This window comes from Cuculus canorus, chromosome 2 (genome assembly GCF_017976375.1).
Source record: "Cuculus canorus isolate bCucCan1 chromosome 2, bCucCan1.pri, whole genome shotgun sequence".
Lineage (NCBI taxonomy): Eukaryota > Metazoa > Chordata > Aves > Cuculiformes > Cuculidae > Cuculus > Cuculus canorus.
In genome coordinates this window covers 160,353,645-160,494,675 of record NC_071402.1, presented here as the reverse complement: position 1 = coordinate 160,494,675, position 141,031 = coordinate 160,353,645, and the positions used below count along the sequence as shown (strand labels likewise).

Below are 141,031 nucleotides of genomic sequence, written 5' to 3'. Positions count from 1 at the left end.
TTGTGGTGAGGGGTCCAGAACTGAACACAGTACTCGAGGTGCGGTCTCACCAGTGCCGAGTACAGAGGGAGAATCCCCTCCCTGGCCCTGCTGGTGACCCCATTTCTGATCCAAGCCAAGATGCCATTGGCCTTCTTGGCCCCCTGGGCACACTGCTGGCTCATGGTCAGTTGGCTGTCAACCATCACCCCCAGGTCCTTCTCTTCCGTGCAGCTCTCCAGCCACTCTTCCCCCAGTCTGGAGCACTGCAGGACCCCCAAGTGCAGGACCCGGCATTTGGCCTCGTTGAACCTCATCCCGTTGGTCTCATCCCAGCGGTCCAACCTCTTCAGATCCCTTTGGAGCCTCCGTACCCTCCAGCAGATCCACACTTCCTCCCAGCTTAGTGTCACCTCCAAACTTGCTGAGGGTGCACTCAATGCCTTCATCCAGGTCATTGATGAAGACATTGGACAGAGCTGGACCAGCACCGAGCCCTGAGGAACCCCACTTGTGACCGCCCTCCAGCTGGAGGTAACTCCATTGACCACCACCCTCTGGGCCACCCAACCCGTTTTCCACCCAGGAGAGTGTGCGCCCATCCAGGCCCGAGGCTGACAGTTTCTGCAGAATGCTGTGAGGAACTGCGTCGAAGGCTTTACTGTGTCAAAGACAAAGAACCACACGCCTGAAACCTCCACGAGGAGGTGATTCTCCTCAAGGTTGGGTCCTTCAACTCAACACTTCCATCCTGGGAGATGCCACCAGGAGGGCAGAGGATGACAACCCGAAGCCGCACGGGTTGTCCACCTCGTGTGCCATCTCCTCACCTTTCACGGCCTGCAGGGTGTCCAGCGCGGGCACAGCTTCGTGGTAGATGAAGTCGTTGTCCTTCTTGGCCGAGTTGTACCTACGAAGAAGACGTGAGAGATGGGTGTTGGTGAGGAGCGGACAGCGATTTCGGCTCTCCGAGTTCCTTCCCAACGGGATCGAACCCAGAAAAGCTTTGGCTTTTGGGGCAAGAAGAACGATTTCTACTACAGCCGCACATTCCCACAGCCCCAAGAAGGGAAAAATGGGTGGCAAAGGACAGCGGGGACAACCTCTTGGGTTGCTGTGGCCACCGGGCACCAAACCACGAGGGTTCGAGGTGCCCCGTGCAGGGACTCACTTGCCACCGATGACATCCATGGTGAATCTCAGGGCTTCCTGGACAGTTTCCGGCTGACCCTGCAGGAAGGAAACCACGTGAGCAGACGCAGAGCATCTCCAGGTGTCCCTCCTCGTGCCCCACAAAGGTACGGAGATGCCTCCAGGAAACTCCAAACCCTCCATATTCCGGTTTCTCCACCACCGGGTTGGCCTCAGTTTCCCAAACACCGGAACCCAACACCAAAGGGGCAACCGTTGAGGTCTTCCAGAGCCGCCCATGTGCTCCTCAACCAAGAAAACCAACCCAGAAGTTGAGAAAACCTTGGGAAGACCAAACAGTGAGGAGCTACCGGAGCTTTGAGCTTGGATGGATGTCCCAAAGAGAAGCAAAGGGAGGAGTTGGGAAGTCAAAGTGGGTTTTAGAACCACCGGAAGGGGAAGGAAAGCTTGGAAATGGCCACCAAGAGTCATCTTCCCTCTCTGGTATCCCAGTGAGGTCAGGATGGTTCCATTGAAAATATCCAAAACCCTCTGAGCAGATGGAGAAGGAACGCACCTTCGCCAGCTTGATGGCTTCGTTGAGCTTATCCAGAGCGCTCTGGAAGTAGATGACCTGCAAAGAAACCGGGAATTATAGGAGAGTTTGGGATGGAAGGGATCTTAAAGGTCATCCATGGGCAGGGACACCTCCCACCGGATCAGGGGGATCCAAAGCCCATCCAACGTGGCCTTCAACACCTCCAGGGATGGGGCAGCCACAGCTTCTCTGGACAACCTCTTCCAGGGTCTCCTCACCCTCATATTGAAGGAATTCCTCCTTATGTTGAGTCTAATTCTGTCCCTCTCCAGTTTGTCCCCATCATAGAAGACTTTGGGTTGGAAGGACCTTAAAGCCCATCCAGTTCCAACCTCTACCATGGGCAGGGACACCTCCCACTGGATCAGGGGGATCCAAGGCCCATCCAACGTGGCCTTCAACACCTCCAGGGATGGGGCAGCCACCACTGCTCTGGGCAACCTGTGCCAGGGCCTCACCACCCTCATGGTGAAGAAATTCCTCCTCATGTCCAGTCTAACTCTGCCCCTCTCCAGTTTATCCCCATCGCCCCTCGTCCCATCCCCACACGCCTTTGGGAACAGCTTCTCCCCAACTTTCTTGGAGCCCCTTCAGGTTCTGGAAGGTCACTCTAAGGTCTCCCTGGAGCCTTCTCTTCTCCAGGCTGAACAACCCCAACTCTCTCAGCCTGTCCTCGCATGGGAGGTGCTCCAGCCCTCACATCATCCTTGGAGCCTCCTCTGGACCCGTTCCAACAGCTCCATCTCCTCCTTCCGCTGAGGATTCCAGAATTGGCCCCAATCCTCCAGATGAGGTCTCACGAGATAATGGGGTTTTGTCATATTTTATGGACCAGAGATGAAGACATGAAGTATCTCACAGCCCAGAAGGTCATCCATCTCCTGGGCTGCATCAAAAGTGGGACCAAGAGGGCGAGGGAGGCGATTCTGTCCCTCTGCTCTGGTGAGACCCCACCTGGTGTCCCGGGTCCAGTTGTGGAATCCTCAGCAGAAGGAGGACATGGAACTGTTGGAGGGGGTCCAGAGGAGGCCACGGAGATGATCAAAGGTCTGGAGCACCTCCTCTATGAAGAGACTCTGAGAGAGTTGAGGTTCTTCAGCTTGGAGAAGATTCCTGGGAGAACGTATTGTGGTCTTCCAATACTTAACGGGATCTTCTCCTCCTTCTTCTGTTGAGGATTCCAGAACTGGCCCCAATCCTCCAGCTGAGGTCTCCCCAGAGAGGAACAGAGGAGAAGAACCACCTCCCTTCCCTGGTGGCCACACCGCTTTGGATGTCCCCAAGGTGTGACAATCTCTTCCACGTCTCAATCCTCCCGAGACAGAACCCCGATGGGACCTCAGACGGGACAAGGTGGGCTTGAAACGGCGTTTCTTACCCTCTCCCCAAACTTCTGCTGCTCCTCAGCCTGTTTTCCCATGTGGAGCTGCAAGAAAAACCAGGCAACAACGGTGTCAGAGCTCCGTAAACCAACGGAGACCTCGGAAAAGGGGCGACAAAACCTCCTTGGACACCAGGAGGTCCACACCACCATGTCCACCACCAACCAGAACCCATCCGTTGCTTGGGTGGTGCCAAAAGGCGCTCCGTGGTGGGCGGGAAAGGCTCAAAAGATGGGAATAAAGGATGAGATCCCACCATGGGAGCCCCACCGTGGTGTCCTCACTTACGTGGGCCACAGCAGCGAAATAATAGATCTTCATCTGAACCAACTTCTTCCAATCCTTCTGGATCTTTCCCAGCAGCGAGGCCGTCTCCGTGTTTTCCAGCGCCCGGCAGGCTTCTTTGTAGTAATCCACCACCTAAAGAGAGCGGAATGAGCGCCTGGAAAGTTCTTTTCCCCCTCCGAAAGATCCAACGTGGAACCAAGAGGAAGAACGGGAAAGGAGGATCCACCAACACCGGGATCTGCTCAAAGCTTCGGATGAGCAAAACAACCAGCGAGGAACCCGAGGAGGAGTTTTGGAGCTACGGAGGAGGGACATCACGGTGATAAATCCGCTTCCCGCGGAGAGGGAGAATCAGGGAAGGGTTTGGGTTGGAAGGGATCTCAAAGCTCATCCAGTTCCCATTCCCTGCTATGGGCAGGGACACCTCCCACTGGATCAGGGGGCTCCAAGGCCCATCCAACGTGGCCTTCAACACCTCCAGGGATGGGATCTGGGGGTTCTGCTTGATGGCGAGTGAGAATCATGGAGCCATGGAATGGTTTGAGTTGGAAGGGACCTCAAAGCCCATCCAGTTCCAACCCCCTGCTATGGGCATTGACACCTCCCACTGGATCAGGGGCTCCAAGCCTCATCCAACGTGGCCTTCAACACCTCCAGGGATGGGATCTGGGGGTTCTCGTTGATGGCAAATTAGAATCATGGAACCATGGAATGGTTTGGGTTGGAAGGGACCTCAAAGCCCATCCAGTTCCACCCTCGGCCATGGGCAGGGACACCTCCCACTGGAGCAGGGGGATCCAAGGCCCATCCAACGTGGCCTTCAGCACCTCCAGGGATGGGATCTGGGGGTTCTCGTTGATGGTAAGTGAGAATCATGGAGCCATGGAATGGTTTGAGTTGGAAGGGACCTCAAAGCCCATCCAGTTCCAACCCCCTGCCATGATCAGGGACACCTCCCATTGGATCAGAGGGATCCAAAGCCCATCCAACGTGGCCTTCAACACCTCCAGGGATGGGATCTGGGGGTTCTCGTTGATGGTAAGTGAGAATCATGGAGCCATGGAATGGTTTGAGTTGGAAGGGACCTCAAAGCCCATCCAGTTCCACCCCCTGCTATGGGCAGGGACACCTCCCACTGGATCAGGCGCTCCAAAGCCCACCCAACGTGGCCTTCAACACCTCAAGGAATGGGATCTGGGGGTTCTTGTTAATGGCAAATTAGAATCATGGAGCCATGGAATGGGTTGGGTTGGAATGGAGCTCAAAGCCCATCCAGTTCCAACCCCTCTGCCATGGGCAGGGACACCTCCCACTGGATCAGGGGCTCCAAGGCCCATCCAACGTGGCCTTCAACCCCTCCAGGGATGGAGCAGCCACCGCCTCTCGAGGTAACCCGTTCCAGGACCTCCCCACCCTCACAGGAGAACATTTCTTCCAAAGATGTCATCCCCATCTCCCCTCTCTCTGCCTAAAACCGCTCTCCTCCTTCTGTCCCTTCACTCCTCGATCTGGAGCCCCTCTCCGGCTTTCCTGGAGCCCCTTCCAGTCCTGGAAGCTGCTCTGAGGTCTCCTCAGAGCCTTCTCCAGACTGAAGAACCCCAACTCTCTCAGCCTGTCCTCACAGCAGAGGTGCTCCAACCCTCACATCATCTCCGTGACCTTCTCTGGACCCGTTCCAACAGTTCCACGTCCTCCTGATGTTGAGGATTCCAGAACTGGACACACGTCCAGCTGAGGTCTCTCCAGAGAGGAGCAGAATTCCCTCCCTTCCCGCTGCTCCCACGGCTTTGGATGCAGCCCAGGACACGGTTGGTTTCTGGGCTGGGAGCGCCCATTTCCATCTCACGTGGAGCTTCTCCTCCTCAGCACCTCAAGGTCTTCTCCTCAGGGCTGCTCTCAATCCATTCTCCATTGTGCTTGAGGTCACCAGGACCTTGTAGAACCTCCTGAAGATCTCACAGCCCCACCTCTCCAGCTCCTTCTGGATAACATCCCACCCCTCTGGAGTACCTCACCTTCTCCTTTGAGGACCTGCGGGTTGGGTTTGCGTCCAACCAGCCTGGCCTGGTGCTCACCTGAGCGCTGATCCGGGCCACGAGGAAACTCTTCCTATTGTCCAGCATGGACTTTTCCAGGAGACATTCCTGCGCTTGGCCCTGCCGGAAGCAAGAAGAGAATCATTCCTTTTCCCCTCACACCTCGGAAAACCGCTGGTGTCCACGCCAGCTCCAACTCCCATCCTTGAGTGGTCAACAGAGGACGGTGAACGTGAGCTCCAAGGGACGCCCAAACATCCGGGGACAACCAGAGCAGCCCAGAACCTTCTCTTCCAAAGTCTCCTTCCTTTCTGCAGCCCCTCTTGCCCACGGCAACCTGGACAACCCCCAACCCACCTCCACTGGGGTCTCATCTTGCCCACCTCCGAGCCCTCGGACTCGGCCAGGAGCATCCGGCATCGCTTTCCCAACCAATTTCCAAGGAACCATCCCGGTGCCACCAGTAGAAGCAGAACCCGGTTTCTCACCAGCATGAGGTTGATGTTGAGGTTGAGGATCTGGTGGCTCATGTCTACGCTGTAGGAGTGAGGGAAGTGATCTCGCAAGTAGGTAAACGCTCCGGCGGCGCATTGGAAATGAGTGCAGGAGACCTTCATGCCCTGAAAGGACATCAAAGGTTGTGGAGATATGGAGAGACCGGGGAAAAAGCAGTGACCTCCTTTCAAATAGAGGGGGTTTTAGGGTGGTAAACTCCACCCTATGTGTCCTCCAGGACAACAAAAAGCAGCCGTCGCGAGGTTGGAGTGAGGTTCTGGAGCTTCAAATGGTGCTCGTCAAGAACCATGAAGCAGATCATGGAATGTCTTGGTTGGAAAAGATCTTGGAGATCATTTGAGTCCAACCATCCCTGTCCATGACTCAACCGGATCTCCAAGCACCTCATCTGCCTGGATTTGAAACCCCACCAGGGATGGGGACTCCACCACCTCTGCCACGGCCGGAGAGCCCTTTCCATGAAGAAATTTCTCCTGATGGCCAACCTGAACCTCCCCTGATGCAACTTGAGGCCATTCCATCTCATCTTATCCCTTGGGAGAAGAACCCAACACCCACCTCACCACAACCTCCTTTCCAGGAGCTGCGGAGAACCATGAGGTCTCCCCTCAGCCTCCTTTTCTCCAACTGAACACCCTCAGGTCATGGAATCGTTGGGTTGGAAAAGACCTTTGAGATCTTTGAGTCCAACCATCCCTGTCCAGGACTCAACCAGATCTGAGCACCTCATCTCCCCGTCTTTCAAACCCCTCCAGGGATGGAGACTCCACCCTCTCCCTGGACAGCGTCGGCCAAAGCTTCACCGCTCCTTCTGGGAAGAGTATTCTTAGTATTCAACCTAAAACCCTTCCCTGGTGCAACTTGAGGTCATCTCCGCTCATCCCATCCCTGGGGAGAAGACACCACCACCCACCTCACCACAACCTCCTTTCCAGGAGCTGCAGAGAGCCATGAGGTCTCCCCTCCTCTTCTCCAGGATAAACACCTCCAGGGCCCTCAGATGTTCCTCACAACCCTTGTTCTCCACCCTCTTCCCCACCTCCATTCCCTTCTCCAGATGTTCTCCAGCTCCTCAAGGTGTTTCTTGGAGTGAAGGACCCAAAACTGACCCCAGGATTTGAGGTGTGGCCTCACCAGCGCCAAGTCCAGGTGGACAATCCCTTCCCTGCTCCTGTGGCCACCCCAGGGCTGATCCCAGCCAGGCTGTTGGTGGCCGCCTTGGCCACCTGGGCCACCGCTGGCTCGTGTTCAGCTCCTGTCAACCACCACCTCCAGGTCCTTCTCCTCCAGGCAGCTTTCCGGCCGCTCTTCCCCACACCTGGAGCTGCACGGGGTTGGTGTCCCCCAAGTGCAGGACTCTGGCCTGGTGGAACCTCATCCCGTTGGTCTCAACTCATGGCTCCACACCATCCGGATCCCTCTGCAGATCCTCCTCACCCTCCAGCAGACCAACAGTCCCACCCAGCTCGGTGGCATCCATGAACTATCACTAAGGAGAAGATCTCTCCTTTCCCGGATCTCAGTGCCGAGGGTGGAATTCAGCCCGGCCACCGAGCAGGGGTGGAAGCAACGAGGCCGGGAGGGACACGAGGAGATGGTGACCTCCTCGTAAGACTCCAGAGGTCCCAGCAAACATCCAGAATTGGTCTCAAGATCCTTGAAACCACCCAAGTTCTGCAGAAGTCCTCAATGCTACGGCCTCGCGGCTGTTAACCATTGACTAATTTGGGTTGGAAGGACCTTCAAGCTCATCTGGTTCCACCTCCGGCCATGGGAAGGGACACCTCCCACTGGATCAGGGGGATCCAAGGCCCATCCAACGTGGCCTTCAACACCTCCAGGGATGAGAGGAGAGAAAAGAGGGTGACCCAGGGGATCGTTACCTCCTCGGATACTCTCTTGTCCATAGCGCCCAGCATGGAGTGCAGCGCACCTGCGGAAAGAGAAAGCGGCTCAGCGGGATCCGAGGATTGACGACGGAGTGAGCAACAACCTCCGCTCCAACAGCCGTGTTCCATAGAACCATGGAATGCGGTTGGGTTGGAAAGGACCTCAAAGCCCATCCAGTTCCACCCCCTGCCATGGGCAGGGACACCTCCCATTGGCTCCGGTTGCTCCAAGCCTCATCCAACGTGGCCTTCAACACCTCCAGGAATGGGATCTGGGGGTTCTCATTGATGGCAAATTAGAATCATGGAGCCATGGAATGATTTGAGTTGGAAGGGATCTCAAAGCCCATCCAGTTCCACCCCTCTGCCATGGGCAGGGGCACCTCCCACTGGTTCAGGGTGATCCAAACCCCATCCAACGTGGCCTTCAACACCTCCAGGGATGGGATCTGGGAGTTCTCGTTGATGGCAAGTGAGAATCATGGAGCCATGGAATGGTTTGAGTAGGAAGGGACCTCAAAGCCCATCCAGTTCCACCCCCTGCCATGGGAAGGGACACTTCCCTTTGGATCAGGTTGCTCCAAGCCTCATCCAACGTGGCCTTCAACACCTCCAGGGATGGGATCTGGGAGTTCTCACTGATGGCAAATTAGAATCATGGAGCCATGGAATGATTTGAGTTGGAGGGGACCTCAAAGCCCATCCAGTTCCACCCTCTGCCATGGGCAGGGACACCTCCCATTGGCTCCGGTTGCTCCAAGCCTCATCCAACGTGGCCTTCAACACCTCCAGGGATGGGATCTGGGGGTTCTCATTGATGGCAAATTAGAATCATGGAGCTATGGAATGGTTTGGGTTGGAAGGGACCTCAAAGCCCATCCAGTTCCACCCCCTGCCATGGGCAGGGACACCTCCCACTGGTTCAGGGTGATCCAAACCCCATCCAACGTGGCCTTCAACACCTCCAGGAATGCGATCTGGGAGTTCTCGTTGATGGTAAGTGAGAATCATGGAGCCATGGAATGATTTGAGTAGGAAGGGACCTCAAAGCCCATCCAGTTCCACCCCCTGCCACAAGCAGGGACACCTCCCATTGGATCAGGTTGCTCAAAGCCTCATCCAACGTGGCCTTCAACACCTCCAGCGATGGGGCAGCCACCACTTCTCTGGGCAACCTGGGCCAGGGCCTCACCACTCTCATCATGAAGAATTTCTTCCCAAGATCTCACCTCGATCTCCCCTCTTTGAGCTTCAAACTATTCCCCTCATCCTATTCCTGATCCGGAGCCCCTTCTCAGCTTTCCTGGAGCCCCTTTCAGCCCTGGAAGCTGCTCTGAGGTCTCCTCGGAGCCTTCTCCAGGCTGAACAACCCCAACTCTCTCTCAGCCTGTTCTCACAGCAGAGGTCCTCCAGCCCTCACATCATCTCCGTGGCCTCCTCTGGACTCACTCCAACAGATTTATGTCCTTCTGATGTTGGAGCTTCCAGAACGGGACCCACCGCTCCAGGTGTCCACTGCCCCAGAGCAGACAGAGGTGGAGAATGTCCTCTCCTGACCTTCTCATCAGCCTCTTGGGTGCAACCTCTGAGGGAGACACAGAGCAGTGAGCAACCACGGCTCTCTTGGACCATGAGGAAAATAGAGGCGGCTTCCGGCAAAAGCCAAATTCAGCTCCTCGTGGAGCTCCGATACGGAGCAACCGGCACAGGGGAGGGAAAAGATGTCCCAACAGGCTGAGTCGGGGCTGCTGGTGGGACCAGGAAGGCTCGGATGCCACCCGGATGCTCCAAGGAATCATAGAATCATAGAATAGTTTGGGTTGGAAGGGACCTTAAAGATCATCCGGTTCCATCCCTGGCCACGGGGAGGGACATCTCCCACGGGATCAGGTGCCCAAGGAAAGCCGAGCGCGGAGCAAAGGCCTGGAAGAGCAGAGGGACAGCCCTCAGCGAGGCTGCAGATGACCCCAAGAAGAGTGGTGGAGTCACACCAGAAGGACAGAGTGTCGCTCAGAGGGACCTGGACAGGGTGGAGAAGTGGGGCTGGAGAACCTCATGAGGGTCAACCAGGCCAAGGGCAAGGTCCTACCCCTGGGTTGGGGCAATCCATGGTTTCAATACAGGATGGGGGATGATGGGATGGAGAGCAGCACTGAGGAGAAGGACTTGGGGTGCTGGGGAGGAGAAGCTCAACAGGAGCCCCAACGTGCGCTCCCAGCCCAGAAACCACCCGTGTCCTGGGCTGCATCCAGAGCAGCGTGGCCAGCAGGGACGGAGGGGATTCTGCCCCTCTGCTCCTCTCCTGGAGACCTCAGCTGGACCATTGTGTCCAGTTCTGGAATCCTCACCAGAAGGAGGAGATGGAGCTGTTGGAAGGGGTCCAGAGGAGGCTCCAAGGATGATGCGAGGGCTGGAGCACCTCCCATCCGAGGACAGGCTGAGAGAGTTGGGGTTGTTCAGCCTGGAGAAGAGAAGGCTCTGAGGAGACCTTAGAGTGACCTTCCAGAACCTGAAGGGGCTCCAAGAAAGCTGTGGAGGAGCTGTTCCCAAAGGCGTGTGGGGATGGGACGAGGGGGAATGGGGATAAACTGGAGAGGGGTAGAGTTAAACTGGACATGAGGAGGAATTTCTTCACCATGAGAGTGGTGACGCCCTGGAAGAAGTTGTCCAGGGAAGCTGTGGCTGCCCCATCCCTGGAGGTGTTGAAGGCCACGTTGGATGGGCCTTGGAGCCCCTGATCCAGTGGGAGACGTCCCTGCCCACGGCAGAGGGGTGGAATTGGATGATCTGTGAGGTCCCTTCCCACCCAAACCCTTCTACGGTCCCTCAGGCTAAGAGGACAGTCGGCCCCCCAAGCCCTTACCCAGGTTGTAGAGGATGCACGCCTGCTCGTACTTGATGTCCTCATGGGTCACTGTCTTCCCGGAGAAGATCTCGGTCCTGCGAGGAGAGAAACGCGGTTACCAGCTGTTCCCGTGCCAGGAAAAAAAGACTTCCTAGGAGACATTTAGAGGTTCAGAGAAGTTCTCTCCCAGCTTGGTGTCACCCTGTCCACGGAATCACGGTGCCGGCGGCGCTGGGTGCTGGTGGGATGGTATCTCCTCAGCGTGTGAGCTCGGTTTGGCTGTGGCAGCACCGTAGGCAGCGCTCCGGCACGCAGCCAAACCCCCTCCCACCCCCGGCGTCGGCAAGAAAAGGTCTTTCTTTCTCCATACCACGCGATGGGTACGGCCGCCTCCTGCTCGGCGCCCATGGGGATGCGGCTCTGGAGGTAGTGGAGTTGGCCGAAGTATTTCCGGAGGGTACTGCAGCCCTCGAAGTCTCGCGGTACGTTGACGGCACTCTGGAAAAGGAGAAAGGAAGAGGAAAAGGTTGCTCCGGGGACACGACGGCGCTCGTGGCTCACCTGCCTGGGGTGGCATGGACAGAGGTGGGAATGGGACAGAGGTTGGGATTGGCCGACTCCGGTATCGGAGGAGTAAAGCCCTACGGAAGGCAACCAGAAAAACAGGTTGGTCTGCCTGGAAAATGAAGCCGGAGAGAGCCGGATTCTGGCTCCGGAGCAACCGGTTCGGGGAGGAAATCTTTCCCCGACTCCATCTCCCAAGGGTGAAAGAAAGGCGAGGAATTTGGGAGCGACCAGAAAGGGACCTGCTGCTCCAGCCAGAATGAAGGGAAGAGCAGGAGAACCTGGAAGGGTTTCCCAACTTCCCACTTCAAGGTTAAATCCAAGGGCAGAGGGAAGAGCAGGAGAACCTGGAAGGGTTTCCCAACTTCCCACTTCAAGGTTAAATCCAAGGGCAGAGGGAAGAGCAGGAGAACCTGGAAGGGATTTCCAACTTCCCAGTTCAACGTTAAACCCAAGAGTAGAGGGAAGAGCAGGAGAACCTGGAAGGGATTCCCAACTTCCCAGTTCAACGTTAAACCCAAGGGCAGAGGGAAGAGCAGGAGAACCTGGAAGGGTTTCCCACCCTCCCAGTTCAACGTTAAGCCCAAGGACAGAGGGAAGAGCAGGAGAATCTGGAAGGGTTTCCCAACTTCCCAGTTCAACGTTAAACCCAAGGACAAAGGGAAGAGCAGGAGAACCTGGAAGGGATTCCCTACTTCCCAGTTCAACGTTAAGTCCAAGGGCAGAGGGAAGAGCAGGAGAACCTGGAAGGGTTTCCCAACTTCTCAGTTGAACGTCAAACCCAAGAGGAGAGGGAAGAGCAGGAGAACCTGGAAGGGATTCCCAACTTCCCAGTTCAACGTTAAACCCAAGGACAAAGGGAAGAGCAGGAGAACCTGGAAGGGTTTTCCAACTTCCCAGTTCAATGTTAAGGTCAAGAGTAGAGGGAAGAGCAGGAGAACCTGGAAGGGATTCCCAACTTCCCAGTTCAACGTTAAGTCCAAGAGTAGAGGGAAGAGCAGGAGAACGGGGAAGGGTTTTCCAACTTCCCAGTTCAATGTTAAGCCCAAGAGTAGAGGGAAGAGCAGGAGAACCTGGAAGGGTTTCCCAACTTCCCAGTTCAATGTTAAGCCCAAGAGTAGAGGGAAGAGCAGGAGAACCTGGAAGGGTTTCCCAACTTCCCAGTTCAATGTTAAGCCCAAGGGCAGAGGGAAGAGCAGGAGAACCTGGAAGGGTTTCCCAACTTCCCAGTTCAATGTTAAGCCCAAGGGCAGAGGGAAGAGCAGGAGAACCTGGAAGGGTTTCCCAACTTCCCAGTTCAATGTTAAGCCCAAGGGCAGAGAGAAGAGCAGGAGAACCTGGAAGGGTTTCCAAACTTCCCAGTTCAACGTTAAGCTCAAAGACAGAGGGAAGAGCAGGAGAACCTGGAAGGGATTCCCAACCTCTCAGTTCAAAGTTAAGCCCAAGGGCAGAGGGAAGAGCAGGAGAACCTGGAAGGGATTCCCAACTTCCCAGTTCAACGTTAAGCCCAAGAGTAGAGGGAAGAGCAGGAGCACCTGGAAGGGTTTCCAAACTTCCCAGTTCAATGTTAAACCCAAGGACAGAGGGAAGAGCAGGAGAACCTGGAAGGGTTTCCCAACTTTCCAGTTCAACGTTAAGTCCAAGAGTAGAGGGAAGAGCAGGAGAACCTGGAAGGGATTCCCAACTTCCCAGTTCAATGTTAAACCCAAGAGTAGAGGGAAGAGCAGGAGAACCTGGAAGGGTTTCCCAACCTCTCAGTTCAACGTTAAGCTCAAGGGCAGAGGGAAGAGCAGGAGAACCTGGAAGGGATTCCCACCATCTCAGTTCAACGTTAAACCCAAGGGCAGAGGGAAGAGCAGGAGAACCTGGAAGGGATTCCCAACTTCCCAGTTCAACGTTAAACCCAAGAGCAGAGGGAAGAGCAGGAGAACCTGGAAGGGTTTCCAAACTTCTCAGTTGAACGTCAAACCCAAGAGCAGAGGGAAGAGCAGGAGAACCTGGAAGGGTTTCCCACCTTCCCAGTTCAACGTTAAGCCCAAGGGCAGAGGGAAGAGCAGGAGAACCCGGAAGGGTTTCCCAACTTCTCAGTTCAAGGTTAAACCCAAGAGTAGAGGGAAGAGCAGGAGAACCTGGAAGGGATTCCCAACCTCTCAGTTCAACGTTAAGCTCAAGGGCAGAGGGAAGAGCAGAAGAACCTGGAAGGGTTTCCCACCCTCCCAGTTCCAGGTTCAGCCCAAGGGCAGAAGTCGGAACCCCCTGGACCCTGGAATGAGGGCATTTAAGCAGCCACCACTGCTTTGGAGACGCCGGTGAGATGACAGTGGTGCCACCACCACGCGTTGCCCCACTCCACCCTGAACACCAAGCTTAGAGCCCCACTGCAAATCCTGTGGCACCAACCAACACTCATCCCGGCTCATTCCTGGTGGTTTCCAGGTGGTTTCGCATTCCTGGTTTCCACTACCGGTTGTCTGGAGCTCAAGGATGCCTCCAACCTTGCTTGGTGGCCCCAAAATTGGTGACCCCAGGGACTGGCACAAGCGTTTGGGCTCCAGAGCCGGGAGGAAAGGGATGATTTCTTCCCTGAGAAGACCTCAGGCACCATCGCAAATGGACAAAGCGATTCCTTCCACTTCTATTCAACACAATCCTCCCACCAAATTCAGGGAAGCGGATCCGGCAGAGCCCCTCACGCGCTCCTCGGAACCACCTGGAGAGCCCAGGACACCACCTGGGTGCCAAAAGCCACATCCATGGGCCACCACTGAGGACAAAGAAGCCACCAGAGCAGCCCTTCAGCACAACTCCCGGCACAGGGAGGAGATGGGAGCTGGTGGACACGTCCTTGAGGAGCAGCTCCCCCGGTTTGGCTTTGGCAGAGGAGCGATTCCAAAGGGAGCTCTCCTTACCTGCCGGAGCAGCTCCAGCTTCCGTAGCTCCTCGTTGTAGTTCTCTGGGTTCTCTCCATAGTTCTTGAGGACAAACTGGAAGAGGAAGAGAGCGGTGAGAACCTGGTCTTGACTAACTCCAAAGCCATCTTCCCCGTGCCAGAGGTACAGCTACTGGGAAGCCCAGGAGAAGCCCTCACGGCAGGTCTGGAAGCGCGTGCTGGCTTGGATTGGGTTGGAAGAGACCTTAAAGATCATCCAGTTCCAACTCCTGCCATGGGCAGGGACACCTCCCACTGGATCAGGGGCTCCAAGCCCCATCCAACGTGGCCTTCAACACCTCCAGGGATGGGGCAGCCACAGCTTCTCTGGACAACCTTTTCCAGGGCCTCACCACTCTCATGGGGAAGAAATTCCTCCTCATGTCCAGTCTAACTCTGCCCCTCTCCAGTTTATCCCCATCGCCCCTCGTCCCATCCCCACACGCCTTTGGGAACAGCCCCTCTCCAGCTTTCTTGGAGCCCCTTCAGGTTCTGGAGGGTCACTCTAAGGTCTCCTGGGAGCCTTCTCTTCTCCAGGCTGAACAACCCCAACTCTCTCAGCCTCTCCTCGGATGGGAGGTTCTCCAGCCCTCGCATCATCCTTGGAGCCTCCTCTGGACCCATTCCAACAGCTCCATCTCCTCCTTCTGGTGAGGATTCCAGAACTGGACACAATATTCCAGCTGAGGTCTCCAGGAGAGGAGCAGAGGGGCAGAATCCCCTCTGTCCCTGCTGGCCACGCTGCTCTGGATGCAGCCCAGGACACGGTGGTTTCTGGGCCGGGAGCACACGTTGCCGGATTTGAGCCCCGCTGGGATGACGATGCCATCCATGGGCAAACACGGCGCTTCCTGACCACGGGCACCATGGGATCCTCCAAAGCTCTGGGCAGGAACACATCCAACCCCAAAACCCCTTCCCCACCCCCTCAATCCCTCTCCTCCTCAGAGAGACCCCAAAAACTACTCCCCATCCGCCCAATCCCTCTCCTCCTCCTCACAGAGACCGCAAAACCCCCTCCCCACCCCCTCAATCCCTCTCCTCCATACAGAGACCCCAAAATCCCCTCCCCACCCCCTCAATCCCTCTCCTCCTCCTCACAGAGACCCCAAAACCCACCCCCCACCCCCTCAATTCCTCTCCTCCTCCTCACAGAGACCCCAAAACCCCCTCCGCACCCCCTTAATCCCTCTCCTCCTCCTCACAGAGACCCCAAAACCCCCTCCGCACCCCCAATCCCTCTCCTCCTCACAGAGACCCCAAAAACCCCCTCCGCACCCCCTCAATTCCTCTCCTCCTCCTCACAGACCCCAAAAGCCCCTCCTCACCCCCTCAATCCCTCTCCTCCTCCTCAGAGACCCCAAAAACCCCCTCCCTGACTCCTCAATCCCTCTTCCTCCTCACAGAGACCCCAAAATCCCCTCCCCACCCCCTCAATCCCTCTCCTCCTCCTCAGAGACCCCAAAAACCCCTCCTCAACGCCTCAATCCCTCTCCTCCTCCTCACAGAGACCCCAAAACCCCCTCCGCACCCCCTCAATCCTTCTCCTCCTCCTCACAGAGACCCCAAACCCCCCTCCGCACCCCCTCAATCCTTCTCCTCCTCCTCACAGAGACCCCAAACCCCCCTCCGCACCCCCTCAATCCCTCTTCCCCCTCCCAGAGGCCCCGATTCCCCCCCGTTCCCCCCGTCCCCCACCTTCTTGACGGCTCCGTTGAAGGCGAACTCTCCGGCCTCCTTGAGGTCGAGCCAGATCATGGGCATTCGGGGCACGGCCTCCATCCCGGCCCGCGCCCCTCGCAGCCGCCGCCCGGCCCCGCCGGAAGCGCCCGCGCCGCTACGAGGAAAACCGAGTCCGCCCGAGTCACTTCCGGCGGCGCCCTAGCTACTTCCGGTGGCGCCCTAGCCATCTACCGGCGCCCGCTCGCTGCTCCAGTCCGCCAAGCGCCGCCTGTGGGAGGGGAGGGGCTGAGGGGGATATGGGGACGTGGGGGCACTGGGGACATGGGGACACTGGGGAGATGGGGGCAATGGGGAGATGGGGATATGGGGACATGGGGACACTGGGGATATGGGGACATGGGGACACTGGGGATATGGGGACACTGGGATATGGGGACACTGGGATATGGGGACATGGGGACACTGGGGACATGGGGACAATGGGGACATGGGGATATGGGGGCACTGGGATATGGGGACATGGGGACACTGGGGACATGGGGACACTGGGGATATGGGGACACTGGGGACATGGGGACACTGGGACATGGGGACATTGGGCACTGGGGACACTGGGGTATGGGGACATGGGGGCACTGGAGACACGGGGGACGTGGGGACATGGGGACCCTGGGACACTGGGAGATGGGGACATGGGGACACTGGAATATGGGGCACTGGGGACACGGGGGCACTGGGGACATGGGGACACTGGGATATGGGGACACTGGGGACATGGGGATATGGGGACATGGGGGCACTGGGACACTGGGGAGATGGGAACACTGGGCACTGGGGACATGAGGACACTGAGACATGGGGACACTGGGGATATGGGGACATGGGGGCACTGGGACATGGGGACACTGGGACATGGGGGCACTGGGGAGATGGGGACACTGGGCACTGGGGACATGGGGACACTGGGGATATGGGGACACTGGGGATATGGGGATATGGGGACACTGGGATATGGGGACACTGGGACATTGGGGATATGGGGACACTGGGGATATGGGGACACTGGGGATATGGGGATATGGGGACACTGGGGATATGGGGACACTGGGATATGGGGACACTGGGATATGGGGATATGGCGACACTGGGATATGGGGACACTGGGACATGGGGACACTGGGGATATGGGGACATGGGGACACTGGGATATGGGGACACTGGGGATATGGGGACATGGGGACACTGGGGATATGGGGACACTGGGGATATGGGGACATGGGGACACTGGGATATAGGGATATGGGGACACTGGGATATGGGGACACTGGGATATGGGGACATGGGGACACTGGGGACATGGGGACACTGGGATATGGGGACACTGGGGATATGGGGACACTGGGATATGGGGACATGGGGACACTGGGGATATGGGGATATGGGGACACTGGGGATATGGGGACACTGGGGATATGGGGACATGGGGACACTGGGGATATGGGGATATGGGGACACTGGGATATGGGGACACTGGGGACATGGGGGAAATGGGGCACTGGGGACATGGGGACACTGGGACATGGGGACATTTGGCACTGGGGACATTGGGATATGGGGACATGGGGACATGGGGACACTGGGGACAGGGGACACTGGAGACATGGAGTCACTGGGGACACTGGGGACATGGGGACACTGGGACACGGGGACATGGGGACACTGGGACACTGGGAGATGGGGACATGGGGGCACTGGGAAATGGGGACACTGGGGACATAGGGGATAGGAGGGCACTGGGATATGGGGACATTGGGCAATAGGGATATGGGGACACTGGGAAATGGGGACACTGGGAATATGGGGGCCCTGGGGACATGGGGACACTGGATGGCAGGGAGATCCCATAGATCCGCGCTCACCTCATCCCATAGTTTCTATCCCATCCCAACTGACTCCATCCCATAGATCCAATCCTACCCCATTCCATCCATCCATCCATCCATCCCTCCATCCATCCATCCATCCATCCCAGAGGTCTCAGCCCACTCCATCCCATAGACCCCATCCCATCTTCTCAATTCCATCCCATCCCAACTGACCACATCCCATCCATCCATCTCACCCCATCTCATAGATCCCATCCCATCCCGGAGATTCCATCTCATCCCAACTGACTACATCCCATCCATCTCATCAATCCCATCCCACCTCCACCCATCCCATCCCATCAATTCCATCTCATCCCAACTGACCGCATCCCATCCATCTCACCCCATCCCATCGATCTCATCCCACCTCCACCCATCCCATCCCCATCCCAATTCCATCTCATCCCAACTGACCACATCCCATCCCTCTCACCTCATCTCATAGATCCCATCCCACCTCCAACCATCCCATCCCATCCCCTCCCACCTCCACCCATCCCACCCCATCCTACATATTCCATCTCACCCCAACTGACCACATCCCATCCCATCCCATCCCACCTCCACCCATCCCACCCCATCCTACATATTCCATCTCATCCCAACTGACCACATCCCATCCCATCCCACCTCCACCCATCCCACCCCATCCTACATATTCCATCTCATCCCAACTGACCACATCCCATCCCATCCATCTCACCTCATCTCATAGATCCCATCCCACCTCCAACCATCCCATCCCATCCCATCCCATCCCATCCCATCCCATCCCATCCCATCCCATCCCATCCCATCCCATCCCAGAGATTCTATCTCATCCCAACTGACTGCACCCCATCCCATCCATCTCACATCTCATAGATCCCATCCCACCTCCACTCATCCCATCCCATCCCATCCCATCCCATCCCATCCCATCCCGTCCCATCCCATCCCAGAGATTCCATCCCATCCCATCCATCTCACCTCATCTCAGAGATCCCATCCCACCTCCACCCATCCCATCCCATCCCATCCCATCCCATCCCACTCCATCCCAGAGATCTGATCTGATCTCATCTCATCTCATCTCATCTCATCTCATAGATCCCATCCCATCCCACCTCCACCCATCCCATTCCATCCCATCTCATCGATCCCATCCCATCCATCTCACCTCATCTCATCTCATCTATCCCATCCCACCCCATCCCAGAGATTCCATCTCATTCCAACTGATCATCTCACCTCCACCCATCCCATCCCACCCCACCCCATCCCACCCCATCCCATCCCACCCCATCCCATCCATCTCACCTCATCTCATAGATCACATCACACCTCCACCCATCCCATCCCATCCCAGAGATTCCATCTCATCCCAAGTGACCACATCCCATCCCATCCCATCCATCTCACCTCATCTCATAGATCCCATCCCACCCCATCCCATCCCATCCCACCCCCGGCCACGCCCTGGTCAATCCATGTCCCAAAGCCACGGGACAAAGATTCGGAGGTCTCCATGGATCCCATCCAGCTCTTCATTCCCATCAAACACTTGGATATGGGGCGCAGCGCAGGGTTGGGGACGGAGCGGTCAGAGGTGACGCGGTGACAATGGGACACGGGAGATGGAGCGGTTGGAGGTGATGCGGTGACAATGGGACACCTGGAGGTGACGCGGTGACAATGGGACACGGGGGACGGAGTGGATGGAGGTCCCGTGGTGACAATGGGACCCCTGGAGGTCACGTGGTGACAATGGGACACGGGGGATGGAGCGGTTGGAGGTCCCGCGGTGACAATGGGACCCCTGGAGGTGACGCGGTGACAATGGGACACAGGGGACGGAGCGGTCGGAGGTCACACGGTGACAATGGGACACGGGGGATGGAGCAGTTGGAGGTCACACGGTGACAATGGGACCCCTGGAGGTGACGCAGTGACAATGGGACACGGGGGACGGAGCAGTCAGAGGTGACACAGTGACAATGGGACCCCTGGAGGTGACGCGGTGACAATGGGACACGGGGGATGGAGCGGTCGGAGGTGATGCGGTGACAATGGGACCCCTGGAGGTCACACGGTGACAACGGGACACGGGGGACAGAACGGTCGGAGGTGATGCGGTGACAATGGGACACGGGGGACGGAGCAGTCGGAGGTCACATGGTGACACTGAGACACGGGGGACGGAGCGGTCAGAGGTCACACGGTGACAATGGGACACGGGGGACGGAGCGGTTGGAGGTGATGCGGTGACAATGGGACCCCTGGAGGTCACACGGTGACAATGGGACACGGGGGATGGAGCGGTCGGAGGTCCCGCGGTGACAATGGGACCCCTGGAGGTGACGCGGTGACAATGGGACACAGGGGATGGAGCAGAAGCCATCGGAGTGGCCGAGGTGGGACCGCTGGTGGTGGTGGTGGTGGTGGTGGTGGTGGAGCAGCTCTTTCCCATCATTTTTCCGGCCAGAAAAGCACGAAACCATCGCGACTCTTCCCAAAATCGGGAGTGACCACATCCGGGCGGTTCTCCACCACCAACAGCCGCCGGCGGCCACGGAAGCTCAGTTGGATACAGTCGGAGACGCGGACTTGGAGTTCCCTCTTGGTCCTAGAAGATCTCAGCGTTAAGGAGGAGCTTCCGGAGGTCCCCGGAGGTCCCCGAGTGCCACCAACTCACGCTCGGCAGTGCTCCAGGAGGACCCCCACGAGTTCTCCGACGCGGTTATCCGACGGCGGAAACGTCTTATGGAGACAGACGGCCACGTCCTCCTGGTGCTCCGTGTGGAAGACCACCAACTGCGCCCGGCAGCTCGTCACGCTCAACGACGTCACCTGCGGGGACAACGGCATGGGGACAATGGGATGGGGATAGGGATAATGGGATGGGGATAGGGACAATGGGATGGGGACAATGGGAGAGGGATAGGGATAATGGGATAGGGACAATGGGATGGGGACAATGGGATGGGGACAATGGGATGGGGACAGTGATAATGGGACAGGGATAGGGGCAATGGGATGGGGACAATGGGATAGGGACAATGGGATGGGGACAGGGATAGGGACAATGGGATGGGGACAATGGGATGGGGACAATGGGATAGGGACAATGGGAGAGGGACAATGGGATGGGGACAATGGGATGGGGACAATGGGATAATGGGATAGGGACAATGGGATAGCGACAGGGATAGGGACAATGGGATAGGGACAATGGGATAGGGATGGGGACAACGGGATGGGGACAACGGGATGGGGACAATGGGAGAGGGACAATGGGATGGGGATAGGGATAATGGGATAGGGATGGGGACAATGGGATGGGGATAGGGATAATGGGATGGGGACAATGGGATGGGGACAATGGGATAGGGATAGGGATAGGGACAATGGGATGGGGACAATGGGATGGGGACAATGGGATGGGGACAATGGGATAGGGACAGGGACAACGGGATGGGGACAATGGGATGGGGACAATGGGATAGGGATAGGGATAATGGGATGGGGACAACAGGATGGGGACAACAGGATGGGGACAATGGGATAGGGACAATGGGATAGGGATAGGGACAATGGGATAGGGATAGGGACAATGGGATGGGGACAATGGGATGGGGACAATGGAATAGGGCCAATGGGATAGGGACAATGGGATGGGGACAATGGGATGGGGACAATGGGATAGGGACAATGGGATGGGGACAATGGGATGCGGACAATGGGATAGGGACAATGGGATAGGGACAATGGGATAGGGACAGGGATAATGGGATAGGGATGGGGACAATGGGATAGGGACAGTGGGATAGGGATGGGGACAATGGGATAGGGACAGGGATAGGGACAATGGGATAGGGACAATGGGATGGGGACAATGGGATGCAGACAATGGGATAGGGATAGGGACAATGGGATGGGTACAATGGGATGGGGACAATGGGATGGGGACAATGGGATGGGGACAATGGGATAGGGATAGGGACAGGGATGGGGACAATGGGATATAGACAGGGATAGGGACAATGGGATGGGGACAGGGATAGGGATAATGGGATAGGGACAACGGGATAGGGACAACGGGGTGGGGACAATGAGATGGGGACAATGGGATGGGGACGGGGATAGGGACAGTGGAATAGGGACAATGAGATAGGGACAATGGGATGGGGACAGTGTGGAGGGCACAGCGCGGTGGCACCGGCACCGCCACAGAGGCGTGTGGGATAACAGGGATGGTGGGGAATGGATGGAGGTGGGGATAACGGGATAGGGATAACGGGATAGGGACAATGGGATAGGGACAGGGACAATGGGGATAGGGACAATGGGACAGGGACAATGGGACAGGGACAATGGGATAGGGACGGTGTGGCAGGGATGGTGTGGTGGGGATGGAACAGTGGGGACAGTACAGAGGGGACAGAGGGATGGGGACAGGACGGAGGGGACAACATGGCACGGACAGAGGGATGGGGACACTATGGAGAGGACAGTGTGGAGGGGACAGAGGGATGGGGACAGCACAGAGGGGATAGGACAGAGGGGATAGAGGGATGAGGACAGCACGGAGGGGACAGCATGGAATGAACAGAGGGATGGGGACAGTGTGGAGGGGGCAGTGTGGAGGGGGCAGAGGGATGGGGACAGTATGGAGAGGACAGAGGGATGGGGACAGGATGGAGGGGACAACACAGCATAGACAGAGGGATGGGGACAGTGTGGAGGGGACAGGACGGAGGGGACAGTGTGGAGGGGACAGAGCGATGGGGACAGCACAGAGGGGACAGTGTGGAGGGGGCAGTGTGGAGGGGACAGAGGGATGGGGACAGCACGGAGGGGACAGGACAGAGGGGACAGAGGGATGAGGGCAGTCTGGAGGGGACAGTATGGAGAGGACAGAGGGATGGGGACAGTCTGGAGGAGACAGTCTGGAGGGGACAGAAGGATGGGGACACTCTGGAGGGGACAGTATGGAGAGGACAGAGGGATGGGGACAGTCTGGAGGGGACAGGACGGAGGGGACAGTGTGGAGGGGACAGAGGGATGGGGACAGCACGGAGGGGACAGAGGGATGGGGACAGCACGGAGGGGACAGGACAGAATGGACAGAGGGGTGGGGACAGTGTGGAGGGGACAGCACGGAGGGAACAGAGGGATGGGGACAGTATGGTGGGGACAGGAGGAAGAGGACAGAGGGATGGGGACAGTGTGGAGGGGACAGAGGGATGGGGACAGTGTGGAGGGGACAGAGGGATGGGGACAGCACGGAGGGGACACCACGCCATGGTCAGTGTGACAGAAGGTTCTCCAAAGGTCCTTTGGATGGAGCGGCGCTGCCGACCCCTCCGTTCCCGCAGCCTCTCTCGGCTCTCCGGGCCGGGTCGGAGCCGGTGGCTTTGTCATCGTGTGTGTGTCCCCTCTCCCCCCTCTGGGGACAGCGCTGGGGTTGGGGACACTCACGGAGCTGAGGGGCAGCGCCCGCATCACGCGGTACTGCCGCCGCGGGTCCATCTTATAGAGGTGTTGGTCGGTCACCACGATGGCGCGGTCTCGGCTCTTCCCAAAGCGGTTGATCTGTCGGAGAAGAGACCCTTCCGTTGAGGGGACACATCCGGAATCACAGAGTCCCCAGGTTGGAAAGGACCCATTGGATCATGGAGTCCAACCATTCCTAACGCTCCATGAAACCATGGCCCTCAGCACTTCATCCACCGTTCCTTAAACACCTCCAGGGAAGGCGACTCCACCCCCTCCCTGGGCAGCTGTTCCGGTGCCGATGACTCTTTCCATGAAGAACCTTTTCCTGATATCCAACCTGACCCTCCCGTGGTGGAGCTTGAAGCCATTCCCTTGTCCTGTCCTCTGTCACTCTGGAGAAGAACCCAACACCCTCCTCTCCACAACCTCCTCTCAGGCAGCTGTAGAGCGCAATAAGGTCTCCCCTCAGCCTCCTCTTCTCCAGCTGAACACCCTCAGGTCCATCAGCCGCTCCTCATCAGACGTTCTCCAGCTCCTCACCAGCTTCGTTGCTCTTCTCTGGACACTCTCCAGAGCCTCAACATCCTTCTTGTGGTGAGGGGCCCAGAACTGAACACAGTATTCGAGGTGCGGTCTCACCAGTGCCGAGTACAGAGGGAGAATAACCTCCCTGGACCTGCTGGTGACCCCATTTCTGATCCAAGCCAAGATGCCATTGGCCTTCTTGGCCCCCTGGGCACACTGCTGGCTCATGGTCAGTTGGCTGTCAACCATCACCCCCAGGTCCTTCTCCTCCGTGCAGCTCTCCAGCCACTCTTCCCCCAGTCTGGAGCACTGCACAGGGTTGTTGTGCCCCAAGTGCAGCACCCGGCATTTGGCCTTGTTGAACCTCATCCCAGAATCATAGAATCATCAACTCACAAGGTTGGAAAGGACCCATTGGATCATGGAGTCCAACCATTCCCAACACTCCCTAAACCATGTCCCTCAGCACTTCATCCACCGTTCCTTAAACACCTCCAGGGAAGGCGACTCCACCCCCTCCCTGGGCAGCTGTTCCAGTGCCGATGACTCTTTCCATGAAGAACCTTTTCCTGATGTCCAGCCTGACCCTCCCCTGACGGAGCTTCAGGCCATTCCCTCTTGTCCTGTCCTCTGTCACTCTGGAGAAGAACCCAACACCCTCCTCTCCACAACCTCCTTTCAGGCAGTTGTAGAGCGCAATGATGTCTCCCCTCAGCCTCCTCTTCTCCAGCTGAACACCCCCAGGGCCCTCAGCCGCTCCTCATCAGATGTTCTCCAGCTCCTCACCAGCTTCGTTGCTCTTCTCTGGACACTCTCCAGAGCCTCAACATCCTTCTTGTGGTGAGGGGCCCAGAACTGAACACAGTACTCGAGGTGCGGTCTCACCAGTGCCGAGTACAGAGGGAGAATCCCCTCCCTGGACCTGCTGGTGACCCCATTTCTGATCCAAGCCAAGATGCCGTTGGCCTTCTTGGCCCCCTGGGCACACTGCTGGCTCATGGTCAGTTGGTTGTCAACCATCACCCCCAGGTCCTTCTCCTCCGTGCAGCTCTGCAGCCACTCTTCCCCCAGTCTGTAGCACTGCATAGGGTTGTTGTGCCCCAAGTGCAGGACCCGGCATTTGGCCTTGTTGAACCTCATCCCGTTGGTCTCATCCCAGCGGTCCATCCCGTTAAGACTCCTTTGGAGCCTCCCTACCCTCCAGCAGATCCACACTTCCACCCAGCTCAGTGTCACCTCCAAACTTGCTGAGGGTGCACTCAATGCCTTCATCCAGGTCATTGATGAAGACATTGGACAGAGCTGGACCAGCACCGAGCTCTGAGGAACCCCACTTGGAACTGTCCTCCAGCTGGAGGTAACTCCATTGACCACCACTCTCTGATGTCACCCTCACCAGAAGGCTGACATCGTGGTGGTGGTGGCCCAAAGAGGACCTCCCGGCCTTCCCTCACCTTGCGGACGTGGCAGGAGAAGAGGACGGAGTGGAAGTGCTCCTCATCCTGGAGGACCCGGAGGCGTCGGGCGAAGGGCAGCGCCAACGCCGCGTTCTCGTTGGGCTGCGGGTGGAGGGGACACCACGGGGTGGGCGGAGGTGGCACCTCGAAGGTGGAGGTGGCACCTCCAGATCCGCCCGTAGTCCGTACCGAGGACAGGTAATCCCGGATCCAAGCGCGTCGGCAGCCCCAGTCCTTCCGTAGACCTTCCAGGACCTCCATGGCGGCCACCTTGGCCCGGATCTGCCCCACTTCCGATGGAGGGATGTTCTTGATGATCTGCCGCGCTCGCCACCTGCGGTGGAAGGGGACACCGTCCGTATCCCAGGATGCCATCCGAAGGGTCGTCACCCCACGTTCCCACCTCGTGTCCCACATCCCCGTCCCGTGTCCACGTTCCCACCCCACGTCTCCGTCCCACAGCCGCGGTCCCACACCGCAATCCCGTTCCACGTCATCATCTCTGTCCCACATCTCCATCCCACATCCGCGTCTCCATCCCGGCTACACATCCGTGTCCCCGTCCCGCGTCACTGTCACCATCCCTTGTCCCTCTCCGCCATCGACGCTCCCACTCTATGTCCCCATTCCACGTTCTCCTCCCACATCTCCATCTCTCACCCACATCCCATGTCCATATCTCCATCCCATGTTCTCCTCCCACATCTCCATCTCTCACCCGCATCCCATATCCATATCTCCATCCCATGTTCTCCTCCCACATCTCCATCCTCATCCCACATCCCATCTCCATATCTCCATCCCACATTCTCCTCCCACATCTCCATCCCCATCCCACATCCCACGTCCATATCTCCATCCCACGTTCTCCTCCCACACCTCCATCCTCATCCCACATCCCATCTCCATATCTCCACCCCACGTTCTCCTCCCACATCCCCATCCCATGTCCACCTTCTCATTCCATATTCCCACCCCATGTCCCCATCCCACATCCCTGTCCCCAACTCACATCTTCATCCCATGTCCCAATCCCCCATTCCCATCCCATATCTCCACATCCATTCCCATCCCATATCTCCATCCTTACATCCATTCCCATCCCATATCTCCATCCTTACACCCATTCCCATCCCATATCTCCATCTCCACATCCATTCCCATCCCATATCTCCATCCTTACACCCATTCCCATCCCATATCTCCATCTCCACATCCATTCCCATCCCATATCTCCATCCCCACATCCATTCCCATCCCATATCTCCATCCCCACATCCATTCCCATCCATATCTCCATCTCCACATCCATTCCCATCCCATATCTCCACATCCATTCCCATCCCATATCTCCATCTCCACATCCATTCCCATCCCATATCTCCACATCCATTCCCATCCCATATCTCCACATCCATTCCCATCCCATATCTCCACATCCATTCCCATCCATATCTCCACATCCATTCCCATCCCATATCTCCACATCCATTCCCATCCCATATCTCCACATCCATTCCCATCCATATCTCCACATCCATTCCCATCCCATATCTCCACATCCATTCCCATCCCATATCTCCATCCCCACATCCATTCCCATCCCATATCTCCATCTCCACATCCATTCCCATCCCATATCTCCATCCCCACATCCATTCCCATCCCATATCTCCATCCCCACATCCATTCCCATCCCATATCTCCACATCCATTCCCATCCCATATCTCCATCCCCACACCCATTCCCATCCCATATCTCCATCTCCACATCCATTCCCATCCCATATCTCCATCCCCACGTCCATTCCCATCCCATATCTCCACATCCATTCCCATCCCATATCTCCATCCCCACATCCATTCCCATCCTATATCTCCATCCCCACATTCATTCCCATCCCATATCTCCACATCCATTCCCATCCCATATCTCCATCCCCACATCCATTCCCATCCCATATCTCCATCTCCACATCCATTCCCATCCCATATCTCCATCCCCACATCCATTCCCATCCCATATCTCCATCCCCACATCCATTCCCATCCCATATCTCCACATCCATTCCCATCCCATATCTCCATCCCCACACCCATTCCCATCCCATATCTCCATCTCCACATCCATTCCCATCCCATATCTCCATCCCCACGTCCATTCCCATCCCATATCTCCACATCCATTCCCATCCCATATCTCCATCCCCACATCCATTCCCATCCTATATCTCCATCCCCACATCCATTCCCATCCCATATCTCCACATCCATTCCCATCCCATATCTCCATCCCCACACCCATTCCCATCCCATATCTCCATCTCCACATCCATTCCCATCCCATATCTCCACATCCATTCCCATCCCATATCTCCATCCCCACACCCATTCCCATCCCATATCTCCATCCCCACATCCATTCCCATCCCATATCTCCACATCCATTCCCATCCCATATCTCCATCCCCACATCCATTCCCATCCCATATCTCCATCCCCACATCCATTCCCATCCCATATCTCCACATCCATTCCCATCCCATATCTCCATCCCCACACCCATTCCCATCCCATATCTCCATCCCCACATCCATTCCCATCCCATATCTCCATCCCCACATCCATTCCCATCCCATATCTCCATCTCCACATCCATTCCCATCCCATATCTCCATCCCCACATCCATTCCCATCCCATATCTCCATCCCACATCCATTCCCATCCCATATCTCCATCCCCACATCCATTCCCATCCCATATCTCCACATCCATTCCCATCCCATATCTCCATCCCCACATCCATTCCCATCCCGTATCTCCACATCCATTCCCATCCCATATCTCCATCCCACATCCATTCCCATCCCATATCTCCATCCCCACATCCATTCCCATCCCATATCTCCATCCCCACACCCATTCCCATCCCATATCTCCATCCCCACATCCATTCCCATCCCATATCTCCATCCCCACATCCATTCCCATCCATATCTCCACATCCATTCCCATCCCATATCTCCATCTCCACATCCATTCCCATCCCATATCTCCATCCCCACATCCATTCCCATCCCATATCTCCATCCCCACATCCATTCCCATCCCATATCTCCACATCCATTCCCATCCCATATCTCCATCCCCACATCCATTCCCATCCCATATCTCCATCCCCACATCCATTCCCATCCATATCTCCACATCCATTCCCATCCCATATCTCCATCCCCACATCCATTCCCATCCCATATCTCCATCCCCACATCCATTCCCATCCCATATCTCCATCCCCACGTCCATTCCCATCCCATATCTCCATCCCCACATCCATTCCCATCCCATATCTCCATCCCCACATCCATTCCCATCCCATATCTCCACACCCATTCCCATCCCACATCTCCATCCCCACACCCATTCCCATCCCATATCTCCACCTCCACATCCATTCCCATCCCATATCTCCATCCCCACACCCATTCCCATCCCATATCTCCACCTCCACATCCATTCCCATCCATATCTCCATCTCCACATCCATTCCCATCCCATATCTCCATCCCCACATCCATTCCCATCCCATATCTCCATCCCCACATCCATTCCCATCCCATATCTCCATCCCCACATCCATTCCCATCCCATATCTCCATCCCCACATCCATTCCCATCCCATATCTCCATCTCCACATCCATTCCCATCCCATATCTCCATCCCACATCCATTCCCATCCCATATCTCCACATCCATTCCCATCCCATATCTCCATCCCCACATCCATTCCCATCCCATATCTCCATCCCCACATCCATTCCCATCCCATATCTCCATCCCCACATCCATTCCCATCCCATATCTCCATCCCCACATCCATTCCCATCCCATATCTCCATCCCCACATCCATTCCCATCCCATATCTCCATCTCCACATCCATTCCCATCCCATATCTCCATCCCCACATCCATTCCCATCCCATATCTCCACATCCATTCCCATCCCATATCTCCATCTCCACATCCATTCCCATCCCATATCTCCATCCCCACATCCATTCCCATCCCATATCTCCATCCCCACATCCATTCCCATCCCATATCTCCATCCCCACATCCATTCCCATCCCATATCTCCATCCCCACGTCCCCACCACCCTCCCAGACCTTCTTCTCCTCCACCTCCATCCCAACGTCCCTTCGGAATATACCTCTGGAAGAGGCGCTGAATGACCTCCTGGAAGTTCTCCAGCACTGCCGGTGGTTCCGGCCAAGCCACGTTCTTCCCGTAATCCGGAAGGCTCCGGACAGCCCGGAAGCGGCAGAGGAGCTCCCGTAGGTAGGACCTCACCTTCTGCTTCTTGTAGAAGGCCATGATGGCATAGACGGCGCGAAGGGAACGGCACCGCCGCCGCGCCAGAGCGCCGCGCCACGCCTACGGAATACCGGGAGACGGGAATGGGACACCGGGATGGGGAGGGACCCAACCCATATATCCCATTGGGATATGGAGAGCTCTGACCCATAGATCCCATCGGGATATGGAGAGCTCTGACCCACAGATCCCATCGGGATATGGAGAGCTCCGACCCATAGATCCCATCGGGATATGGAGAGCTCCGACCCATAGATCCCATTGGGATATGGAGAGCTCTGACCCACAGATCCCATCGGGATATGGAGAGCTCCGACCCATAGATCCCATTGGGATATGGAGAGCTCTGACCCATAGATCCCATCGGGATATGGAGGGCTCTGACCCATAGATCCCATTGGGATATGGAGAGCTCCGACCCATAGATCCCATTGGGATATGGAGAGCTCTGACCCATAGATCCCATCGGGATATGGAGAGCTCCGACCCACAGATCCCATTGGGATATGGAGAGCTCTGACCCATAGATCCCATCGGGATATGGAGAGCTCTGACCCACAGATCCCATCGGGATATGGAGAGCTCTGACCCACAGATCCCATCGGGATATGGAGAGCTCTGACCCATAGATCCCATCGGGATATGGAGAGCTCTGACCCACAGATCCCATCGGGATATGGAGAGCTCTGACCCACAGATCCCATCGGGATATGGAGAGCTCTGACCCACAGATCCCATCGGGATATGGAGAGCTCCGACCCATAGATCCCATCGGGATATGGAGAGCTCTGACCCACAGATCCCATCGGGATATGGAGAGCTCCGACCCATAGATCCCATCGGGATATGGAGAGCTCTGACCCATAGATCCCATCGGGATATGGAGAGCTCCGACCCATAGATCCCATCGGGATATGGAGAGCTCTGACCCATAGATCCCATTGGGATATGGAGAGCTCTGACCCACAGATCCCATCGGGATATGGAGAGCTCCGACCCATAGATCCCATCGGGATATGGAGAGCTCTGACCCATAGATCCCATTGGGATATGGAGAGCTCTGACCCACAGATCCCATCGGGATATGGAGAGCTCCGACCCACAGATCCCATCGGGATATGGAGAGCTCCGACCCATAGATCCCATCGGGATATGGAGAGCTCCGACCCACAGATCCCATCGGGATATGGAGAGCTCTGACCCACAGATCCCATCGGGATATGGAGAGCTCTGACCCACAGATCCCATCGGGATATGGAGAGCTCTGACCCACAGATCCCATCGGGATATGGAGAGCTCTGACCCATAGATCCCATCGGGATATGGAGAGCTCTGACCCACAGATCCCATCGGGATATGGAGAGCTCTGACCCACAGATCCCATCGGGATATGGAGAGCTCTGACCCATAGATCCCATCGGGATATGGAGAGCTCTGACCCACAGATCCCATCGGGATATGGAGAGCTCTGACCCATAGATCCCATCGGGATATGGAGAGCTCTGACCCACAGATCCCATTGGGATATGGAGAGCTCTGACCCATAGATCCCATCGGGATATGGAGAGCTCCGACCCATAGATCCCATCGGGATATGGAGAGCTCTGACCCACAGATCCCATCGGGATATGGAGAGCTCCTCCACTCCACCCCACGTCCTCCACTCCACCCCACGTCCTCCATTCCACCCCACGTCCTCCACTCCACCCCACGTCCTCCACTCCACCCCACGTCCTCCACTCCACCCCACGTCCTCCACTCCATCCCACGTCCTCCATTCCATCCCACGTCCTCCACTCCACCCCACGTCCTCCACTCCATCCCACGTCCTCCATTCCATCCCACGTCCTCCACTCCACCCCACGTCCTCCATTCCACCCCACGTCCTCCACTCCACCCCACGTCCTCCACTCCATCCCACGTCCTCCACTCCACCCCACGTCCTCCATTCCACCCCACATCCTCCACTCCACCCCACGTCCTCCACTCCACCCCACGTCCTCCATTCCACCCCACGTCCTCCACTCCACCCCACGTCCTCCATTCCACCCCACGTCCTCCATTCCACCCCACGTCCTCCACTCCACCCCACGTCCTCCATTCCATCCCACGTCCTCCACTCCACCCCACGTCCTCCACCCCACCCCACGTCCTCCATTCCATCCCACGTCCTCCACTCCACCCCACGTCCTCCACTCCACCCCACGTCCTCCACTCCACCCCACGTCCTCCATTCCACCCCACGTCCTCCACTCCACCCCACGTCCTCCATTCCACCCCACGTCCTCCACTCCACCCCACGTCCTCCATTCCATCCCACGTCCTCCATTCCACCCCACGTCCTCCATTCCTCCCCACGTCCTCCACTCCACCCCACGTCCTCCATTCCACCCCACGTCCTCCACTCCACCCCACGTCCTCCACTCCATCCCACGTCCTCCATTCCTCCCCACGTCCTCCACTCCACCCCACGTCCTCCATTCCACCCCACGTCCTCCATTCCATCCCACGTCCTCCACTCCACCCCACGTCCTCCACTCCACCCCACGTCCTCCACTCCATCCCACGTCCTCCACTCCACCCCACGTCCTCCACTCCACCCCACGTCCTCCATTCCATCCCACGTCCTCCATTCCATCCCACGTCCTCCACTCCACCCCACGTCCTCCACTCCACCCCACGTCCTCCATTCCATCCCACGTCCTCCATTCCACCCCACGTCCTCCATTCCTCCCCACGTCCTCCATTCCATCCCACGTCCTCCACTCCACCCCACGTCCTCCACTCCACCCCACGTCCTCCACTCCATCCCACGTCCTCCACTCCACCCCACGTCCTCCACTCCACCCCACGTCCTCCATTCCACCCCACGTCCTCCACTCCACCCCACGTCCTCCACTCCATCCCACGTCCTCCACTCCATCCCACGTCCTCCACTCCACCCCACGTCCTCCACTCCATCCCACGTCCTCCACTCCACCCCACGTCCTCCATTCCACCCCACGTCCTCCATTCCACCCCACGTCCTCCACTCCACCCCACGTCCTCCATTCCACCCCACGTCCTCCATTCCATCCCACGTCCTCCATTCCACCCCACGTCCTCCATTCCACCCCACGTCCTCCACCCCACCCCACGTCCTCCACTCCATCCCACGTCCTCCATTCCACCCCACGTCCTCCACTCCACCCCACGTCCTCCACTCCACCCCACGTCCTCCACTCCATCCCACGTCCTCCACCCCACGTCCTCCATTCCACCCCACGTCCTCCACTCCACCCCACGTCCTCCACTCCACCCCACGTCCTCCACTCCATCCCATGTCCTCCACTCCACCCCACGTCCTCCATTCCACCCCACGTCCTCCATTCCACCCCATGTCCTCCACTCCACCCCACGTCCTCCACTCCATCCCACGTCCTCCACTCCACCCCACGTCCTCCATTCCACCCCACGTCCTCCACTCCACCCCACGTCCTCCATTCCACCCCACGTCCTCCACTCCACCCCACGTCCTCCACTCCATCCCACGTCCTCCACTCCATCCCACGTCCTCCATTCCACCCCACGTCCTCCACTCCACCCCACGTCCTCCATTCCATCCCACGTCCTCCACTCCACCCCACGTCCTCCATTCCACCCCACGTCCTCCACTCCACCCCACGTCCTCCATTCCATCCCACGTCCTCCATTCCATCCCACGTCCTCCACTCCACCCCACGTCCTCCATTCCACCCCATGTCCTCCACTCCACCCCACGTCCTCCACTCCACCCCACGTCCTCCATTCCACCCCACGTCCTCCATTCCATCCCACGTCCTCCACTCCATCCCACGTCCTCCACTCCACCCCACGTCCTCCATTCCACCCCACGTCCTCCACTCCACCCCACGTCCTCCACTCCACCCCACGTCCTCCACTCCATCCCACGTCCTCCACTCCACCCCACGTCCTCCATTCCACCCCACGTCCTCCACTCCACCCCACGTCCTCCACTCCACCCCACGTCCTCCACTCCACCCCACGTCCTCCACTCCACCCCACGTCCTCCACTCCATCCCACGTCCTCCACTCCATCCCACGTCCTCCATTCCACCCCACGTCCTCCATTCCACCCCACGTCCTCCACTCCACCCCACGTCCTCCATTCCACCCCACGTCCTCCACTCCACCCCACGTCCTCCACTCCACCCCACGTCCTCCACTCCATCCCACGTCCTCCACTCCATCCCACGTCCTCCATTCCATCCCACGTCCTCCACTCCACCCCACGTCCTCCACTCCACCCCACGTCCTCCATTCCACCCCACGTCCTCCACTCCACCCCACGTCCTCCACTCCATCCCACGTCCTCCACTCCATCCCACGTCCTCCATTCCACCCCACGTCCTCCATTCCACCCCACGTCCTCCACTCCACCCCACGTCCTCCATTCCACCCCACGTCCTCCACTCCACCCCACGTCCTCCACTCCACCCCACGTCCTCCACTCCATCCCACGTCCTCCACTCCATCCCACGTCCTCCACTCCATCCCACGTCCTCCACTCCACCCCACGTCCTCCACTCCATCCCACGTCCTCCACTCCACCCCACGTCCTCCACTCCATCCCACGTCCTCCACCCCATCCCACGTCCTCCATTCCATCCCACGTCCTCCATTCCACCCCACGTCCTCCACTCCATCCCACGTCCTCCACTCCACCCCACGTCCTCCACTCCACCCCACGTCCTCCATTCCACCCCACGTCCTCCACTCCACCCCACGTCCTCCACCCCACGTCCTCCATTCCACCCCACGTCCTCCACCTCATCCCACGTCCTCCACTCCACCCCACGTCCTCCATTCCATCCCACGTCCTCCACTCCACCCCACGTCCTCCATTCCATCCCACGTCCTCCACTCCACCCCACGTCCTCCATTCCACCCCACGTCCTCCACTCCACCCCACGTCCTCCATTCCATCCCACGTCCTCCACTCCACCCCACGTCCTCCACTCCACCCCACGTCCTCCACTCCACCCCACGTCCTCCATTCCACCCCACGTCCTCCACTCCACCCCACGTCCTCCACTCCACCCCACGTCCTCCATTCCACCCCACGTCCTCCATTCCACCCCACGTCCTCCACTCCATCCCACGTCCTCCACTCCACCCCACGTCCTCCACTCCATCCCACGTCCTCCACTCCACCCCACGTCCTCCATTCCACCCCACGTCCTCCACTCCACCCCACGTCCTCCACTCCACCCCACGTCCTCCATTCCATCCCACGTCCTCCACTCCACCCCACGTCCTCCACTCCACCCCACGTCCTCCATTCCATCCCACGTCCTCCATTCCACCCCACGTCCTCCACTCCACCCCACGTCCTCCACTCCATCCCACGTCCTCCACTCCACCCCACGTCCTCCATTCCACCCCACGTCCTCCACTCCACCCCACGTCCTCCACTCCACCCCACGTCCTCCTCTCCACCCCACGTCCTCCACTCCACCCCACGTCCTCCACTCCACCCCACGTCCTCCACTCCACCCCACGTCCTCCACTCCACCCCACGTCCTCCACTCCACCCCACGTCCTCCTCTCCACCCCACGTCCTCCACTCCACCCCACGTCCTCCACCCCATCCCAGGTCCCCTCCGGAGGTGTCCCCGTGTCCTCCCGCTGGAGGTCCTCCTCTCCGCACCTTCTGGAGGAGAAGGACGATGATGGGGATGAGGCGTTCCCTCTCCTTCTCCAGGTGGAAGAGGGTCCTCGGCGATCGGATGAAGATCTTGGTGTGACCATAGGCCACCTCCTCCTGGAGGCCGTGCTGCTCCACCAGGGCCACCGTGGCCTCGCGGTCGGTGGCCATCAGGTGGTTGGGCCACGTGTACTCGCAGGTCATCTTGTACCTGAGGGACACCGCCTGGTGGGGCTCAGGGGACACCTCGAGGAGGGGGACCTCCAGGGGGACCTCCAGGGGGACCTCAAGGTGGACCTCGAGGTGGACCTTGAGGTGGATCTCGAGGTGGACCTCAAGGTGGATCTCGAGGTGGATCTCGAGGTGGACCTCAAGGTGGACCTTAAGGTGGACCTCGAGGTGGATCTCGAGGTGGACCTCAATGTGGTGGACCTTAAGGTGGATATCAAGGTGGACCTCGAGGTGGACCTCAAGGTGGAACTCAAGGTAGTGGACCTCAAGGTGGATATTGAGGTGGACCTCAAGGTGTGTCTCGAGGTGGACCTCAAGGTGGATCTTGAAGTGAACCTCAAGGTGGACCTCGAGGTGGTGGACCTCAAGGTGGACCTCGAGGTGGTGGACCTTAAGGTGGATCTTGAGGTGGTGGACCTCAAGGTGGATATTGAGGTGGACCTCAATGTGGTGGACCTCAAGGTGGACCTCGAGGTGGACCTCAAGGAGGTGGACCTCAAGGTGGATCTTGAGGTGGACCTCGAGGTGGACCTCAATGTGGTGGACCTCGAGGTGGACCTCAAGGTGGACCTTAAGGTGGACCTCAAGATGGTGGATCTCAAGGTGGATCTCGAGGTAGAACTCAAGGTGGACCTCAAGGTTGTGAACCTCAAGGTGGACCTCAAGGTGGACCTTAAGGTGGTGGACCTCAATGTGGTGGACCTCAAGGTGGACCTCAAGGTGGTGGACCTCAAGGTGGACCTCAAGGTGGATCTTGAAGTGAACCTCAAGGTGGACCTCGTGGTGGTGGACCTCCAGGTGGATCTCGAGGTGGACCTTAAGGTGGTGGACCTCGAGGTGGACCTCAAGGTGGACCTTGAGGTGGTGGACCTTAAGGTGGATCTCGAGGTGGTGGACCTCAAGGTGGACCTCGAGGTGGGCCTTAAGGTGGTGGACCTTAAGGTGGTGGACCTCAAGGTGGAGGACCTCAAGGTGGATCTCGAGGTGGTGGACCTCAAGGTGGATCTCGAGGTCGACCTCAAGGTGGTGGACCTCAAGGCGGACCTCAAGGTGGATCTTGAAGTGAACCTCAAGGTGGACCTCAAGGTGGATCTCGAGGTGGACCCCAATGTGGTGGACCTTAAGGTGGACCTTGAGGTGGTGGACCTCAAGGTGGACCTCAAGGTGGTGGACCTCAAGGTGGATCTCGAGGTGGATCTTGAGGTGGACGTCGAGGTGGACCTCGAGGTGCACCTCAAGGTGGACCTCAAGGTGGAGGACCTCAAGGTGGACCTCGAGGTGCACCTCAAGGTGGACCTCAAGGAGGTGGACCTCGAGGTGGTCCTGGAGGCGGTGGAGGTGGCGGTGAGGCCGGACCTGCGGAGGAAGTGGTGGTAGAGCTGCCGGTGGGCGAATCCGGCGCGGCGGACGCGGATGTTCTCCAGGAGCCCCAAATAGGAGATCTGATGGCGACAACGGTCCTCCTGGAAGAGCGTCGGGGACTTCCGGTCGTTGGGTTTGATGCAACGGACGTAATAGGGCTCCTGCGGAGAAGGTGGAAGAGTGGACAACCTGGAGAAGGCTCCACGGAGCCCTCGGAGAACCTTCCAGGATGGAAAGAGACTCCTGAAGAGCAGAAGAGGACCTCCGGAGGGGCAGAGAAGGAACGAGAGGGACAGTTTGAAGCTGAAAGAAGGAGGTGGAGAGGAGATCTTGGGGTGAAGTTCTTCACGATGAAGGTGGAGAGGATCTGAGGTGGTGGAGAGGCTGTGGTGGCCCTTCCCCGGAGGTGTTGAAGGCCACGTGGGATGGGGCTTTGGAGAACCTTCTGCAGAGGGAGAGGTCCTCACCCAACGTCAGGAGTGGGACGCGATGGCCTTTGAGGTCCCTTCCAGCCCAGTCCATGGTTGGGTGATGGAGAGGTGACAGTGTGGGGACCCACCAGGATGGGCTGAAGGTGATGTGTCCACCTTCCATGGGGACCCACCAGGATGGGTTTGGGCCCTAGAGACCCACCAGGATGGACTGAGGCCATGAAGACCCACCAGGATGGGCTGAAGATGTTTCCATCAGCCCTGGAGACCCACCAGGATGGATTGAGGCCATGAAGACCCACCAGGATGGGCTGGAGATGTGTCCATCTGCCCTGGGGACCCACCAGGATGGATTAAGGCCATGGAGACCCACCAGGATGGATTGAGGCCATGAAGACCCACCAGGATGGGTTTGGGCCATGAAGACCCACCAGGATGGGCTGGAGATGATGTGTCCATCTGCCCTGGGGACCCACCAGGATGGATCGAGGCCATGAAGACCCACCAGGATGGACAGGAGATGATGTGTCCACCTGCCCTGGGGACCCACCAGGATGGATTGAGGCCATGAAGACCCACCAGGATGGACAGGAGATGATGTGTCCACCTGCCCTGGGGACCCACCAGGATGGATTGAGGCCATGGGGACCCACCAGGATGGATTGAGGCCATGAAGACCCACCAGGATGGGTTTGGGCCATGAAGACCCAGCAGGATGGGCTGGAGATGATGTGTCCATCTGCCCTGGGGACCCACCAGGATGGATTAAGGCCATGGAGACCCACCAGGATGGATTGAGGCCATGAAGACCCACCAGGATGGGCTGAAGATGTGTCCATCAGCCCTGGGGACCCACCAGGATGGGCTGAAGATGATGTGTCCACCTGACCTGGAGACTGAGGCCATGAAGACCCACCAGGATGGATTGAGGCCATGGAGACCCACCAGGATGGATTGAGGCCATGGAGACCCACCAGGATGGATTGAGGCCATGGAGACCCACCAGGATGGATTGAGGCCATGGAGACCCACCAGGATGGATTGGGGCCATGAAGACCCACCAGGTCCTACCTTGGAGGTGAGGTTCTCCACCAAAGCCACCATGGAGTTCTTGAAGAGCGTGCCGGTGGTCAGCGGCCGCTTGGTGACCTCGGTGACGCTCTGCTCGCCGTCCGGCCACATGGACCTCAGCACGGGGTCAACGCTGGAGGTGAAGTTGATGGAGATGTCACCAACCCGTGTCCTCCTCCGCTCCCACCCCACCGTGGGGACCACCACCACCACCACCACCCAAGCGGTGGTCCCAACCTGTTGTAGAAGAGCCGTTTGAAGTCCTGGAAGAGTGTGTCCTTGTTCTTCTCCAAGAAACCTTCCACCGAGTACCTGAGGGAGGAGGACATCACCCTGAGGTCCCCTCCCGACCGCTCTGCGGTGGTGGAGAGCCGTGGGACCTCCACCCTGGAGGGCTTCAGCATCTCAGCAGCTTTTCCTCCTGGTGGTGGCTCAGGGTCTTCTGAGGCCGCTCAGCTCCATGCAGAGGTGATGGGGGGCCCTGGAGGTGGCCCTCAAGACCCTCTCCATGGTCCTCCATGGTCTTCTATGGTCCTCTATGGTTCTCCATGGTACTCTATGGTCCTCTATGGTCCTCTATGGTCCTCTATGGTTCTCTATGGTACTCTATGGTCCTCTATGGTACTCTATGGTCCTCTATGGTACTCTATGGTCCTCTATGGTTCTCCATGGCCCTCAATGGTTCTCTATGGTTCCCTATGGTCCTCTATGGTCCTCTATGGTCCTCCATGGTCCTCTATGGTTCTCCATGGTTCTTTATGCTCCTCCATGGTTCTCCATGGTTCTCTATGGTCCTCCATGGTTCTCTATGGTTCTCTATGGTCCTCTATGGTTCTCCATGGCCCTCAATGGTTCTCTATGGTTCCCTATGGTCCTCTATGGTCCTCTATGGTCCTCCATGGTCTTCTATGGTCCTCCATGGTTCTCTATGGTCCTCTATGGTACTCTATGGTCCTCTATGGTTCTCTATAGTCCTCTATGGTTCTCTATAGTCCCCTATGGTCCTCTATGTTCCTCCATGGTTCTCCATGATTCTCTATGGACCTCAATGGTTCTCTATGGTTCTCTATGGTTCTCTATGGTTCTCTATGGTCCTCCATGGTCCTCTATAGTCCTCTATGGACCTCCATGGTCCTCTATGGTTCTCCATGGTTCTTTATGGTTCTCTATGCTCCTCCATGGTTCTTTATGGTCCTCTATGCTCCTCCACGGTTCTCCATGGTTCTCTATGGTCCTCCATGGTCCTCCATGGTCCTCTATGGTTCTCCATGGTTCTTTATGGTCCTCTATGCTCCTCCATGGTTCTCCATGGTTCTCTATGGTCCTCCACGGTTCTCTATGGTCCTCTATAGTCCTCTATGGTCCTCTATGGTTCTCTATGGTCCTCTATGGTCCTCCACGGTTCTCTATGATACTCTATGGTCCTCCATGGTTCTCTATGGTCCTCTATGGTCCTCCGTGGTCCTCCATGGTTCTCTATAGTCCTCGATGGTTCTCCATGTTCCTCCATGGTTCTCCATGATTCTCTATGGACCTCAATGGTTCTCTATGGTTCTTCATGGCCCTCAATGGTTCTCTATGGTCCCCCATGGTTCTCTATGGTTCTCTATGGTCCTCTATGGTTCTCTATGGTGCTCCATGGTCCTCTATGGTCCTCCATGGTTCTCTATGGTCCTCTATGTTCCTCCATGGTTCTCCATGATTCTCTATGGATCTCAATGGTTCTCTATGGTTCTCTATGGTTCTCCATGGTCTTCCATAGTCCTTTATAGTCCCCTATGGTCCTCCATGGCTCTCCAAGGCCTCCTGGTCCACCACAGCCCCCAAGAGCCCCTATTGCCCCCTGGTCCCCAGTGGCCCCTCCATGGTCTCCCAAAGCCTCCTAAGGTCCCTCAGCCTGATGGTCCCCCATCGCCCCAAACCGCCTCCCACTGTCCCTCGAGACCCCCCCCATGGTCCTCAATGGTTCTCTATGGTCCTCCATGGTTCTCTATGGCTCTCCATGGTTCTCTATGGCTCTCCATGGTTCTCCATGGTCCTCCATGGTTCCCTATGGTCCTCTATGGTCCTCTATGGTTCTCTATGGTCCTCAATGGTTCTCTATGGTCCTCCATGGTTCTCTATGGTTCTCTATGGTTCTCTATGGTCCTCCATGGCCCTCTATGGTTCTCTATGGTCCTCCATGGTCCTCAATGGTTCTCTATGGTTCTCCATGGTTCTCTATGGTCCTCCATGGTTCTCTATGGTCCCCCATGGTTCTCTATGGTTCTCTATGGTCCTCTATGGTTCTCTATGGTGCTCCATGGTCCTCTATGGTCCTCCATGGTTCTCCATGATTCTCTATGGACCTCAATGGTTCTCTATGGTTTTCTATGGTTCTCCATGGTCTTCCATAGTCCTTTATAGTCCTCTATGGTCCTCCATGGTCCTCCATGGTTCTCCAAGGCCTCCTGGTCCACCACAGCCCCCAAGAGCCCCTATTGCCCCCTGGTCCCCAGCGGCCCCTCCATGGTCTCCCAAAGCCTCCTAAGATTCCTCAACTTGATGCTCCCCATCGCCCCAAACCACCTCCCACCATCCCTCAAGACCCTCTCCATTGTCCTCTATGGTCCTCCATAGTCCTCTATGGTCCTCCATGGTTCTCTATGGACCTGTATGGTTCTCTATGGACCTCAATGGTCCTCTATGGTCCTCCATGGTCCTCCATGGTTCTCTATGGTTCCCTATGGTCCTCCATGGTTCTCTATGGTCCTCCATGGTTCTCTATGGTCCTCCATGGTTCTCCATGGTCCTCTATGGTTCTCTATGGTTCTCCATGGTTCTTTATGATCCTCTATGGTTCTCCATGGTCCTCTATGGTTCTCTATGGTCCTCTATGGATCTCCATGGTCCTCCATGGTTCTCTATGGTCCTCCATGGTTCTTTATAGTCCTCTATGGTCCTCCATGGTCCTCCATGGTTCTTTATGGTTCTCTATGGTTCTCCATGGTCCTCTACGGTTCTCCATGGCCCTCCATGGTCCTCTATGGTCCTCCATGATCCTCCATGTTCCTCCAAGGTCCTCCATGGTCAACCACAGCCCCCAGGAGCCCCTCTTCCCGCCGCTCCCGAGCATCTCCCCGCGGTTCTCCACTCCCTCCATGGTTCCCCACGGCCCCCGGTTGCCCCCCCCCCCCAACCCCCCCCCCCCCCCCCCCCTCACGTGACATCTCCAGCGTAGTGCTTGATGCGGAAGTCCCGGTGGAACTCCATGGTCTTATCGGTGGGACAGAGCTGGAGAACATCAAGAGGAGTCAATCCCCGGAGCTCTGGACCTCCTCCCTCCCTCCATCCCCCCCCCCCGCCCAGAAGAACCTTCCGGCTGCTGTAGTGGCGGTGGTGGCCCAGGCGGGTGTCCATGGAGGCCAAGAAGAGGTCATCGGTGATGGTCCCCGCGGCCAAGCAGGCCTCGTCCAGCAGAGCCAAGATGCCGCGGTGGGGCTGCTCCACCAGCTCCACGATGGCTTCGTTGCTGAAGTACTCCACCTACGAGGAGATACGGAGAGGACAACTACCAAGAGTTGTCCCCTTTGGAGCACCTCCGGGTGACCTCAAAACACCCAAACCTGCCCAGGGCAGGAGATGGGGTCCATCTCATGATCTACCAGGTGATGACCTCCATGGTCACCTGAGCTGTTGAGGTTCTGGCCAGGAGATGACCCCTCATGGTTCCTTCATGTTCTTTGTGTTCCACCAGAAGAAACCCACCCACCACGTCCTCTCTGAGCCCACCAAGATCTGTCAGAAGATGTCCCCTCATGGTCCCTTCATGCTCTTCGTGTTCCACCAGATGAAACCCACCCACCACGTCCCCTCTGAGCCCACCAAGATCTGCCAGAAGATGTCCCCATGTCCTCGTGTCCCTCACGCTCTCCCAGATGATGTCCCTGTGTCCCCGTGTCCCTCACGGTGTCCCCATGTCCCTCATGCTCTGCCAGGAGATGTCCCCTCATGGTCCCTCCATGCTCTTTGTGTTCCACCAGAAGAAACCCACCCACCACATCCTCTCTGAGCCCACCAAGATCTGCCAGGAGATAGTGTCCCCATGTCCTCTCATGGACCCTTCATGCTCTTTGTGTTCCACCAGAAGAAACCCACCCACCAAGTCCCATCTGAGCCCACCAAGATCTGCCAGGAGATGTCTCCATGTCCCCTCATGGTTCCTTCCTGCTCTTCATGTTCCACCAGATGAAACCCACCCACCACGTCCCCTCTGAGCCCACCAAGATCTGTCAGGAGATGCCACCCATGTCCCACCACCCCCAAAGCTCTGCCAGGAGATGTCCCCTCATGGTCCCTCCATGCTCTTTGTGTTCCACCAGAAGAAACCCACCCACCACGTCCTCTCTGAGCCCACCAAGATCTGCCAGGAGATGCCACCCATGTCCCCATGTCCCTTACGGTGTCCCCATGTCCCTCACGCTCTGCCAGGAGATGTCCCCTCATGGTCCCTTCATGCTCTTTGTGTTCCACCAGAAGAAACCCACCCACCACGTCCCTTCTGAGCCCACCAAGATCTGCCAGGAGATGTCCCCATGTCCTTGTGTCCCCACAGTGTCCCCATGTCCCAATGGTGTCCCCGTGTCCCTCACGCTCTCCCAGATGATGCCCCCATGTCCCTATGGTGTCCCTCACGGTGTCCCTATGGTGTCCCTCACGGTGTCCCTATGGTGTCCCCTTGGTGTCCCTCACTCTCTGCCAGGAGATGTCCCCATGTCCCTCATGATGTCCCCATGTCCCTATGTCCCCATGGTGTCCCTATGTCCCCATGATGTCCCCATGTCCCTATGTCCCCATGGTGTCCCCATGTCCCCATGATGTCCCCATGTCCCCATGGTGTCCCCATGGTGTCCCCATGTCCCCATGATGTCCCCATGTCCCCATGGTGTCCCCATGGTGTCCCCATGTCCCCATGGTGTCTCCATGTCCCCATGGTGTCCCTATGTCCCCATGATGTCCCCATGTCCCCATGGTGTCCCCATGTCCCCATGATGTCCCCATGTCCCCGTGGTGTCCCCGTGGTGTCCCTCACGCTGTGCTAGGTGATGTCCCCGTGTCCCTATGTCCCCATGTCCCCATGTCCCCATCATGTCCCCATGTCCCCATGTCCCCATGGTGTCCCCATGTCCCCCTGATGTCCCCATGTCCCCATGTCCCCATGGTGTCCCCATGATGTCCCCATGTCCCCATGATGTCCCCATGTCCCCATGGTGTCCCCATGCCCCCATGTCCCCATGGTGTCCCTATGTCCCCATGGTGTCCCCGTGTCCCCGTGGTGTCCCCTTGGTGTCCCTCACGCTGTGCCAGGCGATGTCCCCATGATGTCCCCATGTCCCCATGGTGTCCCTCATGGTGTCCCCGTGGTGTCCCCGTGGTGTCCCTCACGCTGTGCCAGGCGATGTCCCCATGTCCCCATGGTGTCCCCATGTCCCCGTGGTGTCCCCGTGGTGTCCCTCACGCTGTGCCAGGCGATGTCCCCATGTCCCCATGGTGTCCCCATGTCCCCGTGGTGTCCCCGCGGTGTCCCTCACGCTGTGCCAGGCGATGTCCCCATGATGTCCCCATGTCCCCATGGTGTCCCCATGGTGTCCCCATGTCCCCATGTCCCCGCGGTGTCCCCGTGGTGTCCCCTTGGTGTCCCTCACGCTGTGCCAGGCGATGTCCCCATGATGTCCCCATGTCCCCATGGTGTCCCCATGTCCCCATGTCCCCATGTCCCCGCGGTGTCCCCGTGGTGTCCCCGCGGTGTCCCTCACGCTGTGCCAGGCGATGTCCCCATGATGTCCCTATGTCCCCATGATGTCCCCGTGTCCCCGCGGTGTCCCCGTGGTGTCCCCGCGGTGTCCCTCACGCTGTGCCAGGCGATGCCCTCTCGCCGGTACTCCTCCTGTTCCCTCCGGAGGATGAGGTCGATGAAGAGCTGCTGCAGTTTCTCGTTGCAGTAGTTGATGCAGAACTGCTCGAAGCTGTGGCCACAACGGCACCACCGTCACCACCACCCACTGTCCCCACCCCGGGGCCTCTCCCCACCCCACGGCTGAGGACCTCCTGGGCTCCATCCTCATGGTCATGTCCTTCCACGGGTCCCTCGTGGACCTCTCTTCCCGGGTTCCACCTCCTCCATGACTCCCTCCTGGTTCCCGTCCCATCCACACGTTCTTCCTGGTTCCCATCCCATCCACGTGTCCCTCTTAGGTCCTGTCCCCTCCATGAGTCCCTTTGATAACCTCCATCTTCTACGTGTCCCTCACAAACCTCAACCCCTCCACCTCTCCCTCCTGGTGCTGTCATCTCCATGTGTTCCTCACGGTCCTCTCTCTCCTGGTTCCATCCCGTCCTCGTGTCCTTCCCGGGTCCCATCTCCTCTACGTGTCCCTCTTGGTTCCCACCCCATCCACATGTTCTTCCTGGTTCCCATCCCATCCACGTGTCCATCCTCGGTCCCATTCCCTCCATGTGTCCCTCTTAGGTCCTGTCATCTCCACATGTTCCTCACGGTCCTGTCCTTCCCGGGTCTCATCTCCTCCATGAGTCCCTCTTGGTTCCCGTCCCATCCACACGTTCTTCCTGGTTCCCGTCCCATCCACGTGTCCCCCTTAGGTCCTGTCCCCTCCATGAGTCCCTTTGATAACCTCCATCTTCTACGTGTCCCTCACAAACCCCAACCCCTCCACCTCTCCCTCCTGGTGCTGTCATCTCCACGTGTTCCTCACTGTCTCTCCTGGGTTCCACCTCCTCACTGCGTCCCTCCTGGCTCCTCTCTCCTCCCCACGTCCCTTGGACATCCATCCCTGCTCCATGTCCCTCCTCAGCCCTTGTCTCCTCCAGGAGTCACAGAATGGGTTGGGTTGGAAGGGACCTCAAAGCCCATCCAGATCCACCTTCTGCCATGGACAGGGACACCTCCCACTGGATGAGGGTGCTCAAAGCTCCATCCAACGTGGCCTTCAACACCTCCAGGGATGGGATCTGGGGGTTCTGGTTGGTGGCAACTCATAATCATGGAACCATGGGATGGTTTGGGTTGGAAGGGACCTCAAAGCCCATCCAGGTCCACCCTCTTCCATGGACATGGACACCTCCCACTGGCTCAGATTGCTCAAAGCCCCATCTAAGGTGGCCTTCAACACCTCCAGGGATGGATTCTGGGGGTTCTGGTTGATGGCAACTCATAATCATGGAACTATGGGATGGTTTGGGTTGGAAGGGACCTCAACGCCCATCCAGATCCACCTCTGCCATGGATAAGGACACCTCCCACTGGGTCAGGGGCTCCAAGTCCCATCCGAGGTGGCCTTCAACACCACCAGGGATGGATTCTGGGGGTTCTGGTTGGTGGCAACTCATAATCATGGAACCATGGAATGGTTTGGGTTGGAAGGGACCTCAAAGCCCACCTCAGTCCCACCCTCTTCCACAGCCAAGAACACCTTCTACCCCATCAAGCTCCTCAACCCCCCACCCAACGTCGTCCCCACCAGCTGTCCCCCACCCCTCCTCCTCCTCCTCCTCCCCCACCGCTGAGTCCCTCGCCGTCACCTGTTGGTGTCGAAGACCTCGAAGCCGTAGATGTCGAGGACGCCGATGACGGTGTCCTTGCCGTGCCGGCGCGCGTCGTAGCCGCCGGTGGCCACGCTGGCGTTGATGCGCCCCACGATCCAACAGAAGAGCCGCTCGTAGAAGGCCTGGAGATACCACCACCATGATGGCGCTCCACCACGAAGACCTCGGAGAGCTTCTCCCGCCGCCCCCCTCTTCTCGCTCACCTTCGCGCAGGCGTCGCGGGCGTAGGCGGCCTCGGCGGCGCTGTGGACCTTCTCGATGACTTCGCCGCCGCCGGTGGCCACCGTCCGCCCCAGGAGGCTTCGGCGCAGCTTCTCGGGCGCCGTTCCCGTCAGCTCGGCCAATGCCGACACCGGCGCCGACGCCTCCAGCGCCGACGCCGCGCCCTCCGCCACGAACACCACGTTGCCCTGCGGACGTCCCACCGCCATCACCACCACCAACGCTCCTTGGACAACCCGGAGCCTCTGGAGGGCTCTGCTGGGCTGTACTGGTGTGTACTGGGCTGTACTGGTGTGTACTGGTGTGTACTGGGCTCTACTGGGCTGTACTGGTGTGTACTGGTGTGTACTGGGCTCTACTGGGCTGTACTGGTTTGCATTAGACCATACTGGTGTGTACTGGGCTCTGCTGGGCCGTACTGGTGTGTATTGGGCTCTGCTGGGCTGTACTGGTTTGTATTGGGCTCTGCTGGGCCATACTGGTGTGTATTGGGCTCTGCCGGGCTATACTGGTGTGTACTGGGCTCTGCTGGGCCATACTGGTCTGCATTGGGCTCTGCTAATCCATACTGGTTTGTACTGGTCTTTGCTGGCCCATACTGGTTTGTATTGGGCTCTGCTGGGCCATACTGGTGTGTACTGGGCTCTGCTGGGCTGTACTGGTGTGTACTGGGCTCTACTGGGCTGTACTGGTGTGTACTGGGCTGTACTGGTTTGCATTAGACCATACTGGTGTGTACTGGGCTCTGCTGGGCCATACTGGTGTGTACTGGGCTCTGCTGGGCCGTACTGGTTTGTATTGGGCTCTACTGGGCCGTACTGGTGTGTACTGGGCTCTGCTGGGCCGTACTGGTGTGTATTGGGCTCTGCTGGGTCGTACTGGTGTGTACTGGGCTCTACTGGGCCGTACTGGTGTGTACTGGGCTCTGCTGGGCCGTACTGGTGTGTACTGGGCTCTACTGGGCCGTACTGGTGTGTATTGGGCTCTACTGGGCCGTACTGGTGTGTACTGGGCTCTGCTGGGCTGTACTGGGCTCTGATGGGCTGTACTGGTGTGTACTGGGCTCTGCTGGGCTGTACTGGGCTCTGCTGGGCTGTACTGGTGTGTACTGGGCTCTGCTGGGCCGTACTGGTGTGTATTGGGCTCTACTGGGCCGTACTGGTGTGTACTGGGCTCTGCTGGGCCGTACTGGTGTGTACTGGGCTCTGCTGGGCTGTACTGGGCTCTCATGGGCTGTACTGGTGTGTACTGGGCTCTGCTGGGCTGTACTGGTGTGTACTGGGCTCTCATGGGCTGTACTGGTGTGTACTGAGCTCTGCTGGGCCATACTGGTGTGTACTGGGCTCTGCTGGGCTGTACTGGTGTGTACTGGGCTGTACTGGTGTGTACTGGTGTGTACTGGGCTCTACTGGGCTGTACTGGTGTGTACTGGGCTCTGCTGGGCTGTACTGGTGTGTATTGGGCTCTGCTGGGCCGTACTGGTCTGTACTGGGCTCTACTGGGCTGTACTGGTTTGCATTAGACCATACTGGTGTGTACTGGGCTCTGCTGGGCCGTACTGGTGTGTACTGGGCTCTGCTGGGCCATACTGGTTTGTACTGGTCTTTGCTGGGCTGTACTGGTTTGTATTGGGCTCTGCTGGGCCATACTGGTTTGTATTAGGCCATACTGGTTTGCATTAGACCATACTGGTGTGTACTGGGCTCTACTGGGCTGTACTGGTTTGCATTAGACCATACTGGTGTGTACTGGGCTCTGCTGGGCTGTACTGGTGTGTATTGGGCTCTGCTGGGCCATACTGGTGTGTACTGGGCTCTGCTGGGCCGTACTGGTGTGTACTGGGCTCTGCTGGGCCATACTGGTTTGTACTGGTCTTTGCTGGGCTGTACTGGTTTGTATTGGGCTCTGCTGGGCCATACTGGTTTGTATTAGGCCGTACTGGTTTGCATTAGACCATACTGGTGTGTACTGGGCTCTGCTGGGTCATACTGGTTTGTACTGGTCTTTGCTGGGCTGTACTGGTTTGTATTGGGCTCTGCTGGGCCATACTGGTTTGCATTAGACCATACTGGTTTGTACTGGGCTCTGCTGGGCCGTACTGGTTTGTACTGGGCTCTGCTGGGCCGTACTGGTTTGTACTGGGCTCTGCTGGGCCGTACTGGTTTGCATTAGACCATACTGGTGTGTACTGGGCTCTGCTGGGTCATACTGGTTTGTACTGGTCTTTGCTGGGCTGTACTGGTTTGTATTGGGCTCTGCTGGGCCATACTGGTTTGTACTGGTCTTTGCTGGGCTGTACTGGTCTTTGCTGGGCTGTACTGGTTTGTATTGGGCTTTGCTGGGCCATACTGGTTTGCATTAGACCATACTGGTGTGTACTGGGCTCTGCTGGGCCATACTGGTTTGTATTGGGTTCTACTGGGCCGTACTGGTGTGTATTGGGCTCTGCTGGGCTATACTGGTCTGTACTGGTCTATACTGGTCCATACTGGTCTGTACTGTTCTGTACTGCTCTATACTGGTCCATACTGGTCTATACCGATCCATACTGGTCTGTACTGCTCTATACTGGTCCCTGTTGGTCCATACTGGTCTATACTGCTCCCTACTGGTCTGTACTGTTCTATACTGCTCTGTACTGGTCTATACCGGTCCATACTGGTCCATACTGGTGCTCACCAGGTGGAGGATGGCCGCGAGGCTGCGATGCACCGTTCGGAGCTCCTCAGGGCTGAATCCGATGGCGCTCAGCGCCGACGACACCGCCGCGAAGGCCGCGGCCTCCGTGCCCCCCGCCTGGCGGCACCCCAAAAACAGCACCCCCTGAGCACCCCAAAAACACCCCCTGAGCACCCCAAAAACACCCCCTCAGCACCCCAAAAACAACACCTCAGCACCCCAAAAACAACACCCCCTCAGCACCCCAAAAACACCCCCTCAGCACCCCAAAAACAGCCCCTCAGCACCCCAAAACCAACACCCCCTCAGCACCCCAAAAACAACACCCCCTCAGCACCCCAAAAACACCCCCTGAGCACCCCAAAAACAACACCCTCTGAGCACCCCAAAAACAACACCCCCTCAGCACCCCAAAAACAGACACCCCCTGAGCACCCCAAAAACAACACCCCCTCAGCACCCCAAAAACAGACACCCCCTCAGCACCCCAAAACACCCCCTCAGCACCCCAAAAACAACACCCCCTCAGCACCCCAAAAACACTCCCTCAGCACCCCAAAAACACCCCCTGAGCGCCCCAAAAACAACACCCCCTCAGCACCCCAAAAACACCCCCTGAGCACCCCAACAACACCCCCTCAGCACCCCAAAACCAAACACCCCCTGAGCACCCCAAAAACAACACCCTCTGAGCACCCCAACAACACCCCCTCAGCACCACAAAAACAACACCCTCTGAGCGCCCCAAAAACACCCCCTGAGCGCCCCAAAACCAACACCCCCTGAGCGCCCCAAAAACACCCCCTGAGCGCCCCAAAAACAACACCCCCTGAGCGCCCCAAAAACACCCCCTGAGCACCCCAAAAACAGACACCCCCTCAGCACCCCAAAAACACCCCCTGAGCACCCCAAAAACAACACCCCCTCAGCACCCCAAAAACACCCCCTGAGCGCCCCAAAACCAACACCCCCTGAGCGCCCCAAAAACACCCCCTGAGCGCCCCAAAAACCAACACCCCCTCAGCACCCCAAAACCAACACCCCCTCAGCGCCCCAAAAACACCCCCTGAGCGCCCCAAAAACAACACCTCCTGAGCACCCCAAAAACACCCCCTGAGCGCCCCAAAAACAACACCCCCTGAGCACCCCAAAAACACCCCCTCAGCACCCCAAAACCAAACACCCCCTCAGCACCCCAAAAACACCCCCTGAGCACCCCAAAAACAACACCCCCTGAGCGCCCCAAAAACACCCCCTGAGCACCCCAAAAACAGACACCCCCTCAGCACCCCAAAAACACCCCCTGAGCACCCCAAAAACAAACACCCCCTGAGCACCCCAAAACCAACACCCCCTCAGCACCCCAAAAACAAACACCCCCTGAGCACCCCAAAACCAACACCCCCTCAGCACCCCAAAAACAACACCCCCTCAGCACCCCAAAACAAACACCCCCTCAGCGCCCCAAAACCACCCCCTGAGCACCCCGAAAACAAACACCCCCTGAGCGCCCCAAAAACATCCCCTGAGCACCCCAAAAACAACACCCCCTGAGCACCCCAAAAACAACACCCCCTGAGCGCCCCAAAAACAACACCCCCTGAGCACCCCAAAAACAACACCCCCTCAGCACCCCAAAAACACCCCCTGAGCGCCCCAAAAACACCCCCTCAGCACCCCAAAAACTGCACCACAAAAACAAACACCCCCTGAGTGCCCCAAAACCAAACACCCCAACAACTGCACCCCAAAACCCCCCAACAACTGCACCCCAACAACAAACACCCCCTTAGTGCCCCCAAAACACCCCCTCAGCGCCCCAAAACCAAACACCCCAACAACTGCACCCCAACAACACCCCAAAAACAGCCCCTGTGTACCCCAACAACTGCGCCCCAACAACTGCACCCCAACAAAAAATACCCCCAAAACACCCCAACAGCACCCCCTGTGGACCCCAAAAACACCCCAAAACCAGCCCCGAATCACCCCAACAACTGCACCCCAAAAACAGCCCCAAACCACCCCAAAACACCCCAACAACTGCACCCCAAAACCACCCACTGTGCGCCACAACAACACCCCAAAAATACCCCCAAAATACCCCAACAACGCCCCAAAAACACCCCAACAACACTCCAAAACCACCCCAAAACACCCCCTGTGCACCCCAAAACCACCCCAAAAGCTGCACCCTAAAAACACCCCCTGTGCGCCCCAACAACAGCCCGACAACACCCCAAAACCACCCCCCTGTGAACCCCCAAAACACCCCAAAAACAACCCAAAAACACCCCCTGTGCGCCCCAACAATACCTCAACAACACCCCAAAAACACCCCCTTTGCACCCCAGAAACACCCCAAAACCACCCAACAACACCCCAACACCAAACACCCCCTGTGCGCCCCGAAACCACCCCAACAACTGCGCCCCAACAACTGCACCCCAAAACCAGCCCCTGAGCGCCCCAACAACACCCCAAAACCACCTCCTGTGCACCCCAAAACCACCCCAACACCACCCCAAAACCACCACTGTCCCCCCAAAACCACCCCTGTGACCCCCAAAAACCACATCTGTGACCCCGAAAACCAACCCTGGTCCCCCCCAAAACCACCTCTCTGCCCCCCAAAACCACCCCTGTGTCCCCCAAAACCACCCCTGTGCCCCCCAAAACCACCTCTGTCCCCCCAAAAAACACCTCTGTCCCCCCAAAAATGATCTTCTGCCCCCCAAACCCACCCCTGTGTCCCCCAAAACCACCTCTGTCCCCCCAAAACCACCCCTGTGACCCCCAAAACCACCTTCTGTCCCCCAAAACCACCTCTGTGACCCCCCAAAACACCCCTGTGCCCCCCAAACCCCCCCGTGCCCCCAAAAACCACATCTGTCCCCCCCAAAACCACCCTGTGACCCCCCAGACCACCCCTATGCCCCCCAAAACCACATCTGTGCCCCCAAAACCACCCCTGTGCCCCCCAAACCACCTCTGTCCCCCCGAAAATGATCTTCTGCCCCCCAAAACCACCCCTGTGCCCCCCCAAAATGACTTTCTGGCCCCCAAAACCACCCCTGTGACCCCCAAACCACCCCTGTGTCCCCCAAACCCCCCCCGTGCCCCCCAAACCCCGCGCTGACGTGGCCGCCGCGGGTGTAGCGGAAGGCTCGGGGGTCGCGGCTGAGGTGGAGGGCGGAGAGGAGCTCCTCGGGGGCGCCGAGCAGGAGCTGCCGAGAACGGACACCCCCGGAGTGAGGGACACTCCCGACACCCACATCCATCCCTCCGTCCATCATCCATCCATCATCCATCCCATCTCATCCCATTCCATCCCATCTCATTCCATCCATCCATCATCCATCCATCCCATCTCATTCCATCCATCCATCCACCTCATTCCATCCATCCCATCCATCCATCCCATCTCATTCCATCCATCCACCTCATTCCATCCATCCCATCTCATTCCATCCATCCATCATCCATCCCATCTCATTCCATCCCATCTCATTCCATCCCATCTCATTCCATCCCATCTCATTCCATCCATCCATCATCCATCCATCCCATCTCATTCCATCCATCCCATCTCATTCCATCCATCCATCATCCATCCATCCCATCTCATTCCATCCATCCCATCTCATTCCATCCATCTCATTCCATCCATCCATCCCATCTCATTCCATCCATCTCATTCCATCCATCCATCCCATCTCATTCCATCCATCCATCATCCATCCATCCTACCCATCCTGTCCCCATCCCATCCATCCTCTCCTCCTCATCCCATCCATCCCATCCCATCCACAGATCCCATCCCATCCTTCTCATGCCATCCATCCCATCCATCAATCCCATCCCCACCACAGCCCATAGATCCCATCCATCCCATCCTTCTCATCCCATCCTGTCTGTCCCCATCCCATTCTTCTCATGACATCCATCCCGTCTTCATCCCATCCACAGATCCCATCCCATCCACCCCACCCTTCTCATCTTATCAATCCTGTCCCTATCCCATCCATCCCATCCTTCTCATCCCATCCATCCTGTTCTCATCCCATCCATCCCATCTCATCCTTCCCATCCCATCCATCCCATCCCATCCTTCTCATCCCATCTCATCCTTCTCATCCCATCCCATCCATCCCATTCCACCCCATCTCATCCTTCTCATCCCATCCATCCCATCCTTCTCATCCCATCTCATCCTTCCCATCCCATCCCATCCCTTCTCAACCTTCTCATCCCATCCCATCCCATCGCATCTCATCCTTCTCATTCCATCCCATCCATCCCATCCCACCCCATCTCATCATTCTCATCCCATCTCATCCTCCTCATCCCATCCATCCCATCCTTCTCATCCCATCTCATCCTTCCCATCCCTTCTCAACCTTCTCATCCCATCCCATCTCATCGCATCTCATCCTTCTCATTCCATCCCATCCTTCTCATCCCATCTCATCCTTCTCATCCCATCCCATCCCATCTCATCCCATCCCATCCCATCCTTCCCATCCCATCTCGTCCTTCCCATCCCATCCCATCCATCCCATCCCATCCATCCCATCCCACCTCAACCTTCTCATCCCATCCCATCTCATCCTCCTCATCCCATCCTTCTCATCCCATCTCATCCTTCTCATCCCATCCTATCCTTCTCATCCCATCCCATCCTTCTCATCCCATCCCATCCTTCTCATCCCATCCCATCCATCCCATCCCATCCCATCCATCCCATCCCATCCATCCCATCCCACCTCAACCTTCTCATCCCATCCCATCTCATCCTTCTCATCCCATCCATCCCATCCCATCCTTCTCATCCCACCCCATCTCATCCTTCTCATCCCATCCATCTCATCCCATCCCACCCCATCTCATCCTCCTCATCCCATTCCATCCCATCTCATCCATCCCACCCCATCCCATCCCACCCCATCCGTGTCCCACCTGGTAGAAGACATGGAAGTTCCTCTCTCCCGGCTGCTGCTGGAGAACTCGGGACTGGAAGAGGGAGCGGAGGTCGGTTCCGGGTGACCCTCCTCTGGGACCATTCCCACCATCCCATATCCCGAAGTACCTTCTCCAGGAGGTAATTCTGGATGTGGCCACCAATGGGGTCACCCTTGAAGTCAAAGTTGATGTCCATGTACTTCCCGAAGCGACTGGAATTGTCGTTCCGGTTGGTTTTGGCGTTGCCGAAGGCTTCGAGGACGCAGTTGGACTTCAGGAGGACGTTCTTCACCCTGGAAGGAGCGGAATGACATCCGGAGTCTCCCGCATGGATGGAGGACGTGGGACACCATGGACCTCTCCCACCACCCAGGGGTCCTCTGGGGTCTCCATTCCATCCCTACGGATATGGGAACCGCCCCATAGATCCATGGGGCACCTCTGGGGTCCCCACTCCATCCCTATGGATATGGGAACCTGGGAACCGCCCCATAGATCCATGGGGCACCTCTGGGGTCCCCATTCCATCCCTATGGATATGGGAACCGCCCCATAGATCCATGGGGCACTTCTGGGGTCCCCATTCCATCCCTATGGATATGGGAACCGCCCCATAGATCCATGGGGCACCTCTGGGGTCCCCACTCCATCCCTATGGATATGGGAACCGCCCCATAGATCCATGGGGCACCTCTGGGGTCCCCATTCCATCCCTATGGATATGAGGAACCTCAGAACCGCCCCATAGATCCATGGGGCACCTCTGGGGTCCCCATTCCATCCCTATGGCAATGAGGAACCTCAGATCCACCCATAGATCCGTGGGGCACCTCTGGTGTCCCCAAACCATCCCTATGGCCATGAGGACCCTCAGATCCACCCATAGATCCATGGGGCACCTCTGGTGACCCCACACCATCCCTATGGCCATGAGGAACCTCCGATCCACCCATAGATCCATGGGGCACCTCTGGTGTCCCCACACCATCCATATGGACATGAGGAACCTCAGATCCACCCATAGATCCATGGGGCATCTCTGGTGTCCCCATTCCATCCCTATGGATGTGGGAACCTGGGAACCGCCCCATAGATCCATGGGGCACCTCTGGTGACCCAAACCCATCTCTATGGCCGTGAGGACCCTCAGATCCACCCCATAGATCCATGGGGCACCTCTGGGGTCCCCATTCCATCCCTATGGCCACGAGGAACCTCAGATCCACCCATAGATCCATGGGGCACCTTTGGTCACCCCAAACCATCTCTATGGCCATGAGGAACCTCGGATCCACCCCATAGATCCATGGGGCACCTCTGGTGTCCCCACACCATCCCTATGGCCATGGGGCACCTCCGATCCACCCCATAGATCCATGGGGCACCTCTGGTGACCCCAAACCATCCCTATGGCCATGAGGAACCTCAGATCCACCCATAGATCCATGGGGCACCTCTGGTGACCCAAACCCATCTCTATGGCCATGAAGAACCTCAGATCCACCCATAGATCCATGGGGCACTTCTGGTGACCCAAACTCTTCTCTATGGCCATGAGGAACCTCAGATCCACCCCATGGATCCATGGGGCACCTCTGGTGTCCCCACACCATCCCTATGTCCATGGGGCACCTCCGATCCACCCCATGGATCCATGGGGCACCTCTGGTGTCCCCATTTCATCCCTATGGCCATGAGGAACCTCAGATCCACCCATAGATCCATGGGGCACCTCTGGTGTCCCCATTCCATCTCTATGTCCATGAGGAACCTCAGATCCACCCATAGATCCATGGGGCACCTCTGGTCGCCCAAACCCATCTCTATGGCCATGAGGAACCTCAGATCCACCCCATGGATCCATGGGGCACCTCTGGTGTCCCCACTCCATCCCTATGGATATGGGAACCTCAGAACCGCCCCATAGATCCATGGGGCACCTCTGGGGTCCCCATTCCATCCCTATGGACATGGGAACCTCAGATCCACCCCATGGATCCATGGGGCACCTCTGGTGTCCCCACATCATCCATATGGACATGGGAACCTCAGATCCACCCCATGGATCCATGGGGCACCTTTGGTGTCCCCACATCATCCCTATGGCCATGGGGCACCTCGGATCCACCCCATGGATCCATGGGGACCCACCTCTCGACCTCGGTGCGCCGCGAGGGGTTGGTGATGGCGGCGATGTACTCCATGATGTATTTGCTGGCCTCCGTCTTGCCCGCGCCGCTCTCTCCTGCCGTGGACACCCAGCGATGGGTGAAGGTCACCACGACCCAAAGGGTGGTCTCCACCCAACGGCGTCGTTGGAGGAGAACGTGGAGATCATCTCCAACCGTTCCCCGTCCACCACTAAAGGAGATCTCTGAGGTCCTCATCTGCTCAGCTTGGAAACATCTCCAGGGATGGGGACACCACCACCTCCTGAGGAGCCTCTGCCATGGCCTGAGAGCCCTTTCCATGAAGAAACTTCTCCTGATGGCCAACCTGAACCTCCCCTGGTGTAACTTGAGGCCATCTCCTCTCATCCCATCCCTTGGGAGAAGAGCCCAACACCCACCTCACCACAACCTCCTTTCCAGGAGCTGCAGAGAGCCATGAGGTCTCCCCTCAGCCTCCTCTTCTCCAACTGAACACCCTCAGATGTTCCTCACATGTTCTCCGGTCCTTTCTCCATCTCCATTCCCTTCTCCAGATGTTCTCCAACCCCTCAATGTCCTTCTTGGAGTGAAGGACCCAAAACTGACCTCAGGATTCGCGGTGTGACCTCACTAAGTCCATGAGGACAATCCCTTCCCTTCTCCTGTGGCCACCCCAGGGCTGATCCCAGCCAGGATTCTGGTGGCCCTCATGGCCACCTGGGCCTCCTCTGCCTCACCGTCCCCCGCTATCCACCACCACCTCCAGATCCATCTCCATTTTCCATGGAGAGCCGCCTGGGGTTGGTGTAACCTCAACCCCTCAGCCTGGTGGGACTCCATGGCGACGTGTCCTCCTCTAAAGTACCGGAGATGACGATGCAGGTGTCCTTGGAGCGGCGTTTCATGGCTTTGTAGGCGGCGTCGGCCAAAGCGAAGAGGTGTGGAGGTCGTTCGTAGAGTTCTCGACCGCGATAACGTTCCACCACCGCCGCGTCGTAGAGCGCCAACGCTCGGTAGGGGTTGAGGGCCACCACCACCTCTCCGATGTAGGTGTAGATGTGACCATGAGAGAAGCTGAGGGAGAAGAAGGTGATGGGATGAGGGGATGGAGGACATCCTGAGGGTGATGATGGGATGAGGGATGGAGGACATCCTGAGGGTGATGATGGGATGAGGGATGGAGGACATCCTGAGGGTGATGATGGGATGAGGGGTGGAGGACATCCTGAGGGTGATGATGGGATGAGGGGTGGAGGACATCCTGAGGGTGATGATGGGATGAGGGGTGGAGGACATCCTGAGGGTGATGATGGGATGAGGGGTGGAGGACATCCTGAGGGTGATGGGATGAGGGGTGGAGGACATCCTGAGGGTGATGGGATGAGGGGTGGAGGACATCCTGAGGGTGATGATGGGATGAGGGGTGGAGGACATCCTGAGGGTGATGATGGGATGAGGGGTGGAGGACATCCTGAGGGTGATGATGGGAAGAGGGGTGGAGGACATCCTGAGGGTGATGATGGGATGAGGGGTGGAGGACATCCTGAGGGTGATGATGGGATGAGGGGTGGAGGACATCCTGAGGGTGATGATGGGATGAGGGGTGGAGGACATCCTGAGGGTGATGATGGGATGAGGGGTGGAGGACATCCTGAGGTGATGATGGGATGAGGGATGGAGGACATCCTGAGGGTGATGATGGGATGAGGGGTGGAGGACATCCTGAGGGTGATGATGGGATGAGGGATGGAGGACATCCTGAAGGTGATGGGATGAGGGGTGGAGGACATCCTGAGGGTGATGGGATGAGGGGTGGAGGACATCCTGAGGGCGATGATGGGATGAGGGGTGGAGGACATCCTGAGGGTGATGATGGGATGAGGGATGGAGGACATCCTGAGGGTGATGATGGGAAGAGGGGTGGAGGACATCCTGAGGGTGATGATGGGATGAGGGGTGGAGGACATCCTGAGGGTGATGATGGGATGAGGGGTGGAGGACATCCTGAGGGTGATGGGATGAGGGGTGGAGGACATCCTGAGGGCGATGATGGGATGAGGGGTGGAGGACATCCTGAGGGTGATGATGGGATGAGGGGTGGAGGACATCCTGAGGGTGGTGATGGGATGAGGGGTGGAGGACATCCTGAGGGTGATGATGGGATGAGGGGTGGAGGACATCCTGAGGGTGATGATGGGATGAGGGATGGAGGACATCCTGAGGGTGATGATGGGATGAGGGATGGAGGACATCCTGAGGGTGATGGGATGAGGGGTGGAGGACATCCTGAGGGTGATGATGGGATGAGGGGTGGAGGACATCCTGAGGGTGATGATGGGATGAGGGGTGGAGGACATCCTGAGGGTGATGATGGGATGAGGGGTGGAGGACATTCTGAGGGTGATGATGGGATGAGGGGTGGAGGACATCCTGAGGGTGATGGGATGAGGGGTGGAGGACATCCTGAGGGTGATGATGGGATGAGGGGTGGAGGACATCCTGAGGGTGAGGATGGGATGAGGGGTGGAGGACATCCTGAGGGTGATGGGATGAGGGGTGGAGGACATCCTGAGGGTGATGATGGGATGAGGGATGGAGGACATCCTGAGGGTGAGGATGGGATGAGGGGTGGAGGACATCCTGAGGGTGAGGATGGGATGAGGGGTGGAGGACATCCTGAGGGTGATGGGATGAGGGGTGGAGGACATCCTGAGGGTGATGGGATGAGGGATGGAGGACATCCTGAGGGTGATGATGGGATGAGGGGTGGAGGACATCCTGAGGGTGATGATGGGATGAGGGATGGAGGACATCCTGAGGGTGAGGATGGGATGAGGGATGGAGGACATCCTGAGGGTGATGGGATGAGGGGTGGAGGACATCCTGAGGGTGATGATGGGATGAGGGATGGAGGACATCCTGAGGGTGATGATGGGATGAGGGGTGGAGGACATCCTGAGGGTGATGGGATGAGGGATGGAGGACATCCTGAGGGTGATGATGGGATGAGGGATGGAGGACATCCTGAGGGTGATGATGGGATGAGGGATGGAGGACATCCTGAGGGTGATGATGGGATGAGGGGTGGAGGACATCCTGAGGGCGATGATGGGATGAGGGATGGAGGACATCCTGAGGGTGATGATGGGATGAGGGGTGGAGGACATCCTGAGGGTGATGATGGGATGAGGGGTGGAGGACATCCTGAGGGTGATGATGGGATGAGGGGTGGAGGACATCCTGAGGGTGATGATGGGATGAGGGATGGAGGACATCCTGAGGGTGAGGATGGGATGAGGGGTGGAGGACATCCTGAGGGTGATGATGGGATGAGGGGTGGAGGACATCCTGAGGGTGATGATGGGATGAGGGATGGAGGACATCCTGAGGGTGATGATGGGATGAGGGATGGAGGACATCCTGAGGGTGATGATGGGATGAGGGATGGAGGACATCCTGAGGGTGATGATGGGATGAGGGGTGGAGGACATCCTGAGGGTGATGGGATGAGGGGTGGAGGACATCCTGAGGGTGATGGGATGAGGGGTGGAGGACATCCTGAGGGTGATGATGGGATGAGGGATGGAGGACATCCTGAGGGTGATGATGAGATGAGGGGTGGAGGACATCCTGAGGTGATGATGGGATGAGGGGTGGAGGACATCCTGAGGGTGATGATGGGATGAGGGATGGAGGACATCCTGAGGGTGATGATGGGATGAGGGATGGAGGACATCCTGAGGGCGATGATGGGATGAGGGATGGAGGACATCCTGAGGGTGATGATGGGATGAGGGGTGGAGGACATCCTGAGGGTGATGATGGGATGAGGGGTGGAGGACATCCTGAGGGTGATGATGGGATGAGGGGTGGAGGACATCCTGAGGGTGATGGGATGAGGGGTGGAGGACATCCTGAGGGTGATGATGGGATGGAGGACATCCTGAGGGTGATGGGATGAGGGGTGGAGGACATCCTGAGGGTGATGATGGGATGGAGGACATCCTGAGGGTGATGGGATGAGGGGTGGAGGACATCCTGAGGGTGAGGATGGGATGAGGGATGGAGGACATCCTGAGGGTGAGGATGGGATGAGGGGTGGAGGACATCCTGAGGGTGATGGGATGAGGGGTGGAGGACATCCTGAGGGTGATGGGATGAGGGGTGGAGGACATCCTGAGGGTGATGATGGGATGAGGGATGGAGGACATCCTCAGGGTGATGATGGGATGAGGGATGGAGGACATCCTGAGGGTGATGATGGGATGAGGGGTGGAGGACATCCTGAGGGCGATGATGGGATGAGGGATGGAGGACATCCTGAGGGTGATGATGGGATGAGGGATGGAGGACATCCTGAGGGTGATGATGGGATGAGGGATGGAGGACATCCTGAGGGTGAGGATGGGATGAGGGGTGGAGGACATCCTGAGGGTGATGATGGGATGAGGGGTGGAGGACATCCTGAGGGTGATGATGGGATGAGGGATGGAGGACATCCTGAGGGTGATGATGGGATGAGGGGTGGAGGACATCCTGAGGATGATGATGGGATGAGGGATGGAGGACATCCTGAGGGCGATGATGGGATGAGGGATGGAGGACATCCTGAGGGTGATGATGGGATGAGGGGTGGAGGACATCCTGAGGGTGATGATGGGATGAGGGGTGGAGGACATCCTGAGGGTGATGATGGGATGAGGGGTGGAGGACATCCTGAGGGTGATGGGATGAGGGGTGGAGGACATCCTGAGGGTGATGATGGGATGAGGGGTGGAGGACATCCTGAGGGTGATGATGGGATGAGGGGTGGAGGACATCCTGAGGGTGATGATGGGAGGAGGGGTGGAGGACATCCTGAGGGTGATGATGGGATGAGGGGTGGAGGACATCCTGAGGGTGATGATGGGATGAGGGATGGAGGACATCCTGAGGGTGATGATGGGAGGAGGGGTGGAGGACATCCTGAGGTGATGATGGGATGAGGGGTGGAGGACATCCTGAGGGTGATGGGATGAGGGATGGAGGACATCCTGAGGGTGATGGGATGAGGGGTGGAGGACATCCTGAGGGCGATGATGGGATGAGGGATGGAGGACATCCTGAGGGTGATGATGGGATGAGGGGTGGAGGACATCCTGAGGGTGATGAGATGAGGGATGGAGGACATCCTGAGGGTGATGATGGGATGAGGGGTGGAGGACATCCTGAGGGTGATGATGGGATGAGGGGTGGAGGACATCCTGAGGGTGATGGGAGGAGGGGTGGAGGACATCCTGAGGGTGATGGGATGAGGGATGGAGGACATCCTGAGGGTGATGATGGGATGAGGGGTGAAGGACATCCTGAGGGTGATGATGGGATGAGGGGTGGAGGACATCCTGAGGGTGATGATGGGATGAGGGATGGAGGACATCCTGAGGTGATGATGGGATGAGGGGTGAAGGACATCCTGAGGGTGATGATGGGATGAGGGGTGAAGGACATCCTGAGGGTGATGATGGGAGGAGGGGTGGAGGACATCCTGAGGGTGATGGGATGAGGGGTGGAGGACATCCTGAGGGTGATGGGATGAGGGATGGAGGACATCCTGAGGGCGATGGGAGGAGGGGTGGAGGACATCCTGAGGGCGATGGGATGAGGGATGGAGGACATCCTGAGGGTGATGATGGGATGAGGGGTGGAGGACATCCTGAGGGTGATGAGATGAGGGATGGAGGACATCCTGAGGGTGATGATGGGATGAGGGGTGGAGGACATCCTGAGGGTGATGATGGGATGAGGGGTGGAGGACATCCTGAGGGTGATGGGATGAGGGATGGAGGACATCCTGAGGGTGATGATGGGATGAGGGGTGAAGGACATCCTGAGGGTGATGATGGGATGAGGGGTGGAGGACATCCTGAGGGTGATGATGGGATGAGGGATGGAGGACATCCTGAGGTGATGATGGGATGAGGGGTGAAGGACATCCTGAGGGTGATGATGGGATGAGGGGTGAAGGACATCCTGAGGGTGATGATGGGAGGAGGGGTGGAGGACATCCTGAGGGTGATGGGATGAGGGGTGGAGGACATCCTGAGGGTGATGGGATGAGGGATGGAGGACATCCTGAGGGCGATGGGAGGAGGGGTGGAGGACATCCTGAGGGCGATGGGATGAGGGATGGAGGACATCCTGAGGGTGATGATGGGATGAGGGGTGGAGGACATCCTGAGGGTGATGATGGGATGAGGGGTGGAGGACATCCTGAGGGTGATGGGATGAGGGGTGGAGGACATCCTGAGGGTGATGATGGGATGAGGGATGGAGGACATCCTGAGGGTGATGATGGGATGAGGGGTGGAGGACATCCTGAGGGCGATGATGGGATGAGGGATGGAGGACATCCTGAGGGTGATGATGGGATGAGGGGTGGAGGACATCCTGAGGGTGATGGGATGAGGGATGGAGGACATCCTGAGGGTGATGGGATGAGGGGTGGAGGACATCCTGAGGGTGATGATGGGATGAGGGGTGGAGGACATCCTGAGGGTGATGATGGGATGAGGGATGGAGGACATCCTGAGGGTGATGATGGGATGAGGGATGGAGGACATCCTGAGGGTGATGATGGGATGAGGGATGGAGGACATCCTGAGGGTGATGATGGGATGAGGGGTGGAGGACATCCTGAGGGTGATGATGGGATGAGGGGTGGAGGACATCCTGAGGGTGATGATGGGATGAGGGGTGGAGGACATCCTGAGGGTGATGATGGGATGAGGGATGGAGGACATCCTGAGGGTGATGATGGGATGAGGGGTGGAGGACATCCTGAGGGTGATGGGATGAGGGATGGAGGACATCCTGAGGGTGATGGGATGAGGGGTGGAGGACATCCTGAGGGTGATGATGGGATGAGGGGTGGAGGACATCCTGAGGGTGATGATGGGATGAGGGGTGGAGGACATCCTGAGGGTGATGATGGGATGAGGGATGGAGGACATCCTGAGGGTGATGATGGGATGAGGGGTGGAGGACATCCTGAGGGTGATGATGGGATGAGGGGTGGAGGACATCCTGAGGGTGATGATGGGATGAGGGATGGAGGACATCCTGAGGGTGATGATGGGATGAGGGATGGAGGACATCCTGAGGGTGATGATGGGATGAGGGGTGGAGGACATCCTGAGGGTGATGATGGGATGAGGGGTGGAGGACATCCTGAGGGTGATGATGGGATGAGGGGTGGAGGACATCCTGAGGGTGATGATGGGATGAGGGGTGGAGGACATCCTGAGGGTGATGATGGGATGAGGGATGGAGGACATCCTGAGGGTGATGATGGGATGAGGGGTGGAGGACATCCTGAGGGTAATGATGGGATGAGGGGTGGAGGACATCCTGAGGGTGATGGGATGAGGGGTGGAGGACATCCTGAGGGTGATGATGGGATGAGGGGTGGAGGACATCCTGAGGATGATGATGGGAGGAGGGGTGGAGGACATCCTGAGGATGATGATGGGAGGAGGGGTGGAGGACATCCTGAGGGTGATGGGATGAGGGGTGGAGGACATCCTGAGGGTGATGATGGGATGAGAGATGGAGGACATCCTGAGGGTGATGATGGGATGAGGGATGGAGGACATCCTGAGGGTGATGATGGGAGGAGGGGTGGAGGACATCCTGAGGGTGATGGGATGAGGGGTGGAGGACATCCTGAGGGTGATGATGGGATGAGGGATGGAGGACATCCTGAGGGTGATGGGATGAGGGGTGGAGGACATCCTGAGGGTGATGATGGGATGAGGGGTGGAGGACATCCTGAGGGTGATGATGGGAGGAGGGGTGGAGGACATCCTGAGGGTGATGGGATGAGGGGTGGAGGACATCCTGAGGGCGATGATGGGATGAGGGATGGAGGACATCCTGAGGGTGATGGGATGAGGGATGGAGGACATCCTGAGGGTGATGATGGGAAGAGGGGTGGAGGACATCCTGAGGGTGATGGGATGAGGGATGGAGGACATCCTGAGGGTGATGATGGGATGAGGGGTGGAGGACATCCTGAGGGCGATGATGGGATGAGGGATGGAGGACATCCTGAGGGTGATGGGATGAGGGATGGAGGACATCCTGAGGGTGATGGGATGAGGGGTGGAGGACATCCTGAGGGTGATGGGATGAGGGGTGGAGGACATCCTGAGGGTGATGGGATGAGGGGTGGAGGACATCCTGAGGGTGATGATGGGATGAGGGATGGAGGACATCCTGAGGTGATGATGGGATGAGGGGTGGAGGACATCCTGAGGGTGATGATGGGATGAGGGGTGGAGGACATCCTGAGGGTGATGATGGGATGAGGGATGGAGGACATCCTGAGGGCGATGATGGGATGAGGGGTGGAGGACATCCTGAGGGTGATGATGGGATGAAGGGTGGAGGACATCCTGAGGGTGATGGGATGAGGGGTGGAGGACATCCTGAGGGTGATGATGGGATGAGGGGTGGAGGACATCCTGAGGGTGATGATGGGATGAGGGGTGGAGGACATCCTGAGGGTGATGATGGGATGAGAGATGGAGGACATCCTGAGGGTGATGATGGGATGAGGGATGGAGGACATCCTGAGGGTGATGATGGGAGGAGGGGTGGAGGACATCCTGAGGGTGATGATGGGATGAGGGATGGAGGACATCCTGAGGGTGATGGGATGAGGGATGGAGGACATCCTGAGGGTGATGGGATGAGGGATGGAGGACATCCTGAGGGTGATGATGGGATGAGGGGTGGAGGACATCCTGAGGGTGATGATGGGATGAGGGGTGGAGGACATCCTGAGGGTGATGGGATGAGGGATGGAGGACATCCTGAGGGTGATGATGGGATGAGGGGTGGAGGACATCCTGAGGGTGATGATGGGATGAGGGATGGAGGACATCCTGAGGGTGATGATGGGATGAGGGGTGGAGGACATCCTGAGGGTGATGATGGGATGAGGGGTGGAGGACATCCTGAGGGTGATGGGATGAGGGGTGGAGGACATCCTGAGGGTGATGATGGGATGAGGGATGGAGGACATCCTGAGGGTGATGATGGGATGAGGGGTGGAGGACATCCTGAGGTGATGATGGGATGAGGGGTGGAGGACATCCTGAGGGTGATGATGGGATGAGGGGTGGAGGACATCCTGAGGGTGATGATGGGATGAGGGATGGAGGACATCCGTAGGGCGATGATGGGATGAGGGGTGGAGGACATCCTGAGGGTGATGATGGGATGAGGGGTGGAGGACATCCTGAGGGCGATGGGATGAGGGGTGGAGGACATCCTGAGGGTGATGATGGGATGAGGGGTGGAGGACATCCTGAGGGTGATGATGGGATGAGGGGTGGAGGACATCCTGAGGGTGATGGGATGAGGGATGGAGGACATCCTGAGGGTGATGATGGGATGAGGGGTGGAGGACATCCTGAGGGTGATGATGGGATGAGGGGTGGAGGACATCCTGAGGGTGATGATGGGATGAGGGGTGGAGGACATCCTGAGGGTGATGATGGGATGAGGGGTGGAGGACATCCTGAGGGTGATGATGGGATGAGGGGTGGAGGACATCCTGAGGGTGATGATGGGATGAGGGATGGAGGACATCCTGAGGGTGATGATGGGATGAGGGGTGGAGGACATCCTGAGGGTGATGATGGGATGAGGGATGGAGGACATCCTGAGGGTGATGATGGGATGAGGGGTGGAGGACATCCTGAGGGTGATGGGATGAGGGATGGAGGACATCCTGAGGGTGATGGGATGAGGGGTGGAGGACATCCTGAGGGTGATGATGGGATGAGGGATGGAGGACATCCTGAGGGTGATGATGGGATGAGGGATGGAGGACATCCTGAGGGTGATGATGGGATGAGGGGTGGAGGACATCCTGAGGGTGATGATGGGATGAGGGGTGGAGGACATCCTGAGGGTGATGATGGGATGAGGGGTGGAGGACATCCTGAGGGTGATGATGGGATGAGGGGTGGAGGACATCCTGAGGGTGATGATGGGATGAGGGGTGGAGGACATCCTGAGGGTGATGATGGGATGAGGGATGGAGGACATCCTGAGGGTGATGGGATGAGGGATGGAGGACATCCTGAGGGTGATGATGGGATGAGGGGTGGAGGACATCCTGAGGGTGATGGGATGAGGGGTGGAGGACATCCTGAGGGTGATGATGGGATGAGGGATGGAGGACATCCTGAGGGTGATGATGGGATGAGGGGTGGAGGACATCCTGAGGGTGATGATGGGATGAGGGATGGAGGACATCCTGAGGGTGATGATGGGATGAGGGATGGAGGACATCCTGAGGGTGATGGGATGAGGGATGGAGGACATCCTGAGGATGATGGGATGAGGGGTGGAGGACATCCTGAGGGTGATGATGGGATGAGGGATGGAGGACATCCTGAGGGTGATGGGAGGAGGGGTGGAGGACATCCTGAGGGTGATGGGATGAGGGATGGAGGACATCCTGAGGGTGATGATGGGATGAGGGATGGAGGACATCCTGAGGGTGATGATGGGATGAGGGATGGAGGACATCCTGAGGGTGATGATGGGATGAGGGGTGAAGGACATCCTGAGGGTGATGGGATGAGGGGTGGAGGACATCCTGAGGGTGATGATGGGATGAGGGATGGAGGACATCCTGAGGGTGATGATGGGATGAGGGATGGAGGACATCCTGAGGGTGATGATGGGATGAGGGGTGGAGGACATCCTGAGGGCGATGATGGGATGAGGGGTGGAGGACATCCTGAGGGTGATGATGGGATGAGGGGTGAAGGACATCCTGAGGGTGATGGGATGAGGGGTGGAGGACATCCTGAGGGTGATGATGGGATGAGGGGTGGAGGACATCCTGAGGGTGATGATGGGATGAGGGGTGGAGGACATCCTGAGGGTGATGGGATGAGGGATGGAGGACATCCTGAGGGTGATGGGATGAGGGATGGAGGACATCCTGAGGGTGATGGGATGAGGGGTGGAGGACATCCTGAGGGTGATGATGGGATGAGGGGTGGAGGACATCCTGAGGGTGATGATGGGATGAGGGATGGAGGACATCCTGAGGGTGATGATGGGATGAGGGATGGAGGACATCCTGAGGGTGATGGGATGAGGGATGGAGGACATCCTGAGGGTGATGATGGGATGAGGGATGGAGGACATCCTGAGGGTGATGATGGGATGAGGGGTGGAGGACATCCTGAGGGTGATGGGATGAGGGGTGGAGGACATCCTGAGGGTGATGGGATGAGGGGTGGAGGACATCCTGAGGGTGATGATGGGATGAGGGATGGAGGACATCCTGAGGGCGATGGGATGAGGGATGGAGGACATCCTGAGGGTGATGGGATGAGGGGTGGAGGACATCCTGAGGGTGATGGGATGAGGGGTGGAGGACATCCTGAGGGTGATGATGGGATGAGGGATGGAGGACATCCTGAGGGTGATGATGGGATGAGGGATGGAGGACATCCTGAGGGTGATGATGGGATGAGGGATGGAGGACATCCTGAGGGTGATGATGGGATGAGGGATGGAGGACATCCTGAGGGTGATGATGGGATGAGGGGTGGAGGACATCCTGAGGGTGATGATGGGATGAGGGATGGAGGACATCCTGAGGGTGATGATGGGATGAGGGATGGAGGACATCCTGAGGGTGATGATGGGATGAGGGGTGGAGGACATCCTGAGGGTGATGGGATGAGGGGTGGAGGACATCCTGAGGGTGATGATGGGATGAGGGGTGGAGGACATCCTGAGGGTGATGGGATGAGGGGTGGAGGACATCCTGAGGGTGATGATGGGATGAGGGGTGGAGGACATCCTGAGGATGATGGGATGAGGGGTGGAGGACATCCTGAGGGTGATGATGGGATGAGGGGTGGAGGACATCCTGAGGGTGATGATGGGATGAGGGATGGAGGACATCCTGAGGGTGATGGGATGAGGGGTGGAGGACATCCTGAGGGTGATGATGGGATGAGGGGTGGAGGACATCCTGAGGGTGATGATGGGATGAGGGATGGAGGACATCCTGAGGTGATGATGGGATGAGGGATGGAGGACATCCTGAGGGTGATGGGATGAGGGGTGGAGGACATCCTGAGGGTGATGGGATGAGGGGTGGAGGACATCCTGAGGTGATGATGGGATGAGGGGTGGAGGACATCCTGAGGGTGATGATGGGATGAGGGGTGGAGGACATCCTGAGGGTGATGATGGGATGAGGGATGGAGGACATCCTGAGGGTGATGGGATGAGGGGTGGAGGACATCCTGAGGGTGATGATGGGATGAGGGGTGGAGGACATCCTGAGGGTGATGGGATGAGGGATGGAGGACATCCTGAGGGTGATGATGGGATGAGGGGTGGAGGACATCCTGAGGGTGATGGGATGAGGGGTGGAGGACATCCTGAGGTGATGATGGGATGAGGGGTGGAGGACATCCTGAGGGTGATGGGATGAGGGGTGGAGGACATCCTGAGGGTGATGATGGGATGAGGGATGGAGGACATCCTGAGGTGATGATGGGATGAGGGATGGAGGACATCCTGAGGGTGATGGGATGAGGGGTGGAGGACATCCTGAGGGTGATGGGATGAGGGGTGGAGGACATCCTGAGGGTGATGGGATGAGGGGTGGAGGACATCCTGAGGGTGATGGGAGGAGGGGTGGAGGACATCCTGAGGGTGATGGGATGAGGGGTGGAGGACATCCTGAGGGTGATGGGAGGAGGGATGGAGGACATCCTGAGGGTGATGATGGGATGAGGGGTGGAGGACATCCTGAGGGTGATGATGGGATGAGGGATGGAGGACATCCTGAGGGTGATGATGGGATGAGGGGTGGAGGACATCCTGAGGGTGATGGGATGAGGGGTGGAGGACATCCTGAGGGTGATGATGGGATGAGGGGTGGAGGACATCCTGAGGGTGATGATGGGATGAGGGATGGAGGACATCCTGAGGGTGATGATGGGATGAGGGATGGAGGACATCCTGAGGGTGATGATGGGATGAGGGGTGGAGGACATCCTGAGGGTGATGATGGGATGAGGGGTGGAGGACATCCTGAGGGTGATGATGGGATGAGGGATGGAGGACATCCTGAGGGTGATGATGGGATGAGGGATGGAGGACATCCTGAGGGTGATGATGGGATGAGGGGTGGAGGACATCCTGAGGGTGATGATGGGAGGAGGGATGGAGGACATCCTGAGGGTGATGATGGGATGAGGGATGGAGGACATCCTGAGGGTGATGATGGGATGAGGGGTGGAGGACATCCTGAGGGTGATGATGGGATGAGGGGTGGAGGACATCCTGAGGGCGATGATGGGATGAGGGGTGGAGGACATCCTGAGGGTGATGATGGGATGAGGGATGGAGGACATCCTGAGGGTGATGATGGGATGAGGGATGGAGGACATCCTGAGGGTGATGGGATGAGGGGTGGAGGACATCCTGAGGGTGATGATGGGATGAGGGATGGAGGACATCCTGAGGGTGATGGGATGAGGGGTGGAGGACATCCTGAGGGTGATGGGATGAGGGATGGAGGACATCCTGAGGGTGATGATGGGATGAGGGGTGGAGGACATCCTGAGGGTGATGATGGGATGAGGGATGGAGGACATCCTGAGGGTGATGGGATGAGGGATGGAGGACATCCTGAGGGTGATGATGGGATGAGGGATGGAGGACATCCTGAGGGTGATGATGGGATGAGGGGTGGAGGACATCCTGAGGGTGATGATGGGATGAGGGGTGGAGGACATCCTGAGGGTGATGATGGGAGGAGGGGTGGAGGACATCCTGAGGGTGATGATGGGATGAGGGGTGGAGGACATCCTGAGGGGGATGATGGGATGAGGGGTGGAGGACATCCTGAGGGTGATGATGGGATGAGGGATGGAGGACATCCTGAGGGTGATGATGGGATGAGGGATGGAGGACATCCTGAGGGTGATGATGGGATGAGGGGTGGAGGACATCCTGAGGGCGATGATGGGATGAGGGGTGGAGGACATCCTGAGGGTGATGATGGGATGAGGGGTGAAGGACATCCTGAGGGTGATGGGATGAGGGGTGGAGGACATCCTGAGGGTGATGATGGGATGAGGGGTGGAGGACATCCTGAGGGTGATGATGGGATGAGGGGTGGAGGACATCCTGAGGGTGATGGGATGAGGGATGGAGGACATCCTGAGGGTGATGGGATGAGGGATGGAGGACATCCTGAGGGTGATGGGATGAGGGGTGGAGGACATCCTGAGGGTGATGATGGGATGAGGGGTGGAGGACATCCTGAGGGTGATGATGGGATGAGGGATGGAGGACATCCTGAGGGTGATGATGGGATGAGGGATGGAGGACATCCTGAGGGTGATGGGATGAGGGATGGAGGACATCCTGAGGGTGATGATGGGATGAGGGATGGAGGACATCCTGAGGGTGATGATGGGATGAGGGGTGGAGGACATCCTGAGGGTGATGGGATGAGGGGTGGAGGACATCCTGAGGGTGATGGGATGAGGGGTGGAGGACATCCTGAGGGTGATGATGGGATGAGGGATGGAGGACATCCTGAGGGCGATGGGATGAGGGATGGAGGACATCCTGAGGGTGATGGGATGAGGGGTGGAGGACATCCTGAGGGTGATGGGATGAGGGGTGGAGGACATCCTGAGGGTGATGATGGGATGAGGGATGGAGGACATCCTGAGGGTGATGATGGGATGAGGGATGGAGGACATCCTGAGGGTGATGATGGGATGAGGGGTGGAGGACATCCTGAGGGTGATGATGGGATGAGGGGTGGAGGACATCCTGAGGGTGATGATGGGATGAGGGATGGAGGACATCCTGAGGGTGATGATGGGATGAGGGATGGAGGACATCCTGAGGGTGATGATGGGATGAGGGATGGAGGACATCCTGAGGGTGATGATGGGATGAGGGGTGGAGGACATCCTGAGGGTGATGATGGGATGAGGGATGGAGGACATCCTGAGGGTGATGATGGGATGAGGGATGGAGGACATCCTGAGGGTGATGATGGGATGAGGGGTGGAGGACATCCTGAGGGTGATGGGATGAGGGGTGGAGGACATCCTGAGGGTGATGATGGGATGAGGGGTGGAGGACATCCTGAGGGTGATGGGATGAGGGGTGGAGGACATCCTGAGGGTGATGATGGGATGAGGGGTGGAGGACATCCTGAGGATGATGGGATGAGGGGTGGAGGACATCCTGAGGGTGATGATGGGATGAGGGGTGGAGGACATCCTGAGGGTGATGATGGGATGAGGGATGGAGGACATCCTGAGGGTGATGGGATGAGGGGTGGAGGACATCCTGAGGGTGATGATGGGATGAGGGGTGGAGGACATCCTGAGGGTGATGATGGGATGAGGGATGGAGGACATCCTGAGGTGATGATGGGATGAGGGATGGAGGACATCCTGAGGGTGATGGGATGAGGGGTGGAGGACATCCTGAGGGTGATGGGATGAGGGGTGGAGGACATCCTGAGGTGATGATGGGATGAGGGGTGGAGGACATCCTGAGAGTGATGATGGGATGAGGGGTGGAGGACATCCTGAGGGTGATGATGGGATGAGGGATGGAGGACATCCTGAGGGTGATGGGATGAGGGGTGGAGGACATCCTGAGGGTGATGATGGGATGAGGGGTGGAGGACATCCTGAGGGTGATGGGATGAGGGATGGAGGACATCCTGAGGGTGATGATGGGATGAGGGGTGGAGGACATCCTGAGGGTGATGGGATGAGGGGTGGAGGACATCCTGAGGTGATGATGGGATGAGGGGTGGAGGACATCCTGAGGGTGATGGGATGAGGGGTGGAGGACATCCTGAGGGTGATGATGGGATGAGGGATGGAGGACATCCTGAGGTGATGATGGGATGAGGGATGGAGGACATCCTGAGGGTGATGGGATGAGGGGTGGAGGACATCCTGAGGGTGATGGGATGAGGGGTGGAGGACATCCTGAGGGTGATGGGAGGAGGGGTGGAGGACATCCTGAGGGTGATGGGAGGAGGGGTGGAGGACATCCTGAGGGTGATGGGAGGAGGGGTGGAGGACATCCTGAGGGTGATGGGATGAGGGGTGGAGGACATCCTGAGGGTGATGGGATGAGGGGTGGAGGACATCCTGAGGGTGATGGGAGGAGGGATGGAGGACATCCTGAGGGTGATGATGGGATGAGGGGTGGAGGACATCCTGAGGGTGATGATGGGATGAGGGATGGAGGACATCCTGAGGGTGATGATGGGATGAGGGGTGGAGGACATCCTGAGGGTGATGGGATGAGGGGTGGAGGACATCCTGAGGGTGATGATGGGATGAGGGGTGGAGGACATCCTGAGGGTGATGATGGGATGAGGGATGGAGGACATCCTGAGGGTGATGATGGGATGAGGGATGGAGGACATCCTGAGGGTGATGATGGGATGAGGGGTGGAGGACATCCTGAGGGTGATGATGGGATGAGGGGTGGAGGACATCCTGAGGGTGATGATGGGATGAGGGATGGAGGACATCCTGAGGGTGATGATGGGATGAGGGATGGAGGACATCCTGAGGGTGATGATGGGATGAGGGGTGGAGGACATCCTGAGGGTGATGATGGGAGGAGGGATGGAGGACATCCTGAGGGTGATGATGGGATGAGGGATGGAGGACATCCTGAGGGTGATGATGGGATGAGGGGTGGAGGACATCCTGAGGGCGATGATGGGATGAGGGGTGGAGGACATCCTGAGGGTGATGATGGGATGAGGGATGGAGGACATCCTGAGGGTGATGATGGGATGAGGGATGGAGGACATCCTGAGGGTGATGGGATGAGGGGTGGAGGACATCCTGAGGGTGATGATGGGATGAGGGGTGGAGGACATCCTGAGGGTGATGGGATGAGGGGTGGAGGACATCCTGAGGGTGATGGGATGAGGGATGGAGGACATCCTGAGGGTGATGATGGGATGAGGGGTGGAGGACATCCTGAGGGTGATGATGGGATGAGGGATGGAGGACATCCTGAGGGTGATGGGATGAGGGATGGAGGACATCCTGAGGGTGATGATGGGATGAGGGATGGAGGACATCCTGAGGGTGATGATGGGATGAGGGGTGGAGGACATCCTGAGGGTGATGATGGGATGAGGGGTGGAGGACATCCTGAGGGTGATGATGGGAGGAGGGGTGGAGGACATCCTGAGGGTGATGATGGGATGAGGGGTGGAGGACATCCTGAGGGTGATGATGGGATGAGGGGTGGAGGACATCCTGAGGGTGATGATGGGATGAGGGGTGGAGGACATCCTGAGGGTGATGGGATGAGGGATGGAGGACATCCTGAGGACGATGATGGGATGAGGGGTGGAGGACATCCTGAGGGTGATGGGAGGAGGGGTGGAGGACATCCTGAGGGCGATGATGGGATGAGGGATGGAGGACATCCTGAGGGTGATGGGATGAGGGATGGAGGACATCCTGAGGGTGATGATGGGATGAGGGGTGGAGGACATCCTGAGGGTGATGATGGGATGAGGGGTGGAGGACATCCTGAGGGTGATGATGGGATGAGGGGTGGAGGACATCCTGAGGGTGATGATGGGATGAGGGATGGAGGACATCCTGAGGGTGATGGGATGAGGGATGGAGGACATCCTGAGGGTGATGATGGGATGAGGGGTGGAGGACATCCTGAGGGTGATGGGATGAGGGATGGAGGACATCCTGAGGGTGATGATGGGATGAGGGGTGGAGGACATCCTGAGGGTGATGGGATGGGGGGTGGAGGACATCCTGAGGGTGATGATGGGATGAGGGGTGGAGGACATCCTGAGGGTGATGATGGGATGAGGGGTGGAGGACATCCTGAGGGTGATGATGGGATGAGGGGTGGAGGACATCCTGAGGGTGATGGGATGAGGGGTGGAGGACATCCTGAGGGTGATGATGGGATGAGGGGTGGAGGACATCCTGAGGGTGATGGGATGAGGGATGGAGGACATCCTGAGGGTGATGATGGGATGAGGGGTGGAGGACATCCTGAGGGTGATGATGGGAGGAGGGGTGGAGGACATCTTGAGGGTGATGGGATGAGGGGTGGAGGACATCCTGAGGGTGATGATGGGATGAGGGATGGAGGACATCCTGAGGGTGATGGGATGAGGGATGGAGGACATCCTGAGGGTGATGGGATGAGGGGTGGAGGACATCCTGAGGGTGATGGGATGAGGGGTGGAGGACATCCTGAGGGTGATGGGATGAGGGATGGAGGACATCCTGAGGGTGATGATGGGATGAGGGATGGAGGACATCCTGAGGGTGATGGGATGAGGGGTGGAGGACATCCTGAGGGTGATGGGATGAGGGGTGGAGGACATCCTGAGGGTGATGATGGGATGAGGGGTGGAGGACATCCTGAGGATGATGGGATGAGGGGTGGAGGACATCCTGAGGGTGATGATGGGATGAGGGGTGGAGGACATCCTGAGGGTGATGATGGGATGAGGGATGGAGGACATCCTGAGGGTGATGGGATGAGGGGTGGAGGACATCCTGAGGGTGATGATGGGATGAGGGGTGGAGGACATCCTGAGGGTGATGATGGGATGAGGGATGGAGGACATCCTGAGGTGATGATGGGATGAGGGATGGAGGACATCCTGAGGGTGATGGGATGAGGGGTGGAGGACATCCTGAGGGTGATGGGATGAGGGGTGGAGGACATCCTGAGGTGATGATGGGATGAGGGGTGGAGGACATCCTGAGGGTGATGATGGGATGAGGGGTGGAGGACATCCTGAGGGTGATGATGGGATGAGGGATGGAGGACATCCTGAGGGTGATGGGATGAGGGGTGGAGGACATCCTGAGGGTGATGATGGGATGAGGGGTGGAGGACATCCTGAGGGTGATGGGATGAGGGATGGAGGACATCCTGAGGGTGATGATGGGATGAGGGGTGGAGGACATCCTGAGGGTGATGGGATGAGGGGTGGAGGACATCCTGAGGTGATGATGGGATGAGGGGTGGAGGACATCCTGAGGGTGATGGGATGAGGGGTGGAGGACATCCTGAGGGTGATGATGGGATGAGGGATGGAGGACATCCTGAGGTGATGATGGGATGAGGGATGGAGGACATCCTGAGGGTGATGGGATGAGGGGTGGAGGACATCCTGAGGGTGATGGGATGAGGGGTGGAGGACATCCTGAGGGTGATGGGATGAGGGGTGGAGGACATCCTGAGGGTGATGGGAGGAGGGGTGGAGGACATCCTGAGGGTGATGGGAGGAGGGGTGGAGGACATCCTGAGGGTGATGGGAGGAGGGGTGGAGGACATCCTGAGGGTGATGGGAGGAGGGGTGGAGGACATCCTGAGGGTGATGGGATGAGGGGTGGAGGACATCCTGAGGGTGATGGGATGAGGGGTGGAGGACATCCTGAGGGTGATGGGAGGAGGGTTGGAGGACATCCTGAGGGTGATGATGGGATGAGGGGTGGAGGACATCCTGAGGGTGATGATGGGATGAGGGATGGAGGACATCCTGAGGGTGATGATGGGATGAGGGGTGGAGGACATCCTGAGGGTGATGGGATGAGGGGTGGAGGACATCCTGAGGGTGATGATGGGATGAGGGGTGGAGGACATCCTGAGGGTGATGATGGGATGAGGGATGGAGGACATCCTGAGGGTGATGATGGGATGAGGGATGGAGGACATCCTGAGGGTGATGATGGGATGAGGGGTGGAGGACATCCTGAGGGTGATGATGGGATGAGGGGTGGAGGACATCCTGAGGGTGATGATGGGATGAGGGATGGAGGACATCCTGAGGGTGATGATGGGATGAGGGATGGAGGACATCCTGAGGGTGATGATGGGATGAGGGATGGAGGACATCCTGAGGGTGATGATGGGAGGAGGGATGGAGGACATCCTGAGGGTGATGATGGGATGAGGGATGGAGGACATCCTGAGGGTGATGATGGGATGAGGGGTGGAGGACATCCTGAGGGTGATGATGGGATGAGGGGTGGAGGACATCCTGAGGGCGATGATGGGATGAGGGGTGGAGGACATCCTGAGGGTGATGATGGGATGAGGGATGGAGGACATCCTGAGGGTGATGATGGGATGAGGGATGGAGGACATCCTGAGGGTGATGGGATGAGGGGTGGAGGACATCCTGAGGGTGATGATGGGATGAGGGGTGGAGGACATCCTGAGGGTGATGGGATGAGGGGTGGAGGACATCCTGAGGGTGATGGGATGAGGGATGGAGGACATCCTGAGGGTGATGATGGGATGAGGGGTGGAGGACATCCTGAGGGTGATGATGGGATGAGGGATGGAGGACATCCTGAGGGTGATGGGATGAGGGATGGAGGACATCCTGAGGGTGATGATGGGATGAGGGATGGAGGACATCCTGAGGGTGATGATGGGATGAGGGGTGGAGGACATCCTGAGGGTGATGATGGGATGAGGGGTGGAGGACATCCTGAGGGTGATGATGGGAGGAGGGGTGGAGGACATCCTGAGGGTGATGATGGGATGAGGGGTGGAGGACATCCTGAGGGGGATGATGGGATGAGGGGTGGAGGACATCCTGAGGGTGATGATGGGATGAGGGATGGAGGACATCCTGAGGGTGATGATGGGATGAGGGATGGAGGACATCCTGAGGGTGATGATGGGATGAGGGGTGGAGGACATCCTGAGGGCGATGATGGGATGAGGGGTGGAGGACATCCTGAGGGTGATGATGGGATGAGGGGTGAAGGACATCCTGAGGGTGATGGGATGAGGGGTGGAGGACATCCTGAGGGTGATGATGGGATGAGGGGTGGAGGACATCCTGAGGGTGATGATGGGATGAGGGGTGGAGGACATCCTGAGGGTGATGGGATGAGGGATGGAGGACATCCTGAGGGTGATGGGATGAGGGATGGAGGACATCCTGAGGGTGATGGGATGAGGGGTGGAGGACATCCTGAGGGTGATGATGGGATGAGGGGTGGAGGACATCCTGAGGGTGATGATGGGATGAGGGATGGAGGACATCCTGAGGGTGATGATGGGATGAGGGATGGAGGACATCCTGAGGGTGATGGGATGAGGGATGGAGGACATCCTGAGGGTGATGATGGGATGAGGGATGGAGGACATCCTGAGGGTGATGATGGGATGAGGGGTGGAGGACATCCTGAGGGTGATGGGATGAGGGGTGGAGGACATCCTGAGGGTGATGGGATGAGGGGTGGAGGACATCCTGAGGGTGATGATGGGATGAGGGATGGAGGACATCCTGAGGGCGATGGGATGAGGGATGGAGGACATCCTGAGGGTGATGGGATGAGGGGTGGAGGACATCCTGAGGGTGATGGGATGAGGGGTGGAGGACATCCTGAGGGTGATGATGGGATGAGGGATGGAGGACATCCTGAGGGTGATGATGGGATGAGGGATGGAGGACATCCTGAGGGTGATGGGATGAGGGATGGAGGACATCCTGAGGGTGATGGGATGAGGGGTGGAGGACATCCTGAGGGTGATGGGATGAGGGATGGAGGACATCCTGAGGGTGATGGGATGAGGGGTGGAGGACATCCTGAGGGTGATGGGATGAGGGATGGAGGACATCCTGAGGGTGATGATGGGATGAGGGGTGGAGGACATCCTGAGGGTGATGGGATGAGGGATGGAGGACATCCTGAGGGTGATGGGATGAGGGGTGGAGGACATCCTGAGGGTGATGGGATGAGGGATGGAGGACATCCTGAGGGTGATGGGATGAGGGATGGAGGACATCCTGAGGGTGATGGGATGAGGGATGGAGGACATCCTGAGGGTGATGATGGGATGAGGGGTGGAGGACATCCTGAGGGTGATGATGGGATGAGGGGTGGAGGACATCCTGAGGGTGATGATGGGATGAGGGGTGGAGGACATCCTGAGGGTGATGGGATGAGGGATGGAGGACATCCTGAGGGTGATGGGATGAGGGATGGAGGACATCCTGAGGGTGATGGGATGAGGGGTGGAGGACATCCTGAGGGTGATGGGATGAGGGGTGGAGGACATCCTGAGGGTGATGATGGGATGAGGGGTGGAGGACATCCTGAGGGTGATGATGGGATGAGGGGTGGAGGACATCCTGAGGGTGATGGGATGAGGGGTGGAGGACATCCTGAGGGTGATGGGATGAGGGGTGGAGGACATCCTGAGGGTGATGATGGGATGAGGGGTGGAGGACATCCTGAGGGTGATGGGATGAGGGGTGGAGGACATCCTGAGGGTGATGGGATGAGGGGTGGAGGACATCCTGAGGGTGATGGGATGAGGGGTGGAGGACATCCTGAGGGTGATGATGGGATGAGGGATGGAGGACATCCTGAGGGTGATGGGATGTGGGGATGAGGGACATCTGGAAGTCCCAGTTGCTCCCAGACCCAGTACTGGAGGTCCCAGTTGCCCCCAGTCCCAATACTGGAGATCCCAATTGCTCCCAGTTGCTCCCAGTTCCAGTACTGGAGGTCCCAATTACTCCCAGTTGCTCCCACTCCAATCACTGGAGGTCCCAGTTGCCCCCAGTCCCAGTACTGGAGGTCCCAGTTGCTCCCAGTCCCAATACTGGAGATCCCAGTTGTTCCCAGTCCCAATACTGTAAGTCCCAGTTGCTCCCAGTCCCAGTACTGGAAGTCCCAGTTGCCCCCAGTCCCAGTACTGGAGATCCCAGTTACTCCCAGTTGCCCCCAGTCCTGGCGCTGGAGATCCCAGTTGCCCCCAGTCCCAGTACTGGAGGTCCCAGTTGCCCCCAGTCCCGGCACTGGGACTTCCGGCCACACCCCAGGCTCCATCACGGCACTGTGCATCCCAGTTGCCCCCAGTCCCAGCACTGGAGGTCCCAGTTGCTCCCAGTTGCCCTCAGTCCCGGCATTGGAGGTCCCAGTTGCTCCCAGTCCCAATACTGGAGGTCCCAGTTGCTCCCAGTCCCAATACTGGAGATCCCAGTTGCTCCCAGTTGCTCCCAGTCCCAATACTGGAGATCCCAGTTACTCCCAGTTGCCCCCAGTCCCAGTACTGGAGGTCCCAGTTGCTCCCAGTCCCAGTACTGGAGATCCCAGTTACTCCCAGTTGTCCCCAGTCCTGGCACTGGAGGTCCCAGTTGCTCCCAGTCCCAGTACTGGAGATCCCAGTTACTCCCAGTTGCCCCCAGTCCCAGCACTGGAGGTCCCAGTTGCTCCCAGTTGCCCTCAGTCCCGGCATTGGAGGTCCCAGTTGCTCCCAGTCCCAATACTGGAGGTCCCAGTTGCTCCCAGTCCCAATACTGGAGATCCCAGTTGCTCCCAGTTGCTCCCAGTCCCAATACTGGAGATCCCAGTTACTCCCAGTTGCCCCCAGTCCCAGTACTGGAGGTCCCAGTTGCTCCCAGTCCCAGTACTGGAGATCCCAGTTACTCCCAGTTGTCCCCAGTCCTGGCACTGGAGGTCCCAGTTGCCCCCAGTCCCAGTACTGGAGGTCCCAGTTGCCCCCAGTTCCAGTACTGGAGGTCCCCGTTGCTCCCAGTTGCCCCCAGTCCCAGCCCTGGAGGTCCCAGTTGCTCCCAGTTGCCCCCAGTCCCGGCACTGGGACTTCCGGCCACACCCCAGGCTCCATCACGGCACTGTGCATCCCAGTTGCTCCCAGTTCCACCCCAGTTGCCCCCAGTCCCAGTACCGGAGGTCCCAGTTGCCCCCAGTCCCAGTACTGGAGATCCTCTTTGCTCCCAGTCCCAGTACTGGAGATCCCAATTGCTCCCAGTTGCCCCCAGTCCCAGCCCTGGAGATCCCAGTTGCCCCCAGTCCCAATACTGGAGATCCCAGTTGCTCCCAGTCCCAGTACTGGAGATCCCAGTTGCTCCCAGTCCCAGTACCGGAGGTTCCAGTTACTCCCAGTTGCCCCCAGTCCCATCACTGGAGGTCCCAGTTGCTCCCAGTTGCCCCCAGTCCCGGCACTGGGACTTCCGGCCACACCCCAGGCTCCATCACGGCACTGTGCATCCCAGTTGCCCCCAGTTCCCCCCCAGTTCCCCCCAGTTCCCCCCCAGTCCCCCCAGTACCGCCGGCGCAGGTTGCTGAGGAGCTCCTCCATGGTGACCTCCTGGAGAAGGACACAGTCGGCGACGCCGATCTCGCGCCCCTCCGCCTCCGCCATTGCGCCCACGACCGCTTCCCCTTCCTGTGCCAACGGCGGCGCCGGCGCAGCGTCACCGTCACCGTCACCGTCCCCAACCGCGGGGGGACGGACACAGCCCGAGAGGCGCCATGGAGTCCCATCACCACCACCACCACCACCGATGACCGTCGCCGAGATGGGCAAACCCATCGCTGCGTCCTCAACGCCATCAAAGCGTCCTCAAAGCCATTCAAAGCGTTCTCAACGCCATCGCCGCGTCCTCAACGCCATCAAAGCGTCCTCAAAGCCATCGCTGTGACCTCAACGCCATCGCTGCGACCTCGACGCCTTCAAAGCGTCCTCAACGCCATCACTGCGTCCTCAACGCCATCAAAGTGTCCTCAACGCCATCGCCGCGTCCTCGACGCCATCAAAGCGTCCTCAAAGCCATCAAAGCGTCCTCAACGCCATCACAGCGTCCTCAACGCCATCAAAGTGTCCTCGACGCCATCACAGCGTCCTCAAAGCCATCAAAGCGTCCTCAATGCCATCAAAGCGTCCTCGACGCCATCAAAGTGTCCTCGACGCCATCAAAGTGTCCTCGACGCCATCGCTGCGTCCTCGACGCCATCAAAGCGTCCTCAATGCCATCAAAGTGTCCTCAATGCCATCACCGCGTCCTCAATGCCATCGCTGTGACCTCAATGCCATCAAAGCGTCCTCGACGCCATCACTGCGTCCTCAATGCCATCAAAGCGTCCTCGACGCCATCAAAGCGTCCTCAAAGTCATCAAAGCGTCCTCAACGCCATCACTGCGTCCTCAACGCCATCAAAGTGTCCTCAATGCCATCGCTGCGTCCTCGACGCCATCAAAGTGTCCTCAATGCCATCGCTGCGTCCTCGACGCCATCAAAGCGTCCTCAACGCCATTGCTGCGTCCTCAAAGTCATCGCTGTGTCCTCGACACCATCAAAGCGTCCTCAATGCCATCGCTGCGTCCTCAACGCCATCGCTGTGTCCTCGACGCCATCAAAGCGTCCTCAACGCCATCGCTGCGTCCTCAAAGCCATCAAAGTGTCCTCGACGCCATCGCCACGTCCTCGACGCCATCACTGCGTCCTCAATGCCATCGCTGCGTCCTCGACGCCATCGCTGCGTCCTCGACGCCATCGCTGCGTCCTCGACGCCATCAAAGCGTCCTCAACGCCATCACTGCGTCCTCAACGCCATCGCTGCGTCCTCGATGCCATCAAAGCGTCCTCAACGCCATCAAAGCGTCCTCGACGCCATCGCTGCGCCCTCAAAGCCATCAAAGCGTCCTCGACGCCATCACTGCGTCCTCAACGCCATCAAAGCGTCCTCAAAGCCATCACTGCGTCCTCAACGCCATCGCTGTGACCTCAATGCCATCGCTGTGACCTCAATGCCATCGCCGCGTCCTCGACGCCATCGCTGTGACCTCAATGCCATCGCCGCGTCCTCGACGCCATCGCTGTGACCTCAATGCCATCGCTGCGACCTCAATGCCATCGCCGCGTCCTCGACGCCATCGCTGTGTCCTCGATGCCATCGCTGCGTCCTCGACGCCATCGCTGCGTCCTCGACGCCATCGCCGCGTCCTCGACGCCATTCAAAGCGTTCTCAACGCCATCACAGTGTCCTCAACGCCAAAGCGTCCTCAACGCCATTCAAAGCGTCCTCGATGCCATCAAAGCGTCCTCAACGCCATCACTGCGTCCTCAACGCCATCAAAGCGTCCTCAAAGTCATTATTGCGTCAACGCCATCGCTGCGTCCTCAATGCCATCACTGCGCCCTCAACGCATCACTGCGCCCTCAACGCCATTATTGCATCCTCGAACCCATCACCGCGTCCTCAAACCCATCACTGCGTCCTCGACGCCATCACCGCGATGATGCCATCACCACATCCTCAAACCCATCGCCACGTCCTCACCGCCACCGCCGTGTCCTCAAACCCATCGCCGCGTTCTCAACGCCACCGCCGCGTCCTCCAACCCATCGCTGCGTCGACACCATCGCCGCATCCTGAAAGCCATCACTGCGTCCTCAACACCATTGCCGCGTCCTCAACCCCATCACATCCTCAAACCCATCGCCGCATCAACACCATCGCCGTATCGTCGACACCATCACTGCATCCTCAACACTATCAAAGCGTCCTCCAACCCATCGCCACGTCCTCAAAGCCATCACATCCTCGACGCCATCACCACGTCCTCAAACCCATCACTGCATCCTCGACGCCATCACTGTGTCCTCAAACCCATCGCCACGTCAACGCCATCACCGCGTCCTCAAACCCATCGCCGTGTCCTTGACATCATTATTGCGTCAATGCCCATCACTGCGTCTTCAGCGCCATCAAAGCGTCCTCAATGCCATCACTGCGTCCTCAAAGCCATCACTGCGTTCTCAACGCCATCGCCACATCCTCAAACCCATCGCCGCGTCCTCAACGTCATTATTGCATCCTCAAAGTCATTATTGCGTCCTCAACGCTATCACCGTGTCCTCAACGCCATCACCGTGTCCTTGACATCATTATTGCGTCCTCAACGCCATCAAAGCGTCCTCAATGCCATCACCACGTCCTCAAACCCACTGCCGTGTCCTCGACACCATCACCACATCCTCAGACCCACCACCGCGTCCTCAACGCCATCACTGCGTCCTCAAACCCATCGCCGCGTCCTCAACATCATTATTGCGTCCTCCAACGCCATCGCCGCATCCTCAACGCCATCACCACGTCCACAAACCCCATCACCGTATCGTCGACACCATCACCGCATCCTCAACGCCATCACCGTGTCCTCAAACCCATCACCACGTCCCCAACACCATCACCGCGTCCTCAATGCCATCGCTGTGTCCTCAATGCCATCGCTGCGTCCTCAATGCCATCAAAGCGTCCTCAATGCCATCGCTGCGTCCTCAATGCCATCGCTGCGTCCTCAACGCCATCAAAGCGTCCTCAATGCCATCGCTGCGTCCTCAATGCCATCGCTGCGTCCTCAACGCCATCAAAGCGTCCTCAAAGCCATCAAAGCGTCCTCAACGCCATCACTGCGTCCTCAACGCCATCGCCGCGTCCTCGACGCCATCAAAGCGTCCTCGACGCCATCACCGCATCCTCAACGCCATCAAAGCGTCCTCAACGCCATCACAGCGTCCTCAAAGCCATCGCTGCGTCCTCGACGCCATCAAAGCGTCCTCGACGCCATCAAAGTGTCCTCGACGCCATCAAAGTGTCCTCGATGCCATCGCTGCGTCCTCGACGCCATCAAAGCATCCTCGATGCCATCAAAGTGTCCTCAACGCCATCGCTGCGTCCTCAACGCCATCAAAGCGTCCTCAATGCCATCAAAGCGTCCTCAATGCCATCGCCGCGTCCTCAACACCATTCAAAGCGTCCTCGACGCCATCAAAGCGTCCTCAATGCCATCGCCGCGTCCTCAACACCATTCAAAGCGTCCTCGACGCCATCAAAGCGTCCTCAACGCCATTCAAAGCGTCCTCGATGCCATCACAGCGTCCTCAATGCCATCGCCGCATCCTCGACGCCATCAAAGCGTCCTCAAAGCCATCAAAGCGTCCTCAAAGCCATCGCTGCGTCCTCAATGCCATCGCTGCGTCCTCAACGCCATCAAAGCGTCCTCAACGCCATCAAAGCGTCCTCAACGCCATCGCTGCGTCCTCAAAGTCATCGCTGCGTCCTCAACACCATCGCTGCGTCCTCGACGCCATCGCTGCGTCCTCAATGCCATCGCTGCGTCCTCAATGCCATCGCTGCGTCCTCGACGCCATCAAAGCGTCCTCAACGCCATCGCTGCGTCCTCAACGCCATCACTGCGTCCTCGACGCCATCAAAGTGTCCTCAACGCCATCACTGCGTCCTCGACGCCATCAAAGCGTCCTCAACGCCATCAAAGTGTCCTCAATGCCATCGCTGCGTCCTCGACGCCATCAAAGCGTCCTCGACGCCAAAGTGTCCTCAATGCCATCGCTGCGTCCTCGACGCCATCAAAGCGTCCTCAACGCCATCAAAGCGTCCTCAATGCCATCGCTGCGTCCTCAATGCCATCGCTGCGTCCTCAATGCCATCAAAGCGTCCTCAATGCCATCAAAGCGTCCTCAACACCATCGCTGCGTCCTCAATGCCATCGCTGCGTCCTCAACGCCATCAAAGTGTCCTCAAAGCCATTCAAAGCGTTCTCAACGCCATCACAGTGTCCTCAACGCCATCGCCGCGTCCTCAATGCCATCAAAGCGTCCTCGACGCCATCAAAGCGTCCTCGACGCCATCAAAGTGTCCTCAATGCCATCGCCGCATCCTCGACACCATCGCTGCATCCTCGATGCCATCGCCGCGTCCTCAACGCCTTCAAAGCGTCCTCGACGCCATCAAAGTGTCCTCGACGCCATCAAAGCGTCCTCAACGCCACTGCCACGTCCTCAACGCCATCACTGCGTCCTCAACGCCATCAAAGCGTCCTCAACGCCATCAAAGCGTCCTCAACGCCATCGCTGCGTCCTCAAAGCCATCAAAGCGTCCTCGACGCCATCAAAGCGTCCTCAACGCCATCAAAGTGTCCTCAAAGCCATTCAAAGCGTTCTCAACGCCATCACAGTGTCCTCAACGCCATCGCCGCGTCCTCAACGCCATCAAAGCGTTCTCAAAGCCATTGCTGTGACCTCAATGCCATCGCTGCGTCCTCAATGCCATCGCTGCGTCCTCAACGCCATCAAAGTGTCCTCAACGCCATCGCCGCGTCCTCAATGCCATCAAAGCGTCCTCGACGCCATCAAAGCGTCCTCAACGCCATCAAAGCGTCCTCAACGCCATCAAAGCGTCCTCAATGCCATCAAAGCGTCCTCAATGCCATCAAAGCGTCCTCAACGCCATCAAAGCGTCCTCAACGCCATTCAAAGCGTCCTCAATGCCATCAAAGTGTCCTCAACGCCATCGCCACGTCCCCAAAGCCAAAGTGTCCTCAACACCTTCAAAGCATCCTCAACACCATCACTGCGTCCTCGACGCCATCACCGCGTCCTCAACGCCATCAAAGCGTCCTCAACGCCATCAAAGCGTCCTCAAAGCCATCGCCGCGTCCTCAACGCCATCGCCGTGTCCTGAAACCCATCACCACGTCCTCGACGCCATAACCACATCCTCAAACCCATCGCCGCGTCCTTGTCACCATCACCGCGTCCTCAAACCCATCAGTGTCCTCAACGTCATCGCCGCATCCTCAACGCCATCGCTGCGTTGACGCCATCACATCCTCAACGCCATCACCACATCCTCAAACCCATTGCCGCGTCCTCGACACCATCACCACATCCTCAGACCCACCACCGCGTCCTCGACGCCGTCACCGCGTCCTGGACACCATCACTGCGTCCTCAAACCCATCACTGCATCCTCGACACCATCACTGTGTCCTCAAACCCATCACCGCGTCCTCAACATCATTATTGCGTCCTCAAACCCATCGCCGCGTCAACGCCATCACCGCGTCCTCAACGCCATCACTGCGTCCTCAAACCCATTGCCGTGTCCTTGACATCATTATTGCGTCAACGCCATCACTGCGTCCTCAGTGCCATCAAAGCGTCCTCAACGCCATCAAAGCGTCCTCAATGCCATCGCTGCGTCCTCAAAGTCATCGCTGTGTCCTCGACGCCATCACTGCGTCCTCAAAGCCATCACTGCGTCCTCGACGCCATCGCTGCGTCCTCAAAGTCATCGCTGTGTCCTCGACGCCATCAAAGCGTCCTCAACGCCATCAAAGCGTCCTCAACGCCATCAAAGCGTCCTCGACGCCATCGCTGCGTCCTCGACGCCATCGCTGCGTCCTCAATGCCATCACTGCGTCCTCAATGCCATCACTGCGTCCTCGACGCCATCAAAGCGTCCTCGACGCCATCACTGTGTCCTCGATGCCATCACTGCGTCCTCAACGCCATCAAAGCGTCCTCAACGCCATCAAAGCGTCCTCAACGCCATCGCTGCGTCCTCGACGCCATCAAAGCGTCCTCAACGCCATCAAAGTGTCCTCAATGCCATCGCTGCGTCCTCGACGCCATCAAAGCGTCCTCAACGCCATCAAAGCGTCCTCGACGCCAAAGTGTCCTCAATGCCATCGCTGCGTCCTCGACGCCATCAAAGCGTCCTCAATGCCATCGCTGCGTCCTCAATGCCATCAAAGCGTCCTCAACGCCATCAAAGTGTCCTCAAAGCCATTCAAAGCGTTCTCAACGCCATCACAGTGTCCTCAACGCCATCGCCGCGTCCTCAACGCCATCAAAGCGTTCTCAAAGCCATTGCTGTGACCTCAATGCCATCGCTGCGTCCTCAATGCCATCGCTGCGTCCTCAATGCCATCAAAGTGTCCTCAACGCCATCGCCACGTCCTCAATGCCATCAAAGCGTCCTCGACGCCATCAAAGTGTCCTCAATGCCATCGCTGCGTCCTCGACGCCATCAAAGCGTCCTCAATGCCATCAAAGTGTCCTCAATGCCATCGCTGCGTCCTCGACGCCATCAAAGCGTCCTCAATGCCATCACAGCGTCCTCGACGCCATCACAGCGTCCTCAAAGCCATCAAAGCGTCCTCAACGCCATCAAAGCGTCCTCAACGCCATCAAAGCGTCCTCAATGCCATCACCGCGTCCTCGACGCCATCACCGCGTCCTGAAACCCATCACCACGTCCTTGACGCAATAACCACATCATCAAACCCATCGCCGCGTCCTTGTCACCATCACCGCGTCCTCAAACCCATCACCATGTCCTCAACGTCATCGCCGCATCCTCAACGCCATCGCCGCGTTGACGTCATCACATCCTCAACGCCATCACCACGTCCTCAAACCCATCGCCGCGTCCTCGACACCATCACCACATCCTCAGACCCACCACCGCGTCCTCGATGCCATCACCATGTCCTGGACGCCATCACTGCGTCCTCAAACCCATCACTGCGTCCTCGACGCCATCACTGTGTCCTCAAACCCATGACTGCGTCCTCGACGCCATCACTGTGTCCTCAAACCCATCACTGCGTCCTCGACGCCATCACTGCGTCCTCAAACCCATCACTGCGTCCTCGACGCCATCACTGTGTCCTCAAACCCATCGCCGCGTCCTCAACATCATTATTGCGTCCTCCAACCCATCATCGCATCCTCAACGCCATCGCCGCGTCCTCAAACCCATCGAAAACCCACGTCCTCGACGTCATTATTGCATCCTCAAACCCATCAAAGCGTCCTCAACACCATCACTGTGTCCTCGACACCATCAAAGCGTCCACAAACCCCATCGCCGTATCGTTGACACCATCACCGCATCCTCGACGCCACCACCGTGTCCTCAAACCCATCATTGCGTCCCCAACGCCATCGCCGCGTCCTCAAACCCATCGCTGCGTCGACACCATCGCCGCATCCTCAAACCCATCACTGCATCCTCAACCCCATCACATCCTCAACCCCATCACGTCCTCAAACCCATCGCCGTGTCCTCAAACCCATCGCCGTGACCTCAACGCCACCGCCGCGTCCTCAACGCCACCGCCGCGTCCTCAAAGCCATCGCCGCGTCCTCAACGCCATCGCATCCTCAAACCCATCACCGCATCAACATCATCGCCGTATCGACACCATCACCGTATCCTCAACGCCACCACCGTGTCCTCAAACCCATCACTGCGTCCCCAACGCCATCACCGCGTCCTCAAACCCATCGCCGCGTCCTCAACGCCATCGCCACGTCCTCAACGCCATCGCTGCGTCCTCAACGCCATCGCTGCGTCCTCAACGCCATCGCTGCGTCCTCAACGCCATCGCTGCGTCCTCAACATCATTATTGCGTCCTCAACATCATTATTGCGTCCTCGATGCCATCACCGCGTCCTCAAACCCATCGCCGCATCCTCAACATCATTATTGCATCCTCAAACCCATCACCGTGTCCTCAATGCCATCACCACGTCCTCGACGTCATTATTGCATCCTCAAACCCATCGCCGCGTCCTCAACGCCACCGCCGCGTCCTCAACGCCACCGCCGCGTCCTCAACGCCATCGCCGCGACCTCAAACCCATCGCCGCGACCTCAACGCCATCGCCACGACCTCAACGCCATCGCTGCATCCTTGACGTCATTATTGCGTCCTCAACACCATCAAAGCTTCCTCAACACCATCACCGCATCCTCAAAGCCATCGCCGCATCCTTGATGTCATTATTGCATCCTCAACGCCATCAAAGCGTCCTCAATGCCATCGCCGCGTCCTCAACGCCATCGCCGCGTCCTCAACATCATTATTGCGTCCTCCAACCCATCACCGCGTCCCCAACCCCACCACCGCGTCCCCTTTTCCACACCAAAAACGGCACCGGGAAAGCAGTTTATTAAGATATCGGCACCAGCCGCCCTCCTCCCAGTGTCCCCAGTCCAACGCCGCGGGTGTACTGGGAAGGACGAGCCAAGGAACGTCGGAGAGGAGACGGAAGATCCAGCTGGAAAAGAAGGGAGGGGATCGTTAGGGAAACGAGGATTACGGCGCTAACGAGGTGGGGAATGGTGTTACGCCAGTAGAGATCCGTCTTCTCCGGACGGCTCCAATGGCGGCAAACCAGTGCTCACCAGTATTCCCAGTTCCCCCTTTCAATCAAGAAGTGATTCCCAGTAACCGAAAAAAACTGGGATTTCATTCCCCGGTTTCTTATCAGGTGGTTAATAAGGAACTGGAAATCGTTGTGGCTGAATTTAGAGGAGCTAATTAGATGTAATTAGGCTAATTGGGATGAGGAGAGCTCCTCCTCCCCACCAGGAAAGGTTCATTGAGGCCATCAATGGCCTCGTGGTCACCTCTCCGGTGGGATTCCAGCCCGGAGAGACACTTATTTGGTGATTGAAGCGATGCGACAGAGCTAATTAGGGAGAATTAGGCTAATTAGACAGTATTAGGTTAATTACCATGATGGGAGAGTGAAGACACTGCCACCTCCTCACTCCTGATGGACTCCAATGTTCTTCTGGATGGTCCCAGCAGGAACCTGGAAGCAGAGAGGGAGAGATCGGCGTCACCGGCACCGTCCAAGAGCCCAACAGACTCTTATTTGATGCGTGTGGCAGAGCTAATTAAGCACAATTAGGCTAATTACCATAATGGCAGAGTGAAAACACTGCCATCTCCTCACTCATGATGACTTCCAATGGTCTTCTGGATCATCACAGCAGGAACCTGGAAGCAATGAGGGAGAGATCGGTGTCACCAGCACCGGCCCAGACCCCCCGAGCCCCTTGATTGATGGTTTGATGCGTGTGGCAGAGCTAATTAAGCCCAATTAGGCTAATTACCATGATGGGAGAGTGAAGACACTGCCACCTCCTCACTCCTGATGGACTCCAATGTTCTTCTGGATGGTCCCAGCAGGAACCTGGAAGCAGAGAGGGAGAGATCGGCGTCACCGGCACCGTCCAAGAGCCCAACAGACTCTTATTTGATGCGTGTGGCAGAGCTAATTAAGCACAATTAGGCTAATTACCATAATGGCAGAGTGAAAACACTGCCATCTCCTCACTCATGATGACTTCCAATGGTCTTCTGGATCATCACAGCAGGAACCTGGAAGCAATGAGGGAGAGATCGGTGTCACCGGCATCGGCCAAGACCCCAACAGACTCTTTGTTTGATAGTTAAATACATGTGGCAGAGCTAATTAAGCCCAATTAGGCTAATTACCATGATGGCAGAGTGAAGACACTGCCATCTCCTCACTCCTGATGGACTCCAATGTTCTTCTGGATGATCCCAGCAGGAACCTGGAAGCAGTGAGGGAGAGATCGGCGTCACCGGCACCGGCCAAGACCCTAAGAAGCTCTTGTTTGATGGTTTGAGGCGTGTGGCAGAGGTAATTAAGCACAATTAGGCTAATTACCATGACGGGACAGTGAAGACACTGCCATCTCCTCACTCCTGATGGACTCCAATGTTCTTCTGGATGGTCCCAGCAGGAACCTGGAAGCAGAGAGGGAGAGATCGGAGTCACCGGCACCGGCCCAGACCCCCCGAGCCCCTTGATTGCTGGTTTGAGGCGTGGGGCAGAGCTCCTTAAGGCCAATTCGGGTCCCCCCTGGGGCTCCCCTCGGCTCCGGGGGTGTCCGGGCTGTCTATAACCTCTCGCCGGAAGCGCCACGAGAGGCCTCAAACCGGCCCAGAGCTGCTCTGGCAAGAGCTGCAGGAAGGGCGGGGGCCACGCCAGGCCCTGCCCCGCTGGAAGCCTTGCTGGGGGGCACGGGGGGACCGCCGGGGAACCCCTCGGGGATGGGGGACCACTGCCACCCCCCCTGGTGCCTCTGCGGACCCCCTCGGGGACAGGGGACCACTGGGACCACCTGGTGGCTCTGGGGACCCCCTCAGGGTCAGGGGACCACTGCCACCCCCCGGTGCCTCTGGGGACCCCTCGGGGACAGGGGACCACTGAGACCCCCCCAATGTCTCTGGGGACCCCCTTGGGGACAGGGGACCACTGAGACGCTCCTGCTGGCTGTGGGGAGCACTGGGACCCACCTGGTGGCTTTAGGGATCCCCCCCGGTGGCCCTGGGGACCCCCTGGGACTTCCTCGGGGACAGGGGACCACTGCCACCCCCAATGGCTCTGGGGACCCCCTGAGACCCCCGTGGTGGCTTTGAGGATCCCCCCCCAGTGCCTCTGGGGACCCCCTGGGACTCCCTCGGGGACAGGGGACCACTGGGACACCCTGGTGGCTCTGGGGAACCCCTGGTGGTCCTGGGGACGACTGGGACCCCCCGATGGTTCTGGGGACCCTCTGGGGATCCCCTGGGGACCCCCTCGGGGAGAGGGGACCACTGCAATCCTCCTGATGGCTCTGGGGACCCTCTGGGGACCCCTCGGGGACAGGGGACCACTGGGACCACCTGGTGGCTCTGGGGACTACTGAGACCCTCCTCTGTGGCTCTGGGGACCCCCTGAGACCCCCTCGGGGACAGGGGACCACTGGGAGCCCCGTGATGGCTCTGGGGAGCACTGGGACCACTCGGGGACAGGGGACCACTGCCACCCCCCCCCAGTGCCTCTGGGGAACCCCTTGGGGACAGGGGACCACTGTCACCCCCTGGTGGCTCTGGGGACCACTGGGACCCCGTCGGGGACAGTTGACCACTGTGATCCCCCCAAGTAACTCTGGGGACCCCCCTGGGACTCCTTCCGGGACAGGGAACCCCCTGGGGACTCCCTGGTGGCTCTGGGGACCCCTGTGACCCCCCCGTGGATTCAGGGGACCCCTGTGACCCCCCCGCTGGTGGCTCTGGGGACCTTTGTCACCCTCCCGGGGGCCTCTGGGACCCCCCCTTGGTGCCAGGGGACCTCTGGATGCAGTGACCCCCACTTCTCCCAGTGCCTCCCAGTCCCCCCAGTGCCCCTCAAGCCTCTCTGGCCCAGTGACCTCTGCTCCCTCCAGCGCCTCCCACTCCTCCCAGTGCCTCCCAGTCCACCCCAGTGCCTCCCAGACACCCCCCAGCCCAGCGCTCCCCACTCCCTCCAGTTCAACTCCCTCCTCCCAGTGACCCCCCAAGTCCCCCCAGTGCACCCCCAGCCCAGTAACCACCCCCCCTCCCTCCAGTGCCTCCCAGTTCCCCCCAGTGAGCCTCACATCCCACATACCCAGTGATCCCCACTCCTCCCAGTGGCTCCCAGTCCAACCAGTGGCCCTCAGACTCCCTGGCCCAGTGACTCCCAGTTGCCCCAGTGACTTCCAGTTGCCCCAGTGACCCTCAGACTCCCTGGCCCAGTGACTCCCAGTTGCCCCAATGACTCCCAGTCCCCCCAGTGACCCTCAGACTCCCTGGCCCAGTGACTCCCAGTTGCCCCAGTGACTCCCAGTCCAACCAGTGCCCCTCAGACTCCCTGGCCCAGTGACTCCCAGTTGCCCCAGTGACTCCCAGTCCCCCCAAGCCCAGCAATCCCTGTTCCCTCCAGTCAATTCCTCTCCTCCCAGTGACTCCCGCTCCTCCCAGTGACTCCCAGTCCCCATGCATGGAGCACAACTGGGCTCATTACCACCACAGGAGAGTGGGGACACCACCACCTCCATGGACACAACCACCTCCTCAACCCTGGTGGCTTCCAACGGCCTTCCGGATGGTCCAGGGAGGAACCTGGAACCAGAGAGGGAGAGATCGGTGTCACCGGCACCGGCCAAGACCCCAAGAGCCCCTTGATTGATGGTTTGAGGCGTGTGGCAGGGCTAATTAAACACAATTAGGCTAATTACCATGACGGGAGAGTGAAAACACTGCCATCTCCTCACTCATGATGACTTCCAATGGTCTTCTGGATCATCACAGTAGGAACCTGGAAGCAGAGAGGGAGAGATCGGTGTCACCGGCACCGGCCAAGACCCCAACAGGCTCTTTGTTTGATGGTTTGATACGTGTGGCACAGCTAATTAAGCACGATTGGGCTAATTACCATGATGGGAGAGTGAAGACACTGCCATCTCCTCACTCATGATGGACTCCAATGTTCTTCTGGATGGTCCCAGCAGGAACCTGGAGCCAGAGAGGGAGGGATCGGTGTCACCGGCACCGGCCAAGAGCCCAACAGGCTCTTGTTTGATGGTTAGACACGTGTGGCAGAGCTAATTAAGCACAATTAGGCTAATTACCATGATGGAAGAACGTGCGCACAACCACCTCCTCAACCCTGGTGGCTTCCAACGTCCTTCTGGATGGTCCCAGCAGGAACCTGGAAGTAGAGAGGAAGAGATTGGTGCGACCAGCACCGGCCCAGACCCCCAGAGCCCCTCGATTGATGGTTTGAGGTGTGTGGCAGAGCTAATTAAGCACAATTAGGCTAATTACCATGATGGGAGAGTGAAGACACTGCCACCTCCTCACTCATGATGGACTCCAGTGTTCTTCTGGATGGTCCCAGCAGGAACCTGGAAGCAGAGAGGGAGAGATCGGCGTCACTGGCACCGGCCCAGACCCCAATAAACTCTTTGTTTGATGGTTTGAGGCGTGTGGCAGAGCTAATTAAGCCCAATTAGGTTAATTACCATGATGGGACAGTGAAGACACTGCCATCTCCTCACTCCTGATGGACTCCAATGTTCTTCTGGATGGTCCCAGCAGGAACCTGGAAGCAGAGAGGGAGAGATCGGCGTCACCGGCACCGGCCCAGACCCCCCGAGCCCCTTGATTGATGGTTTGAGGCGTGGGGCAGAGCTCCTTAAGGCCAATTCGGGTCCCCCCTGGGGCTCCCCTCGGCTCCGGGGGTGTCCGGGCTGTCTATAACCTCTCGCCGGAAGTGCCACGAGAGGCCTCAAACCGGCCCAGAGCTGCTCTGGCAAGAGCTGCAGGAAGGGCGGGGGCCACGCCAGGCCCTGCCCCGCTGGAAGCCTTGCTGGGGGGCACGGGGGGACCGCCGGGGGACCCCTCGGGGACAGGGGACCACTGGGACCACCTGGTGGCTCTGGGGACCCCCTGAGACCCCCTCGGGGACAGGAGACCACTGGGAGCCCCGTGATGGCTCTGAGGAGCACTGGGACCTCTCGGGGACAGGGGACCACTGAGACCTCCCTGGTGACTCTGGGGACTCCCTCTGGGGACCACTGGGACCCCCTCGGTGACAGTTGACCACTGTGATCCCCCCAGTAACTCTGGGGACCCCCCTGGGACCCCCTCCGGGACAGGGGACCACTGGGACACCCCAGTGGCTCTGGGGACCACTGTGACACCCACTGGATTCAGGGGACCCCTGTGACCCCCCCCATGGTCCCCTCAGTGCCTCCCAGTCCCCCCAGTGACCCTCAGACCCCCCCGCCCAGTAACTCCCAGACCCCCCAGTGACTCCCAGACCCCCCAGTGACCCTCAGACCCCTCTCACCAGTGACTCCCAGTCCCCCCAGTGACCCTTAGACCCCCCCCGCCCAGTAACTCCCAGATCCCCCAGTGACTCCCAGTCCCCCCTGCGACCCTCAGACCCCTCTCACCAGTGACTCCGTCCCCCCAGTGACCCTCAGACCTCCCCTACCCAGTGACTCCCAGTCCCCCCAGTGACCCTCAGACCCCTCTCGCCAGTGACTCCCAGTCCCCCCAGTGACCCTTAGACACCCCGCCCAGTGACTCCCAGTCCCCCCTGCGACCCTCAGACTCCTCTCACCAGTGACTCCGTCCCCCCAGTGACCCTCAGACCTCCCCTGCCCAGTAACTCCCAGTCTCCCCAGTGACCCTCAGACCCCTCTCGCCAGTGACTCCCAGTCCCCCCAGTGACCCCCAGCCCAGTAACCGCTGCTCCCCCCAATCCCTCCCAGTCCCCCCCCAGTCCCCCTCCCACTAAGGCCTCAGTGGCTCCACGCGGCCCACACCATTCCAGCACACCCCACGCGCGGCGGCGCGTACCGATATCGCCCGAACGCCTCTCCCCGGGTCCCTCCCGGTCCCCCCCTTCCTCCCCGGTTCGGCGGGAGCCGCCGCGGCCGCGGATGACACCAGATGGAACGAGGCCGCACCTTAAACCCCTCATGGCGGCCGCGCGGCACCCACGGCTCAAAGCGTCACGTGGTACAGCAGAACGGCGGCGGGGGCGTGGCCAAGGCTGTGGGCGTGGCAAAGAGGGCAAATGTAACCAATCAGCGGAGGGGGCGTGGCCAAGCGGAGGGAAGCGAGCACTCAGGGAGGGGTGGGCGTGGCTAAGCTAGACACCACGCGGTGGCGGTGGGCGTGGCCAGAGGGGCGGACGCAGCCAATCAGCAGCGTGGGGGGCGTGGCCAGAGGGAAGGAAGTGATCAGATAGGCGGAGCAGCCAATGAGCAGCGTGGGGGGCGTGGCCAAAATGATGGACGTAGGAAGACAGCCAAATAGCCGCGAGTGGGCGGGGGCAAGTGGATGGGCGTGGCCAGTCCAATGGCCGCCAACCGGCATCGCGTGGGCGTGGACAAACGGGCGGACACAGACTATCAGCAGTGAGTGGGCGTGGTCAGGGTGATGGGCGTGGCCAAGCAGATGGACTCAATCAATAAGCCACGTGTGGGCGGGGCGAGGAGAGCAGACAGAGCCAATCGGCGGTGTGGGGGGCGTGGCCACTGAGACCACGTGATCTGACTGGCAGGCACGGCCACTCAGCAGCAGGCGGTGTGGGCGTGGCCACGAAGGCAAAGGCAGCCAATCAGCAGAAGGGGGCGTGGTCAAGTAGGCAGAAAGTACCAATCCGCTGTGGGGGGCGTGGCCAGATGGTGGATAAAGCCAATCCGCCGCGAGGGGGGCGTGGCAAAAGTGATGGGCGTGGCCAAACAGACACGAGGACAATCAGTGGGCGTGGTCAGAGAAGGGAAACGCGGCCAATGGTCAGGAAGTGGGAGTGGCCAACGGGGTGGGCGTGGACAAGAGGGTATATGAAGCCAATCAGACAGAGGGAGAGGCGTGACCTGACAGGCGGGTGCAGCCAATCAGCTCCGTGTGGGAGTGGCCAAAGGGAAGGGGCGTGACTAGAAAAGGGGAGGGGTTATTTAACAGCGAGAGGGCGTGGCCAGACTGCAGGCACAGCCAGTCGGCAGCAAGTGTGATTCTGTGTGATTCTGTGTGACGCGAAACACCCAATCGGCCGCGAGCGGGCGTGGTCAGCGGGACGCCCTCACCCAATCCTCACCGTGTGGGCGTGGCCACTCCCCCCGCGTCGCGCCGGTGACGTCATTCCCCGCGCGTCGCCCGGCGCGGAGCCACCGCCCCAAAGATGGCGGCGGAGGAGAACCGCGGCGAGAGGCGCTGAAACGAAGCTCCGCGGGTGAAGCGAACCGGGAGCGAGGCCGGAAAACCCCGAAAGAGAGACCGGAGCCGCTGCGGGGATGCCCCGGGGGGGAGCGGGGCCGCTGCTGCCGCCGGAGCGATGGAGGAGGAGGGCAAGAAAGGCAAAAAGGTGAGAGAGGAGCGAGGGGGGACCGTGAGGAGAAGGAGCGGAGAGAGAGGGAAGATGGAGGGGGGGGGGAGAGAGCGGTGTCGGGAAGCGACCGCGACCCGGGATGGAGCCACAGTGGGAGGGAGGGGATTGTGCCCCTCTGCGCCTCTCCTGGAGAGCTCAACTGGAGGATTGGGGACAGTTCGGGAATCCTCACCAGAAGGAGGAGATGGAGCTGTTGGAATGGGTCCAGAGGTGGTCATGAAAATGATGTGAGGGCTGAAGGACCTCTGCTATGGGCACAGGCGGAGAGAGTTGGGGTTGTTCAGCCTGGAGAGGAGAAGGCTCTGAGGAAACCTTAGAGTGACCTTCCAGAACCTGAAGGGGCTCCAAGAAAGCTGCAGAGGGGCTGTTCCCAAAGGCTTGTGGGGATGGGACGAGGGGCAATGGGGATAAACTGGAGAGGGGCAGAGTTAGACTGGACATGAGGAGGGATTTCTTCCCCATGAGAGTGGTGAGGCCCTGGAAGAGGTTGCCCAGAGAAGCTGTGGCTGCCCCATCCCTGGAGGTGTTGAAGGCCACGTTGGATGGGACTCGGAGCCCCTGATCCAGTGGGATTGTGCCCCTCTGCGCCTCTCCTGGAGACCTCATCTGGAGGATTGGGGACAGTTCGGGAATCCCCAACAGAAGGAGGAGATGGAGCTGTTGGGGCGCGTCCAGAGGAGGTCATGAAGATGATGTGAGGGCTGAAGGACCTCTGCTATGGGGACAGGCTGAGAGAGTTGGGGTTGTTCAGCCTGGAGAGGAGAAGGCTCTGAGGAGACCTCAGAGAGACCTTCCAGAACCTGAAGGGGCTCCAAGAAAGCTGGAGAGGGGCTGTTCCCAAAGGAATGTGGGGATGGGACGAGGGGCAATGGGGATAAACTGGAGAGGGGCAGAGTTAGACTGGACGTGAGGAGGAACTTCTTCCCCATGAGTGTGGTGAGGAACTGGAAGAGGTTGTCCAGGGAGGTGGTGGCTGCCCCATCCCTGGAGGTGTTGAAGGCCACGTTGGATGGGACTCGGAGCCCCTGATCCAGTGGGATTGTGCCCCTCCGCGCCTCTCCTGGAGACCTCATCTGGAGGATTGGGGCCACTTCGGGAATCCCCAACAGAAGGAGATGGAGCTGTTGGAATGAGTCCAGAGGTGGTCATGAAGATGCTGTGAGGGCTGAAGCACCTCCTGTATGAGGACAGGCTGAGAGAGTTGGGGTTGTTCAGCCTGGAGAAGAGAAGGCTCCGAGGAGACCTTAGAGAGACCTTCCAGTACCTGAAGGGGCTCCAAGAAAGCTGCGGAGGGGCTGTTCCCAAAGGCGTGGAGTGATAGGATGAGGCAGAATGGCTTTAAATTGGAAGAGGGACGATTTAGATGAGACATTAGGAAGAAACATGTAAGGTCCTACCCCTGGGTTGGGGTAATCTGTGGGTTCAGTAGATGATGGGAGATGATGGGATGGAGAGCAGCGCTGAGGAGAAGTACTTGGGGTGATGGGGAGGAGAAGCTCAACAGGAGCCCCAACCTGCGCTCCCAGCCCAGAAACCACCCGTGTCCTGGGCTGCATCCAGAGCAGCGTGGCCAGCAGGGACGGAGGGGATTCTGCCCCTCTGCTCCTCTCCTGGGAGACCTCAGCTGGAGGATTGGGGCCACTTCTGGAATCCTCAACAGAAGGAGGAGATGGAGCTGTTGGAACGGGTCCAGAGGAGCCTGCAAGGGTGATGCGAGGGTTGGAGAACCTCCCATGCGAGGACAGGCTGAGAGAGTTCATAGAATCATAGAATGGTTTGGGTTGGAAGGGACCTCAAAGCCCATCCAGTTCCACCCCCTGTGATGGGCAGGGACACCTCCCACTGGATCAGGGGCTCCAAGCTCCATCCAACGTGGCCTTCAACACCTCCAGGGATGGGATCTGGGGATTCTGGTTGGTGGCAACACACCACGGCACTGGATCCATACTGGGAATGAGGACTGGGGGTACTGGGAAGGGATTGAGGCCACAGCACTGGGTCCATACTGGGAATGAGGACTGGGATTGAGGCCACGGCACTGGATCCATGCTGGGAAAGAAGCCGGAGGCACCAGGACAACCTCCTCGGCACAGCCAGCTCTCAGCTCTGGTCCCACCACCACCACCACCATGAGGAGAGCACTGGGAAGCCCCAACGGAAGAACTCCGGAGCCACCACAGCTCAAGGGCTCCAAACCCATCACTGGAGAACCTCCAACGCCGTATTCCCGGCACGAGGAACAGAGAACCATGGAATGGGTTGGGTTGGAAGGGACCTCAAAGCCCATCCAGTTCCAACCCCTCTGCCATGGGCAGGGACACCTCCCGCTGGATCAGAGTGATCCAAACCCCATCCAACGTGGCCTTCAACACTTCCAGGGATGGAGCAGCCACAAATTCCCTGGACAACCAATTCCAGTGCCTCATCACCCTCACGGTGGAACGTTTCTCCCTAAGATCTCATCTCAATCTCTCCTCTTCCATCCCACCTCATCCTATCACTCCAAATCCTTGGAAAAAGTCCCTCTGTAGCTTTTCTGGAGCCTTTTCCAGCTCTGGAAGCTGCTCCAAGGTCTCCTCGGAGCCTTCTTTTCTCCAGGCTGAACAACCCCAACTCTCTCAGCCCTCACATCATCTCCGTGGTTTCCTCTGGAATCATTCCAACAGCTCCGTGTCCTTCTGCTCTCCGCAGGTCCCTGGAAAGGAGGTTGTGGTGAGGTGGACGTTGGTGTCTTCTCCCAAGGAACGAGGGATGGGACGAGAGGAAATGACCTCAAGTTGACACCAGGAGAGGTTTAGATTGGATATTAGGAAATATTCCGTCGTGGAAAGCGTTGTGAAGCTCTGGCAGAGGTTTTCCAGGGAATGGGTGGAGTCTCCATCCCCGGAGGTCCTTCAAAACCTTATGGTTGTGGTGCTTTGGGGATGTGGTTTAACGGTGTTGGGTTCGTGGTTGGACTCCATCGTCTTCAAGATCTTTTCCACCCTAAAAGATTCCGTGATCCGAAAGTTGGCGCCGGTTTAAAATACGATGGAATCCAGATCTGAGATCCTCTGGAATCTTCTCTCCCTGAACCTCCAGAGGCTCCTCCTAAAGTGGACAAAGCTGTGGTGAGAATCGCTGCTCTCCACTTTCCTCCAGACCTTTGAGCTGCTCCTAAAATTCCACCACGCCAACGTTCAGCAGCTCCGGATGGAGCCCATTTGGTGTCTCCGTTCCCTCCAGAAGGTTGAGGAACGGGCTTTTCTCCTTGAGAACCACCTCGTGATCCAGGTTTTCGGGGTTGACCCGCTAGGCTGGAATTTTCGGAGCTGTTTTCCTTTGATCTCCAAGCGTTTGGAGCTCAGCAGGACAAACCTGTCTTGGGTCTTCATGGTTGTGGTTGACCTCGGCACGGTTGGGAGCGGAGAGTTGTTCTTCTCCGACCTCTGGATGAAGCCGGAGATTTTCAGCTTCTGCTCTTCACATTCCAGAATGGAGGTGGGATCGCGATGGGGGCCTCCGGGAAAGCTGGGAAGGGGCTCTTCATCTGCGATAGGATGAGGAGAAACACTTTGAAGATCAAAGAAGGGACATAGAAATGGGGATCTTAGGAAGAAGTTCTTCACCATGAGGGTGGGGAGGACCTGGTTTGGAGAAGCGGTGGCTGTGCCGTCTTTGGAGGTGTTGAAGGCCACGTTGGATGGGGCTTGGAGCAACCTGATCCAGTGGGAGGTGTCCCACTGGCAGGAGGTTGGACCTGGATGGGCTTTGAGGTCCATTCCAACCCAACCCATTCTTTGACTCTATGAATCAGAGCACCAGCGCGGTGGAGAGTCTTCTGCTCTGACGTTAGGAGCTCTTTGGCTCTTCCAGAAGGTTGAATTGGTGCTCATAAGGACCTTAAACCTCTTGTCTTCTCCTGAGTGGTCACGAGAAGCCGTGGGAGAGCATCTCCTGCTCCTTCTTGGTGTCTCCACCGCTTTCCATCCCAGTTGCTCTTTGGCCCTTCCAGAAGGTATAATTGGTGCTCATAAGGACCTTAAACCTCTTGTCTTCTCCTGAGTGGTCCCAGGAAGTGGAGGGAGAGCATCTCCTGCTCCTTCTTGGTGTCTCCACCGCTTTCCATCCCAGTTGCTCTTTGGCCCTTCCAGAAGGTTGAATTGGTGCTCATAAGGACCTTAAACCTCTTGTCTTCTCCTGAGTGGTCACGAGAAGCCGGGGGAGAGCATCTCCTGCTCCTTCTTGGTGTCTCCACCGCTTTCCATCCCAGTTGCTCTTTGGCTCTTCCAGAAGGTTGAATTGGTGCTCATAAGGACCTTAAACCTCTTGTCTTCTCCTGAGTGGTCACGAGAAGCCGTGGGAGAGCATCTCCTGCTCCTTCTTGGTGTTCTCCACCGCTTTCCATCCCAGTTGCTCTTTGGCTCTTCCAGAAGGTTTAATCGACGCTCATAAGGACCTTAAACCTCTTGTCTTCTCCTGAGTGGTCACGAGAAGCAGAAGGAGAGCATCTCCTGCTCCTTCTTGGTGTTCTCCACCGCTTTCCATCCCAGTTGCTCTTTGGCCCTTCCAGAAGGTTTAATCGACACTCATAAGGACCTTAAACCTCTTGTCTTCTCCTGAGTGGTCACAGGAAGTGGAGGGAGAGCATCTCCTGCTCCTTCTTGGTGTCTTCCAGGGAAGCTGGAGAGGACCTCCTCATCCAGGGAGGGCAGCAGTAGGACGAGGGGAATGAGTTTGAAGCTGAAAGAGGGGAGATGGAGATGAGATCTTGGGAAGAAATGTTCTCCTGGAACGATTGGGAGCCCCTGGAATAGGTTGCCTGGAGAAGCCGTGGCTGCTCCATCCCTGGAGGTGTTGAAGGCCACGTTGGATGGGGCTTGGAGTCTCTCAGGCTGTCTTTGGAGCATAAACCCCCGGTAGAAGAAGGAGATGGAGCTGTTGGAACGGATCCAGAGGAGGCCACGGAGATGATCCGAGGGCTGGAGAACCTCTGCTCTGAGGACAGACTGAGAGAGTTGGGGTTGTTCAGCCTGGAGAAGAACCTGAGGAGACCTTAGAGCAGCTTCCAGTGTGGAAAGGGGCTCCAGGAAAGCTGGGGAGGGGCTCTGGATCACGGAGTGGTCAGGATGAGGAGGAACGGTTTGACGCTGAAAGAGAGGAGATCTTAGGAAGGAATGTTCTCCTGGGAGGGTGAGGAGACCCTGGAAGAGGTTGTCCAGAGAAGCTGTGGCTGCCCCATCCCTGGAGGTGTTGAAGGCCACGTTGGATGGGCCTTGGATCCCCCTGATCCAGCGGGAGGTGTCCCTGCCCGTGGCATTGGGTGGACCTGGATGGGCTTTGAGGTCCCTTCCAACCCAACCCCATTCCATCATTCTCAGTTGTTGTCCACAAGGCTTAAATTTTCCCTTCGATTTTGAAGCCGAGCTTCAAGTTTTTCCGCTCCGGCAAACGTGGATTCCCCAACGGAGGTCCAAGAGGCAGCGAGAGCTGCAACGAAGCCCATGAGATGTTCCTTCATGAGCTTCTCACGCTCCCATACGGAACGGACCACCCTAAAACCTTCCTTCGGAGCTGCGCGTAGAAGACGACGGCGCAGTTGAAGCTGCGTTGATGCCTTCTCCTCCTTCTTTTTCCGGGTGTTTCGGCTCGGCCGCGTATCCGGAGATTAAAGGTGTGGGTGGAGAGCGGTTTGAAGACAGCTTTAGGCGCAAGGATGAGGTCCTCCCCATGGGTTGGGACCATCGCACGATGGGGGATGATGGGATGGAGAGCAGCGCTGAGGACTTGGGGTGTTGGAGAAGCTCCACAGGAGCCCCAATGTGACCTCCCAGCCCGGAAACCACCCGTGTCCTGTGCTGCATCCGGAGCAGCCTCTCGATGGCCCTCTTGGAGTGAAGGACCCAAAACTGACCCCAGGATTCGAGGTGTGGCCTCACCAGCGCCGAATCCAGGTGGACAATCCCTTCCCTGCTCCTGTGGCCACCCCAGGGCTGATCCAAGCCAGGCTGCTGGTGGCCTTCTTGGCCACCTGGGCCACCGCTGGCTCACGTTTCATAGAATCGCTCTCAGTATTCATAGAATCATTGAGGTTGGAAAAGATCTCAAAGCTCCTCCAGTCCAACCATCAGCCCAACCTCACCGTGTCTACTAAACCGTGTCCCCAAGTGCCACATCTCCATGCTTTTTGAACCCCTCCGGGGATGGGGACTCCACCACCGCCCTGGGCAGCCTCGGCCAGGGTCTGAGGACCCTTCTGATGAAGGACTTTCTCACCATGTCCAACCTGAACCTTCCCTGGTGTAACTTGAGGCCATCTCCTCTCATCCCATCCCTTGGGAGAAGACCCCAACACCCACCTCACCACAACCTCCTTTCTGGGAGCTGCGCAGAGCGATGAGGTCTCCCCTCAGCCTCCTCTTCTCCAGGATAAACACCCCCAGGGCCCTCAGCTGCTCCCACAACCCTTGTTCTCCAGCCCTTTCCCCACCTCCGTTCCCTTCTCCAGATGTTCTCCAGCTCCTCAAGGTCTTTCTTGGAGTGAGGGACCCAAAACTGAACCCAGGATTTGAGGTGGGATCTCACTAAGTCCATGGGGACAATCCCTTCCCTTCTCCTGTGGTCGCCCCAGGGCTGATCCAAGCCAGGATGGTGGTGGCCTTCTTGGCCACCTGGGCCACCACTGTGCGAAGATGTCGCTCTCTGTCCAAAGCAGATGAGATACAGAGCTGTCACCTCATCGTAGATATTGTATGAGAAGAGCTCTGCAGAGCGTTTCCTGGTCTTGACTGTAGGATCCAGAGCGGAAGGACGGGATGGCATCCAGAGGGACCTGGACAGGCTGGAGAGGGTCAACCAGGCCAAGGGCAAGGTCCTACCCCTGGGTCGGGGCAATCCGTGGTTTCAGGATAGGATGGGGAATGATGGGATGGAGAGCAGCGCTGAGGAGAAGGACTTGGGGTGTTGGGGAGGAGAAGCTCGACAGGAGCCACAACGTGTGCTCCCAGCCCAGAAACCACCCGTGTCCTGGGCTGCATCCAGAGCAGCGTGGCCAGCAGGGACGGAGGGGATTCTGCCCCTCTGCTCCTCTCCGGGGAGACCTCAGCTGGAGGATTGGGGCCAGTTCTGGAATCCTCAACAGAAGAAGGAGATGGAGCTGTTGGAATGGGTCCAGAGGAGGCTCCAAGGATGATGCGAGGGCTGGAGAACCTCCCATCTGAGGACAGGCTGAGAGCGTTGGGGTTGTTCAGCCTGGAGAAGAGAAGGCTCTGAGGAGACCTCAGAGTGACCTTCCAGAACCTGAAGGGGCTCCAAGAAAGCTGTGGAGGAGCTGTTCCCAAAGGCGTGTGGGGATGGGACGAGGGGCAATGGGGATAAACTGGAGAGGGGCAGAGTTAGACTGGACATAAGGAGGAATTTCTTCACCATGAGAGTGGTGACGCCCTGGAAGAGGTTGTCCAGAGAAGCTGTGGCTGCCCCATCCCTGGAGGTGTTGAAGGCCACGTTGGATGGGGCTTGGATACCCCTGATCCAGTGGGAGGTGTCCCTGCCCATGGCAGGGGTTGGACCTGGATGGGCTTTGAGGTCCCTTCCAACCCAAACCATTCCCTCATCCTCTGACCTTGGAGAACAAAGTTGCCGTGAAACTCGGTGATGAAATCCAACTCATTGGAAGCTCCGGTGGGTGGTGGTTGTTTCCATCCCAGCTGCGAGTTTCGGCTGTAGCAGTGAAGGATTTGGATCGGTTGGAATTGGATGATCTTTAAGGTCCCTTCCAACCCAAACTATTCTCCAATTCCACGTCTTTAGAGGTGCAGGAGGTGGGACCTCAAAGCCCATCCAGTTCCACCTCCTGCCATGGGCAGGGACACCTCCCGCTGGATCAGGGGGAGCCAACGCCCATACAACGTGGCCTTCAACACCTCCAGGGATGGGATCTGGGGGGTTTGGTAGATGGTGAGTTGGAATCATGGAGTCACAGAATGGTTTGAGTTGGAAGGGACCTCAAAGCCCATCTGGTTCCACCTCCTTCCATGGGCAGGGACACCTCCCACTGGATCAGGGGGATCCAAACCCCATCCAACGTGGCCTTCAACCCCTCCAGGGATGGAGCAGCCACAGCTTCTCTGGACAACCTCTTCCAGGGTCTCCCCACCTTTATCATGAAGAATGTCTTCCTAATATCTCACCTACATCTTCCCCTTCCAATTTAAAGCCGTTCCCCTCATTCCATCACTCCAAACTTTTGGAAAAAGCCCCTCCTCAGCTTTCCCGGAGCCCCTTTCAGCCCTGGAAGCTGCTCTGAGGTCTCCTCAGAATCTTCTCCAGGCTGACCAACCCCATCTCTCTCAGCCTGTCCTCATGGCAGAGGTTCTCCAGCCCTCGGATCATCTCCGTGGTCTCCTCCGGACTCGCTCCAGCAGCTCTCCATCCTTTCTGAACGTTGACGATGTCCCCTTTGCAGGACCCGATGTGTTTGGGGTTGTGCCACATCGGATGGGGGTCTTGGATCCTTTAGAGGTGCAGGAGGTGGGACCTCAAAGCCCATCCGGTTCCACCCTCTGCCATGGGCAGGGACACCTCCCACTGGATCAGGGGGATCCAAGCCCCATCCACGTGGCCTTCAACACCTCCAGGGATGGGATCTGGGGGGTTTGGTAGATGGTGAGTTGGAATCATGGAGTCACAGAATGGTTTGAGTTGGAAGGGACCTCAAAGCCCATCCAGTTCCACCTCCTTCCATGGGCAGGGACACCTCCCGCTGGATCAGGGGCTCCAAGTCCCATCCAACGTGGCCTTCAACACCTCCAGGGATCCTTTAGAGGTGCAGGAGGTGGGACCTCACGGCCGGGGTTGACCTCAAGCTTTGCAAACCTCACTTCTCCACCCGTCTCCGGCGCTGCCGAGCGTCACCGCTTCTTCCCCACCCGCTCTCTCTCTTTTCTCGCCGTCGCCGCTTTCGACAGAGGAAACCACCCTTCTCGCACTTCCTGGCCACCATCCGGCCGGCGGATGAAGGTCGGTGGCTTTCCCAGACGCACCCGGACCTTCAAGAAGACCTCAAAGCGAAGGAGAACGGCTTCTTTCCCACCAGCAGGAGCTCTTGGTGAGCTCCGTGCCGGCGTGGTTTGGTTGCGCTCTTCGGGATCCGCGTTCTTCCATGGAGAACGAGGTGGGTGTTGGGTGGAGATCATCTTCCAGCAAAGCAGAAGCTGTTGTTCCGTGTTGAGTCGCTCCGGGTGACGCCTCTGCTGTGGATTGGAGCTCCTCAAAGCCACCTTCTGGAGAGCCCATAGCTGGTGGGACAGGGGCTGGTGGGGCTTCGTGGTCCCATCACAGCGTCCTCTGAACCCTACGGAGGTTGTCTACAGCTCCATCTTCTTCTTCCGGTGAGGATTCCAGAACCGGGCACAATATTCCGTGGGAGGTCTCAGCGGAGCGGAGAGGGGAATCTCCATTTCATGGTGTGGTAGAAGGTCGGTGGTGACGCTCCGTCTCTCGATGCGATCCGGAGTGCGGACGCTGCCAGCGGCTCCGGTCACGTTGGCTCCGATGTTGTTCCAAACCCAACGTTCAGTGATTTGGGAATCGGGAAGATCTGTTTTGTCCGTGAGAGATCTTCTACTGCATCCGCTACTTGTCTGGAGGGATCTCCTACAGCCTCGGGGAAGGGTCCGGGAGAAGGGGAAGGGTCCGGGCGAGGAGGAAGGATTTGGGCAAAGAGAGAGGTTCCGGGCGAGGGTGAAGGATCCGGGCGAGGGGGAAGGATCCGGGCGAGGGGGAAGGATCCGGGCGAGGGGGAAGGATCCGGGCGAGGGGGAAGGATCCGGGCAAAGGGGAAGTATCCGGGCGAGGAGGAAGGATCCAGACGATGGGGAAGGATCTGGACAACGGGGAAGGATCCGGGTGACGAGGAAGGATCCGGGTGACGAGGAAGGATCCGGGTGACGAGGAAGGATCCGGACGACGGGAAAGGATCCGGGCAATGGGGAAGGATCCGGGCGATGAGGAAGGATCCGGGGCGAGGAGGAAGGATCCGGACGACGGGAAAGGATCCAGGCGATGGGGAAGGATCCGGGTGATGCGGAAGGATCCAAGCAGCGATGAAGGTTCCGGGCGACGAGGAAGGATCCAGGAGAGCAGAAAGGTTCCAGGCGACGAGGAAGGATCCGGGCGACGAGGAAGGATCCGGGCGATGAGGAAGGATCCGGGTGACAAGGAAGGATCCGGATGACGGGGACGGTTCCAGGCGATGGGGAAGGATCCGGGCGACGAGGAAGGATCCGGGCGACAAGGAGGGTTCCGGGCGACGAGGAGGGTTCCGGGCGACGAGGAAGGATCCGGGCGACGAGGAGGGTTCCGGGCGACGACGAAGGACCCGGGCGACGACGAAGGACCCGGGCGATGGGGCCGATTCTTTTCTTAATCTGAATATCTCATTCTATTTTTTCTTCTCTGGGAAGTGGAATTTTGGGGGTAAACCATCCCGGTTTTGGCTCCGGGAGCTTCTCAGCTCCGGCGGCGTCGCCGCGTGGTGCAGGAAAGACCTTTTGGGCAGAAGATGATCCATTTGTAGGTTTGGAGCTCCGAATCCCTCCTATCCACGGGGTGGTTGGAGCTCCTAAAACCACCTGGAGGAGCATCCGGTGGTGGTGGTGGTGGTGGTGGTGACCTCCAGAGTTGGTGAAGAAATTCCTTCTTAACATCCCGGTGTTTTTTCTCTTCGCAGCCCGGAATAGTGTCTCCTTTCAAACGAGTCTTCTTGAAGGGTGAAAAAGGTCGGGATAAGAAAGCCCAGGAGAAGGTTACGGAGAGAAGACCTCTCCATACGGTGGTGGTGTCGCTGCCGGATCGCGTCGAGGCCGAAGTGCTGCTCAACGATTACATCGAGAAAGAAGTGAAGGTAACGGAACGTCTCTTGGGATGGACCTTCGCCAGAAGGAACCGCAGCGTTGGGAGAGCCGAAAGGCAAAGGGTGGAGACGGAGCGGCTTCCGAACGGGGGGTTTGGGGCACCACAGCTTCGGTGGAGTCATGGGTTGGGTTGGAAGGGACCTCGAAGTCCATCCGGGTCCACCCAATGCCATGGGCAGGGACACCTCCCGCTGGATCAGGGGATCCAAGCCCCATCCAACGTGGCCTTCAACACCTCCAGGGATGGGATTTGGGGGTTTGGTAGATGGTGAGTTGGAATCATGGAGTCACAGAATGGTTTGGGTTGGAAAGGACCTCAAAGTCCATCCGGTTCCAACCCCTTCCACGGGCAGGGACACCTCCCACTGGGTCAGGGGCTCCAAGGCCCATCCAACGTGGCCTTCAACATCTCCAGGGATGGGATCTGCTTGATGGCAACTTAGAATCATGGAATTGTGGAATGGGTTGGGTTGGAAGGGACCTCAAAGCCCATCCGGCTCCACCCCCTTCCACAGGCAGGGACACCTCCCACTGGATCAGGGGGATCCAAACCCCATCCAACGTGGCCTTCAACACCTCCAGGGATGGAGCAGCCACTGCTTCTCTGGACAACCTCTTCCAGAGCCTCCCCACCCTCATCGTGAAGAATTTCTTCCTAATATCTCACCTACATCTTCCCCTTCCAATTTAAAGCCGTTCCCCTCATCCCATCACTCCAGACCTTTGGAAAAAGCCCCTCCTCAGCTTTCCCGGAGCCCCTTTCAGCCCTGGAAGCTGCTCTGAGGTCTCCTCAGAGCCTTCTCCAGGCTGAAGAACCCCAACTCTCTCAGCCTGTCCTCATGGCAGAGGTTCTCCACCCCTCGGATCATCTCCGTGGTCTCCTCCGGACCCATTCCAGCAGCTCTCCGTCCTTTCTGACCGTTGACGACGTCCCCTTTGCAGGACCCGACGTGGTTGAGGTTGTGCCCCATCGGATGGAGGTCTTGGATTCCCCCTCATCCGGTGGGAGGTGTCCCAAAGTTGGAACCGGATGATCTTTGAGGTCCTTTCCAACCTTAACGCTTCTCCGTAGGTGTTCCGGTAACGCTTTGGTTCTTCTTTCCCAGTATTTAGGACAACTGACGTCCATCCCGGGATTCCTGAATCCCTCCAGTCGGACGGAAATCCTTCACTTGATCGATAACGCCAAGGTGAGCGCTCTCCTCCTGAAGATCCCACTCTGCGTAGTCCCTAACGGAGCCGCCGGGGGGGGAAAAATAACGCTCGGAGGTCCTCCTCGGGGCTGAGGTTCTGCTCTTGATGTCCTCCATCCTGGTGGGACGAAGGTGGGAGAGAAATCTGCTCAGAGGTGAAGGCGATCGCTGAATTCAGTGATGAGTTTGGGTTGGAAGGACCTTAAAAGCCCATCCAGTTCCAAACCCCAACCCCCAGGGCTGATCCAAGCCAGGATGGTGGTGGCCTTCTTCACCCACCTCCCCACAACCTCCTTTCCAGGAGCTCCACAGAGCCATGAGGGCTCCCCTCAGCCTCCTCTTCTCCAACTAAACGCCCTCAGATGTTCCTCACAACCCTTGTTCTCCAGCTCCTTCCCCACCTCCGTTCCCTTCTCCAGATGTTCTCCAGCTCCTCAAGGTCTTTCTTGGAGTGAGGGACCCAAAACTGAACCAGGATTTGAGGTGGGATCTCACTAAGTCCATGGGGATAATCCCTTCTCCTGTGGCCACCCCAGGGCTGATCCAAGCCAGGATGGTGGTGGCCTTCTTGGCCACCTGGGCCACCGCTGCCTCATCTTCAGCTCCTGTCGACCACCACCTCCAGGTCCTTCTCCTCCAGGCAGCTCTCCGGCCGCTCTCCCCCACGCCTGGAGCTCCACGGGGGGTTTGGTGTCCCCCAACTGAAGGACTCTACACTCATCTTTGTTGACCCTCGTGGTGAGTCCTCAACCTCACGAGCTCCGCTCTGCTCTCCTCCAGAGCTCCGAACGCTTCAAAGCCCACTTTATGGGGTGCCCCAAAGATGCCGTCTCCACCCTCCGAGTGACGATGGTGGAGGTCCCATCGGAGGTGGGACCACGGATGATGTGGACCTTCTGCTTCTTTGGGGAATCGGCAGCATCCAAACCATCGAAGGGTTCTCCACCGCCCCACGGAGCCCTCGTGCAGCGGAGTGTCCCATCCGCGGCTCCCGCTTTGGCTTTGCCGATCCCAAGAGAGCCATTCCCGGGAAAAAGGAGGGTTTCGACTTCATCTCCATCGTTATTATTCCACCTCAAGGATGGGAGAAGGTTGGGAAACTTCTTGGGCTCTTCTCGCTCGGAGCTCGACCGGTTGGGTCGTGGAATCAGGGAAGGGTTTGGGTTGGAAAGGACCTCAAAGCCCATCCAGATCCAACTCTGCTGTGGGCAGGGACACCTCCCACTGGATCAGGAGCTCCAACGCCCATCCAACGTGGCCTTCAACACCTCCAGGGATGGAGCAGCCACCACTGCTCTGGACAACCTCTTCCAGGGTCTCCTCACCTTCATGGTGAAGAATTTCTTCTTAAGGTCTCACCTAAATCTTCCGCCTTCTGATTTAAAGCCGTTCCCCCTCATCCCATCACTCCGGACCTTTGGAAGAAGCCCCTCCGCAGCTTTCCTGGAGGCCTTTTCAGTCCTGGAAGCTGCTTGAAGGTCTCCTCGGAGCCTTCTCTTCTCCAGGCTGAACCCCAACTCTCTCAGCCTGTCCTCGGGCGGGAGGTTCTCCAACCTTCACATCATCTTTGTGGTCTCCAAGGCCCATCCAACGTGGCCTTCAACACCTCCAGGGATGGAGGAGCCACAGCTTCCCTGGACAACCTCTGCCAGGGCCTCACCACCCTCATGGGGAAGAAATTCCTCCTCATGTCCAGTCCAACTCTGCCCCTCTCCAGTTTATCCCCATTGCCCCTCATCCCATCCCCACATTCCTTTGGGAACAGCCCCTCCGCAGCTTTCTTGGAGCCCCTTCAGGTACTGGAAGGTCACTCTGAGGTCTCCTGGGAGCCTTCTCCTCTCCAGGCTGAACAACCCCAACTCTCTCAGCCTGTCCTCGGATGGAGGTTCTCCAACCTTCACATCATCCTTGGAGCCTCCTCTGGACCCGTTCCAACAGCTCCATCTCCTCCTTCTGGTGAGGATTCCAGAAGTGGCCCCAATCCTCCAGTTGAGGTCTCCCAGGAGAGGAGCAGAGGGGCAGAATGCCCTCGGTCCCTGCTGGCCACGCTGCTCTGGATGCAGCCCAGGACACGGTGGCTTCTGTGCTCGGAGCTTCATGGCTCACATTGAGCTTCTCCTCCCCAACCCTTCAAATCCTTCTCCTCAGCGCTGCTCTCCATCCCATCATCCTCCATCCTCTCCAGAACCCATAGATTACCCCAACCCAGAGGTCGGACGTTGCCCTTGGCCTGGTTGACCCCTCCTGAGGTTCTCCAGCCCCACTTCTCCAGCCTATCCAGGTCCCTCTGGATGATATCCCAACCTTCCGTTGAGGCCACTGCTCCTCTTCTCTTGGTGTCCTCTCCGCTTTTGCTGAAGGTGCCCTCAAATCTCACCGTCAACACCATCGATGAAGATAGGAGACGGCTCTGGTCCCGATGTGGACCACTTGACGTTCTTCTGCTCTTCGTTCCAGAGGGCCCATCAGCTCCCGGGGCAGTTGACCCAAGAACACGACGCCGTCATCAGCCTTTCCGCCTACAACGTCAAATTGGTTTGGAGGGATGGAGAAGATCTCATCCTCAGGGTCCCCATCCATGACATCGCGGCCGTCTCCTACATCCGAGATGACTCTTCGCACTTGGTCGTCCTGAAAACAGGTAAGGTTGGGGGGCCACCACGAGGTGGGTTGGGGCCACCACGAGGTGGGTTGGGCCACCACGAGGCAGTTGGGGGCCACCATGAGATGGTTTGGGGCCACCACGAGGTGGGTTGGGGGCACCACGAGGTAAGTTTGGGCCACCACGAGGCGGGTTGGGGCCACCACGAAGTGGTTTGGGCCACCACGAGGCAAGTTGGGGCCACCACGAGGCAAGTTGGGGCCACCATGAGGTGGTTTGGGGCCACCACGAGGTGGTTTGGGGCCACCACGAGGTAAGTTCTTGGGCTCTTCTCACTTGGAGCCCGGCTGGTTGTGTCATGGAATCATGGAAGGGTAAGTTTGGGCCACCACGAGGTGGTTTGGGCCACCACGAGGTGGTTTGGGCCACCACGAGGCAAGTTGGGGCCACCACGAGGCAAGTTGGGGCCACCACGAGGCAAGTTGGGGCCACCACGAGGCGGTTTCGGGCCACCATGAGGCAAGTTGGGGCTACCATGAGGTGGTTTGGGCCACCACGAGGCAAGTTGGGGCCACCACGAGGCAAGTTGGGGCCACCACGAGGTGGTTTCGGGCCACCATGAGGCAAGTTGGGGCCACCATGAGGTGGTTTGGGCCACCACGAGGCAAGTTGGGGCCACCACAAGGCGGTTGGGGGCCACCACGAGATGGTTTGGGGGCACCACGAGGCAAGTTGGGGCCACCACAAGGTGGTTTTGGGCCACCATGAGGCAAGTTGGGGCCACCACGAGGCAAGTTGGGGCCACCACGAGGCAAGTTGGGGCCACCAAACCGTGGAATGGGTTGGGTTGGAAGGGACCTCAAAGCCCATCCAGATCCAACCCTCTGCCATGGGCAGGGACACCTCCCACTGGATCAGGGGGATCCAAACCCCATCCAACGTGGCCTTCAACCCCTCCAGGGATGGAGCAGCCACAGCTTCTCTGGAGAACCTCTTCCAGGGTCTCCTCACCTTCACGGTGAAGAATTTCTTCCTAAGGTCTCACCTAAATCTTCCCCCTTCCGATTTAAAGCCGTTCCCCCTCATCCCATCACTCCGGACCTTTGGAAGAAGCCCCTCCGTAGCTTTCCTGGAGGCCTTTTTAGTCCTGGAAGCTGCTTGAAGGTCTCCTCGGAGCCTTCTCCAGGCTGAACCCCAACTCTCTCAGCCTGTCCTCGGGCAGGAGGTTCTCCAACCTTCACATCATCTTTGTGGTCTCCTCTGGCCCCGTTCCAACAGTTCCATCTCCTTCTTCTGGTGAGGACTCCAAAAGTGGACCGAGGACTCCAGGTGGGGTCTCACCAGAGGGGCAGAATCCCTTCCGTGGTCCTTCTGGTCCCACCACTTTGGATGGAGCCCAGGACGTGGGTGGTTTCTGGGCTGGGAGAGCACTTTCTGAGCTCCTGTGGAGCTTCTCCTCCTTCAGCGCTGTTGTCATTGTCCTCCCTCTTCCAAATCCATCTTCTCTTGAGACCTCCAGAGGAGTCCGGAAGCGTCTCCCAATCGGAAGCTCTTCATCCAGACCTTGAGTAGCCTTCAGGTGGAACTCCAAGAGCTCCATCCTCCGAGGCCGTCGCATCTTCTGCTCTCCTCCGTTGAGGGCTTTGTCCTCCACCCAAAACACCTCTTTCTTTGATGGATTTCGTGATGTTATCTCCATGCTATGACCTTCACGGTGGTGGTTCTTCTTCTTCTTCTTTCGCAGCTCAGGATCCCGGGATTTCTCCGAGCCAAAGTCTCTGTGCCGAGAGCTCCAAAGGCCTCACGTCGAGTTCTTTATCCGAGAGCGGAGTGGTCCCGGTCGAAGCCTGCTGCTTGGTGGTCCTCGCCACGGAGAACAAAGTAAGACCCAAACCACTCCGCTAAAGACATTGTCCCACCTCGGGATTGTCTCCGGAGTCGCTAATCCTGACGGGAACGGAATTCCCGGGAGGTTTGATGGGTTTAGGAGTGGGCCACCACCTCTGTGGTTGATGGTGGAAGGTGAGGATGATCCAAGTGACCTCATCCCTCCTCTTATGGAGCGTTCCTTGTGGTACGCGTCCAGATCTTTGCGTGGCTGAAGGTTCTGGAACGCACAGAGGTCCACTTTTAAGAGGTGGCTATGGGACATCAGGGTCCAACCTGAAGGATGGGAGGACTTCAAGGTCCAACTCGGCTTTGCCGCCACCTCCGGAGGAGGAAATTGGGTTCCTACCACAACCTCAGAACCTGATTTGGGACCTCAGAGGGCATCAGAAGGTGGTTTCTCCGAGATATACTCGGAGCTCCCAGCAAGAGTTCATCTCCACCACCAAAGATGACTCCAGGAGACACAACTAAGGTCACACCTCCAGTCTTGATCTCTCTGTGGTTGATGGTGGAAGGTGAGGATGATCCAAGTGACCTCATCCCTCCTCTTATGGAGCGTTCCTTCTGGTCCGCGTCCAGATCTTTGCGTGGCTGAAGGTTCTGGAACGCACAGAGGTCCACTTTTAAGAGGTGGATATAGGACATCAGGGTCCAACCTGAAGGATGGGAGGACTTCAAGGTCCAACTCGGCTTTGCCAACACCTCCGGAGGAGGAAATTGGGTTCCTACCACAACCTCAGAACCTGATTTGGGACCTCAGAGGGCATCAGAAGATGGTTTCTCCGGGATATACTCGGAGGTCCCAGCAAGAGTTCATCTCCACCACCAAAGATGACTCCAGGAGACACAACTAAGGTCACACCTCCAGTCTTGATCTCTCTGTGGTTGATGGTGGAAGGTGAGGATGATCCAAGCGACCTCCTCCCTCCTCTTTCCGAGCGTTCCTTCTGGTCCGCGTCCAGATCTTTGCGTGGCTGAAGGTTCTGGAACGCACAGAGGTCCACTTTTAAGAGGTGGCTATGGGACATCAGGGTCCAACCTGAAGGATGGGAGGACTTCAAGGTCCAACTCGGCTTTGCCGCCACCTCCGGAGGAGGAAATTGGGTTCCTACCACAACCTCAGAACCTGATTTGGGACCTCAGAGGGCATCAGAAGGTGGTTTCTCCGAGATATACTCGGAGGTCCCAGCAGCTCCGAGTTTTCCCCTCCCAGCAGGAGATCCGTGAGGACAATCACACCAGGAGTTGGGGTTCATTGGGATGTTTTCATGATGCTGACCTGGAAATTTGGGGGTTTTGATTGAGATCCGGAGATTTTGGATCTCGGTTCACCACCTCCGACTTCTCCAACCGGAAACCTTTTGCCTTCCGGGTGGAAGTTTGGTTCATCCCTTCCTTTTCAGCTCTTTCTTTGGGGCATCTCCACCTGGTTGGGATGAAAGTTGTGGAGCTCCAAGCCCAGGAGACCAAAGTGAGGAGGAGGACAAAGCATCCGGGCGCTCGTTAGCGGCCGGGAGTTAACGATGGAGCATTATCTCCTATTGCTTAGGAGGCGGTGGTTGAAGAAGACAACGATGCTTCTCTTGGGGGTGATCAAACCTCAAGAGTTCTTCTCTCTGTGGTTGATGGTGGAAGGTGAGGATGATCCAAGTGACCTCATCCCTCCTCTTATGGAGCGTTCCTTCTGGTGCGCGTCCAGATCTTTGCGTGGCTGAAGGTTCTGGAACGCACAGAGGTCCACTTTTAAGAGGTGGCTATGGGACATCAGGGTCCAACCTGAAGGATGGGAGGACTTCAAGGTCCAACTCGGCTTTGCCGCCACCTCCGGAGGAGGAAATTGGGTTCCTACCACAACCTCAGAACCTGATTTGGGACCTCAGAGGGCATCAGAAGGTGGTTTCTCCGAGATATACTCGGAGCTCCCAGCAAGAGTTCATCTCCACCACCAAAGATGACTCCAGGAGACACAACTAAGGTCACACCTCCAGTCTTGATCTCTCTGTGGTTGATGGTGGAAGGTGAGGATGATCCAAGTGACCTCCTCCCTCCTCTTATGGAGCGTTCCTTGTGGTACGTGTCCAGATCTTTGCTTGGCTGAAGGTTCTGGAACGCCCAGAGGTCCACTTTTAAGAGGTGGCTATGGGACATCAGGGTCCAACCTGAAGGATGGGAGGACTTCAAGGTCCAACTCGGCTTTGCCGACACCTCCGGAGGAGGAAATTGGGTTCCTACCACAACCTCAGAACCTGATTTGGGACCTCAGAGGGCATCAGAAGGTGGTTTCTCCGAGATATACTCGGAGGTCCCAGCAGCTCCGAGTTTTTCCCTCCCAGCAGGAGATCCGTGAGGACAATCACACCAGGAGTTGGGGTTCATTGGAATGTTTTCATGATGCTGACCTGGAAATTTGGGGGTTTTGATTGAGATCCGGAGATTTTGGATCTCGGTTCACGACCTCCAACTTCTCCAACCGGAAACCTTTTGCCTTCCGGGTGGAAGTTTGGTTCATCCCTTCCTTTTCAGCTCTTTCTTTGGGGCATCTCCACCTGGTTGGGATGAAAGTTGTGGAGCTCCAAGCCCAGGAGACCAAAGTGAGGAGGAGGACAAAGCTTCCGGGCGCTCGTTAGCGGCCGGGAGTTAACGATGGAGCATTATCTCCTATTGCTTAGGAGGCGGTGGTTGAAGAAGACAACGGTGCTTCTCTTGGGGGCGATCAAACCTCAAGAGTTCATCTCTCTGTGGTTGATGGTGGAAGGTGAGGATGATCCAAGTGACCTCATCCCTCCTCTTATGGAGCGTTCCTTCTGGTGCGCGTCCAGATCTTTGCGTGGCTGAAGGTTCTGGAACGCACAGAGGTCCACTTTTAAGAGGTGGATATAGGACATCAGGGTCCAACCTGAAGGATGGGAGGACCTCAAGGTCCAACTCGGCTTTGCCGCCACCTCCGGAGGAGGAAATTGGGTTCCTACCACAACCTCAGAACCTGATTTGGGACCTCAGAGGGCATCAGAAGATGGTTTCTCCGAGATATACTCGGAGCTCCCAGCAAGAGTTCATCTCCACCACCAAAGGTGACTCCAGGAGACACAACTAAGGTCACACCTCCAGTCTTGGAGGGCCTCTGTGGGTCAAGCGATGTCCTGGATTTCGGAGGAGTGGGTTCCTTCTTCTCCTTGGGAGGACTTCTGATCCACATCCCGTGTGGTTGAGGGAGGTCCAGCGCGGTGTCTTCTCCTTTGGCAGGGGACGGCGGAGGAGCTTTGCTCCCTTCTCAGCCAGGTCTTCCAGATCGTTTACACCGAGTCCACCATAGACTTCTTGGACAGAGCCATATTTGATGGGGCGTCCACGCCCACGCGGCACATGTCCCTGCACAGCGGTGAGTCCGCGTTCTCCGCGACGGCGCTGCCGGCGGCTGCCGCTGCTGCTGCTGCTTCTCCTTCTCCTTCTTCTCCTCCATCTCCTCCATCTCCTTCTCCTCCATCTCCTTCTCCTCCTTCTCCTCCTTCTCCTCCTTTCTTCTCCTTCTCCTCCTTTCTTCTCCTTCTCCTCCTTTCTTCTCCTTCTCCTCCTTTCTTCTCCTTCTCCTCCTTTCTTCTCCTTCTCCTCCTTTCTTCTCCTTCTCCTCCTTTCTTCTCCTTCTCCTCCATCTTCTCCTTTTTCTTTTCCTCCTTCTCCTTCTTCTCCTTCTCCTTCTTCTCCTTCTCCTCCTTCTCCTTCTCCTTCTTCTCCTTCTCCTCCTTCTCCTCCTTCTCCTTTTTCTTTTCCTCCTCCTCCTCTTCTTTTCCTTTTCCTCCCCCTCCTTCTCCTCCTCCCCCTCCTCCTCCTCTTCCTTCTTCTCCTTCTTTTTCTTCTTCTTCTTCTTCTCCTCCTCCTCCTCTTTCTTCTCCTCCTTCTCCTTCTTTTCCTTCTCCTCCTTCTCCTCCTCCTCCTCTTCCTTCTTCTCCTTCTTTTTCTTCTTCTCCTCCTCCTTTTTCTTTTCCTTCTCCTCCTTCTCCTCCTCCTCCTCCTTCTCCTTTTTCTTTTCCTCCTCCTCTTCTTTTCCTTCTCCTCCTTCTCCTTCTTTTCCTTCTCCTTCTCCTCCTCCTCCTTCTCCTCCTCCTCTTTCTTCTCCTCCTTCTCCTTCTTTTCCTTCTCCTCCTCCTCTCCTCCTTCTTTTTCGTCTCCTCCTCCTCCTTCTCCTTCTCCTTATCCTTCTTTTTCTTTTCCTTCGTCTCCTCCTCCTCTTTATTTTCCTTCTCCTCCTCCTCCTCCTTCTCCTTTTTCTTCTCCTCCTCCTCCTCTTACTTCTCCTCCTCCTTCTCCTCCTCCTCCTCCTCCTTTTTGTTTTCCTTCTCCTCCTTCTTTTTCTTCTCCTCCTCCTTCTCCTCCTCCTTTTTCTTCTCCTTCTTCTTTTCCTTCTCCTCCTTCTCCTTTTTCTTCTCCTCCTCCTCCTCCTTTTACTTCTTCTCCTTTCCTTCTCCTTTCCTTCTTCTCCTTTCCTTCTTCTCCTTTCCTTCTTCTCCTTTCCTTCTTCTCCTTTCCTTCTTCTCCTTTCCTTCTTCTCCTTTCCTTCTTCTCCTTCTCCTCCTCCTCCTCCTCCTTCTACTCCTTCTCCTCCTTTCCTTCTTCTCCTTTCCTTCTTCTCCTTTCCTTCTTCTCCTTCTCCTCCTCCTCCTCCTCCTTCTACTCCTTCTCCTCCTTCTTCTCCTTCTTTTTCTTCTCCTTCTTCTCTTTTTCTTCTCCTCCTTCTCTTCCTCCTCCTTCTTTTTCTTTTCCTTCTTCTCTTTTTCTTCTCCTCCTTCTCTTCCTCCTCCTTCTTTTTCTTTTCCTTCTACTCCTCCTCCTCCTTCTCCTCCTTCTCCTCCTCTTTTCCTCCTCCTCCTCCTCCTCCTCCTCCTCCCCCTCCTTTTTCTGCTGCTGCTTCCACTTCTCCATCGACTTCGGAGGAGGAGGAGAAGCCTCGCCCTGAAACCACCCCCAATTTCACCTCCTCCCCTCCGTATCTCCACTCTTCTCCTCCAGACGACTCTTCGACCAAAGCGGACGCGAAGGAACACTACGAGACGGACACGAGAACGTTGTAAGTCAACGGCGGCCGTTGAGGTTCCTCAACGTTGGGTTCAAACCACCCCTTGAGGTCCATTTCACCCTCGCGACGCCCTCCAAAGCTTCTCCTGGAACACCGTTCCGTGTTTTCATGGCCTCCACCCAACGGATTGTTCCACCGGGAGAGGTCACAAACCCAACGGAGATGTCCTCCTCAGCTTCTCAGAGGGAGAGGACATCTCCACCCGCTCCTCTGCTCCTCTATGGAGGACAGGAGACATCTCCACCCACTTCTCTTCTCCTCTATGAGGACAGGAGACATCTCCACCCGCTTCTCTGCTCCTCCAGGAGGACAGGAGACATCTCCACCCACTTCTCTTCTCCTCTATGAGGACAGGAGACATCTCCACCCGCTTCTCTGCTCCTCTATGGAGGACAGGAGACATCTCCACCCGCTTCTCTGCTCCTCTATGAGGACAGGAGACATCTCCACCCGCTTCTCTGCTCCTCTATGAGGACAGGAGACATCTCCACCCGCTTCTCTTCTCCTCCAGGAGGACAGGAGACATCTGCACCCGCTTCTCTTCTCCTCCAGGAGGACAGGAGACATCTCCACCCGCTTCTCTTCTCCTCCAGGAGGACAGGAGAACATCTCCAGCCGCTTTTCTGCTCCTCTATGGAGGACAGGAGACATCTCCACCCGCTTCTCTTCTCCTCCAGGAGGACAGGAGAACATCTCCACCCTCTTCTCCTCCCGTTTCTCCATTCCCATCACCACCAGAAGGTGATTTTGGAGCTCAGGAGGAGTCAATGGTTTCTCTTTCCATTGCAGTTCCTTTCCGGAAGCTTTGGACGGTGGTGGCATCTCCCCATCTTCCTTCTCCATCCAACAGTCTCCACACCTGAAGACGATGAGTGAGAGTGAACTGAGCACCACCGCCACCGAACTTCTCCAGGACTACATGATGACGGTGGGTTTCCATCACAGAAGCCTTGGAGATACCTTCTCCCCTTTGAGGTCCTCCAGAGCTTTAAGGATTGTCCTCTCGGTGGCGAGAAGGTGACCTCCTTCCTGGAGGAACATCTCAACCGCTTCTTGGAGCTCTTGGAGGACCTCAATGTGGTCTTCTCCTGGAGGACCGTTCCCATCCCATTGTCCCATTGCACCTCCTGGAGGGGTTTCGACGCTGTCTGCTGGAACTTCAGAAGATGTGGTGGGACATTCATGGATGGTCCTTCTTCTGGAAGCTTCCGCCTCGGTCTGGTGGACCTCCAGCCCAGTGGTGGTCCTCTTCCAGTGTGGTGGTGGTTCTCCTCCACTCTGATGGTCTCTCCTCCTCCTCCTCCTCTCCGGTGGTCTCTCCTCCTCCTCCTCCTCTCCGGTGGTCTCTCCTCCTCCTCCTCCTCCTCTCCGGTGGTCTCTCCTCCTCCTCCTCCTCCACTCTGGTGGTGCTTCTCCTCCACTCTGATGATGGTCTCTCCTCCTCCTTCTCCTCCACTCTGGTGGTGGTGCTCCTCTGATGGTGGTTCTCCTCCACTCTGATGGTCTCTCCTCCTCCTCCTCCTCCACTCTGGTGGTGCTTCTCCTCCACTCTGGTGGTGGTCTCTCCTCCTCCTTCTCCTCCTCTCCGGTGGTCTCTCCTCCTCCTCCTCTCCGGTGGTCTCTCCTCCTCCTTCTCCTCTCCGGTGGTCTCTCCTCCTCCTCCTCTCCGGTGGTCTCTCCTCCTCCTCCTCCTCTCCGGTGGTCTCTCCTCCTCCTCCTCCTCCTCTCCAATGGTCTCTCCTCCTCTCTGATGGTCTCTCCTCCTCCTTCTCCTCCACTCTGGTGGTGGTTCTCCTCCACTCTGATGGCCTCTCCTCCTCCTCTCCGGTGGTCTCTCCTCCTCCTTCTCCTCCACTCTGGTGGTGGTTCTCCTGCACTCTGGTGGTCTCTCGTCCTCCCTTCTCCTCCTCCACTCTGATGGTCTCTCCTCCTCCTTCTCCTCCACTCTGGTTTTGGTTCTCCTCCACTCTGATGGTCTCTCCTCCTCCTCCTTCTCCACTCTGGTGGTCTCTCCTCCACTCTGGTGGTGGTCTCTCCTCCACTCTGGTGGTGGTCTCTCCTCCTCCTCCACTCTGGTGTTCTCTCCTCCTCCTCCACTCTGGTGGTCTCTCCTTCTCCTTCTCCTCCACTCCAGTGGTGGTTCTCCTCCTCCTCCTCCTCTGGTGGTCTCTCCTCCTCCTCCTTCTCCTCCACTCTGGTGGTGGTTCTCCTCCACTCCGGTGGTCTCTCCTCCTCCTTCTCTTCCACTCTGGTGGTGGTTCTCCTCCACTCTGATGGTCTCTCCTCCTCCTTCTCCACTCTGGTGGTGCTTCTCCTCCACTCTGATGGTCTCTCCTCCACTCTGGTGGTGGTTCTCCTCCTCTCTGGTGGTCTCTCCTCCTCCTCCACTCCGGTGGTCTCTCCTCCTCCTTCTCCTCCTCCACTCCGGTGGTGCTTCTCCTCCACTCCGGTGGTGGTCTCTCCTCCACTCCGGTGGTGGTCTCTCCTCCTCCTCCTCCTCCTTCTCCTCCACTCTGGTGGTGGTCTCTCCTCCTCCTCTTTCTCCTCTGAGACGGTTGTGGTTCCTCCTCTCCCGCAGCTCCGCACGAAGCTCTCCTCGCAGGAGATCCAACAATTCGCCACTCTCCTCCACGAGTACCGCAACGGCTCTTCCATCCACGAGTTCTGCATCAACCTCAAACAGCTCTACGGCGACAGCAGAAAGTTCCTCCTCTTGGGTGAGTGTCCATGGTCCAAAACCCACCACCACCACCACCACCACCACCTTCTCCAAAGCCATCCTGGGCATCACCTTCACATCACGCGTGGGTTAAAAGAGTGGGTGGAGATGGTGAGAAGGTTCCTCGCGGTGCCACCAAGAGAGGAACCCCTATCTCCACCCTCTTTTTCCTTTGGAGATCCTTCTTTCTTGAGGGCATCCGAGTCCTTCCGAGTCCTTTTCCTCCTCCTCAGAGCGTTGGGAAAGACCTTCAGGTGAAGGTGATGGTGGTGATGAAAAGATGTCCTCCAAACGCCGCATCTCCACCTTCTTTGAAGCTCTCCAGACATGGAGGTTCCACCACCTCTGGATAACGTCTGTTGGAGCTTCAGCTCCACTCTGAGCCTCTCCTGGGGTGACTTGAGGTCATCTCCACTCATCCCATCCCTCGTTCCTCAGGAGGTTCCTCCCCACCACCTCCTTTCCAGGAGCTCCACAGAGCCATGAGGTGTCCCCTCAGCCTCCTCTTCTCCAACCAAACCCCCTCAGGTCCTCCTCCCGTGTTCTCCAGCCCCTTCCCCACCTCCCTTTTCCTCCTTTAGATGTTCTCCAACCCCCTCGAGGTCCTCCTCCCGTGTTCTCCAGCCCCTTCCCCACCTCCCTTTTCCTCCTCCGGATGTTCTCCAACCCCCTCAGGTCCTCCTCCCATGTTCTCCAGCCCCTTCCCCACCTCCCTTTTCCTCCTTTAGATGTTCTCCAACCCCCTCGAGGTCCTCCTCCCGTGTTCTCCAGCCCCTTCCCCACCTCCCTTTTCCTCCTTTAGATGTTCTCCAACCCCCTCAGGTCCTCCTCCCGTGTTCTCCAGCCCCTTCCCCACCTCCCTTTTCCTCCTTTAGATGTTCTCCAACCCCCTCAGGTCCTCCTCCCGTGTTCTCCAGCCCCTTCCCCACCACTTTTTCATCCTTTAGATGTTCTCCAACCCCCTCAGGTCCTCCTCCCGTGTTCTCCAGCCCCTTCCCCACCTCCCTTTTCCTCCTTTAGATGTTCTCCAACCCCCTCAGATCCTCCTCCCGTGTTCTCCAGCCCCTTCCCCACCTCCCTTTTCCTCCTTTAGATGTTCTCCAACCCCCTCAGGTCCTCCTCCCGTGTTCTCCAGCCCCTTCCCCACCTCCCTTTTCCTCCTTTAGATGTTCTCCAACCCCCTCAGGTCCTCCTCCCGTGTTCTCCAGCCCCTTCCCCACCTCCCTTTTCCTCCTTTAGATGTTCTCCAACCCCCTCAGGTCCTCCTCCCGTGTTCTCCAGCCCCTTCCCCACCTCCCTTTTCCTCCTTTAGATGTTCTCCAACCCCCTCAGGTCCTCCTCCCATGTTCTCCAGCCCCTTCCCCACCCCTTTTTCCTCCTTTAGATGTTCTCCAACCCCCTCAGGTCCTCCTCCCGTGTTCTCCAGCCCCTTCCCCACCACTTTTTCATCCTTTAGATGTTCTCCAACCCCCTCAGGTCCTCCTCCCATGTTCTCCAGCCCCTTCCCCACCTCCCTTTTCCTCCTTTAGATGTTCTCCAACCCCCTCGAGGTCCTCCTCCCATGTTCTCCAGCCCCTTCCCCACCTCCTTTTTCCTCCTTTAGATGTTCTCCAACCCCCTCAGGTCCTCCTCCCATGTTCTCCAGCCCCTTCCCCACCTCCCTTTTCCTCCTCCGGATGTTCTCCAACCCCCTCAGGTCCTCCTCCCGTGTTCTCCAGCCCCTTCCCCACCTCCCTTTTCCTCCTTTAGATGTTCTCCAACCCCCTCAGGTCCTCCTCCCGTGTTCTCCAGCCCCTTCCCCACCTCCCTTTTCCTCCTTTAGATGTTCTCCAACCCCCTTCGAGGTCCTTCTTGGAGTGAGGAACCCAAAACTGACCTCAAGATTTGAGGGGTGGCCTCACCGAGTCCATGGAGACAATCCTTTCTCTTCTCCTGTGGCCACACCGTGATCCAAGCCAGGATGGTGGTGGCCTTCTTGGCCACTTGGGCCACCGTTGGCTCACGTTCAGCCGCTGTTGACCACCACCTCCAGGTCCTTCTCCTTCTCCACACCCGGAGCTGCGTAGAGTTGGTGTCCCCCAAGCTCAAAAGCCACCTCTGATCATGGTGGAACCCCATCCCGTTGCCCTCAACCCATGGATCCACCTTCTATGGAGCCCTTAAGGTCGGGAAAGCCCTCTGAGATGCAGAAGGAGGAGCTGTGTCCACACCTTCACCACTTCTTCCAAGGCTTTTCCTTTCAAGTTCTTGAGTTCCTGGTGGTTTCTCCCAAACGCTTTGAGGTCACGTGGACACCTCGAGGTCGTGTGGACACCTCGAGGTCGCGTGGACACCTCGAGGTCGCGTGGACACCTCGAGGTCGCGTGGACACCTCGAGGTCGCGTGGACACCTCGAGGTCGCGTGGACACCGTTCCTTCTGGCTCTTCAAGGGCTTTTCCCAACCTTGGTGACCTCAGGAGGTTCCTCACTTTTGGCCAACGAGGAGGACACAAAACCACAGAGGCGGTGGGGAAGTGAGGGCTGAAGTTCAACCTGGATTTGGTGAGGTCACTTTTGGGTTCCTCACTCCAAGAAGGACCTCGAAGGGGGTTGGAGAACATCTAAAGGAGGAAAAGGGAGGTGGGGAAAGGGCTGGAGAACACGGGAGGAGGACCTCAAGGGGGTTGGAGAACATCCAGAGGAGGAAAAGGGAGGTGGGGAAGGAGGTGGAGAACATGTGAGGAGGACCTGAGGGTGTTTGGTTGGAGAAGAAGAGGCTGAGAGGACACCTCATGGCTCTGTGGAGCTCCTGGAAGGGATGATGGCCACCAGAGACCCATCTGGAGGAGATGGTCCTGCCCGTGGTGGGACATCCTGAGGAACATAGAGGAGATGGTCCTGCCCGTGGTGGGACATCCTGAGGAACATAGAGGAGATGTTCCTGCCCGTGGTGGGACATCCTGAGGAACACAGAGGAGATGTTCCTGCCCGTGGTGGGACGTCCTGAGGAACATAGAGGAGATGGTCCTGCCCGTGGTGGGACACCCTGAGGAACATAGAGGAGATGGTCCTGCCCGTGGTGGGACACCCTGAGGAACACGGAGGAGATGGTCCTGCCCATGGTGGGACATCCTGAGGAACATAGAGGAGATGGTCCTGCCCGTGGTGGGACATCCTGAGGAACATAGAGGAGATGGTCCTACCCGTGGTGGGACATCCTGAGGACCACGGAGGAGATGTTCCTACCCGTGGTGGGACATCCTGAGGAACATAGAGGAGATGGTCCTGCCCGTGGTGGGACATCCTGAGGACCACGGAGGAGATGTTCCTGCAGCTTTCTGAGCTGTGGCATCAACCCGAGCTTCAAAGCGGAGAAGATATTCCGCTTTGGAAGTAGCGGATGGACCTTTTGAGCTCAGAAAGTCCCCCTTGAAGAGGGTTTCGGTCCTCGCTGGGTGGCGGCGGTGGTTCTCAGCGGTGGAAACGGGAGAGGTGGAGACTTCAGTGGTCCCTTTCTCCTCAAAACCATCTCCTCTACGAAGCTCTGGGCCACTTTGTAGAGTTGAAGGAGGACATCGTGACCATCCTGGACCTCCTGGAAGCCCTCAGGAAGTTCACCCAACGGAGCAAATCCAGGTGGAACTCCATCCTGGTGATCTCCAGGGGTGGTTGACCTTTAACGGTGTCCTCCTTTTGGTTTCTTCTCCGTTCCAGGTCTTCGCCCCTTCATCCCCGAGAAGGACGGTCAACACTTTGAGAACTTCTTGGAGACCATCGGGGTGAAAGACGGGCGCGGGATCATCACGGACAGTTTCGGGAGGTACAGGAGGACGCTGAGCACCACCTCCAATTCCACCACCAACGGCAACGGCGCCGCCGGCAGCTCCGACGACCAATCGGGGCCTTCGGAAGAGGACGAGTGGGACCGAATGATCTCCCACATCTCCAACGACATCGAAGCTTTGGGCTGCAGCATGGACCGCGACTCCTCCTGAGGGGGACAACTCCTTCTTCTTCCTTCTTCCTTCCTCTCCTCCTTCTTCCTTCTCCTCCTTCTTCCTTCTCCTCCTTCTTCCTTCTCCTCCTTCTTCCTTCTCCTCCTTCTTCCTTCTCCTCCTTCTTCCTTCTCCTCCTTCTTCCTCCTCCTCCTTCTTCCTCCTCCTTCTTCCTTCTCCTCCTTCTTCCTCTTCCTTCTTCCTTCTCCTCCTTCTTCCTCTTCCTTCTTCCTTCTCCTCCTTCTTCCTCTTCCTTCTTCCTTCTCCTCCTTCCTCCTTCTTCTCCTTCCTCCTTCTTCTCCTTCTCCTCCTCCTTCCTTCTCCTCCTTCCTCCTCCTCCCTCTTCCCCTTTCCTTCTCCTCCTTCCTCTTCCCCTTTCCTTCTCCTCCTTCCTCTTCCCCTTTCCTCCTCCTCCTCCTTCTTCCTCCTCCTCCTTCTTCCTTCTCCTCCTTCTTCCTTCTCCTCCTTCTTCCTTCTCCTCCTTCTTCCTCCTCCTCCTTCTTCCTCCTCCTCCTTCTTCCTCCTCCTCCTTCTTCCTCCTCCTCCTTCTTCTCCTTCTCCTCCTCCTTCCTTCTCCTCCTTCTTCTCCTTCTCCTCCTCCTTCCTTCTCCTCCTTCTTCTCCTTCTCCTCCTTCTTCCTTCTCCTCCTTCTTCTCCTTCTCCTCCTCCTTCCTTCTCCTCCTTCTTCTCCTTCTCCTCCTCCTTCCTTCTCCTCCTCCTCCTCCTTCCTCCTCTTCCTCCTTCCTCCTCTTCCTTCCTCCTCCTCCTCCTCCTTCCTCCTCCTCCTTCCTCCTCCTCCTCCTTCCTTCTCGTCCTCCTTCCTTCTCGTCCTCCTTCTTCCTCCTTCTTCCTCCTCCTCCTTCTCCCTCCTCCTCCTTCTCCTCCTCCTCCTTCCTCCTCCCTCCTCCTCCTCCTCCTCCTCCTCTTCCTCCGTTGAGGTTTGCTGTGACAGTAAAGCTGAGGACAGTGAGTGGGCGCCGCCCTTCCGCCGCGGTGGCCGTTTGCACCGCCCTCTCGGAACTGCTCCTCTTCCTCCTCCTCCTCTTCTTCTTCTTTCACCTCCTCTCTTCCTCCTCCTCTCCTCTTCCTCCTTCCTCCTCCTCTTTCCTTTCTTCCTCCTCTTTCCTTTCCTCCTCCCTCCTCCTCCTCCTCTTTCCTCTCCTCCTCTCTTCTTTCCTCTCCTCCTCCTCCTCTTTCCTCTCCTCCTCTTTCCTCTCCTCCTCTTTCCTCTCCTCCTCTTTCCTCTCCTCCTCTTTCCTCTCCTCCTCCTCCCCTTCTTCCTCCTCCCCTTCTTCCTCCTCCCCTTCTTCCTCCTCCCCTTCTTCCTCCTCCCCTTCTTCCTCCTCCCCTTCTTCCTCCTCCCCTTCTTCCTCCTCCCCTTCTTCCTCCTCCCCTTCTTCCTCCTCCCCTTCTTCCTCCTCCCCTTCTTCCTCCTCCCCTTCTTCCTCCTCCCCTTCTTCCTCCTCCCCTTCTTCCTCCTCCTCTTCTTCCTCCTCCCCTTCTTCCTCCTCCCCTTCTTCCTCCTCCTCTTCTTCCTCCTCCTCTTCTTCCTCCTCCTCTTCTTCCTCCTCCTCTTCTTCCTTTCTCCTTCCTCCTCTTTCCTTTCCTTCTTCCTCCTCCTCCTCCCTTTTCTTCTTCCTCCTCCTCTTTCCTTTCCTCTTTCCTTCCTCCTCCTCTTTCCTTTCCTCCTCCTCCTCTTCTCTCTTCCTCCTCTTTTCTTCTTTCCTCCTCCTCTCTTCATCCCTTCCTCGTCTCTTCCTCCTCTCTTCCTCCTCTCTTCCTCCTCTCTTCCTCCTCTCTTCCTCCTCTCTTCCTCCTCTCTTCCTCCTCTCTTCCTCCTCTCTTCCTCCTTCCGCTCTCAACGAAGTTGTCCACACTGTGAATCATTTCCACCTCTTTGTTGCTCCGCGTCCCCTCCCCTCCAACCCCACCACCACCACCACCTTCCAGCGCTCCACACCCCCATTCCCACCACCACCACAAGAAGGGAGGAGGAACCTCGAGGACTTCAGAACGTGGACACCACCACCACCACGATGGTCATCTCCCCCTCGTGTGGAGAACCTCATGGTTCTCCATGGGCTTCGTGGTGCCGAGAGGAACTCATGGAGTGGCTGTTGTCCCCCCGAGGTCACGGCCGGACCAGGAGAACCCCTTCTTGGAGGTGGACCTCTTGGAGATGATCTTCTACACATCTCTTTGGTTTCTAAAGGTAGAGGAGATACCATTTGTGGAGGACACCTCAGAAGGGGTTTATAGAGGACTTCACGCTTCTCCCACAGCCCCGGTGGGATCGGGACGAGGATTGACTTCCAAGAAGAAGGGTTGGGGTGGGATGGGATCTCCAGGAAGGTCCTTTTTTTAGGTGGCTCAGCAGTTTGGAGGCCCTTTTTTGGGCCTTCTCCTCCGTGGTCCTCTCCTCCGTGTCCTGCAGGTTCAGGTCCGTCCATCCCAAAGCCACCACTGCTCCTCTTCCGCTGCCTTTAACCTTTATTTTCCGCCTTCTCCTTCCACCAACTCCCACTTCTTCTTCTTCACCGGTGTCACTTTGTCACCATCCAAGTCCTTCAGCCCTTCCGGTTTTGGAGGTCCATCAACTCCAAAGCAATGACCTCAAAATGAGGTCCACCACCACCACCACCACCACCTCTTGGAGGAGAAGGAGTTGAAGCGGAACGTCTCCATCCTGGAGAACATCAACGTTTTCACCCCATGTGTGTTTTCACCGTCCACCAAACAAAGAGGAGATGAAGTTCCTCAACTCCGAGACCTTCAGGAACCGAGAGGTTCCTCCTCCTTCTCGGCCAGGAGAGACGTTGGGAGGACGCGGAGCCGAAGGGACGATTCTTAGTGCCTTTCTTCGGAGTTGGACATCACAAAGAGGTTCCGTCTGTAGATCTTTAAGACCTTCAAAGACTTTGAAGGACCTCCGAAGCTTCAAAAGGAGCCCAAATGGTGATGGGACGTTGGATGGAGAGCGATGGAGAAGCTGCAGAACGGCTCCTGGAGGGGTTTCTACTCATGGGACAACTTCGTGCTGGAAAGAATTCCCTCGCGGAGCGAACGGGAAGGGAGGAGATGGGAGGGGGAGGGGCGGTTCCGGCCACCTCTGGTTCCTCAGGACCAGGAGAGGACCAGGAGAGGTGGCCCTGGTGGGGCCACGGGAGGTGGAGAGGGGCGAACGCGTTGTACGGAGACTTTGTTACCCATCAATAGAGTTCTGCAGCCACTGGTGGGGAGTGGGCTTCAGGGGGGGCTTCTGCAGGAGCTTCTGCCCCTTCAGGAGGAGCTTCTGCCCCTTCAGGAGGAGCTTCTGCCCCTTCGCGAGGAGCTTCTGCCCCTTCGCGAGGAGCTTCTGCCCCTTCGCGAGGAGCTTCTGCCCCTTCGCGAGGAGCTTCTGCCCCTTCGCGAGGAGCTTCTGCCCCTTCAGGAGGAGCTTCTGCCCCTTCAGGAGGAGCTTCTGCCCCTTCAGGAGGAGCTTCTGCCCCTTCAGGAGGAGCTTCTGCCCCTTCAGGAGGAGCTTCTGCCCCTTCAGGAGGAGCTTCTGCCCCTTCAGGAGGAGCTTCTGCCCCTTCAGGAGGAGCTTCATGAGGTGGTTCTCCCTCACGAGGCTCTTCATAAGGTTCTTCATGAGATGGTTCTCCCTCACGAGGCTCTTCATAAGGTTCTTCAAGAGATGGTTCTCCCTCACGAGGCTCTTCATGGGGTGGTTCTTCTTCATGAGGCGCTTCATGGGGTGGTTCTTCATGAGGTGGTCCTCCCTTCATGAGGTGGTTCTTCACGAGGTTCTTCATGGGGTGGTTCTTCACGAGGTGCTTCGTGAGGTGGTTCTTCATGAGGTGCTTCGTGAGGTGGTTCTTCATGAGGTGCTTCGTGAGGTGGTTCTTCATGAGGTGCTTCGTGAGGTGGTTCTTCATGAGGTGCTTCGTGAGGTGGTTCTTCATGAGGTGCTTCGTGAGGTGATTCTTCTTCATGAGGTGCTTCATGGGGTGGTTCTTCATGAGGCTCTTCGTGAGGTGGTTCTTCTTCATGAGGTTCTTCATGAGGTGGTTCTTCTTCATGAGGCGCTTCGTGGGGTGGTTCTTCTTCATGAGGTGGTCCTCCCTTCATGAGGCTCTTCATGGGGTGGTTCTTCATGAGGTTCTTCATGGGGTGGTTCTTCTTCATGAGGTTCTTCATGGGGTGGTTCTTCCTCATGAGGCGCTTCGTGAGGTGGTTCTTCATGAGGTTCTTCGTGAGGAGGTTCTTCTTCATGAGGTGGTCCTCCCTTCATGAGGCTCTTCATGGGGTGGTTCTTCCTCATGAGGCGCTTCGTGAGGTGGTTCTCCCTTCATGGGATTCCTCATGAGGTGGTTCCTCTCCTCTCTTGGATTCCTTTCCACAAAGGAGAGGTTTCCAACCTCAGGAAGGGTGGGAGAGCCCTCAAAGGTCACCCAAACCAACCCAAGGCCTCAAAAGGTCATCCCAACCAACCCAAGGCCATCGTGGCCCTGAGCACCACCTCCACCCCCTTCTTCTCCCCCACCTCCTTCTCCAGACCTTCTCCACCCCCTTCTTCTTCTCCACCTCCTTCTCCAGACGTTCTCCAACCTCTTCACCTCCTTCTCAAGATGTTCTTCAACCCCTTCTTCCCCACCACCTTCTCCAGATGTTCTCCAACCCCATCCCCACCTTCTCCAGACGTTCTCCAACCCCATCCCCACCTTCTCCAGACCTTCTCCACCCCCATCCCCACCTTCTCCAGACGTTCTCCACCCCCATCCCCACCTTCTCCAGACGTTCTCCACCCCCTCAAGATCTTCCTTGGAGTGACAGACCCAAAACTGACCTCAGGATTCCAGGTGGGACCTCCCCACGTCCATCACATCCCACCACCCCTCAACCCCTTCCCCACTTTCTCCATCTCCGCTGCCCAGGAGATGCCTTCAATCCTTCTCCAACCCCTCCAGAACCAAAACCCCGGGGAGATCCGAAGCTGAAGGACCCCCATGGGGGTGAGAGACCTGAAGGGCCTCAACCCTGAGCTGAGGTCCCCCCCCAAGAAATGACCACGGGAGGAGGTCCTTTGCGATCCAAGTGATACGTGAGGCCTTTTATTGAGCGCTACAGACGCGGAAGAAGAAGAAGAAGATGAAGGTCCACCAAGAGGAACGACGGCGACGGAGGAGGAACTGTGCATGGATACAGAGGAACCGCTACATGGTCAACTCCTGCAGGAGAAACGGAGAAGAAGAACATGAAGGACACCTTCTAGAACCTCGTTTTTGAGGGGGAGGTCTTCACCGTGGTGGTGGTGGTGGTGGGTCTCCATCCCACCCAACTCACCATGATGGCGTTGACGATGTCGTTGTTGTTGTGGCGAAGCGCCCGGACGGCTTTGGGCCGCGAGACGTTGGCCTGAGCCATCACCAACTCGATGTCCCTCACCTCCAAGCCCGTCTCGTCCACCTGGCAACGGAGAGAGAAGATCGAGGAGGTCACCTCTCGATGGCCATCGAGGGAGCTCCTCCTTGCCAGGAGGAAACCCTGGAGGGGTTCTTCTGGGTCACCTCCTCGTCCTCTTCGCTCTCCTCTTTGATGGTGAGGGTGGGCGCCGTCTCGGTGATGAGGGCCGAGGGCTCCATGGGCACTTTGAACTTCTCGGCCGCCGCTTTGTGGACTTGTTGGGAGAGGTCCTCGATCTACGGAAGGCACCGAGGTCACCCACCCATCGCCAACAAGGCCGGAAGGTCTCCAACCCCTTCTTCTCCACCTCCTTCTTCAGATGTTCTCCAACCCCTTCTTCTCCACCTCCTTCTCCAGACCTTCTCCAACCCCTTCTCCACCTCCTTCTCCAGATGTTCTCCAACATCTTCCCCACCCCCTTCTCCTTCCCCACCTCCTTCTCCAGACCTTCTCCACCCCCTTCTTCCCCACCTCCTTCTCCAGACCTTCTCCACCCCCTTCTTCTCCCCCACCTCCTTCTCCAGATGTTCTCCAACCCCTTCTTCTCCCCACCTCCTTCTCCAGACCTTCTCCACCCCTTCTTCTTCTCCACCTCCTTCTCCAGACCTTCTCCACCCCCTTCTTCTTCCCCACCTCCTCCTCCAGACCTTCTCCACCCCCTTCTCCTTCCCCACCTCCTTCTCCAGACCTTCTCCACCCCCTTCTCCTTCTCCAGACCTTCTCCAGACCTTCTCCACCCCCTTCTCCTCCTCCAGACCTTCTCCACCCCTTCTCCTTCCCCACCTCCTCCTCCAGACCTTCTCCACCCCCTTCTTCTTCCCCACCTCCTCCTCCAGACCTTCTCCACCCCCTTCTTCTTCCCCACCTCCTCCTCCAGACCTTCTCCACCCCCTTCTTCTCCCCCACCTCCTCCTCCAGACCTTCTCCACCCCCTTCTTCTCCCCCACCTCCTTCTCCAGACCTTCTCCACCCCCTTCTTCTCCCCCACCTCCTTCTCCAGACCTTCTCCACCCCCTTCTTCTCCCCCACCTCCTTCTCCAGACCTTCTCCACCCCCTTCTTCTCCCCCACCACCTTCTCCAGACCTTCTCCAACCCCTTCTTCTCCCCCACCTCCATCTCCAGACCTTCTCCACCCCCTTCTTCTCCCCCACCTCCTTCTCCAGACCTTCTCCACAGCCCTTTCTCCCCCACCTCCTTCTCCAGACCTTCTCCAACCCCTTCTTCTCCCCCACCTCCTTCTCCAATCCAAAGATAGGACCTCCCTTTGGAGTCCCACCACCACCACCACACCTTGGCTTCTCCGAAGACGATGTAGATGTCGGACGCGGGACTCTTGAAGACGTCGGGTTTGGTGATGACGAAGAGGATGTTCTTGGATTTGCGGATGGTGATGCGGGTGACGCCGTGGATCTGCCGCAGCCCCAGCTTGGACATGGCCTGGAGAAAGGGTTGGAGGACACCACCGTGACCTCATGTCCTCCTTCTTTGCCGTCACCACATCCAAAGGAGTCCCCCAAAAAAAAGAGGGGCTCCAAACTTCCAGGAATGCCCCCAAAAAGCCCTCGGATAAATGGCAGAACTGAGGGTGGAGGACAACTTTAGGAGTCCCACCACAAGATGGGGGATCTCCCACCACCCCACCACCACCTAAAGGACCTTCTGGAGTGGGGGGGATCTGCCCCTCAACGCCCCAACGCTCATCCACCCCCAAAGCCTCGCACCACCCTGACCTCGGGATTCAACCAGGACCACCCCATGGATGGACTCCAGGATCTCAAAGGGTTTCTCCAACCAAGAGAATCCATCGGTCCGTGACCTGAACCCCACCTGGAGGCCCTCAACCCAAAGTCTCACACAACCAAGTGGTTCTATGGCCTCCAAAGCTCCTCCTGGAGACCCTCATCCAAAGGTCTTTCCCAACCAATCCATCCTATGACCTCCACAGCCCCACCTGGAGACCCTCATCCAAAGGTCTTTCCCAACCAATCCATCCTATGACCTCCAGAGCCCCACCTGGAGATCCCCAAACCAAAGTCTTTCCCAACCAATCCATTCTATGACCTCCAAAGCCCCACCTGGAGACCCCCAACTCAAGGACTCACCCATCCAAGTGGTTTTATCACTTCCAAAGCCCCACCTGGAGACCCTCAACCCAAAGTCTCACCCAACCAAGTGGTTCTATGACCTCCAGAGCCCCACCTGGAGACCCCCAACCCAAAGTCTTCCCCAACCAAGTGGCTCTATGACCTCCAAAGCTCCTCCTGGAGACCCTCATCCAAAGGTCTTTCCCAACCAATCCATCCTATGACCTCCAGAGCCCCACCTGGAGACACTCATCCAAAGGTCTTTCCCAACCAATCCATCCTATGACCTCCAGAGCCCCACCTGGAGACCCCCAACCAAAGGTCTTTACCAACCAAGTGGTTCTATGGCCTCCAGAGCCCCACCTGGAGACCCCCAAACCAAGGTCTCACCCAACCAATCCATTCTATGACCACCAGAGCCCCACCTGGAGACCCCCAACTCAAGGACTCACCCATCCAAGTGGTTTTATCACCTCCAAAGCCCCACCTGGAGACCCCCAACCCAAAGTCTTCCCCAACCAAGTGGTTCTATGGCCTCTAAAGCTCCACCTGGAGACCCTCATCCAAAGGTCTTTCCCAACCAATCCATTCTGTGACCTCCAAAACCCAACCTGGAGACCCCCAACTCAATGTCTTCCCCAACCAAGTGGTTCTATGACCTCTAAAGCTCCACCTGGAGACCCTCATCCAAAGGTCTTTCCCAACCAATCCATTCTGTGGCCTCCAAAGCCCCACCTGGAGACCCTCAACCCAAAGTCTTTCCCAACCAATCCATTCTATGACCTCCAAAGCCCCACCTGGAGACCCTCAACCAAAGGTCTCACCCAACCAATCCATTCTATGACCTCCAAAGCCCCACCCGGAGACCCTCAACCCAAAGTCTTCCCCAACCAAGTGGTTCCATGGCCTCCAAAGCCCCACCTGGAGACCCTCATCCAAAGGTCTTTCCCAACCAAGTGGTTCTATGACCTCCAGAGCCCCACCTGGAGACCCTCATCCAAAGGTCTTCCCCAACCAATCCATTCTATGGCCTCCAAAGCCCCACCTGGAGACCCTCATCCAAAGGTCTTTCCCAACCAATCCATTCTGTGGCCTCCAAAGCCCCACCTGGAGACCCTCATCCAAAGGTCTTTCCCAACCAATCCATTCTATGACCTCCAAAGCCCCACCTGGAGACCCTCAACCAAAGGTCTCACCCAACCAATCCATTCTATGACCTCCAAAGCCCCACCCGGAGACCCTCAACCCAAAGTCTTCCCCAACCAAGTGGTTCCATGGCCTCCAAAGCCCCACCTGGAGACCCTCATCCAAAGGTCTTTCCCAACCAAGTGGTTCTATGACCTCCAGAGCCCCACCTGGAGACCCTCATCCAAAGGTCTTCCCCAACCAATCCATTCTATGGCCTCCAAAGCCCCACCTGGAGACCCTCATCCAAAGGTCTTTCCCAACCAATCCATTCTGTGGCCTCCAAAGCCCCACCTGGAGACCCTCATCCAAAGGTCTTTCCCAACCAATCCATTCTATGACCTCCAAAGCCCCACCTGGAGACCCTCAACCCAAAGTCTTCCCCAACCAAGTGGTTCCATGGCCTCCAAAGCCCCACCTGGAGACCCTCATCCAAAGGTCTTTCCCAACCAATCCATCCTATGACCTCCAGAGCCCCACCTGGAGACCCTCAACCCAAAGTCTTTCCCAACCAATCCATTCTATGGCCTCCAAAGCTCCTCCTGGAGACCCTCATCCAAAGGTCTTTCCCAACCAATCCATTCTATGACCTCCACAGCCCCACCTGGAGACCCTCAACCTAAAGTCTTCCCCATCCAAGTGGTTCTATGATCTCCAAAGCCCCACCTGGAGACCCCCAACCCAAAGTCTTTCCCAACCAATCCATTCTATGGCCTCCAAAGCCCCACCTGGAAACCCCCAACTCAATGTCTTCCCCAACCAATCCATTCTATGACCTCCAAAGCCCCACCTGGAGACCCTCAACCCAAAGGTCATTCCCAACCAATCCATTCTATGGCCTCCAAAGCCCCACCTGGAGACCCTCATCCAAAGGTCTTCCCCAACCAATCCATTCTATGGCCTCCAAAGCCCCACCTGGAGACCCTCAACCAAAGGTCTTTCCCAACCAAGTGGTTCTATGACCTCTAAAGCTCCACCTGGAGACCCTCATCCAAAGGTCTTTCCCAACCAATCCATTCTGTGGCCTCCAAAGCCCCACCTGGAGACCCTCAACCCAAAGTCTTCCCCAACCAATCCATTCTATGACCTCCAAAGCCCCACCTGGAGACCCTCAACCCAAAGTCTTCCCCAACCAAGTGGCTCTATGACCTCCAGAGCTCCACCTGGAGACCCTCAACCCAAGATCTCACTCAACCAAGTATTCCTATGACCTCCAGAGCCCCATCTGGAGACCCTCATCCAAAGGTCTTCCCAACCAATCCATTCTATGACCTCCACAGCCCCACCTGGAGACCCCCAACCTCATCCGTGGGGGTCTCATCCCACCTTTCTGGCCTTCTTCTCGCTCCGGCTCTGCTTCGCTTTGCTGAAGGTCTCCTCCCCGGTGCCCAGCGAGTGGGTGAGCTGCGCCTGCCGGAGAGCGGTGGGTGAGGACCACTCTGGTCCCACCACACCGAGAGGTCCCCCCCTGACCAAAAATCAACCCCCCCCCCTCCCCACCTGGCTCTGGGTTGGTGGTGGCTCCGACCCTTCCGGTTCCTCCAACTCTGGGATGGACTCATCATTACTCTCCGACTCATTACAAGACCCTACGAGCCAAGAAGAGACCGAGGATGGAGATGGACAACCCCAAAACCACCTGAGGAACATCTGGAGGACCTTTATCCCTCACCTTTATGGTTGGCTTCGCAACGGCGAGGAGGTTGAGGTGGTTTTTCCGGGCGAAGAGGGACACCGGCAGCTTCTCGGAGGCGTTGGAGCTCCGGACACGGGTACGGAGCTTCCGTCTCGCTTGAGGAGCTCGAGTCCGACTGTAGGGAGCCTCGAGGTGGCCCTCGGCCGCTTGGACCACCCTGTCTGCCCCGAACCTCCTTCTCCTTGTGGGGAGAGGCCTGGGGGGCTGCCAAGGGGGGAGACAATGGGGTGAGCGGGTGGTGACCCCTCTGAGGACCTTCTGGGGGGTCCAACCCAACCTTCTCATCTCCATCATCCACCTCAGGAGCTCCTGAGCCCCACCAGAGGGTGATGGCCACCATGGTCCCATGGGGTGGGGTGGCTGTAGAGGGCCTGAGTTGGTGGTGGCCCCCAAAATCCCTTCTGTGGGGTCCAACCCAACCTTCTCATCTCCATCACCCACCCTGGAACCCCTAAAGAAGACCTCGTGTGGCCCCAAAACTCCTTCTGTGGGGTCAAACCCAACCTTCTCACCTCCATCATCAACCTCAGGACCTTCTGAGCCCCATCAAGAGGTGATGCCCACCATGGTCCCGTGGGGTGGGGTGGCTGTAGAGGGCCTGAGCTGCTGGTGGCCCCATAAGTCCCTTCTGTGGGGTCCAACCCAACCTTCTCACCTCCATCACCCACCCTGGAACCCCTAAAGAAGACCTCATGTGGCCCTCAAAACCACTTCTGTGGGGCCAAACCCATCCTGGTGACCCCATCACCCACCTGAGGACCTCCTGAACCCCACCAGCAGGTGATGCCCACCATGGTCCCATGGGGTGGGGTGGCTGTAGAGGACCTGAGCTGGTGGTGGCCCCCAAAATCCCTTCTATGGGGTCCAACCCAACCTTCTCACCTCCATCATCCAACTCAGGACCTCCTGAACCCCACCAGCGGGTGATGCCCACCATGGTCCCATGGGGTGAGGTGGCTCTGGAGGGTCAAAACCCCTTCAGTGGGGTCCAACCCAACCTTCTCATCTCCTTCACCCACCCTGGAACCCCTAAAGAAGACCTCTTGTGGCCCCTAAAACCCCTTCTGTGGGGCCAAACCCGTCCGGGTAACCCCATCACCCACCTCAGGACCTCCTGAACCCCACCAGTGGGTGATGCCCACCATGGTCCCATGGGGTGAGGTTGCTCTGGAGGGTCAAAACTCCTTCTATGGAGTCCAACCCAACCTTCTCACCTCCATCACCCACCCTGGAATCCCTAAAGAAGACCTCATGTGGCCCCAAAACTCCTTCTGTGGGGTCAAACCCAACCTTCTCACCTCCATCATCAACCTCAGGACCTCCTGAACCCCACCAGTGGGTGATGCCCACCATGGTCCCATGGGGTGAGGTGGCTCTGGAGGGTCAAAACCCCTTCTATGGAGTCCAACCCAACCTTCTCATCTCCATCACCCACCCTGGAACCCCTAAAGAAGACCTCGTGTGGCCCCAAAACCCCTTCTGTGGGGTCCAACCCAACCTGGTGACCCCATCACCCACCTCAGGACATCCTGAACCCCACCAATAGGTGATGCCCACCATGGTCCCATGCGGTGGGGTCACTGTGGAGGGTCAAAACCCCTTCTGTGGGGTCCAACCCAACCTTCTCATCTCCATCGCCCACCCTGGAACCCCTAAAGAAGACCTCGTGTGGCCCCAAAACCCCTTCTGTGGGGCCAAACCCAACCTTCTCACCTCCATCATCCACCTCAGGACCTCCTGAACCCCACCAATAGGTGATGCCCACCATGGTCCCATGGGGTGAGGTGGCGCTGGAGGGTCAAAACCCCTTCTGTGGGGTCAAACCCAACCTTCTCATCTCCATCACCCACCCTGGAACCCCTAAAGAAGACCTCATGTGGCCCTCAAAACCACTTCTGTGGGGCCAAACCCATCCTGGTGACCCCATCACCCACCTGAGGACCTCCTGAACCCCACCAGCAGGTGATGCCCACCATGGTCCCATGGGGTGGGGTGGCTGTAGAGGACCTGAGCTGGTGGTGGCCCCCAAAATCCCTTCTATGGGGTCCAACCCAACCTTCTCACCTCCATCATCCAACTCAGGACCTCCTGAACCCCACCAGCGGGTGATGCCCACCATGGTCCCATGGGGTGGGGTTGCTCTGGAGGGTCAAAACCCCTTCAGTGGGGTCCAACCCAACCTTCTCATCTCCTTCACCCACCCTGGAACCCCTAAAGAAGACCTCTTGTGGCCCCTAAAACCCCTTCTGTGGGGCCAAACCCGTCCTGGTGACCCCATCACCCACCTCAGGACCTCCTGAACCCCACCAGTGGGTGATGCCCACCATGGTCCCATGGGGTGAGGTGGCTCTGGAGGGTCAAAACTCCTTCTATGGAGTCCAACCCAACCTTCTCACCTCCATCACCCACCCTGGAATCCCTAAAGAAGACCTCATGTGGCCCCAAAACTCCTTCTGTGGGGCCAAACCCACCCTGGTGACCCCATCACCCACCTGAGGACCTTCTGAGCCCCACCAAGAGGTGATGCCCACCATGGTCCCATGGGGTGAGGTGGCTCTGGAGGGTCAAAACCCCTTCTGTGGGGTCCAACCCAACCTTCTCACCTCCATCACCCACCCTGGAACCCCTAAAGAAGACCTCGTGTGGCCCCAAAACCGCTTCTGTGGGGCCAAACCCATCCTGGTGACCCCATCACCCACCTGAGGACCTCCTGAATCCCACCAATAGGTGATGCCCACCATGGTCCCATGGGGTGAGGTGGCTCTGGAGGGTCAAAACCCCTTCTGTGGGGTCCAACCCAACCTTCTCACCTCCATCACCCACCCTGGAACCCCTAAAGAAGACCTCGTGTGGCCCTCAAAACCCCTTCTGTGGGGCCAAACCCATCCTGGTGACCCCATCACCCACCTGAGGACCTCCTGAACCCCACCAAGAGGTGATGCCCACCATCGTCCCATGAGGTGGGGTCACTGTGGAGGGTCAAAACCCCTTCTGTGGGGTCCAACCCAACCTTCTCACCTCCATCATCCAACTCAGGACCTCCTGAACCCCACCAGCGGGTGATGCCCACCATGGTCCCATGGGGTGAGGTGGCTCTGGAGGGTCAAAACCCCTTCTGTGTGGTCCAACCCAACCTTCTCACCTCCTTCACCCACCCTGGAACCCCTAAAGAAGACCTCGTGTGGCCCCAAAACCCCTTTTGTGGGGCCAAACCCAACCTGGTGACCCCATCACCCACCTGAGGGCCTCCTGAACCCCACCAATAGGTGATGCCCACCATGGTCCCATGGGGTGAGGTCACTGTGGAGGGTCAAAACCCCTTCTGTGGGGTCCAACCCAACCTTCTCATTTCCTTCACCCACCCTGGAACCCCTAAAGAAGACCTCTTGTGGCCCCTAAAACCCCTTCTGTGGGGCCAAACCCATCCTGGTGACCCCATCACCCACCTCAGGACCTCCTGAACCCCACCAAGAGGTGATGCCCACCATGGTCCCATGAGGTGGGGTCACTGTGGAGGGTCAAAACCCCTTCTGTGGGGTCCAACCCAACCTTCTCACCTCCATCACCCACCCTGGAACCCCTAAAGAAGACCTCGTGTGGACCTCAAAACCACTTCTGTGGGGTCAAACCCATCCTGGTGACCCCATCACCCACCTGAGGACCTCCTGAACCCCACCAGTGGGTGATGCCCACCATGGTCCCATGGGGTGGGGTCGCTGTGGAGGGTCAAAACTCCTTCTATGGAGTCCAACCCAACCTTCTCATCTCCATCACCCACTCTGGAACCTCTAAAGAAGACCTCGTGTGGCCCTCAAAACCCCTTCTGTGGGGCCAAACCCATCCTGGTGACCCCATCACCCACCTGAGGACCTCCTGAACCCCACCAAGAGGTGATGTCCACCATGGTCCCATGGGGTGGGGTGGCTGTAGAGGGTCAAAACCCCTTCTGTGGGGTCCAACCCAACCTTCTCACCTCCTTCACCCACCCTGGAACCCCTAAAGAAGACCTCTTGTGGCCCTCAAAACCCCTTCTGTGGGGCCAAACCCATCCTGGTGACCCCATCACCCACCTGAGGACCTCCTGAACCCCACCAGCGGGCGATGCCCACCTCCGCCCTTGGGTTGGCTCTTACCCTCGAGGTGTTTCCTGGAGGACAGAGGGACCGACGGCCGCTCTTTGCCCACGGGAAGCCCTGAGGTGTCCTGGTGGCCACGGTTGGGTTCGGGACCCGGCGATGTCACCGCGGTGGTGGTGGTGGCGCGAGGAGGCACTTGGCTGAATTTGGGGAGCAGAGGACAAGGGAGAACTTGGGGTTCTTCCAGAACGAGTTTGGGGCTGGACTTGACCCCCACCATCACCTCCTTCTCCTCCTCCTCGAGAGGTTCTGAGGGCTTCTTGAGGGGGTTTGGAGGACCTCCCTCAAGTAGGACTTTGGCATCGCTTTCTCCTACGGTTTCGTGGTCCACCTGAGGATTTGGAGGTTCCTCGGTGGTTCCATCACCGGAAGGACTTTGGGGGAGCTCTGGTGGCATCTCAGGGGCTTTGGGAAGGAGGCGGGAGGTCGGTAGGTCCCCAAAGGACCCCCGCAGCATGGCGGTGACCTCCTGCCGGGCTTCTCCGCTCTCCAAAAAGGCACCGGGTGGTTGGAGAAGTTCTTGAGGTGTCGCGGGGACCCCCACGTAGACCTCCTGCTGGGAGGCGGTGAAGACCAACGGAGGGGCGGCAGGAGGTGAGGTGGGCAAGCAGAGGGCCAGGCAGCGGCGGGCAGCGTCCTCCTCCTCCTCATCATCATCATCTCCAGAAGATGGTGGAGGTCTCCAGGTGGTGGTGGTGGTGGTGGTGGTCACCTCCCCAGCGCTGTCCTCGGGGGCCGTGAAGAAACTGGAGTCGGTGCGGGAACGGGAGGTGTCCAAAAGCTCCGGAGATGATTCCTCCTCGGTGGTGGTGGTGGTGGTGTCCCACTCTTCAGGGGTGTCATCCATGTCCCTCATGGGTTGTGTCATCGGCACTCGGTCCATCGGATCTCCTGGTGGCTCCAGGGATGAGGAGGTCGTCCCATCCATCGGCTCCTCAGTGGGGTCATGGGAGGACGCAGCCGGTGGTGGTGGTGGTGGTGGAGATGGTGCCGTGACATCATCCAGGGGGGTGGGTGTCACCGATGGTGACAGGTCTGGGTTGGTGGCCACCATGTCCAGCTCTTCTGGTGGCCGTGGTGTGGGTAATGGTGCCCTATCTACCTTGGTGGCCACCATGTCCAGCTCTTCTGGTGGCCGTGGTGTGGGTGATGGTGCCCTATCTACCTTGGTGGCCACCATGTCCTGCTCTTCTGGTGGCCGTGGTGCCACATCTGCCTTGGTGGCCACCACGTCCAGCTCTTCTGGTGGCCGTGGTGCCACATCTACCTTGGTGGCCACCACGTCCAGCTCTTCTGGTGGCCGTGGTGCCACATCTACCTTGGTGGCCACCACATCCAGCTCTTCTGGTGGCCGTGGTGTGGGTGATGGTGGCCTATCTACCTTGGTGGCCACCATGTCCAGCTCTTCTGGTGGCCGTGGTGTGGGTGATGGTGGCCTATCTACCTTGGTGGCCACCACGTCCAGCTCTTCTGGTGGCCGTGGTGTGGGTGATGGTGGCCTATCTACCTTGGTGGCCACCACGTCCAGCTCTTCTGGTGGCCGTGGTGCCACATCTACCTTGGTGGCCACCATGTCCAGCTCTTCTGGTGGCTGTGGTGCCACATCTACCTTGGTGGCCACCGTGTCCAGCTCTTCTGGTGGCCTTGGTGTGGGTGATGGTGGTCTATCTACCTTGGTGGCCACCACGTCCAGCTCTTCTGGTGGCCGTGGTGTGGGTGATGGTGCCCCATCTAGGTTGGTGGCCACCATGTTGAGCTCTTCTGGTGGCCGTGGTGTGGGTGATGGTGCCCTATCTACCTTGGTGGCCACCATGTCCTGCTCTTCTGGTGGCCGTGGTGCCACATCTACCTTGGTGGCCACCACATCCAGCTCTTCTGGTGGCCTGGGTGT

At 57.8% G+C, this 141,031-nt stretch overlaps 4 protein-coding genes, 2 long non-coding RNA genes and 2 other non-coding genes across 12 annotated transcripts in view; 1 reads left to right on the top strand and 7 right to left on the bottom strand.

Moving 5' to 3' along the window:
* PTPN23 (protein tyrosine phosphatase non-receptor type 23) overlaps positions 1-16,020 on the bottom strand; it is a 38,332-nt gene extending 22,312 nt beyond the window's left edge. For both annotated transcript variants that reach the window (XM_054057227.1, XM_054057228.1), the window contains exons 1-12: positions 15,856-16,020; positions 14,138-14,212; positions 11,035-11,162; positions 10,683-10,759; positions 7,814-7,863; positions 5,903-6,034; positions 5,454-5,534; positions 3,379-3,510; positions 3,087-3,134; positions 1,688-1,744; positions 1,151-1,209; positions 810-889 (exon numbers count right to left, since the gene is read on the bottom strand). In XM_054057227.1, the coding sequence (XP_053913202.1) occupies positions 810-889; positions 1,151-1,209; positions 1,688-1,744; positions 3,087-3,134; positions 3,379-3,510; positions 5,454-5,534; positions 5,903-6,034; positions 7,814-7,863; positions 10,683-10,759; positions 11,035-11,162; positions 14,138-14,212; positions 15,856-15,939 (1,003 nt within the window). In that variant the 5' untranslated portion in view covers positions 15,940-16,020. The remainder of the gene's footprint in view (positions 1-809; positions 890-1,150; positions 1,210-1,687; positions 1,745-3,086; positions 3,135-3,378; positions 3,511-5,453; positions 5,535-5,902; positions 6,035-7,813; positions 7,864-10,682; positions 10,760-11,034; positions 11,163-14,137; positions 14,213-15,855) is intronic.
* Positions 16,021-19,964: 3,944 nt separating this feature from the next.
* Positions 19,965-80,317, bottom strand: MYO1G (myosin IG). 2 transcript variants are annotated; one of them, XM_054057234.1, is made up of 22 exons: positions 80,196-80,317; positions 56,868-57,076; positions 56,004-56,097; positions 53,980-54,145; positions 53,850-53,903; positions 52,031-52,117; positions 48,891-49,007; positions 46,193-46,399; positions 45,966-46,111; positions 44,278-44,392; positions 41,742-41,912; positions 41,590-41,660; positions 38,625-38,699; positions 38,388-38,520; positions 36,880-37,046; positions 35,296-35,503; positions 29,443-29,666; positions 25,418-25,562; positions 25,226-25,330; positions 23,229-23,342; positions 20,443-20,597; positions 19,965-20,373 (listed from the first exon to the last, which is right to left on the bottom strand). In XM_054057234.1, exons 1-22 carry the CDS (start codon positions 80,288-80,290, stop codon positions 20,217-20,219), a joined length of 3,015 nt encoding a protein of 1,004 aa, XP_053913209.1. In that variant the 5' UTR covers positions 80,291-80,317; the 3' UTR covers positions 19,965-20,216. The 2 variants fall into 2 exon arrangements, with proteins under 2 accessions (XP_053913209.1, XP_053913210.1); XM_054057235.1 differs by lacking the exon at positions 52,031-52,117.
* An 8,359-nt stretch (positions 80,318-88,676) lies between these two features.
* Positions 88,677-89,942, bottom strand: LOC128851111 (uncharacterized). The gene is made up of 3 exons (XR_008448365.1): positions 89,647-89,942; positions 89,263-89,342; positions 88,677-88,802 (listed from the first exon to the last, which is right to left on the bottom strand). It is a non-coding gene; the product is annotated as an uncharacterized LOC128851111 (long non-coding RNA).
* A 502-nt stretch (positions 89,943-90,444) lies between these two features.
* LOC128851542 (small nucleolar RNA SNORA9) lies at positions 90,445-90,577 on the bottom strand. Its single transcript, XR_008448910.1, has one exon. It is a non-coding gene; the product is annotated as a small nucleolar RNA SNORA9 (small nucleolar RNA).
* A 1,420-nt stretch (positions 90,578-91,997) lies between these two features.
* LOC128851110 (uncharacterized) lies at positions 91,998-93,746 on the bottom strand. The gene is made up of 3 exons (XR_008448364.1): positions 93,370-93,746; positions 92,781-92,860; positions 91,998-92,467 (listed from the first exon to the last, which is right to left on the bottom strand). It is a non-coding gene; the product is annotated as an uncharacterized LOC128851110 (long non-coding RNA).
* Positions 93,587-93,719, bottom strand: LOC128851541 (small nucleolar RNA SNORA9). The gene has a single exon (XR_008448909.1). It is a non-coding gene; the product is annotated as a small nucleolar RNA SNORA9 (small nucleolar RNA).
* Positions 93,747-96,006: 2,260 nt separating the features above from the next.
* On the top strand, positions 96,007-124,694 carry CCM2 (CCM2 scaffold protein). 3 transcript variants are annotated; one of them, XM_054057239.1, is made up of 11 exons: positions 96,007-96,227; positions 98,943-99,731; positions 106,960-107,133; positions 108,250-108,333; positions 110,794-110,977; positions 112,683-112,819; positions 116,072-116,207; positions 117,833-117,890; positions 118,689-118,827; positions 120,478-120,616; positions 124,313-124,694. In XM_054057239.1, the coding sequence occupies exons 2-11, from the start codon at positions 99,444-99,446 to the stop codon at positions 124,591-124,593; spliced, it is 1,620 nt and encodes a 539-aa protein (XP_053913214.1). In that variant the 5' UTR covers positions 96,007-96,227; positions 98,943-99,443; the 3' UTR covers positions 124,594-124,694. The 3 variants fall into 3 exon arrangements, with proteins under 3 accessions (XP_053913214.1, XP_053913215.1, XP_053913216.1); XM_054057240.1 differs by lacking the exon at positions 98,943-99,731 and having other exon boundaries at positions 96,008-96,227; positions 124,313-124,693; XM_054057241.1 differs by lacking the exons at positions 96,007-96,227; positions 98,943-99,731 and adding an exon at positions 105,038-105,402 and having other exon boundaries at positions 124,313-124,693.
* A 4,947-nt stretch (positions 124,695-129,641) lies between these two features.
* Positions 129,642-141,031, bottom strand: part of LOC104062983 (NAC-alpha domain-containing protein 1) — a 22,341-nt gene continuing 10,951 nt past the window's right edge. Inside the window, exons 2-10 of the mRNA XM_054057902.1 lie at positions 140,325-141,031; positions 139,138-140,198; positions 134,981-135,208; positions 134,809-134,897; positions 134,635-134,718; positions 131,330-131,476; positions 130,143-130,274; positions 129,919-130,041; positions 129,642-129,803 (exon numbers count right to left, since the gene is read on the bottom strand). The exon at positions 140,325-141,031 is cut by the window's right edge and continues 3,152 nt beyond it. Of these exons, the coding sequence (XP_053913877.1) occupies positions 129,789-129,803; positions 129,919-130,041; positions 130,143-130,274; positions 131,330-131,476; positions 134,635-134,718; positions 134,809-134,897; positions 134,981-135,208; positions 139,138-140,198; positions 140,325-141,031 (2,586 nt within the window). The 3' untranslated portion in view covers positions 129,642-129,788. The remainder of the gene's footprint in view (positions 129,804-129,918; positions 130,042-130,142; positions 130,275-131,329; positions 131,477-134,634; positions 134,719-134,808; positions 134,898-134,980; positions 135,209-139,137; positions 140,199-140,324) is intronic.

Excerpts from the sequence above, each read along its gene's own strand:
- CCM2 (XM_054057239.1), top strand. The coding sequence starts at position 99,444 with ATGGAGCCCATTTGGTGTCTCCGTTCCCTCCAGAAGGTTGAGGAACGG. Across the intron at positions 108,334-110,793 it reads ACTTGATCGATAACGCCAAG|AGGGCCCATCAGCTCCCGGG; the intron begins GTGAGCGCTCTC and ends TCTTCGTTCCAG. Across the intron at positions 118,828-120,477 it reads TCCAGGACTACATGATGACG|CTCCGCACGAAGCTCTCCTC; the intron begins GTGGGTTTCCAT and ends CCTCTCCCGCAG.
- MYO1G (XM_054057234.1), bottom strand. The coding sequence starts at position 80,290 with ATGGCGGAGGCGGAGGGGCGCGAGATCGGCGTCGCCGACTGTGTCCTT. Across the intron at positions 46,400-48,890 it reads TCGCGGCCATCCTCCACCTG|GGCAACGTGGTGTTCGTGGC; the intron begins GTGAGCACCAGT and ends GGACGTCCGCAG. Across the intron at positions 41,661-41,741 it reads GCCACTACAGCAGCCGGAAG|CTCTGTCCCACCGATAAGAC; the intron begins GTTCTTCTGGGC and ends GATGTTCTCCAG.